This window comes from Macrobrachium rosenbergii, chromosome 3 (genome assembly GCF_040412425.1).
Source record: "Macrobrachium rosenbergii isolate ZJJX-2024 chromosome 3, ASM4041242v1, whole genome shotgun sequence".
Lineage (NCBI taxonomy): Eukaryota > Metazoa > Arthropoda > Malacostraca > Decapoda > Palaemonidae > Macrobrachium > Macrobrachium rosenbergii.
In genome coordinates this window covers 76953207-77097385 of record NC_089743.1, presented here as the reverse complement: position 1 = coordinate 77097385, position 144179 = coordinate 76953207, and the positions used below count along the sequence as shown (strand labels likewise).

General features: G+C 39.1%; 1 protein-coding gene across 2 annotated transcripts; it reads left to right on the top strand.

Moving 5' to 3' along the window:
- Positions 1-38176: 38176 nt before the first annotated feature.
- Tsr1 (Tsr1 ribosome assembly factor) lies at positions 38177-135017 on the top strand. 2 transcript variants are annotated; one of them, XM_067082830.1, is made up of 15 exons: positions 38177-39385; positions 53329-53599; positions 61852-61930; positions 63319-63459; positions 69377-69481; positions 76616-76813; positions 84757-84990; positions 87552-87708; positions 88125-88349; positions 92351-92568; positions 104202-104465; positions 104706-104816; positions 114260-114346; positions 120836-120956; positions 134563-135017. In XM_067082830.1, exons 1-15 carry the CDS (start codon positions 39280-39282, stop codon positions 134799-134801), a joined length of 2556 nt encoding a protein of 851 aa, XP_066938931.1. In that variant the 5' UTR covers positions 38177-39279; the 3' UTR covers positions 134802-135017. The 2 variants fall into 2 exon arrangements, with proteins under 2 accessions (XP_066938931.1, XP_066938935.1); XM_067082834.1 differs by lacking the exon at positions 69377-69481.
- The last annotated feature ends 9162 nt before the right edge of the window (positions 135018-144179 follow it).

The following is a 144179-nucleotide window of genomic DNA, read 5'->3' as shown; positions in this document are numbered from 1 at the left end:
CAGCTCAACTAGGGGGCTTCAGTGAGGGGCCTTATGGATAAGATTGGTGCCAGCACGTCAGTGCAGTGTTGTCAGTGGAGGAGGTATTACCGCCCCACCGATGCTCCTAGGAAGGTCACTCGTCGAACTCTAAGCCTGGGGTAGGCAAACCGTAAGTCCCAGGGTGATCGGTGGGCTTTTGTCGGTAGTTGCTCCTCAACAAACCTGTTGTTCGGATTCCCAGGACTTGGCAGACAGCCACTGGAAGGAGTTCATGCACTTTCATCGAGTGATATGGATTCGGGATCCGACAAATCCAAGTGCAAAGTGAGGAAGCGCAGCTGGCTCTCCGAAAGTGCATCCAGGCCATTGAAAAGGCCAATATCCGCAGCTGAGTCTGAATTTCCGATCCCGTGCAAGCGGAACAGAGATCGAGATCCGAGTCCCAAACCTTCATGTAGTTTTTGATGATCCATCGAATGTGTCACCTGTAGTGTCTGTGTCAGAGCGTCAGTTTATGTCGCCCAAGCGGATATCTAAGAAACACAGAGATCGTACTTTTGGATCCATGGGATCTGGGCATCCAAGGGGATCCAGTTTAGTGGGATCTAGCAGATCCAAGTACCTAGTGGGATCGGAAGGATCCAGATATTCAGTGGGATCTGAGGGATCCAGACATCCATCGGGATCTGAGGGATTCAGTCGTCCAGTGGGATCCGAGGGATCCATTCATCCAGTGGGATCCAAGGGATACTTTCATCAAGTGTGATCTATGGGATCCAAGTGTTTAGTGGGGTCTAAGGGATCCAAACACACAGTGGGATCTAGAGGATCCGATGCACCCGTTGAACCAATTCAATAAGTAGCATGATTGCGCCCTTTCTGAGCGGGTGCCAAATTTTTCAGAGCATCTGACACCACATTCCACTTTTCATCTGGTTCAGGACCCGGCTTTGGAACCGATTAAACAACGCTTAGACAGTATTACGGACCTTTTTCGTAAACCATCAGTGACTCATGAGCCTGAGGATTTGACTCACTCACCCATTTCGTCTGCAGAAGAGGATGTAGAACAGGATGAGCCTGCTTCAGCCTATGCTTCCCTTTTGAAATACTTCTTGTTTTGCTTCCCGGACTTCTTTTCTCCGGGTTCTTCTTTTATGATGAGAGCCTACGGAAGCTTCTAGGGTGCCTAAGATGGTACTATTGAAGTCATCCAAGAGAGCTCCGTCAAGTTTCGAGAGCTGATTGACAGAAAAGAGGAAGACGGGGAAAGCGGTATTCTGCACTCCTCCTTCTCCTTATCCAAGAGGAGCTACTTATCTTATGTGACTGGGGAAGTGCCGTTGTTGGGGGTTACTGCCCCCTCCCAAAGGGATTTCCCCAGTTTAATTGACTCATCAAGATCTGCCTTCTCTTCCAAGATCTTGTTTACGACTTTTGAACTCGAGCATTTGACTAAGGACATCTTTAAGGTCTTCGAGATCTTAAGTTTTCTTTACTGGACTGTCGGCGCCTTAGCGAAGAAAATAAAAGATTGCGCCTCTCTCCAAACTAACTTCGCTACAGACTGGCTGAGAGTGCTCTCAGGGGCAGGTAAAGCAATCAGGGATGGATCTCAGGAGCTGGCAGCCTTGTTCATGCGGGGGTATTTAGAAGCTAGAGCAGTGTTGTTCATTCACTTCCAAAGGTCACCACTAAGAGATCCGCACTCCCTTTTTGCACCTTTAAATCAACAGGAACTCTTTCCCAGCCGCTACATTAGAACATATCACAGCAGAGCTGCAAAGAAATTACACAAGACTTTGCTGCCCAGTCCACCAAACGCATATAAGGAGTCTGTCGTTCCTCATCTTCATCATTTGCCTAGAAAGGTTTCCCCTCTACAGCATACATTTTGAGGAGGTAGAGGTAGATTTCAGCCCCGCTCCCAAGTGTATTCTAGGTCCACTCGGCCAATCAAGAAGTCAGCAAGCAAATCTTCCTTTCACAAGTGAGGATACTATCCTCCGTGTACCAGTGGGACCAGGCTTCTACATTTTTGGAGCAAGTGGAAGAACAGAGATGTAGAACCTTGGATTTTAGAGGTGATCAAAGTAGGATACTCCATCCCATTCAGGGAGAAACCTCCCTTAGTGTCCTCTCCTATCAACTTGGCAGCCTACTCTTTAGACTCAGAGAGGTATTTGGCCCTTTCACAGGAAGTTTTGTCTCTACTTGCCAGGAGAGCCATAGAAATAGTCAGAGATGTCAACACACTGGGGTTCTACAATCCACGTATTCAAATCGTCCCAAAATCATCGGAGGTTGAGACCTGTCCTGGGCGTCAGCGCCTGAATTTCTATTCAGGACTCTGAAATTCAAAATGGAAACAATCCACTCAGTTCTGTCTTCCATCCGTCAGGGATTGGATGGCAAACTATAGCAGACATATAGAGCGCATATATCCACGTTCCAGATTCACCCAGAGGCCAGAAATATCTACGGTTTTGTGTTCCAGGACAAGATCTTCAATTCTGAGCGCTGTGCTGGACTTCGACAGCCCCTCAAGTTTTCACCGAGTCCTCGCCCCAATGGCAAATGGCTACATCTCATGGGATCAACATCTGCCTCTGTTTTAGATGACTGGCTCCTACACTCCCCTCGGAATCAGCTTTTGCATCGAGGACCTAAAAAGGCTCTTGCGTTAGCCAAAGAATTGGGCCTACTGATAGAAACCTAGACAAGTCCCAGATTAGTCCAGGTCAATCATTCTTTATTTGGGAATGAAGATCGACTCTCAGATTTTCCACTGGCTTTTCCGCCTGACAAAGAGAATAAAAGCCTGCATTTGAACAGTTCAGAAATTCCTCTCTCCTGTCACACTTTCGACCCAACGAATGGATGAGTTATTGGGAACTCTCTCATCCAGAAAAAGTTAGTTCCCCTAGAGACTTCACAGAGTACTGCAGTTCTTTTGAAAGCCAATTGGCAGAGAAGTTTCTCCCGACTCGTTTGTTTTTATAATCACACCTGAGATCAAAGGGACCTTTGATGGTGGCTTGTAACCAGGAAGGTTTGCAGAAGAAATCTCTACACCCTCTGAACTAACCCTCACATTATACTCAGACATCGGATCTGGGTTGGGGGGCTCTCCTAGAAAACAATGAAGTGTCAGGGACATGGTCAACTACCAGAGAGAACTCATATCACGTGTGAAGGAGCTGAAGGCATACACTTAGCCTCCAACATTTCTCAACAGCAACACAAATCCACAGTCATAGTCCGCTTGACAATACGCCGCTCTGAACTACGTAAAGAATCAGGGAGGGACCCACTCCTTTTCACTGTATCAGGCGACCAAAGATCTTATCTGGGCACAAAGAAATCAAACCAAGATTGTTACCCGCTTTATACAGGGCAAACTCAATGTCATAGCAGACGAATTAAGTCGTTGCAAACAGGTCCTACCCACAGAATGGACACTGAATCTGCAGGTATGCACCGACCTGTGGAAACAGTGGGGAAAGCTATCGATAGATCTATTTGCAACGTCAAGGAATTACCGATGCCCTTTGTATTGCTCCCCAGCCCCGGACCCTCTCACGTGGGCAATGGACGCGATGCTCCAGGACTGGTCGAACCTGGATGTATACGCCTTCCCACCATTCAGTATGGTGAGAGACGTAACCAACAAATTCCTCTTCCACAACAACGTGTCGATGACCCTGGTAGCTCCTTTCTGGCCACAGAAAGAGTGGTTTCCAGATCTCCTCAATCTCCTAGTAGACTTCCCAAGTTTGCTTCCACAGTGATGAAATCTACTTAAGCAACCGCACTTTCACCGGTTCTATCTAGGACTATCCACTCTCGCTCTGACAGGCTTCAGACTGTCAGAAAGCTTGCCAGAGTGAAAGGCTTTTTGAGATCAGCTGTGGAAGCAACTGCCAGATGTAGACATCAGTCTTCCTCCAACCTCTACCAGAATAAATGGTCAATATTCCACAGCTGGTGTGGAAGACACAAGGTATCATCTTCTACCTCCGTAGTGCAAATAGCAGATTTCTTGCTATTTTTAAGGTCTCCAGTTGGCTAGATCCTGATCCCAGGCTACATGTAATGCTCAACTCTGTTTTCAGACATAGAGGTCTTAGGATCTGTCGGCTGATAAAGACATCAGTGACCTTATCAAGTCACTAGATATACTGTGAAACAGAAATCAAGTTCATATCCTGGAATCTAGATGTTGTTACAAGATGGCTCTCAGATCACTTCTTTTGAACCTCTTGATCCCATCCCTCAGGGATCTTACAAGAAAAAACATATTTCCTGATAGAGCTCTAGCTAATGCGAAGAATTAGTGAGTTACAGGCCTGAGCAAGAAGGTAGGATTCACACACAGGGAGACGAGGTCTGTTGCTTTACTTTGGGGTTCATAGCGAAGAATGAAACGCCATCCTTTCCCTGGCCCCGTTCATTCACAATCAAAGGCTTAACGGGCATTCTAGGTCCTACGGACCAAGAGAGAGCTCTTTGTCCAGTAAGAGCACTTACGTATTATTTAGAAAGAACTAAGAATATCAGAGGCGCGTCCCCTAAACTCTGGTGTTCAGTTAAGGATCCAACCCGTCCTTTGTCCAAGAACACACTGGCGCTCTTCTTGAGAGACGTGATTACCGAGTCGCACATTAAGATTCAAGAAGGCTTGCCAATTTGCAAGGTTAAAGCCCACGAAATTAGGGCAGTAGCAACATCGATTTCCTTCAAGAGGAATTTATCACTATCTTCTATTTTACAAACCACTTTCTGGAGGTGCAAATCAGTGTTTGCAAATTTTTATCTATGGGACATTGAAACTGTTTTTGGAGAACTGCAGTTTTTTGGCCCATTATCTGTGGCTGGCATGGTATTGGGGGAAAAAAGGGTGGGGGTACCCACGCCTCCCTATCTACTTGCCTTGAATTAGGTTGTCGAGTTTTGGAAAGTTGGGAGGTACAGAGTACCTGGAGCACCCATCATTCGTTGTCATGTTATGAATGGGTTATGGTATCTGATCTGTTTGAGGTGTATGTGTAACTTGTGTTTTATGGTCTTAGTTGGTACTGCGCCCAGGGCAAGGGCTTTTGTGTTTTGTATGCTTCAGCAGCCATCAGAGTACTCCTTGGCTGCAAAGCCCCACTATGTAGAGGCGCCTCTGGCTTCACTGCCACACCACTACGGTCGAGATGAGCTGCATCAGAGGCAGTATTTTCCTGCTGGAGTAGGTTACAACTAACATCTCAATGTTAACTACTTACTATTTTAAAATTCATCTCCATTCATGAGTGTTATTTGAGTAGTACATGCCCATGCATCACACCTCCTGTCAATGTGGGATTCAGCTATGTAGTTACTTGGTAAGTTACTTATATAAAAATGACATTTTTATGATAAAATAAAAGTTTTATATATACTTGCAAGTAACTACATGATCAAAGACCCTCCTTCCTCCCCTCTCATGGGCACAGGGCATAAAGAAATTGGGTTCATTAGTAGTGTTGTAAGATAAAGAACTTGAAAGTGGGCAGGGTGAGTTACCTACACCAAAATATTGAATGCTACCGCGAATTTTCAAATTTTTGTTTCAGATAAATGAAAATGTAATAGCTATGTAGTTACTTGGTAAGTATATATAAAACTATTTTATTATAAAATGTCATTTTGTCCAAGAGTTTTTCCTCCTTACAGTTGCCTAGTCCCAGCTTTTGAGAAGTATTCTGAAGGAAGTATTTTATTTGCTTCCCAGATCAGTGAATTTTCTACCCTGCAGTCATTCTTCCATGTATACCTGCCAGTTCATTGGCTGATGAACAGCCTTGATTTGGAGCAGCTTTAAGTAGAGGGACCTTGTAGGGGGTTAGTGCCATCAGTGCTCCTCATGTGGTGCACTGTAGGCATTACTTAAGGTTCTTTGCAGCATGCCTTCAGCCCCTAGCTGTAACCCCTTTTATTCCTTTACTGTACAGTTTCATAAGAATTTTCTTCCATATATCCATCCTCTCCTAACAATTGAATATGAAACAAAAAGTTTCCCTCCTCTTACACCTTTCAAAGTTTTTGCTGTCAATTTCCCATTTCAGTGCTGAATAACCTCATAGGTTAGTGCTTTATTTTGGCCTAAATTATATATTCAGTTCAATTCAATTTAATCAGGTAATTTCTATTTATGAGGAACCATATATTGTGTTTCATTTGGCTTCATTTCAGGCTACATTTTGTTGGCTCAACACGATGGCAGGGTCTCATCGGAGGATAAGGTAGTTCCAAAGGATGTTGGCATCAGGAGGAAGGACATTGCTCTTCCTTCCTCACTATTTTGTAAATTTATACAGGATGGCGAGGTCTTTTTAGATGCAATTAGGTGAAGTAACCTCTTTCAAGATGGGCTGTGACTGAGAAAAGTCTTGTGGTTAGGAATGGATTGTGGGTTCCCCCATATCCTTCTCAAATAGTACAAGCAAGAAGTGGTGGAGAAATGGAAAAGTGACATTCTGGATTTGATTATCCATTGTGCACATTCCTTCAAAGTTCTTTTTGGATCTGCAAATGGCACTGCAGCCAAGCCTTCAGGGATGGCTATGCCATCAACATCAGGCTTTGGAAAAGGCTTGACCCCTTCCAAGGCCAGATCAATAGTCTTCCTGACCCTTTCAGTTTTCCTACTAGGGTTTGGCCTTGAAAGAGAAGCAATGGCAAAGAGGGGGATGCTGAAAGGGGTAATCTTCTCCAGCTGCTGCAAGTAGGGAATGCATGTCATCCCATTGAGCAATGTGGTAGTGATGGGGCAGAGGCTTGGGTGGTATGTGTTCTTTGACGACAGATTTCTCTTCAGGACCAGTGGTCTACCCTTTATCAGAAGATTTTGTTTCTTACTTGTGAACTGAATTTACTCTGTCAGTCAAAGGTGCAGGAAATGGTGGAGAAGGATGCACTGGAAGTCAGACCATTGCTCTTCAGGCTTCTCCAGTCATCTTTTCTTGGTGATTAAGGAGACAGGTAATGGAATGGAATGGAATACAAAACTAAAGGCCAGGCGCTGGGAACTACGATGAGGTCATTCAGCGCTGAAAGGAAAATTGAGAAAATTTAGTTGCAAAAAAGTTTCACTGAAATGTTAGCAGTTGCACTATGCAACAATTGTTAGGAGGAAGGGTGGAAAGTAAGATCGATTGGAACGGAAATACAGTAAAAGCTTAAATGAATTAGGATTTTTAGTGGTGAGGTAAGACACTGCATGAACCGTAATAATGTCCTACAGTGCACCACTTAGAGATGCATTGGCGGCACTATTCCCTACAAGAGACTGGTTATTTTCCTTTTAAGTTCATCAAAACTCAATTGACAAGTTGATTGTATATTCTGTGTTTGCTTGCTGGTCATTTAGGGGATCATGGGTTGGTAAGAAAGGGGTCATTCATTTATCTAAAGGTCTTAATGAGAGAATCCCTTGATGAAATTCAGGGCATCATTTTGATATTTTACTCAGTGTTAGCTGCCTCTGGGAAGAGGGCTCTTGCACCAGGAATGCTTTATACCCAGGTTTTGAATCTCTTACAATTATCTCAATGCAGACTCAGTCTCTTTCAGATATTACTAACTTTCTCCCATCATACTGTCCAACCACTCCAGTATCCTCTAAAGATCATTGTCTTGATTATCAAAAAGGGATCCCATTGTTGGGATTAGAGATAATTTTTTAAGCCTACAAGGATACTGTATTCCCCAGGTTAACTGGGTGAAAGCACTAATACTGTATACATTCAGCAGACACTGTATTCCAAGTTTTGAATTTTGATTTTTCCCAGGCAAGCAATATGTGGTATGATACTTTCATGAATGTTGGGCATCTAAGCAGCAGCCATATTCCTCATCTCCCAGTCTTCTGCATGGTCATTAGTGTATTGCTACCACAGTATTTACATTGCGTAGATACACTTGTGCACCTACATTATGTTTTTAAGCATCCAATTTGTCTACAGTCACCCATCTGTGTGTCCTGCTAGGAGGGTAATTGCCAAGCATGAAGGTGGTAGTCCTTAATGGCCTTCAAAGGGAACTTGACCATTCCTCTAAATGATCTTGGTCAACTTAAAAGATATGAGGTGATGCTTTGAAAGCTGCTATATAAGTAAAATCCACTATCCTTGCAAAGAAAAGAGCTTAGCTGTTCAGTGACGGAATAGTTACTTTTTGCATGGATAGAAAACCACAACGCCTACTGATGATCTAAGCTAAGGCAAGAAGTCATTTTGAAATCCTTTAATGGAATGGAATGGAATATAAAATTCAGGCCAGAACCCAAGTGTAGGACCTATGAGGTCATTCAATACTGAATAGGAAACTTAGAGTAAAAAGGTTTTAGAGGTGTAACAGGAGGAAAACCTTGCAGTTGCACTATGAAACAATTGCTGGGAGAAGGTGGAAAGTAAGATGGAAGAAAGAGAATATGAATGAAGGTACAGTGAAAGGAATGAAAAGAGTTGCAGCTAGGGGCTGAAGGGCCACTGCAAAGAACCTTAAGTAATGCTTACAGAGCACTGTGTGAGGTGCATTGATGGCACTACCCCCTATGGGAGAAACCCTTAGTATGCCAATGATCTTTTGTATATACAACAACTACGACAAGTCAAAGATGGTGCCAACATTTCAAAAGGCTTAATCTTCAGAATGTGAAGGTCAACATTGAAGCAGCTATCCTCGACAAATGGTAATCCTGTTGCTAAACTATGGCACCTCCTTCCTCATCTCTAGCAATTTTACCATTACTAAAACATTCTTTGGGCCCAGTGTGCTTTCATCTGCGTATGTTAAAGGTGAATACTCATACAATCATTGTTTTTCACTTTTGGTATATTATTCAATAAAGTACATTACATATTCAATACTATTATAAAATAGACTTTGTGTAATGACTTCGCCCAATGCAAATGTTCTAAGCATGCTGCATATGGCATTAGATGATTAGTCCAGTCAGTCTATGAGAACTGGCATTCTACCAAAAACAGCAATATAAGTTCTTATCCAAACTGCATACGATAAAGTAGTACGTAACACTAAACTTCAATAAGCAACAATATTCTGCAATAACACTGCATGTTTTTCCACGGTTAGACTCTTGCATGAGGCATCCTGGGCAGGGCATGTAATCCTAGCGTGACTCAAATTACCACAAACGTAACACTTCTTCTTTGCAGAATAAACAACAGCTATAGTGGAATGGAATATAGAGAATTTAGCCCAAAGGCCAAGAGCTGAAACTTACGAGGTCATTTTGTGCTGAAACGGAAATTGGCCGTTGAAAGGTTTGAAAGATGTAACAGGTGGAAAACCTCGCAGTCACACTATAAACCGATTTTTAGGAGAGAGAGTGGACAGGAAGATGGAAGAAAGAGAATATGAATGGAGGCAGAGTACAAGGAATGAAAGGGGTTGCAGCTAAGGACCGAAGGGACGCTGCAATGAACCTTAAATCATGCCTATGGTACAGCTATAGTGGAGTTTCCATGAGGATCTGAGTTTTCTACAACTAAACAGTGATGCTGACAAATGGTTGTGTTTCGGGAACTAAAGCTGCACCATGAGCAACTTGAAAAAACATATGCGCTAGCATTACGCTGAGCAAGATCTAATATATAGGGACTGTATGCAGATTCCTGATCTAAAGTTTTATTGTCAATGGTGTAAATGTGTTGAATAAATTGTGATGAGACAAAAGCTCAGCGACAGGTTCCAAGCTTTATTCAACACATTACCAAACTACACATAATAGGCGCCCTGTAACGGAATCAAAATCCAACAATGTACATATTCACAACTAAACCCAAACGATTTACTTAGACTGGATATTCATCACAGAACAGAAGCACTATAATATAAATGCCTACATGCCACCAGGCAGCCTGAGGATAAGAAAGAACCCAGATGCGTAGCTTACACATTTTAATGTGGTCGTCATATGCAGTATAAACAACAGTGCAGGAAACAATAGAAGTAGATATTGCACAGTGTTGCCTTTATACAATATACTGCAGCTATGATATATTCTCATTGCTAGAAAAAAAATATTACTAAAACACAAGAACCGAAGTGAAAACCTCAAAAGAATATCTCTAATGATTTTCAAGTTATTGTGACAAACTAGCAAGTAAAGCAACAAACAAAGGCTATTGAAAACATTACTCCTCCTATTTTGTTTATTGGGTAGTAAATATGTTTTCCAACAGATGCCTAAACAAAAACATCATAGATATGGAAGATTCTGAAAATCATAAAAGATCTTGGCAGGAAAAGGGGATCAGGGATCAATTGTGAATGTGAAAGGTCTCTATTAAAATACAACCTGTGAAAAAGTGACAAACAAGCCCGTCGATGGTCCAAGTCATAAGTGCTAATATTAGGAAACAGAAACCTACCACCACGAACCACTCTTTCCAAAAGAGGTAAATCGCTGGCAGAAGTACACATCCACGCCGGAGAACAGTATTCCAGCAAAGGAAGCACAAATGACCAAAAACAGGTTGCACTGATTTTATCACTGTTATGGATATATGAGGCCTTGCGAACAATAACTAACTTCCATGCGGCATTTGCTGAGACTTACATCAGATTTTTCTCAAAACCAAGATGTGAGTCAAAGTTTACACTTAGAATAATTAAAGGTTCAGACTCATTCGGCAAAGTCCCACCCACCTCAAGGGGAGGATGAGGTCGAAAATCTGTACGAGATCAGTTAATCAATAGTGTTTTCGTTTTACTGGAGTTCAGCCTCATACCCCACCGACTACACCATTTGCTGATACGGCCAATGAAGTTAGGACTGAGGGGTCCAAAAAGACACAGGCCCACACAAAGTAAGAACCTTGTGTCTTAGGTTAGGTTGGGATGCACCCCTCTATTATATTTTGTGACTTTCATGATCCTATAGGTCACTTTGAGTCGTGGGATAGGTGGGGGGGCAAACCCTCCTCAACCAGGTAAGGACTTGGAGTCTATGGTTAGGGTAGGATACATCTCTGTAGGACATACGGATGGGATTAACTATCTTTATAACTGTTTATTTGTTAACGAAACGAATGTCAGAAATGTTCAAAGCACATATTAAAATAGGATAATTATATTTTGAAGCCCAAAGTGCAACAGTGGTTTATAGTACAGTAGATTAATACCAAGGAATATATCTGAGATGCAAAAAGAGGAAAAAGCTGGTTAACATATTCAGTGATGAAAGAAAGATGTAATAAAAGTCCTAATAAGGAAGAATTTTACATTATTTCACTGGCTTTTTTTTTTATGAAATCGGTGTTATAAATTTAGCAATCACATTTTAAAGTTGCATGTGATTAGAAATGGGTTATATAGGAAGGTATGTTTGACTAAAAGTACACGCATATTTTTATCATAGAGGGGAAAAGGGTGCTGAATGGGAAGTTGCAGTACATAAATATTGCCTTAGATGGAAAACTCTGATATTGGTAAAGATAGCTGTGCAAGTACCAGGGAAAGAATGAAAATGGTAGAAACTAATTACATTTTTAATTTAAGGCTCAGGGAAATGACAAAGAAATAGAAAAGTATTATCATAAAATTATTTTAGATAACATTATTCCAGACAAAACCAGTGAATGGAAGGGAGGAATCGAAGATAGCATATATGAGAATGCAGTTCCATCACGAATGTTATTAGGAGTTATACAGTATATTGCAGTTAAAGTTTCATAAACAGGCACAGGAGGAACGTCAACCGTATTTTTCGACAAGAAAATTTCATGCGTTTTGTTATTTTGCACGGAGAATGGAAAACAGAGAAGTGAAAGCTTTGAACTACAACAGACATATATACAGTAGATGACAAAAATAAAAAGTATATGTAGGGGTTAATCTTAAATCAACCGCCAAGGTAGTTAGCGGTTAATCAAGTCCAGTCACCAGGAGTAGAGTTCTTAACCAAAAAAAAAAAGGACTTTGCCTTATAATCTTTATAGGGCCGCTCTGGAAATATTAGACAGACTGGGGTGAAGCTCTGGCTTTAAAGGTTTACCACTAAGGTCTCTGATCATGCTAAATTTCATCGAAATCCGTTCAACCGTTCCGGAGATCCAGATATCGAATTTGGCCTTCAGGGGATGTGGTAGGGCAGTGGTCTGTGGGTGAGGGACCTAACATATCTGTCAAGCAATAACGGTAAAAGATACAGCCCTGAAGCTTGTATTCTGGAGGGGTGCCGTTCGGGGTTTGTTTTTTGAAATAATGAAATTTTAAAATTACAGTGGGCCATTCAATTTAGCCACCAAAATTCAGTTCCTGATGCTCAGGTATGGACTGCTCGGAACGTTAAAGAGACGCGAATTCGTTCGCTATCTGACCTAACAATTTTTTTTTATATATTTCTCTAAAAAGCGTTAATGGCAGTTTTTTTGAAGCAATGAATTTTCTGCATTTTGTCGTAAAAGAACAGTCTTCCTGGAGCAGCCAAACGGCCTATTTTTGTATCAAGTTTCTATGGCCCGGTAATCTTAGGCCTGTTAACGTCTAGCATGAGTTATTTTTATCCAATGATCTTTTTAAATTTCTCTTACGACTCATATAGCTTTAAAAGTACTCTTTTAACCAAATAAGAGCCAATTTAATGATAAAACGTTTGGTCAAGGCAAGAAGGTAGTTCAGGCTGCCAAGGTAAAAGACGATGACGTGTACAGAGCATAAAATGCATCCTCACTGTTTTACTCTTTTCATATTTTTGTGTGTAGGTAAAACTTGTCCATCCATGTAATTTGATCAAGAAATCCAAGTGGTGACCCTAGGGGAGGAGGGGATCACGTACTCTTTCTAACATACTACAACAGCAAATATGTATTAATTATAGATTAGAAGAAGAGAGTTTTTGCATTATGTATGAAAATGGAAAAGCCCATTCCACGCTCGGAAAGAACTGGTCGAAAACCAATGAGTACCTCAAATATGATGAAGAGCCCCTGCAGGCATCGTAGTATATTAAAGTAGGCCTATAAGAAAATATGTAAATATATATCCGAACATGTGAAGGTATTTGATAATCAGGTACGCCATCCTGTTCCACCTAACTCGGGTGGCGACTAGGCCTACGCTAGTCCAAGGGAAACCCACTGTAAGTAGGCTAATAACGTAATCAATTTTTCGCATTTGCAGTTAAGATTGGTGACTTGTTGGGCGAATTATAATCTCCATTCCTATATTACCACATTTTTCTCGATCTAGGGCGTTGCCATTGCAAAAAAAGGACTGAAATCACGGGCAAAAAAGTGTTGAAATCACAACAGGGACAGTAAAGCCCAGCCACAAGAGACAGATATGGGGGGATACAAAGGAAGGGGTAGGGCTTTACTCCGCAACCAGATAAATTATTATACAGGGATGAATAAATTTGTTAATATTTAGCATTTCCCAACGTTTGTGAGAGAGAGAGAGAGTGTGTAATTGTCGTTAGTGAGTGCTTCAGTTGTTGGAAGAGGATGAGGTCGTTAGTTTGTTTACGGCGCTGTCTGTCTGTGGAATACATGAGGATTTTCGGTTTTAGAGTGAGTCTTGAGTCAGAGCCAGTGCTGGTCAGTCGTTTTTTGGGTCTTAAACAGTTTGTTTGTGTGCTGATTCAGAGTTGTTGTTTTCTTTGTTAGTGTGCTGTTCTTGTTGCTGTATGTTCGTGAGTCGTGTGTTTTTCTGTTTTGGTTTGGTTTGTGTGGTTTTTGTGTGCTGTGTTGGCGACCGTGACGCCTCTCCATCTTCCAGCAACCGAGTGACCAGGTGAGTGTACTATTTTTGTGGTTTAATTCCGCCACATAATATTTGAGATAAATTTTAGAGGAACCGGCCAAAATGACATGAAAATATGTTTTCTAGGTGATTTTGATGTGTTTGCACGAATATCACCTTCATTTTCCTCGGAAATTAACGGTTTTAGGCTTTTACTGACACCTACAGTTTCCCAGGACTCGACCGCCGACCGAAATCGGCGGAAGAACAAAACCAACATGTCGTCCTGTTTATGTGTGCTGTCAGTAAGGCAGCTGTACATATCATATTTAAAGATTCTTAGTGGCTAATGTTGCGCTGCACGCTGGAGTTGGAAGACCGTGTTCTTCTGCCAAGAGAACTGGGGGAGGTTAATTTGAGAAAAGAGGATAGTTGCTATATTTTCATGTCATTTGAGTAGTTCCTCTTTCTAAATACCATAGAGAGCAAGATTAGTGGCTAGTAGTGTGACTGGAGGGAATGGAGGAACTGGGGAGGTTGAGGAGTGGCAAGAAGGAGGAGAGGCTGGTGGAATGAGAGTTGAGGGAGTCAGTTGGAAGATGAAATGCTAAGGGAGATGCAAAAGAGAAATGAAGGGGGATGAGAGTCAAGAGAGGGGGATAAAGTTGGAGGAATGACAAAGGTGTGGAAGAAAATGGTGAAAGGCCCATGTTCAAGATGTTTTTGGAGAAAGGGGCTGTTGAGGCAGGTTCTCTGGAATGTGTGAAGGCAAGAGAGAAAGAAAGGAGGAAGAAGTGAATGGAAGCGTGAGTGATGAAAGTGATATGGGGAATAGGAAGCAAGAAACAGGAATGAGAGGCAGGGATGAAAAAGAGGGAATGAAAAAGCAAAGGAAGGAACAGAGGGAAAGGAGATAAATCAGGGAAGAAAAGGGAGGAAAGGAAAGGAAATTAGTAAGAGAGAAGGGTAAGGAAATTTAGGAAAGCAGGAAGAAGGGAGAGGGTGAAGGCAGTAGTGATAGTGAGGTGGATGGAGGTGAGTGGATAAAAGTGGATAAAAAGAGGGGAAGAAGAGTGTAATGAGTAAGATGAATGTAGTGTGAAGGACTATTTGTATTCGGAAGAAGGTATGAAAGGACAGAGTGAAAGTAAGGAAGTGGGAGGAAAAGTGAAAGAAGTGAAAGGTATGTATGTGAGGAGGTACTGATGTGAAAGGTATAATTAGTATGGAAGTTAGGATGTGCATGATTTCTTTAGAGAGTATGAAAGGTTTGTCAGGATAAGTATGGGGGAGAGTAAGAGAGTGCACGAGAATTAGAGAATATTTGACTGGTTTTGCTTGTATGTATAAGGTTATCAAGGGGAGTGTAGGAGATGTTGAGTATGACAAGGTGAAAGCTAGACTAGTTGGAGCAAGCAGGGCGTATGAAAGTTTAGTGTTAAGTATAAGAGGAAGAACGAATTTGATGAGGCAAGAATGAAAAGCTGGAAACCTTGTCTGTATGCTTGTAGGCTGGAGACGTTGGCAGAAGAAGTTTGGGGATGATGGGATAGATGAATGGGAGTTAGTACGGTTATTAGGGACAGTGCCAGATGGAGTTAATTTGTGAACTTGAAGCGGAAGGAGAAGAAAAAGATGGACAGATATGAAAGGTTGACTTGAGGAGAAATTTTGGAAATTGTAGAAGATTATGGAGCTTGACAGGGTTATAAAAGAGAGCAGAAGTGTAAGTGTAAGGGCTGGGGTAGATGAGAGAGTACCAGAGTTTGGAAGCTTTAGGGATGCAGTGTTAGAGGGGCCCAATGAGAATGGCCGATAGTGTAATAGATAGAATGTAAGAGAAAACAAATGTGTGGATAGGTGCCAGTGAGGATGAATGGTGGGTTTGTAAGGGAACAACAGGTTGGATAATAGTAGTGTACAAAGGGAAGGTCGATGAGTGGGAAGTCAGGCAGAAGTGTTTTAGATGTGAAGGAAGGACATACAAAAAGAATGAGTGTAGGTGGGCTTTGGGAGCGTGTTTCGGGTGTGGGCAACCAGGACGACAGTAAGGGAGTGTACGAAAGATAGGGGTTAAATGCTACAGGTGCGGACAGGTGGAGTCATGTGCTAATGGTTGTAGGTACCGAGTGAATGTAATGTGTGGCAACTGTGGTAAGAATGGCATTATGCGAGAATGTTCAGAACGAGAGCAAAGTGTGTCGAATGTGGAAATGGAAGGCATGTATCAAGTATGTAGATCGAAAAGAGGGTGACTGTGACGATTCGGGAAACTGAGAGTGTGAGGAGGTTCAAATGGGTGGATCCTCCAGGATGCAAGCGGTGCGTGTGATGCATGTATGTGAGGGGGTTGTTGAAAGACTGACGATCATGAAGCAATTTGTTTTGATAGAGTATGGTAGGAAACGTAAGAAAGGGAAGAAATGTATGAACGGAATGGTCGTAGAGAGATTTGTGTGATAGTGTGAGTGTCAAAAGTGAAAATGAGTGATAAAGCGTGTATACAGATGAATGGATGAGTAATGAATAGAACAATATAGCATATGCGTGGTTTTAATATAACTGAGTTGAATTGGAACATGTCAGGGTTAGTGAACAGTTGGAGTGAGCAAATGTGGAAGAGTAATGAGACACGTAGCAGTAATATACAGTGATTGAAAGCATGAATGAATCATTGCAAAGAATTGGAAAAGGCCAATGAGCAAATAGGATGGGTTAGTTGAAGAATTGGGAGGTATTCGGGGAACGAGTTAGAGGTATAGATGATTGTGGATGGTAAAATTGAGATTAGAATAGTGAAGAATAGCGTGAATCTGAGAGAGAATGGAGGAGAAGATGTGGATTTGAACGTTGCTAGAAGAGAATGATTCTGAAGAGAAGATGATTGCGTGCCCGCAAACGCGATCTAAGAGGACCTGCTAGTTAGCATCCGTGGGTGTTGCATGGGCGATTTGAATGCAGTGAAAGGTATTGGTTGGGAAATGCTAAGGGGAGAATTATAGGATGAATAAATTTGTTTATTTAGCGTTTCCCAACGTTTTGTGAGAGAGAGAGAGAGTGTGTAATGGTGTCGTTAGTAAGTGCTTCAGTTGTTGGAAGAGGATGAGGTCGTTAGTTTGTTTCTGCGCTGTCTGTCTGTGGAAATATGTGAGATTTTCAGTTTTAGAGTGAGTTTTAGTCAGAGCTAGTGCTGGTCAGTCGTTTTTGGTCTTAAACAGTTTGTTTGTGTGCTGATTCAAGTTGTTGTTTTCCTTGTTAAGTGTGCTGTTCTTGTTGCTGTATGTTCGTGAGTCGTGTGTTTTTCTGTTTTGGTTTGGTTTGTGTGGTTTTTTTGTGTGCTGTGTTGGCGACCGTGGACACCTTACTCCATCTTCCAACCGAGGACCAGGGTGAGTGTTGTTATGCACTGTTTTTGTGGTTTTAATTCCCGCCACATTATTTGAAAGCGTGGGGCAAAAATAGACTCCAATTTCTGTGAAAGCTGATGACATTACAATACGCATAGGATGGAAGGCTTCAGTTTGGACAAACCACGTGGTTGATAATATAGAAAATTGAGAGTCAGTTTGGAGAGATGGGGGAATGCTAAGTAGTGCGAAGATGAATGGAAAGGGAGATGGAAATTAGTCAGCCTCTGAGAATGGAAAGGAAAAAGAAGAAAAATGTTGGACCCACAAATGAAAAGTTGGATTTATATAAAGCTTTCGTGCCGGGTAGGACGTGTCTTTGAAGTGCTGTTGTGAAAGGTCCTGACTTGCGCATTCAGGAGCAGAGAGAAGAAGAGGAAGGAAGTGAATGGAAGCGTGAGTGATGAAGTGATGTGGAAATAGGAAGTAAACGAAGGGATCAAGGCAGGAGTGGGAAAGGGACTGTGAAAGAAAGCAAAGGGAAGACGGAGGGACAGTAAGGATAAATCAGGGAGAAGGATGAAGTTGATGATGTGGGAAAGGCAGGAAAGAAGGTGAGTTGTGAGGCATGGTTTGGTGGATGAATGTTGGATAATCGTGGATCAGGGGAAAGAAAGAGTGTAATGACAACATATTGTAAATCTGTAGACTCTTTGTATTCAAAGAGGGTATGAAGGACAGAGTGAAAGTAAGCGAAGGTGAGCTTGAAGTGAAAGTGAGAAAAGAAGTAACAAAGGCTATGATTCAGGATTCGGTGTGAAAGGTATTATAGTGATGTAATGTGCATGATTTCTTAGCATGAAATCCATGCAAAGGTTATGTCAGTGTAAATAAAGATGTAAAGAGAAGGCAAACATGAGAATATTTGTTTAGTTTTGCTTGATATCACTAAGGACAAATGAGTGTGGGGATCAAATCTACAATTGAAAGCTAGACTAGCAGCAAATCAGAAGAACAAATTAGCGAGTGTTAAGTATAAGAGGCCAGAATGAATTTGATAAAGCAACAAAAGATGGACACTTGTCACTGTAATATTTGTAGGCTGGAAAGCGTTGGCAAAGGCAAAGTTTGGGGATTGGGATAGATCATGCAATATTTCAGTAAAGTTGTTAGGGAAAGATGGAGTTAGAGCAAATTTGTGAACTCTATGTCCGGAAGGAGAAGAAAGATGGTTTAATGAAGGTTGAAGGGAAAATCCATGGAAATTGTAGTCTCATAGGCTTGAAAATGACGACCTGAGAAGTATAAAAAAGGGGCTGGGCCAAGATGACGACTAGAGTACCAGGTTTTTGGAAGCTTTAGGGATGCAGTGTTGAGGGCCCAATGAGAATGGCCAATAGTGTAATAGATAGGAGTGTAAGAGCAAGTAATGTGGAGGTGCCAGTGAGGATGAATGGTGGGTTTTGTAAAGAGAGAACAACGGGTTGGTAAGCCGGTTTAGGGATAGTAGTGTGAAAGGGACAGGTCAAATGAAGTGGAAGTCGAACATGTTTTAGATGTGTAAAGGAAGGACATAAAGAATGAGTCAGGTGGGGCTAGGAGGCGTGTTTCCGGGTGTGGGCAATCCAGGACATTTGGTGAGTGTCAAAGGGGTTAAATGCTACAGGTCATGGACAGGTGGGTCATAATCTTCTATGGCTGTAGGGGTACAAGGAATGCAAATTTAAGCAGCTTGGTAAGAATGGGCATTCTCAGGAGAATGTGTTCAGAACCGAGAAAGCAATGGTGACAATATAAAATGGAAGGGCATGTATCAAGTGTATGTAGGCGCCAGAGAGGTGACTGTGACAGCGTAATTCACGGAAACAGAGTGTGAAGGGGTTCAAATGGGTGGATCCTCCACACATTTGCTGTGATGCATGCGTGAGGGGTTGTTGCATGAGGATGAGCAATTTGTTTTGATAGGTATAGGTAGGAGAAGCGTAGAAAGGGGCACTCGTAAGTGAGCGGAATGAGTCGTAAGTTGTATTGATAGGTGTGTGAGTGCCAAAGTGAAAATGAGTGATAAAGCGTGTATCACGGATGGGAATAGGATGGTATGAATAGAATGTAGCATATGCGGGTTTGATATAACTGAGTTGACTGAGCGTGTAGGGGTTAGTGAGCGGTTGGAGTGGCCCGAAAGTGTAAAGTAGAGAGCGTAGCAGTGATGAACAGTGATTGAAAGCATGAATGAATCGTTGCAAGAATTGGAAAAGGTCCAATGAGCCCGAATGGGATGGTTAGTTGAAGGGTGGGGAGGTATTGGGGAACGAGTTAGAGGGGTATAGATGAGATTGTGGATGAGTGAGAGTGGGAATAGTGAAGAAGATATAGCGTGAATCTGAGAGAATGGAGGAAAGATGTGGATTTGAATGTTGCTAGAAGAGAATGATTCTGAAACAGAGAATGATTGCGTGCCCATGGCTTGATCTAAGAGACCTGCTAGTGAGCATCCGTGGAGTGCGTAAAGGCGATTTGAATGCAGTGTGAAGGTATTGGTTGGAAATGCTAAAAGGGAGAATTATAGAGGATGAATAAATTTGTTTTTATTTAGCATTTTCCAACGTTTGTGAGAGAGAGAGAGGGAGTGTAATTGTCGTTAGTGAGTGCTTGGTTGTTGGAAGAGGGATGAAGTCGTTGGTTTGTTTCTGGGCTGTCTGTCTATGGAATATATGTGAGATTTTTGGTTTGGAGGCAGTTTTGAGTCAGAGCTGGTGCCGGTCAGTCGTTTTTTGGTCTGAAACAGTTTTGTTTGTGTGCTGATTCAGAGTTGTTGTTTTCCTTGTTAATTTTAGTGTGCTGTTCTTGTTGCTGTATGTTCGTGAGTCATGTTTTCTGTTTTGGTTTGGTTTGTTTGTGGTTTGTGTGCTGTGTTGGCGACCGTGGACGCCTTACTCCATCTTCCAGCAACCGAGGACCAGGAGTGAGTGTTGTGTACTGTTTTTTTGTGGTTTTGAATTCCACCACAATAGGAGATACCTTTCATATGCCACTAGGAAAGCTCCTTCTTTGGGAGTTTCTGCCTCCCCCCAAGGGACTTAAAGCCAGTTGACTCTTCCTGTCGTTCGGCCTTCGCTTGGCAAAAATAATATTTTGTCCGACAAAGCTGGACCACCTTATTAGAATCTCTTCAAGGTATTTGGGGTCTTCAGTTTCCCTAGACTGAATGGTTGGAGCCCTTGCCAAGAAAATTGAAGGCTAAGGACTGGATGAAAACTTCGCTTTGGATTGGTTAGGAGTTCTGCATTGTATGCAGACAAGGCCATCAGGGATAGCTCTTCTGAGCTTGTGCCCCTTTTCTCTTTGGGGTTCTGAATAAGAGGGAGGCTGGTGCTCCTCTACCACCAAAGGTCACAGTCCCAAGTTGGCCTTAGAAGTTGGCACTTTATTTTTCGCCTTTAGATCTTCTTCACCTTTCCCCAGACAATAGTGAGGAAATTGCTTCCAGACCTCAAGCGTCCCAAGGATTCGTCGTCATTTTGTGCCGAAAGATGGTCTCTCCTCCAGCAACATCATTGTCGTGAAACAAATCAAGTTTGCAGATCCTGCTCAATGTCTGGTACTCAGCCAGAGCTATCAGAGGAGCTCTACCAAGGCTTTGCCTAAGAAATGAAGAAGTTCTTTGTGCCCCATTACAGAACCAGACTTCTCAATTTTTGGGAGAAGTGGAGTCTCAGAGGCGCAGAACAGTGGATCATCAAAGGTTCTGAAGAGGAGGGCTACTCATCCCCTTCATGGAAACCCCCTTTATCACTTGCCCATCGTCTTGATGGCCTACTCAGAGCTTGGAGAAGCATTTGAAGGATGTATCTCTCTCCTTCTAAAGAGAGCCATAGGAGTTGAGGACATCAGTACAGAGGGCTTCTACAACCATCTGTTCATAGTCCCCAAATCATTGGGGGTTGGAGACCAGTTGTAGAAGTTGCGCTCAGTTGTAAGTGCGCTCAATCATAAGGAAGGCGAAGTTCAAGATGAGCGAACCAGTAGTCAATCCTGTCATCCATTCGCCTGGCGATTGGATGATAATAACGTGGATATGCAGGATCGTACTTTATATCCCCATCCATCAGACTCCAGGGAAGTATCTCAGGTTCGTCTTTCAGTTTCAGGTTCTTTGCTTCACCCCCTCTGGGCACCTCAGGTGTTTTCGAGTCCTCCCTCTTGCAAAATGACTTCATTTGACTAGCATCAACATCAGTCAGTAAATGGATGGCTTCTTCAAAAAACCCTTCAAAGGATGCATGAAGGACTTGCAGACCATTCTTCACCTTACTCAGAACTAGGCATACTCACAAACCTCCAAAAAGTCCCAGTGGCCCCCACCGCATAGAGCGCATAGAGATCCTCTATCTGGAGATGATTCTCAATTCTCAGATTTTTGGGCTTTTCAGTCCCCCAGGAGAATTGCCAACTGCCTTCAGATGATCACAGTTTTCTTGCCCTCTTGTCTTGCTCAGCCTATCCAATGGATGAGCCTGCATGAGCACTGGCATCCATTGCAGCTCATCAAGCTGGGCAGACTCCATGAGTCCTCAATTCTGCCTCAAAGTCAACTGGGACAGGGAAAACCGCCGGACTCTGTTGTGTTTCTTATCACCCAGAAATCAAGTTGGCCTCCAGTGGTGGCTGTCCGAAGAAGACTTTTGTGGAAAGTCTCTTCACCCTCTGAGCCCCAACCTGACTTTTTATATGCCTCGAATCTGAGGTTGGGGGAGCCCTTCTGGGGAGTCAGGAAGTTTCAGGACATGAATTTTGAAGAACGGAACCTTCATCAATGTCAGAGAGTTAAGGCAATTCATCTAGGTCTTCAGTGCTTCTCAACCATGACCTACAACAAGAAAGTGGTACACCAGTAGTCCCGCGGACAATACCATAGAACTGACATACATTTGAAAACAGGCCACTCATTTCCTTTTCTGTGCCAGACAGTAAAGGATCTCATGGAGCAGACCAAAATGACAAAATCGCTGCTCACTCCCGGTTTATTCAGAAACTAAACATTCTGGCAGACAATTAAGCTGTCGAAGCAGGTCCTTCCACAGAGTGGACCTTGGATCCCCTGGTCTGTCTTGACCTCTGGAGGTTATAGGGCAGGCTGACTTTGGACCTGTTCCATACTTCTCTTCTCTTCTGCCCCAGCTTTAGACCTTCTGGCATGGGTGACCCAGATGCCATGTCTTCAAACTGGTCAGCCTGGATCTTTTGCGCCTTTCTGCCCTTCAACATGGTAAGGAGTGCTGACAAGTTCAGTTGCACCACAATGTTTCGATGACCCTCATAGCCCCCATTCAGCCCTTGAAAAGTGGTTCCGGAGCCTTCTATGGCTTTTGGTGGACTTACCAAGGCTCCTTCCCCAAAAACCCGTGTGGCTCTCAAACAGCCTCACTTCCAGAGATACACCAAGGGTTGTCCACTCTTGCCCTGACTGGCTTAACAAAAAATATGACATTGAGAGCTTACCTTAGGTTTGCTCCAAATGAAATCATCAGTTAGTTGTCATGCCCCCTCACTCTGTGTTCTGGGCCAGGTGAATGAGTGGAGATCATCAAACAGTTTCCTGCTGTCATCCACATATCAGAAAAGATTCTTCCCTCACCATTGACACATCAGAAAGTTTTATGTCCTGAAAGTACAGTCTGACCTTTCAGTCTCTTGGACTGATGAATACCTCCGTTAAAGAGTCTCTAAGAAAGAAAGGCACTTCTTTCTTGGCTTTGAGTCAGAGCCACAGAGTCTGTTGTCTTGCCCTCTTTCCAGGCTGCCTCGTGGCTCAAATTGTGATTGAACACATTGGTAGACTTTGTTGCTACAATTGTCTCATCCCAGGGAGAGAGGGTGGAAGTTTAGGGGGTTGCTTTGCTGGGAGAAGGCAATACCTTTCCTCTCATACCAAAGTGCTAGTCTGAGGAAAAATTTGTCCTCATGAGGGTAAGAAATAGTCTCACCTCTCTATTTTCAAAGCAAGTTTTGGCAGAGAGTAGTTTTATTCTTCAGATGTCATGGTGGGCTTGCAATTTGCTCTTCCCAGAGGTAGCATTGAGGCACCAGTGGAAGGAGAAGCTCACAATCCCAAGATTCTCTGATCCACTGGATAGTATCTTCAATCCCCTCCCTTCCCCAGGGTTTTGAGGAGTAACTGCAGCTAGACTCTTAGGTGCAGCCAAGCCTTCAAGAGTTGAGGTCTGAGGCCTGTTCCTCCCAAACCCAGGTCAATGGCCCAAATCTTTCTTGAAGGGTAGTAAGAGGCCTTTCAGCCCCACTTCCCCTTCTCTTCCAGCCATGGTTTAACAAAGGAGGTAAGGGGAAGAAGAAAGGAGCATACTGACACTGGCAATCATCCTTCTCAGCTACAAGTAGGGTGACGCCTGTAGAGTTATTGGGCAATGAGGCAAAGATAGGGCCAGAACTTTGGATGATTGCAGTCCTGCAGAATAGGCTACCAGATTCCCCTTCAAGGACTGCTGCTCACCCCTTACACTCTCATTGCTGTTCCAGACACTTATGCACCGGACTCTTTAAATCTCTAGCTGTGGAGTGGAGGAGATGATGAGGCAGGAGGCACAGATGACTGGTCTCAGGTTTTACAGTTGCCTCTTCCTGGTGCAAAGCCAACTGCTGGCTGGAGACCAGTCACTGACCTCTCTTTATTAGTAGTTATGTCTCTGACTTGCTTCAGCTGAAACAGCACAGTCAGTGTTAGATTCTGTCAGAGAGGGTGACTTAATGACACTGCTATTTTGCTACATGACTGGCTGGTTCTGGCATACCTCTGAATTTTTACAAATGGGATGGTAACTAAACTGGGAGAAATCCGAGGCTCATCCCCAGGCAGCAGGCAAAGTGCCCTGCATGTTTATAGATATTTCAGTAGTGAGTACTTCTATTCCAGCTCATGTGAGGAAGCTCACAGTGGATGGGTAGTAACACAGTTCCTGTTCTGATAAAATGGCAGCTCAGCTTTTGTGGGTCATCCATAGCCACCTGTCCTCATAGGAAGCTCATTCCACCATTTCACATTGGCTTCTCCACCAGCACCAACTGTGACAGCTAAAGCAGCACTAGGCTCATTCATTTCACATGTGAGGACAAAAGGACATCGTCATCTGCACATTCAAATTTTGGAAATGCAAGCCGCATTGCTAGCCCTGCCAACATTCCATGGACAGTTGAGCTTGATGCACTACAACACCACATTGTGGTATATGTCAACTAGCATGGAGGATGGTCTCCCTCTCTCTTGCTGTCAGTTGCAGTTGCAGATGTATGCATGGGTGGTTTGCAAGCTGGTTGGAGTTATCAGCCAGATACATTCTAAGCAGGGAGAAATGTCTGGTGGATCAACAACCACCAGGAGTTAGGTGGTAGGGATGAAGTGGTCCCTACTTTCTGAATGGTGTAGAGACTTCTCAAGATTTGGAGAACACCCAGTGATTGATCTGTTGCTACTACAGTTAAACAAGAAAGCTCCTGGTGTTCCGCTCCCTCATTACAGAACCTGGGCAGCCATTAAAATACATTCCAACACCTGGGAAAATCTCAACACTTTTGCCTTTCAGCCATTCGGTCTGATTCTTTGGGTGATCAACAGGGTCTTGACCACCCTGTGTTTGAGGATGACCCTCATATGGCTCCTTGCTGGCACATGCTGGAGTGTTCTCTAGATCTGCTGCCCCTCTTAGACCACTCATCTTTGTCAGCCCACATTCATGGTACCAGCAGACAGTCCACTCCCTTCATCTTCATGCATGGAAACCATCCAGCTTATCCTGCGAGAAGAAGCTTTTCTTACATGACTTCTAGGGAGATGTTTGGGTATCTCACCTTTCTCCTGAAAATTGGGCCTCCTCCTGTTGTTGGTGTTGTAGAATGGGTCTCTCTCAGTCAGAACTTCTGTTCAGAATGGGCCTCTTTTCTGTTCAGCAGAACTTCTTTTACCTATGCTGAGACAAATTTCTCTCTGTCTCTAAGGTAAAGCAACTATTTACTCCACCTTATGCACAGGTCTTTAGGCTGAGAAATTATGGATCTCTCTTTGTCCAGTTTTGTTGTCCATGCTCCTGAGGTTTTGAACAGTCTTGTTTTCCTTGGGGGCTTTGTCCTCCACAATAATAAAACCAAAGTGTCCTATGAGCTGTAAGGGAGCCTAAGGTCAAACATCTTACATGTAGACTGTCCTTTAGCTGGCTTTATCTAGAGCGTGCATGGTGGGAATTACAGGGTTTTCCATATGGTCCAGTACTCACAGGGATATGGTCTATCCCCATTTCTTCTACATCACTAAGTTTGTGAAAAATTCAAAGCCTGTCAGTTCCTAAAGGAAGAATCTGAGTTTTTATCTCTCTCCAAGTTAAGTGGTTTTGCAGACCCTCAGCTGTTAACAAGCTCTTTGGCCAGACCACTCAGCTGATTTTTCTGAGGCTGAAGGATTAGACTTGTTGCAAGACATTGTTGGTAGTGACTTGGATGAGATGCTAGGCTATTTGCAGTGCAACTTATGAAGCACTATTTGAAAAAGAACTCATCCTCTTAGGCTAGAGTGTGAGACTTTTCATCAGTACTGTACCTTGCTGGGTGGTGTCCGGAAAACATTTTCTTTCTGGCTTCTTGGATGAAGTGGAAGTGGGTGTATGACTCCTTGGCTTCTTGAGATGAGGAAGTGGGTGTATGACTCCTAAGTGAATTTGTTTGTTGTTTAAACTGTGTAGAGCCCACAAAGCCAGGGGGTATAGGACAATCTTTTGCCTTTTGGAGGAACTTTTTTGTTTTCCAGGTAATGAGGACAGATGTCTGGACACATCATCATTCCTCATTCCTACAAGTCCCTCTAAGGGTGTGCCTACAAGTCCCTCATTTACCCCTTACAAGGTGGCTGCTCACATGTTGTTTTATATAAGCTCTTAATTTGTACAAAGAAAGTAAGTAACTTACCAAGTAATTAACAACTTCTAATAACTGGCAGCTAAAATCTGAAAATTCACAATAGCGATTCTTTTGTTTATTTTGGTGTAAGTAGCTAGCCCCGCCCACTTTCGGGAAGAGAATAAAATAACAAGAAGGTTTTAATTTATTTCTACCAGCTTTCAATGAAGGTTGTGAGCAGCGGCTATAGTACAGGCAGTTTGGTTGCTCAGCGGGCTCGGTTATCAGTGATCCAGTTATGCAGGGCTTGTCTGAAGAAAATTGGCAATTTTTGGTGCCGAAAATCAACCGATTTCCATATCAGCGCTCATAATTGGATATTGGGACTGATACATACTAACAGAGGATAACCAAAAATCACTAAAAAGCCTGAAAATTGCGCAGAAAATTGCTGATTTTCGGTTATCGTCATGCCATCAGAATTGAACTCCGCTGATAACCAGAATTGCCTAATTTGGATTTTTCGTAGGCTTTACTGGTTATTTTCCCCTAGAAGATCGGTGAAGTATTTTGGATTCTTTTGATTGCCTTTCGGCATTTATTTAGTCAAGTTATTAGATTTGGACATTTGTTCATGACACTTACAACAGATATATATATAGCTGTATTCTCGAAAGGACCGTGAAATTCAAAACTTTACGGCTGCCTTAGATGGGGCCAGGTGATTGAAGTACCCATTCCGCCGCTGGGAGAAGCGGAGTATCAAGAACCATTCCCATTTCTATTCAGATTTTCTCTGTCGCCGGTGTTGTCAGCAACTGTTGTCTGCACCTCCGTCATCAAGTTTCTTTTTCTTAAGTATCTGATTGTCTTTTTGGTTTTTGACTTTGGCTTTGTGGATGGCATACGCTTTTGACTTTTCTTTGGTTTTGGCTTTTCCTATCATTATGTCGGGTCTAGCTCTGCTAGTTTCAGGGTGTGTGATGTCTGAGTGTAAAGGTGAGGTTGCGAAAGCCGGTTGAACCCTCACACTGTATGTTCATGAGATGTAGGAAGCATATATGCATGTTGGATGATCGGTGCAATGGGTGTGCTTCTTTTGTCTGAAAATGAATGGAAGGCGTATGATTCTTGCGTTGAGGAAGTTGGAGCGTGATCGACTGAGGAGGTCTTCCTCCGGGAGTGTGTCTCTTTGCAGTCAGAAGTGTTGATGTTATCCCTGTTTCCCCTACTAATGCTTCTCCTTTCCCTGTGGTTTTGTCTCCAGCCCCTGTGATTGCAGTGGAGGCTAATATGCCCGCCATGATGGAGATCCATTCGTGCATTAGAGTCTAAGGTGTCAGCTCTCCAAAGAAGGAATTGTTGTGAAGTGACTAGTGCCCCCAGTGTAGTGGAGGGCATCAGATCGGCCCCATGCCTCTGGAGGCCTGGACCTCTGCTGGACTCCCAGGACTCGGGGAATGGGCATGTAAGCAAGGAGGAGATTCTGAGAACCCCTGATCTCCGCGTCCTTGGGCAGGCCTTGATGGCGTTCCCAGGCTGCCAAGGATCGAACTTTCGTGCTCGTGTCCTGAAGGACTGTTTTTCGTCTTCTGACACGTCCTCCTCCATAGGGGTTGGTTCTCGGTAGACTCGCCCTCTTAAGAGAAGCGTTGAAGGGGCGCTTCTTCTCCTCTTTCTCGTACTCTGTGAGTCCTCTCACGACTTTTGTGAATCGTTCCCAGAAAGGACCAGGATTTCATCCGAGGAGGGACGTGTTCCCAGCCTGCGCAAGAGCTCCCCTCCTCGTAGAAGGAGGAGGACGTCCCTTCCCCCCTTCTGCCTCAGGTGCAGCCCCTTCTCCAGAGAGGGCGTCTCCAGCGAGGACGTCTTATGCCTCCATGCAGCAGCAACTCTCCCATTCTCGCTGCTGGGAGAGCAGGTCCCGTACTCATCGGATTTGTCGACTGCCAGTTAAAGATCTAAGGCGTTCTCCTTCTCCTGCTCTCGTTAGTCTCTCTCCCCGTCTGCGCCCCTGCTTTCGTTCTGTGGAATCAGCTCCCTTTTGCTCGTGACCCGGAGTGTTGATCCAGGACTCCTCTTGGCGTCACCCCAGGACATCCTCCCAGGCAGCTCTTCTCGTTCTCCGTCACGTTCACGCTCGATGATGCTCGTCAGGCTCCTATGACGTTCGTCATGCTATGAGCATGATGACTCTCAGGAGGCTCGTCCAGGCGTTGATCATGCTGCCAGGACTCGTGGCGCTCGATTGGACAGCTTCAGGGCCTTTCGGCTGCTTTGAGGCGTGGCGCCAGGCGCTCATCAGGGTTTTTGACTCCCGCTTCAGGGCTCCGTCAGCACGTCGGCAGGGCGGCTCCTGTGTGAGTTCCTGGTTCTCCTGCTGCTTCTTCCCGCCAGTTTCCTCTTCCAAGGTGGACCCAGGTCTTTTTCTCTCCAACTTCTCTCTGTCTTCCCCGCCCAATGTTGGAGATAGACTCAGGGTCTCGGACTCTGAGGAGATGAGATTAAGGGGATCAGTCTTTCACTCCGACTACCGGATTCCAATCCAAGCTTTTGAGAAGAAATTGTTTCTGACAAGTTTCAGCCTTCTGCTCCTCTTTCCCTCCTTCGCAGTTAACCCGACTAAGTCTAGAAATCGCCCGGCTTTCTGAAGATGACTACTTCTCTTTCCACAAGCGGGCCTTCAAGAAAGTCCATTTGTGGATGGAAGATAAAGTCTCAAGGAAAGTCTTCTTTCGCCCCTTCCCCCTTCAAGACTCTCGGGTAGCTGGAATGTGGTATGAGACGGGAGAAGACTTGGGCTTACGTCTTCCTTCTTCCTCTCAGGTGATTTTGCCTCCCGTGGATCGTCCAGGAGTCTCTTCTTTCTTGGCCAAGGTGTCTTGGACTCTTACAGAGATGGACCATCTTTTGAAGGCCTTTTCAAGTCGATGGAGGTTTTCAACTTTCTGGACTGGTGCCTTGGGGCCTTGGACTTAAGGACTCGTAGTCGGGACTCTGTGTCCTTCTCGGACCTTCAGTGCATCTTGTCTTGCATGGACAAGGCAATCAGGGATAGGCGTTCTGAACTGGCCTTCTCATTTTGGAGTGCTCTAAAAGAGGGCTTTCTTCTGCAATTTCCTTTGAAAGTCCGTTTCTCCTTTCACAGGAGCTGAACTGTTGTTTGCTCCTTTCTGTCATCTTTTCCCGGCTTCGATAGTCAGATCTCGCTGCAAGCTTGCAAGAAGACCACACAGGACCTCCTTGCTCCAGTCTTCCAGGCGCCCTGTGTCGACCTTCAGCGTCAACCGTCAGCATTTGAGAAGATGAAGAAGCCCTTTCGTGCGGATCTTCTTCTAGAGCCTTCTTCGAGGCCTCTCCAGGCCAGAGCCCCTTCTTCCAGGTAGGGCAGAAGTGACTGTGATTCTCACCTCCAGACACCGGTGAGTGCCAGGCTTCTTCCTGTTTTCCGAGGCCTGGAAAGTAAGAGGGCAGACAGTTGGTCCCTTCGGTTTTTCAAAAAAAGGATACAGGATCCCGTTCTTTCAAAACCCCCTTAAGCCTTTAGCCCTTGAGATCTCTCTCCTTCTTACGGACCAGAAAGCTCAAGAGATCCTTTGCGACCTGCTGGAAGGAAATGATTCAAAGAGAGCAATGGGGCAGAGTCTTAGACCTGGATTCCCAGGTTTCTACAATGGCTCTTCCTGGTCCCAAAACAGTCAGGGAAGTTGGAGACCTGTCCTGGATGTCAGCAGACTGAACAACTTTGTCGTCAAAGAGAAGTTCAAGATGGAGCGGCTCAGTCTGTTATCAATGCCTTAAGACCAGGGGATTGGATGTTATCTCTCGACCTTCAGGACGCGTATTTTCATGTCCCGATTCATCCTCAATCAGAAAGTTTTGGTTCGTCTTGAGGGGAAGGTGTACCAGTTCAGAGCTCTTTGTTGGCCTGTCCAGCTCCATGGTTTTCACCGTCATGAGGGGATGTAGCCCGGTGGCTTCATCTTGCCGGCGTAAGGTATCGCTCTATCTGGGCGACTGGCTCATCCGGCGTCATCGGGGAACAAAGGTGTCTGGAGGGATCTGCAAGTCCAACTTTGAACACAGACAAAGTCACTACGACTTCTTGGTGGTTAGAGAAGTCGCACCTGACCCCTCTCAGTCCATTCTTTATCTGGGGATTCAGATGGACTCAGTGGAGTTTCAGCCTTTCCATCCCAGGAACGTCAGCACTGTAGTAAAAGTTTCAGCCTTCTGGGGAAAGAAACATGTTCGGTGAGGGAATGGATGAGTCTGCTGGGGACCATTTCCTCACTGAAAAGTTTGTTTCCCTGGGAGACTACATCTCAGACCTCTTCAGTTCTTTCCTGCAAGACAACTGGAAGACAAGGAAAATCTTAGGCGAGTCTCTCAGGATCCCTCGAGGTGAAGGACCATCTCGGGTGGTGGTTGGATCCTGTAAAGCTTGGCAGAAGGGGTGTCCTCTATCTTCAGAGCCCCGACCTGAGTGTTGTTCTCCCGGGCGTCCATGTCGGGGATGGGGAGCAACACTGGGAAGGGAAGGAAGTGTCAGGCACCTGGAAGGGGAACAGGTGACCTGGCACATAAATATCAAAGAACTGAAGCGATTTTCTGGCTCTTCAGATTCTTCGAAGATCAAGTGTCGGTCGGGTGATTCAAGTCATCTCGGACAATACCACAGCTCTAGCTTACCTGAAAAAGCAGGGAGCACTCATTCTCGTTCCTGTTTGTCGCCAGGAGATCCTGCTATGGGCGAGTTCAAGGCGTGACGATTCTCACTCGTTTGTAGCAGGCGTTCAGAATGTTGAGCGGACCTTCTCGATCGACGTCATCAGCTTCTGCCAACAGAGTGGACTCTGACCAGGAGGTGTGTCAGGATCTTTGGGTTTTGGGGCGTCCCTAGTGGACCTGTTTGCGACTTCAAGGAACAACAGGCTTCGCTCTACTCTCTCTGTTCTCGACCAGGAGGAGCAGTAGCAATAAACGCCCTTTTTGGGACTGGTCTCATCTAGACCTATATGCTTTCCCCCATTCAAGATTCTGGGAAGTGGTCAGAAAGAAGTTAGCGTCTCATAAGGACACGAGGATGACTCTGATCGCTCCATTGGCCTTTGAGAATGGTTCCCAGAGGTCATGTCTTCTGGTAGACTTTCCAAGGGTGTTGCCTTTGAGAACAGATCTTCTAGACGGCCCCACTTCGACGAGTACCATCAAAAACCTCCCGCTCTGGTCTGACTGCGTTCAGACTACTCGAGAGTTGCTCAGGCGAGAGGTTTGAGACCAGGTGGCTAAGCGATCGCGAGAGCCAGGAGAGCCTCTTCATCGCAGTTTACCAGTCCAAGTGTGGATCATTTTCAGGAGGTGGTGTGCGCCAGAGGAATTTCCTCTTCCTCGACCTCTCTGAGCCAGATTGCAGACTTCCTTCTTTTTCTTGAAGTTTGAACCTGGCAGTCCCTACCATCAGGGATATAAGGAGTATGCTGTCATTGGTCTTCCGGCATAGAGGCCTGAACTTATCGCCAACAATAACGGACCTTCATGACCTCGTGCGGTCTTTTGAGGCGTCTAGGTGCATCCCCTAAGTTCCGTCTTGGAGATTTGGATGTAGTTCTAAGTTCCTGATGTCGAAGAGTTTGAACCTTTAAATTCTGCTTCTTTGAGGATGTAACAAAAGAGCGTTATTTACTAACTGCTCTGGCTGCGAGGAGAGTCAGTGAACTAGCGTTCAACCTCTAAGATTATAGTTTCAGAGGCCCTGATGCTGGTGTTCTCTGAGCCTATTTTTCTTGCTAAGAATGGAACCCGTCTTCACCCTGGCCAGGTCCTTTGAATTGAAAGGGTTGTGGGTATTCTGGACCCAGGAACCAGAGAACCCTATGCCCTGTCAGGGCTCTAAAATTTTATTTGCAGAGGACAGAAAGAATTGTAGAGGTCTTCTAGGATATCTCTGGTGCTCCCGTTAGAAGACCTGGCCTCTCCAAAAATGCCTGGCTTTCTTCTTGACACCATCAAGCGCCCATTCAGTGTGCAGGAGTGACTTCAAACTTTTGAAGGTTAAGGCTCATGAGGTTCGGGCTGAAACTACGTCAGTGGCCTTCCAAAAAACCAGTGGCTCTGAGCATTCTGAATGCCACCTTTTGGAGAAGTCATTCTGTCTTTGCTTCTCATTATCTACAGAAGTAAGAGCAGTGTATGAGTCTTGCTGTTCATTGGGACCTTCACGTTTGGCCGTCGATCTTGGGAAGGAGGCAGTACCCATCTCTATCCTGTAATGTTTTGTTTAGGAATAGTTTTTTTAAAAAATTTTTTTGTTGTGTTTTTATGGTTGTGGGTCTAGACCAGTGGGGTCAGTCTTGGATTTATGTTAGCTCTACAACTAGTCACGATGTTTGGTAGGCCAGGTGGTTGTTTGTCTTTTGCTTCCCTCATAGGGCAGGTCATCTGGTCACATTGTGGTCCTCGTCCGTTGACAGATCATCTGGAACTCACCAGCTCTATAGGTCTCTACACTCGCTGGAGTTTTCCAGTAAAGCAGACTTGAAGCAGGTGACAGTAATCACGAAGTCAGCAATGCTAAAGGTAAGGAAGACAAGATGTGTAATCATCTACATTGTTTGTTTCTAAATCCTATTCTGTCTTACCTCCAATGGTGGGATTCAGCTATATATATATCTGTCAGGTAAGTGTCATGAACAAAATGATATTTTAATGATAAAATAAAGGTTTGTTCATGCCTTATAGCAGATGTAATAAATAGTGCCCACCCTCCTCCCCTCAGGAGACAACGGCACTATGAAATCTGAATGAAAATGGGAATGGTTCTGATACCGCCTCCCAGCGGCGGGAGATGAGTACTAACCACCTGACCGGCCACTGCGTGTGCGCGAAATTTGAAATTCTGTAGGACCAGGAGAATACAGCTATATATATCACCAGGTAGTATGAACAAACCTTATTTTTATCATTAAAATATCATTTCTTACATCTTCATGAATTACTTGCAAGCCTTCAGAATAATTTTGTAATATTGAATTTTCAAATGGTGTTTTTTCCGGGCATCACACTCACTAGCCACAGATTATTTCGTTTAAAGTAATTCTTGAATATTTCATTCCAGAAGTTTCTGTGGGTCTAAAAGCCAGGCGTGGTCTCTTAGACCACCTCTTGCCTTGCCTGTGAGAGCAGCCCATAGGATTTTGGAAGCCTTGTTCCTTGGCCATTACTGTGGTGGCTGCTCATCAAGTTATGGTTTACTTACCTGACTGTTTCAAGAGGTCATTATATCTCACCTAAAGTAATTGGTTTGGATTTTTGAGAAGGATCCTTTGGCCAAAGCCTCTCTGCATTTTATGTTTGTTTACTGAACCTAGTTTTCTCCTCCTCGGGTTAAATAGGACTGAACCCTAATTTTTTCCCTTGCTGGATCTGAAAGTGTAAATGCAGTAAGTAGAAAGGAGAGAAGGAGTGCTTATTTTTCTTCTAGGTTATGTAGCAATTCCTCTTCTGGAGCTGAGCAGGGGAGGAAGGGAGTCTTTCAAAAATGGACTTTAACCTATCTCTGTTTTTCAATACTGTAACATGGAATATCAGCCCATTTCCTATGAGTTAAAGTTTCTCCACTCATGCTCAGGTCCAGTATCTGACATTTGATCTTAAACTTTTAGTTTGATCAATATGTCAGAGGCAATACTCCCATCTTGGAACTCCTTGGACCTAGATAAGTATCAACAAGTAACAAGTTATAACAGTACTTTATCGTCTCACTCAGAATCGGGTCCCCAGTAAGTCTTCTAATGTAAAAGGACTGATGGTTGTGTAGCAGAGTACTTGAACAATCACATTTTGAAACTAAATTGTACTTTTTCTAAGTTTCTCATGTCTGGGGGTGGGAGATAACGTACATCTTATGCCGCGCCTCATGCCACCCTCAATCTGAACCTGGACCGAAGCAGGCAAACTGGGATGTTTACAGCCTGGCAGCCCATTATTCCATACCTGAGATGGTGCCTACCGTTTGGTTAACTACCTTGTTCCTGAGCAGCCATGTCCCAAAGTGCTTCGCCGTAAGTAACTCTAATTTGATGCCAAGGTTTGCCCTAGCAGCCAAAATACCCCAAACTTTCAAAAACTGTGATTTCATGCGTAGCCATTTCTTAGCAGCCAGCCAGGCATGTACAAACCTTAATGTTTTCTCTCCTACTATCCTATGTGTTTATCCACTTGCTTCCCCATGCAGGCTCCCAAGCTTCTTCTATACCATCTCCAGTCTTGTGTCTGGGTTAACAAAAATTAACCTTACATAAAATTCAGTTTATATGCAGTGGAGGGAGGTAATTACTGAACCAGCAGTTCCCTGGACTCTTCACTTTCATGCTCCATGGACTTTGGGAGGAGTCATGCAGAGATGATGCCATTGGGGCGGTGGGAAGTCCTCTTCGCTCCCATTTCTGTCAGAACCTGTTGCACCCCAGACACTGCAACAGACCCAGCCACCTCAGAAAAGGTTTTGGATGTTAGTGGAGGAGTGTGGCGTGCTCATCCCCTGACTCTACTTGGTAGTATATTCAGACCTTAAACCTGGGATAAAAATGCCATGTTCATCCGGGAGAGGTGATTGGGATTCTGCCCACCTGAGGGTTACTGCCCCCCCTTGTTCAAAAGTTTAATACATTCCCAGGTATCGGCAAAGTAGCCACTGTAAATGACGTCTTGATGGATTTGCAGTACCAGACAGCCACTGGATTGCGATGGGCATCTTGACGGCGTCCGTAGTGTTATCATCTGTTGTTGAATTGACATCTTTTAGGCACCTGATATTCATCTTAAATTGTTCCCAGTTTCTTTACGACGCATGTTCCGGGGTTACGACGCTGATCCGACAGAAGAAATGTCTCCTTCAGTAAATGTGCCAATAATAAAAATTCCCATTGTCCTCTTTTATGAAAACTCTAGTGTCTAATGCAGTTCCTCTTTGTTACTTGGCACCTGTAAGCATTAAAAGTAAGGTTTTCTTTCTTTTTGCCATTTTTCTACTATTTTTTGGCTCCGATTTTCAGAAGATGGCGGCACCAGAATGGAGTCTCAGTCGGTGCCAAACAGACTGCTCACAAGCATTTTGGCTCTCTTCAGTCTGTTCCACCTTTTAAAAAGATGAGATATCATTGCTCAATTTTAGTGACAATTATGTCTCAGCAGAGAGGGACTTATGTGGAAAGTCTCACATTTTGAGGTTGTTGAAGGAAAATCTCCCCCCTCTGGTTCTTTCCCTCCAGAAAGTCTCAGGGAGTTGGGAGTTTGACTTTTTTGAGAAAGGGAGCAAGACAAGCTGTCTTTGGACTTTTGCTCCTGACTTGTTTATACTGTAGATACAAAACATACTTGTTGAAATATTAAAATTTTTGATTAGGTTTTTTCTTGATAGTAGCAAGTAAGGCTAAGAATATTAAAATGACTCCCAAGTGTTTAGGATGATAATTTAAGTTATTTGGTCTCTTAGAACTGATCCTGTACGGACAGGGTTTTTGGTGTTTAGATCTTTAAAATAGACAGTTATAAGCATTTTTAGAGGGGGTGTAACCTTTTCATGGATTGTATATAAGCAACACAGTTGCAATCATTCTGTTATTTTGCCTACAGATCTGTATTACCTCTTTTAGAACACAGTAACTGTTCAAAAGTCTGCTCTTTGGATGACCAGTTTCTCAACTAAGCGGGAATTTTTGGGCTTTCTGTCTGTAGTTAACCTCACTGCTTGTTCCAGTGGTCAGGTGAACATGTATTTGCCCTTTTTTTCTTGTTTTCCAACATTGTGGATGTCTGGACCTTCGATGGTGGCTGTACATCTTAGATGCGACAACGTGGTAACTCCTTCATGAAATCTGGATGGACCTAGTTTCTGTTACAGTTGATCTTATCAGGAATTTTTGTCTAAAAGTCTACATCTGAGTTGTGCTCCCCCGGATAATAATCCTTCTCACACATGTTCAGCTGTAAGCATTTTCTCTTGGGAGCTTCAATGCCTTTTGACCTTATGTTTACACCTGGACTGGGTCTGTCTAGATGAGATTTCGTTCTAATTTTACTTAAAATTAATTTTCGGATCGTTTTTCTCTCTCATTTTCTTCAGCAAGACTGCCCTACTAATTGACAGATCAGATTCGATTTCATTCAAGTGTCTACATTCGTTTTGTGGACAAACTGAGAGCAAAACTTTTTGTGGTGGCTCTTAGCATCAGCTGTTTGCCCTCAGCACTTCTGGCACCAGCTACAGCCTGCCTTCAGGTCAATCTTAAATGATGCAATTTGTTAGCTCTGATGTATGTATAATAGGGTCTCTGTGAATTTAGGTTTTCAAAGGACTTGGCTACCATCTACTCATGGATATATGATAGTTAGGCTGAGCTAATTCTTGTTTTCATCAATTTCTCTAGAACTGAATTGCCTCATGGTCTCTCTGCATGAACCTCAGAATTAAGATATTAAATAATTGCCTTCTTTATGTTAGGTTCCTTTATAGTTATGGCTAGGCTGTATGTCCATTTTTGCCAAATTTTGGTTTTGGACCCTAAGCGTGTCGTAAGTAGGATAAGCATTTTTGTTTTTTTTGGAGGTTGTTGTGTTGAATCTTTCAAAATGCCTTCTAACCATTTCTAGAAAGGGTTCTGGTATAGCGGATTTTTAGGATTGTTTTCCTGTGTTCACCTTGTAATAAGGTGTCAAGTTTTTGGGGGTTTAGTGGTACATTATACCTGAAGCACCCACCTTTCTCAGTGGATGGGTTGTGGTTTTATCTCAGTGTAGTGACAATGTTGTCTGGTTCTTTTTATTTTGTGCTACGCCAGGCAGGCGATCACCTATCATCTTGCTAGCCATCCCGAAGTACTTCTTTCGCTTCAAAGTTCCCACTAAGTGAGGCGACCCATGGCCTATACTGCCACACCACTATGAATTAAGATGAGCACCTACCAGAGGCAGTATCTCAGTAGCTCTCTCTTAGCTGATAGGTAACGACAAGCATTGGTTTCAGTGCTAGCAGTTTTTTCTATTTTCAAATTCATTATAATGTTTTTGGGTAGAATATGTCCATGTATCCCACCTCCTATCAATGTAGGAATCAGCTATGTAATTATTTGCTAAGTTATATAAAAATGACATTTTTATAGTAAAATAAATTTTTATATACATACCATGTAATTACATGATCAGAACCCACCCTCCTCCCGCTGATGGACATAAGGCATGAACAGATTGAGGTTATCTACTAAAGTTGTTCTAATATTCACTGCTAATTAGGCGAACTGAAGTCATACTACACAGGCGTGCGAAAGTGTTACCACCCAAACTTTAGAATTTAAGCTGCCGTGTAAAGTGAACTAATAGCTATGTAATTACTTGGTAATTATATATAAACATTTTATTATATTTTATTATAAACATGTCATTTTTAGCTATTTGTAGGGGGTTGTGGTCCCTATCCCCCACAAATACCAGGGGGTCAACTGTATATCATTCATATTTTAATAAAATACTCTATAAAATACAGTAAACTACTAGTATACAGTGAACCCCCATATTCCGAGATCCCACACCCCCATAAATAGCTAAAATCATGAATGCTTAAAAGCCCTCTAAAAACACTTAGAACTGCCCATTTTGATAGTTTTAAACATAGAAAAACCCTGTAAAAATGCATATACCTGAGTATTTTGATAGTTTTATCACAAAAAGTGCATTTATTCATGAACATTATATGAAAACACAGTAATTAGTGAATATTTCTCAGTGAAAAATACCATGAATGGGCGAATTTTCCACGAATAATGGCTAGATATCTTCCACAAGGTGTCCAGGGACATCCATTCTTTCTGGCTTTGCAAGGTGATCAAACAGGCTTGCAACTCTTATAGTGAGGATGCAATTATGTAGTCTGTATGAGACCCCACAAAGTCAGGGTTGTTAGACTCTTAGGCCCTTTGGAAGAACTTTCTGGTTTTCAAGTAATAAGGGCTGGTGTCTGGTGATGTCAGACAGCCTTCACCTCAACCTGTCTGAGTGACATAATCCATAAGTCCTTGGAAACAAGTTGTTTAGGCATTGAGCTTCATTTTGACAGAAGAGTATCATGTCCAAGTACAGTACTTATATTTCCATAAAGCTGGGATGTAAATGGAGAGAGGCTGGTCTCTCCCTAATACTGTACCCTTTTTTTTTTTTTTTTTTTTTCTTCCCTGGAGGAGCAACAGTCAAGGCTTGAGTACTTGCTGGATCAGGCTATGGTACATGTAACTACACAGTGAACTTCCAGTCTTAGAGCCTTTTTAAATTGCATCTCCCTCCACTCTTCCCTTTAACAACGGCAAGTGGTGCTGGTAGAGGTATAGTGCTCTGAACCCATCACTTTGTGTTAATCAGATACAGCTGCCTTCTGACTGGTATCCTACCGGGGCCCTACCACTATGACATCCCTGTACTAGTCCACTTAAGAGGTTACTGGACTCTTTGACCCCTTGCTTGATTCTGTGAGTGGGGTCATTGCATCTCTGGATTGGTTTTCGGCATCCAATGTATTGAAGGAGCTGACCTCCCACCTAACGAGGGAGTCTCGTATATATAAGGTGATGGTTTGTATTTCTGTTAGACCAAATGACAAATTTTTAAAGTAATTTATACTATTTGGGATGAATCTTACCTACTGTTAAAGATAGCTTATATTGTATCTTCGTGCTAATAGGCGAGGATATATAAGCTGTCTTTAACAGTAAGTAGGTATCCAAATAATAAATGTTATTATGAAAATTCATATTTTTCATAGGTATACAATAGAGCCTTTTATCATAGTGCTTATTTCAACTACCCTGCTTTCCTCCCAAGGCTGAATGAACAAGAGCTTGGTGATGACAGATGAGTAAGGGGTATACAGTATCCCCACTCATCCATAGTTACTGCCAGTTAACTACCTTGTTAATAAGTTCAGTGACTTGCCTCCAACTTGTGCTGAAGGATACTCCAATATAAAGGCTCTTGTTTTTATATCTAGGAGAAATGGAAATTACTTGAGAAATTTTGTCATCTTTGTAAATAAACTTCATTTCCTTTTCCTGTATACAGTATATGAAATTTCATCACATCAAGTAGGTTAAGTCAGACCACACAGTGAAAAGTCTAAACTCTAATATGGTTGACTGCTTCTTTTTAATTATATGTTCCATGCTGTGTTTTATATTAGCTTTTTCTGAGTGTTGGAGTGTGAATATTGATATGTAGTATAATTCCTAATTAGTATTATTGCTGCTTCCAGGATATCAGAACTATGGCCCTGTCTAGTGTTCATCGTCCTTCTGCTCTCAAGCAGCAGAACAAGAAGCATAATGTCCTTGGTCATCGTACCAAAGGGGCTTTATCAAAAGCAAGCAAAGGTACGTACAAATGTTTATTGATTTTATACAAATGGGCAGGTAATTATTGTGTATACATTGGTATGGTCGTTGAACCTTTAAATTCAGTGCATTTTATTCTTAGCAGATAGTTGAGGATTGTATTTTTATGCATATTAGCATGTATTCGCTTCTAAGATTAGGCCTGGCTGACATGGGCTTCAGTGAACTTAGTACCCCATCTTGGCTCAACTGGACATGAGGAATGCCCCAGCTACCACCTGCAGGTTGGTTAAAAGGCACATCCTCCTGCCCTCCCCTTGGAGAACACAGTCAAGCCAACATGGCCGGCTGTCTGCACTTTTCCAGGCTGGGCATGTTCGAGCAGTGGGGTTAACTTCCTTCCATGTTTCTTTAAAAACATACTGGACAGAGCCTTTGCATACCTGGTACACCTTGCTGACTCAGCATGACCTGCTGTTTGCACATTTGTGATCTTCGGACTGTGCAAGTGTGAGCAGAGGGGTTAACTCTTCCTCGTGTTTCTTTTGAAACACACAGGACAGAGCCTGTGTGTAACCTTGCACTTACCTTGTCTACTGACTACTGTATGCAGGTAGTAAATTTGATTGAGCCAGCTTTGCTAGTTTTGACGCATACTCAGTCTTCGGATTATGTTCATGCCAAAGTTTGGTTACTTTATGACACATGGCCCTCTCGTTGCTCAGCTGTGGTATTTTATACCTTTTCTAGTATGGGGAAGTGCAATGACTCTCACCCCAGCTTCTTAGCACATGCGCATTGACTCCTCATTCATGCCTTTGGGTATGTGCAGTTGAATCTGTATTACCTCCTCGTATTGTGAGAGATTTCCTTTTATATTCCTTACGAGAGTTGGGGGAATCTGTTATATACAATTGTGTTAGTGATTGACACAGACCTGAAGGTTTTTATTTTTTACACAATAGCACTTTACTCACTGTCTTGCTTTTCTGGAAGCTTGTGTATCTCAGTCACACCACCCTCACTTTTGGTGTTTACACAGTGCATTATTGTATACATACAGACAGGACATTTGTGCTACAGTTCTCTGGTAATACATTCACAAGAGATGTTCTATTTCATTCAATAGGATTTGCATGCTAGCACACACAAACATGTTTGTATAGTTTTTACCACAATTTTGAGAGGTTACTTGTTAGCCTAAAATTGTTATTATGAGAAAGTCTAGTGGTTAGTTGACCACGAGTTTGAGTGGTTTTGTGCACCATAATTGTTTTTATTCCTACAGATATGCAAACCATCACCTTAATGTAGGAGTATCCTTCAGGGCAAGGTGGATTGGTCATTGAACATGGTAACAAGGCAGTTAACTGGTGGAGATGGGGGTTGAGCAGGGGAATAGAATACCCCTCACTCACCTGTCATTAATCAAGAGCTGCCAGCTTGTGCAAACATTGTTTGCTCGACTGTTTGCCCAGTGTGATTGTTGAAAGACTAGGATAAGTGGCCTGCTGCCGTTTGCTTGCTAGATTTGCATATTGAGTATTTTTTTAGTTCTTTTTTTGCAGTGAAAAAAAAAAAAAAATTGACTAGCTATTGCCTGGTTCTGCCTGTTAGAAATTTAATTGAAATTAAAAGTTCCACAAATTTCCAATTGTCTGACTTGTAAATGAGTCAAAGGCTGCTCTAAAATCTAAACTGACCGTGCTTGCTTTTACACCCTCTGCAAAACTGTAGATATTGACAAGAGTGCATCACAATTACTAAGGCCTTTATGAAAGCCAAACTGTATTGCTGGTAGCAGATTATTATCAGTAAACTACTGGCTTCTTTATCTGCTGCTAAAGAGGGGGATTTCCTGTTGAATGCTCTGATAGGTACTTTGTTGTCTTTGGTTTTGGCTTCAATCAACCCTTTGGTGTGGCAGTTGATCAAGGCTTGCAAGAAGAAAGGGAAGAAGCATTCTGGTGTTCTTCCTTAGCCTGTTCTCTGTTGTCTTTGTTGAGTTCATATTCCTCCTCCTCCTTGTCCCCAGGAGGAGGCAGAAAACAAAGAAGTGGAAGTGTTGAAGCCTTGTGTAAGAAGTCCAAGCAGACTTCTCATGCACTTGCCAAGGAGGAGAGCAGAGGTGCAGGATCACCTGTGCTTGATTGTTGTACCCCTGGAAGGGTTGTAGCCACTGTGCCTTCCCACTCAGACAAGCATTCTTTAGGGATTGCTCCAAGGTGGGACCTTCAGTTAGGTTGCCTTGGTCACAGCTAGTGTGTGGTGTTTTGGAGGTAGTAAACACCCTGACCTGTGGGTTGGTTTTTCCCCTCTCCATCTTGTGACTGGTGAATGGCCTCCTCTTAGAGAAACTTCATCAGCAAGGTCTGTGATTTTTGTCTTCAGAGGTGAGTGCTATGAAGTCTGTCACCATTACTGTCTAACGGCTCTACCTTTGGTGGATCACGTTGACAGACTTTGCCGTGACAGGTGTTTCATTGCATGAGGAGAGGGTGTGTTAAAATACAGTCTATGAAAAATTTACAAAGAAGAGACCATCCATCAATTGTCCAAGTTATAACTGCTAATGTCAGGAAACAGGAACCTACCACTATAACCACTCTATCTAAAAGAGACGTCGAGCGTCGAGAAGCTGGACGCCAGGACGTCGAGCGTTGAGAAGCTGGACGCCAGGATGTCAGACGTAGAGAAGCTGGACGCCAGGACGTCAAGTGTCGAGAAGTTAGACGCCAGGGCGCCAGGCGTCGAAGCTGGACGCCAAGACATTAAGCTTCAAGAAAATGGACGTAACACGCCAGGCGTCAAGAGACTGGACGCCAGGGCGCCAGGCGTCAAGATGATATTTTGAAAGACGTCGCTACTTCCGTCTTGGAAAATCGAAAGAAGAGAATGATAATATCTCGCATTCTCCTGTGAATCCTATTGTAGAGATTTCTGAAGAAGACAATATAAAAGGCCATCAGCTTTTATCAGACTTGAAAAGGCTTATGAAGCTATTTTCGGAAATTTTTTCCAGAGAAATTTATCCTGACTGCTCCTCGCGTTCGCCTTCAGAATTTACTCTTGTGAAGGCGTCTAAGAGGGCAGCATTTTAAATGATGAAGAATGGATACTTTCGAAGGAGAAACAATGAAAGACAGCCTTTGTTTTTCCTCCAACCAAACTAGCTCAAGGTCTAGCGTTTAGTATCAAACTGGAGAATCGTTCGCTTCAAATACCTGCCCTTCCCAGGAACCTTCTCGAATCTTGTTGACTCTTCTGCCGTCAGTGGCCATGGGGAAAACGAAGTTGTTGGTAGATATCAGAATTGGACCACCCCCTCAAAAGAATTTGGAGATTTAGGAAGGAAGATGGAATTATTCAACACGACTGACAACGAAGAACTCATATATCTGATGTCGTGTATGGATAAAGGACTGGAGATAGTTCCAACGAATCAACTGCACCTTTCTCAGCGGGACTCCTGAAGAAAAGGGCCCATCTTTGCTCTTTCCTGGCTAATGGGGTCACGTCAATCAAAATCAGAATTGATTTATACCTCTTTCCTCTCCCCCTTCTCTCAAGGTTTGGTATAGAGGCCTTTTCATCTTTGGCCCAGAAAACCACGTAAGATTTAATATCTAAAACAGCAAGAAAAGTCCTACCTACGACTTTCATGACTAAAAAGAGTAAAGCTGAGGTTCCTGTGTTTCAGGTATCTCAGCTTTTCGTGGTCGACCCTCCGATAGAGGTTCCTCTAGGGCGGGGTAGATGAATGACAACGAGAAGAGGCTCTACACAGGGAAGAAGGAGGACCTGCCTTTCTTCTCCTGCAGACTGCGGTAGGAGCCAGACTGTCCAGCCTGAGTAGGCCCCCTCTAGTAACAAGACAATTCGACCTTTCTGCCAAATGCAACGACAGAACCAAGGCAAAGGTCCTACAGCAACAAGTGTCTATGATGTTGCAAAAGGAGACCAGACAGAGAGTTCAGGATCCGAATTCCCCAGGATTCTACATTGTTATTCCTGATCCCCAAATGCTTGGGGGTTAGAGACCGGTGTTAGACGGATTGCACTCAACTTTTTTGTGCAATAAACAAAGGTCGCTATGGAAACGACAAAATCGGTTCTAGCAGCAGTCAGACAGCATGACTGGATGGCCTCACTGGACCTCCAGGATGCGTGTTTTCACGATCCCCATGCCCGATCTCCAGAATTTTCTGAAGTTCGTCCACGGGAAAGGTTTTCAGTTTGGTCTCTCTCTTTGGCCTAAACAGACAAGGTTGACGTCTGGCTCTGGAGCCGAGACCTCTCAAGAGCAAGTTACCCAATATTGAGGGCGTCATGATAAGACTTCATAGACTACAGATTGTAGCCACAGCAGCAGCCGGAGCTCTTCCCTTCCAGCCCCAAGGGTAGTTCTCCTACTAAGAACAAGCGTAGACAGTTCTATTCAGTCAGGATACCGGGCTGCAAGAGCGTGGCGGACACTGTGCTGCCTTCCATTACATCCTCCTCTTCCTCCTTCGGATTGGTACTGCGTCTGCGGAACCCCTCCACGGTCCATTATTGACGATGAGGAGGAAATAATTGCCGTGAGTTGAGGCTTCCCAGCCTGTCCCCAACAGCAGGAAGCCCGCATATAGCTTTACTATAAAATATGCAGCAGACTTTGTCTTCCCGGCTGCAAGCGTGACAACCAGGCAAGAGAAGAAGGATAATAGACGTCCAACTAAAGCTTCTAGGCGTCTAGAAGTTTAAGGCGCTGAACGTAGTGAATGAAACTCTGGACGCTGGATGCAGTGGCGTCAAGCATCTAGGAGTGAAACACCATGATGACAAGCGTCAATGAACCCAAGGCGCCAGCGTCAAGGCATTGGACGTCAGGGCGTCAGGCTTCAAGATATTGGAAGCCAAGGCGTGGAGTTAGCTCAGGACGCAAGATGCACTGGCATCAAGCGTCTAACAGAATTAGGTCTACTGATAAACAGATAGAAATCTCAGCCGATCCCATCCCAAGAGGTTCTATGCCTTAGGATGAAGATTCAGAGTCAGGATTTTGGGGTTTTCCGTTTACTGCAAAGACAGGACAAGCCTCAAGAAAATTTCAGAACTTTATAAAGAGACAGTCATGTTTGCAAAGGAATGGATGAGTCTGCTGGGAACCCTTTCCTCGCTGGAACGGTTTGTCTCCTTTGAGAGGTTAATTTTATGCCCGTTACAGTTTCATCTAAATCGGAACTGGGACAAAGGAAATAGAACTGGAGACCAAGTGCATCCCCATTCCGGAACCAATAAGACCGTATTTGTAGTGGTGGAACGCCCCCGTCAAGCTCCAGGAGGTCCTTCTCTATATTAGAGGAACCCAGACCTAGTGTTGTTATCCGGTAGCGTCGGACTCAGTATGAGGAGCAACACGAGGGAAATAAAAAGTCTCGGGCTCCTGGACCAGAGAGCAGGAGAAGTTAAACATCAATTAGAAGGAACTAACTGCAATCCTTCTAGCTCTCAGGAGTTCGAACACAGTGGGGAACAAGAGGTGCAGGTCAACACCGACAACACGGCAGCGTTGGCCTACATCAGCAAACAAGGGGGCACTCACTCCCAGGTCTCTATACGAGACAATAAGAGAATCTCTTCTTTGGGCAAAGGAGGAGAATGTAAACTAGTAACCCACTTTATCCAAGGGAGAAAAAAATGTGAGGGCGGACATTCTGAGAAGGGAAATAAAGTCCTCTCAAAAGAATGAACGCGCTACATCAGGACTTTGGGGACGTCCTTGCATAGATCTCTTCGCCACAGCGCAAACGAAGAGGTTGGACACTTACTGCTCTCCAGTACCAGATCCGGGGCTATATACATAGACGCAGCGTTCCTGGTGGACTGGTCCAACTTGACGTGTATGCATTTCCCTATTTCAAGATAATACACAGGGTACTGAAAAAATTTGTGTCACATGAGAGGACCGGAATGACCCTTGTGGCCCCTTACTAAGCGACAAAGAGATTGGTTGCCAGAAGTACTGGATTGGATGGTGGACATCCCGAGTAGCCTACCTCAGAGAGTAGATCTACTCAAACAACCCCACTTGGAAAGATATTACCAAACCTACAAGCGCTACTAGTAACTGCTTTGGACTATCGGAAAACTCACAAGAGCCAGAAGTTTTTCGAAGGAGGCAGCTAGGCGCTATCATAAATCAAGGAAGTTATCCACCATTAGGTATACCAATCCAAGTGGGAGGTATTTAGAGGATGGTGCAAGGACAACCATGTGTCCTCTTCCAATATTTCTGTAACCCAAATTTGTATATAGAGAACTCACCAGCATGGAACCTAGACGTGGTCCTGAGGTTCCTCATGGGGAGTAGGTTCGATCCCTTGCAGAGGACATCTTTAAAGGACCTCACCATGAAAACTCTTTTTCTTGGTCAGTTTCATGTAAAAGAGTTAGTGAGATACATGCTCTCAGCAAGAATATGGATTTTATACAAGGCAAGGCAATCTGCTCACTGCAACTAGGCTTCCTTGCAAAAAATGAATACGTCACAACCCTAGCCCAGAACGTTCGAGATTCCGAACCTAACGTGGACATAACAGGGGAGGAGAGAGAGAGAGTCCTATTCGGTAAGGGCTCTAAGGCTCTACCTGGATAGGACAAAGGACTTAAGAAGGAATTCAGAAGGGCTTTGGTGCTCAGTCAAAAAGCTCTCTGTATAGATGTCGAAGAATGCTCTGTTTTATTTTATCAGAAAGTTGATAAAAAAGCACATATGGAATGTAGAGAGATAGACTACAAGATTCTGAAAGTAAAGACGACGAGGTCAGGGCAGTAGCAACCTCTGTAGCTCTTAAACAGAACAGGTCCCTGCAGAGTATCTTGACACGACCTCCTGGAGAAGCAAGTTAGTATTTGCCTCTCACTATCTAAAACAAGTCAAGACATTATGCTAAGATTGCTATACGCTGTGCCCGTTTATAGCATCTAATTCAGTAATGGGAGAGGGAATACCCCTACAATCCCATAAACCAATACCCTTTTTCTTACCTTGGAATTGAGAATTTTTATGGTTGTTTGTGAAGACTGGACGCAGTCTTCATAATCATTGGGATGAAAGTTCCTTGGTAGAGCCGGAACAAGGGTATTGAGAGGAGGTCTAGTCACATAGAGGTTATACACGGTTGACAGCCCCTAGAGATTTTCAGCCCCTGGGTGGATCGCTGGATCTCTTAAGGAATGCAGACATAATGAGAGGGAGTTCATTGAAGTCAGCTTCCTTAATCCAATCCCATAAAATAATACCCTTTGTTCTTGCCTTGGAATGGTTGTTTGTGAAGATTGAACGCAGTCTTCCACAATCATTGATTTTAGTCAGATGATCATTTTGTTCCTTGGTGACGCCCGAACAAGGGTATTATAGGTTGTCTGTCACATAGAGGTTGGTACACGGTTGGCAGCTCTAGAGGTCTTCAGCCCCTGAGTGGATCGCTGGACCTCTTAAGGAATACAGACATAATGAGGCAGAGTTCATTGAACTCAGCTTCCTTAATCCAATTCCATAAAACAATACCCTTTGTTCTTACCTTGGAATGGTTGAAATTTTATGGTTGTTTGTGAAGATTGAATGCAGTCTTCCACAATCATCAATTTTAGTCAAATGATCATTTTTGTTCCTTGGTGGCGCCCGGAACAAGGGTATTATAGGTTGTCTGTCACATAGAGGTTGGTACACCGGTTGGCAGCTCTAGAGGTCTTCAGCCCCTGAGTGGATCGCTGGACCTCTTGGAAAGCAGACAAAATGAGGGAGTTCATTGAAGTCAGCTTCCTTAATCCAGGTAAGGACCTTAAGTTGGTTTATTAACCCTTAAAGCAAATTCCAACGATGTTGGCTGTCTCTGACCCTCCACCAAAGGTGTCAATCAGCTATATATATAACTACCAGGTAAGTTAGATGTTTAAAAATGATATTTTCATAATAAAATAAATTTTTGAACATACTTACCTAGTAGTTGTTATAATTAAATTCCCACCCTCCTCCTCTAGAGACTAGGGCATGGAAGATCTGAGGAATAGTTGGAATGGTTCCAGGTACCTGGGTAGAGGGCACAGGTGGTTCACCTGACTACCGATCAGCGATTGCCACTGAGTTTTTGAAATTCTGCCGTGACGTCAGGGACTTAAGCTATATATACAACTACCAGGTAAGTATGTTCAAAAATTTATTTTATTATGAAAATATCATATTGCAATACACTCCCTGAACACCTGAATTAGCCCTGGTCACCTACCAGCCCAAACTACATCCCCATAGCTTTTAGTGGGTAATTAACTATAAGCGTTATCAATGCTTACAGGAAAATCTTGTCAAATGAGTTACCTGAAGTGCCGTTGGCAACACTGCTGCAAGTCCTGGCCGAGTGAGGCCGAGATCCTCAATTGCTTTTTGTTCACCATGCTGTGTGGGTGTGTCCCACATCAGGCGAACTTTGGTCACTTAGCCCGACCCCCATTTAAGAATTTGGACATCAGATCACAATTTGGACTATTTTCAATGCATTTTCTCCTGGATGGATACACTATTGATAGGATTTGCAACTTCTCTCCCGATTTTGACTTTGGGATCGGTACTTTGGACTTGTTTGGATGAGTCAAACAAGAAGACGTCGCCGTCTGCTAGCACCAATGCTTCCACTTTGTTTACATCTTCGACGACAGAACCTTCTTCTGCTGGAGATGCTGACGCTTATTGGCCCTACACGTCCTGCAAGCGTAGGATGAGTACCCTCAAACACGATCGACATTCTGTTTGTATTTTATGTAGGAAGATACAATGTAGTATCAGTCAGATAAGCAGCGAGTCTTGGTCGTTAGATCAGATGGAAGGATTATTCAAAAAGTTAGAGGACAAGTTACTAGCTAAGTATGTCTAGTCTATTTTTCTAGCTGTAAGACTAAATTAACGGAAATGAGGTAAGGATAGTAGTAATAGTGGTGTAGATACTAATCGTTCTCTTTCAGTCCCCCCTGCCTGTTCCAGAACCAGCCCTAACAGGTGCCGGGGGTCATGGAGAACTGCAAACCTTGAAGGTAGGATCTGCCGGCCTCCCCCGGCACGGAGCAGGCAGTGTTGGCAGCAGATTGCCCCCTTCCCTCTAAAAGCGTAAGGTCTAAGGTGGATTTAGAATTAGGAATCACTCAGAAGAGTAGGAATTCTAATTTAGGAAGTATTCAGGAAAAGTAGTTGAACGTGGTCTTCTTTGGGTTCAGGTTTAGTTGGGGTCGCTAATGTTTAGGTCTCTCATTTAGATCAATCGTCGGTTTTATTTTCTGCTTCGTGCTCTGTGCAACAAAGGTGTCCAGATCCGTGGAGGGTCGTTCAGATTTGGTTTCTGATGTATCTGGTTCTGAATTTTTGTTTTTCCTTGAATATTCCTTCTTGAAGGTTCCTTTTCCTCAAGGGTTTAAAATTTCTTTCGTCTTGCGATGGTGGTAATTCTGGCGATCGAGTTTTCCAGTATTCATGATCATGTGCAAGAATTTTCTGATTTGATGTCTATCAGAGATTATCAGGGCAGGGTGGGGAACAAGAACCAGTCTATTTTCTTTGAAATCTATGGCCTTTTCGCTGCTACGGAATTTTCCGTTTATCCCCATTTTCTTCTAAGCCTTCTTCATGCCCTTCTCAACCTTCTTTTAGGACCAGCTCTTCGGAGGGCTCTCTTCGCGGTCTTTGTTGCTCATCCTGTTTCTTGGCACCAACTCAGCAGAGCAAGGCTTTCTTGCTTCAGCCCTGTATATTAGAGCTTCAGCGGCTCCCTCTCCTCTTGGGGTTAAGGAAGAGGGGTACTTTTACGGATCAGTCGTCTTTAGTTGATTCTAAGTATGATAACTAAATGACAAATGGGACTGTCCCATTCTTTTTTCCTTCCCCTTATATCTTCTTTTCACCCCCATTTAACCCCCTTCCAAACCTTATCTTCCTTCCGGAGGACCCTTAGGGGTTTAAATCGATTTGTAATCGAACCCTCACTCTATCCTATCCTAACACACACCACAGTACACAAGAGAATATTTTATCACTGTTGATTGCATTTATAATTTTTTTTATGCATATTTAAATATTCAGGTACAGTACTTAACTCTGCTTGTGAATTCCCACTGTTTCCCTTTTCTACTGTAAAAAGAAAATGGGATGGCTTGAATATTGTATGAGAGAAAATGGTTGTGCCTGAATATACAGTAAACCCCCCGTATTCGTGGTCTCACGATTCACGGACTCACGTATTCACGGATTTCTCTGTGGAATGTATCTACCCATTATTCACAGAAAATTTGCCCATTCATGATATTTTTCACTGAGAAATATTCACTAATTACTGTATTTTTGTCTCCTTTTTGTGATGAAACTATTAAAATACTCAGGTAATGCTTGAGTTATGATAATTCACCTTACAATAATTCGATTTTGCAGTGGGGTAAGCAATTAATGCCAGTAGACAATAATATTTATAAAATATTTGTAAAGTTCACGCAGGCACAGGCAGCAGCATAATCAGGCATTGAGAGAGACCAAATTACAATACAGTAAACCCCCTGTATTTGTGTTCTCACGATTCGCGGACTCACGCATTTGCAGGTTTCTCTGTGAAACACATCTACCCATTATTCGCAGAAAATTCGCCCATTCATGGTATTTTTCACTGAGAAATATTCACTAATTACTGTATTTTCATATAATTTCCATGAATAAATGTGCTTTTTGTGATAGTTTTATCACAAAAATACTCAGGTATAAGCATTTTTACAGGGTTTTTCTTGTGTTTAAACTATAAAATGTGCAGTTCTAAGTGTTTTTAGAGGGGTTTTAAGCATTCGCGGATTTTACCTATTCGCAGGGGGGGCGGCTTTGCAGTACGCACCCCCACGAATACAGGGGGTTCACTGTAGACAACTTTTCCGCCATCTCTGTATCCCATCTTCTAATTAAAAAAGTAAAAGAAAATGATACAAGTATTGTTAGTAACGTTATACTCTTGGCATGAAATCGTGCAATATAAACAACCAACTGAGAAACTGTTGTTTTAGCATAACTGAAGATCGATAACAACAGCCGTTTACCTGGTATTTCCAACCATCGTGACGATAATAAACAATTACCGTAGCTTATAACACAAATGACAGAGTAGAATTGGAATGATATACAGTAAACCCCATTATTAAGCGTTCTCATGGTTCGCGAGAATCATGATTCGCTGGTTTCTCTGTCAGAACATATCTAGCCATCATTCGCGGAAAATTAAGCCCATTTCACGGTATTTTCACTGAGAAATATTCACTAATTACTGTGTTTTCATATAATGTTCATGAATAAAATGCACTTTTTTTTTAAAAACTATTAAAATACTCAGGTATAAGCATTTTTACAGGTTTTTCGTGGTTTAAGCTATCCAAAATGGGCAGTTCTAAGTGTTTTAGAGGGGTTTAAGCATTCATGATTTGACCTATTAAGCCGGGGGATGTGTGGGGATCCCCAGTAAACACAGGGGTTCACTGTATTTTTACATTATACCCTTGTTCGGTATGGATAAAAGATCATCAAGGAAATATACTGCTAAATTTAAGCTGCAAGTTGTAGCTGAAGCTGAGAAAACAATGTTCAAGCTGCTAATGACTATACAGTACTGTAAATTATCATGCATTGGCGACATGGATGAAACTCAATCGTAATTGAAATTGGAGAGAAAGTATTTTAATCAAAACTACTGGGCATGATAGAACACATTACTGTTATTTTTATGCCGATAAACGATAAATATGTAAAGCTCGTACTATGATGAAATCAAGTGAAAAAAGCGAACGGAATCTTGAATTTTTTTTACACAAAACAAATGTCCCCAAACGGCCATCATCATCAATTAACGGAAAAATAGATAAATTAATTTCAAAACGAGATGTATTTTAGTTATATTTCGACTTAAAAACACTTCGTATAACGAAAAATAACCTTTTCCCATATAAATAAAGTATCTAGAGATTCATTTATGCTAATTAGAAGCAAGACAAGTGCTCTGAACCGAATTAAATATGGCAAAATAAACACCACATAAACAATTTCCAAACCAAAACATTGATCGCTATGACCGCAATTTATAATACAAAAGCAATATAAGAATATATATATACAATATTATTGGATACAGTGAATTAAGGCATAACATTTTAAAAGATGCATATTAGTTATGTTGATGTTTGTATAATACTATATGAGAATATAGAGTACAGTATAATGTAGGCTACGCTACTGTATATGTATACAATGTACCATAGTGCAGGCTAAGCTAATTCTTGTTATTCAATTTCTCTCTTCACTGAATTATCATAAGTCACTTTGCATGAACCTCCAGGATTAGCTGATATTAATTACTATACTGTGTATGTATAGAGTATACTTTATAGTGTAGGCTAGGCTACCATATATGTATACATGGTACTGAATACTCTAGTGTAGGCTAGGCTATGTTCAAGATATGTTTTGGTATTTCTTACGTTTTTTCCAACAAACGATGGTTTTTTTTTTGGAACCTAACCCCATCGTAAGTAGGATAATACCTGTATAAGCATTTTTACTTTGTTTTTTGTGTGTCTGAACTATCAAAATAGGCAGTTCTAAGTGTTTTTAGAAGGGTTCTCAGTATTTGCAGGTTTTAGCTATTCACAGGGGGGGGGGTACTCATCCCCCACGAATGCGGGGGGGTTTTTACAGTAAGGGGAACTTGATTATTTTTCACATGTAGCTGTAAGCCACATATTTTTAAGGGTAATGTTGTAGGATGACTTTGAAATGATATCAAAGTGTATTAGGATGATAGTTTAAGGTATATTTGGTGTAGGATGATAGTTTAAGATATAGTTGGTGTAGGATGATAGTTTAAGGTATATTTGGTGTTTGAGTTATTAAAATAGGCAGTTATAAGCATTTTAGTTTAAGGTATATTTGGTGTTTGAGCTACTGTACTAAAATAGTGTTTCAGCTTATCGCAGGTGGTTGTGGTCCCTAACCCCCGTGAATATCAGAGGTCGACTGTTATAAAGTTTTGACATTGCCTTTGGTTATAATTAGAGATGCTTATCGAAATAGAATCTTCCCTAAAGAATCTCAAGGAAGTCTATTTTTTTAATTTATTTTTTTATTTATTTATTTATTTATTTATTTTTTGAATAATGAGGAAATTATGTTTGGCATCACGGCTTAACCCTCCCTCTGACTGCTCTCGGTGGCTCGACTATAGTTGGTTTATCTGGTGATAGGTTATGCTCTGTCAGCTTAGGAAAGCTTAGGCATTAAGGTTAGGAACTACCACTATATTATCAAAAATATTGTATAGTTAAAAAGATTGTTATAGATTTTATGAGATATTTCCTGAAAAAGCAATGAAATGCTATTCAATAAAACTTTGATGAAATAAACAAAAATACTTCATCCCAAAATTTTTTTGTATGTAAAACAGGGTTACATCTCATATGCCAGTCAATACAGTAACCATTGCCTCACTAGTTTAAGAAGTTGCTCCTTATTCTGTTTATAGCCCTGGAAATGGGTGTTCAATACGACCATAAATATTTTTCTGTGATCCTTCCCCTTTATGGCATTAGATATATAAAATGAGTTCTCTACACACTCCTCTGTCCCCTTTCTCTGTGATGCTGCTTGGAATTGTAAGGTATAGGATCTCATTAAAGCTTGCATTTTACACCTGTAGGATCACATTAACTTACATTTCACACCAAAGTTTTGATTAAGGCCACTTTGCTTTCATGTAGTTAATTAACATTTTTTTGTTATTAGACAAAGGAAACTAGGAATTCTCTTTTTGTTCTGCCCATGAGTTGTCTTTTATGTTTCTTTTATTTTTGACATTCTAATTTGTCAGTGAGAGATTGACCTACACTATTATTAATTTGTATATATATTTTATTGTAAACTTAAATATTTGCAGGTCGTGTAAGTGTTAAGGTTTTAAGTAAGAAGCCCAGCAGGAAGTTGAGCAAAGAAGAAAGGCGTAATCAGAATAAGCAGTTGCGAAAGTTCAAGAGAGAGCAAACAGTTGCCCGAAAGAGATCTCTTGGCACCTCTAATAATCCCCCGTTTCTAGTTACACTGCTACCTCTTAGTCCAAATATAAACCCAAGAACTGTACTGACTGCACTTACAACATGCGACTCAACTGCTACAGTATCTGTCAGCCCTCAGGGTATTACCCATATAAGGTAAGCAGAAATCTGGAAACCTTGTATCTGATACACATCCTAGGTGATTTATTTCTGAAATCAATAACGTGATTCATATTTAAGAGATGAGAATGTGGTAGAATGTCTGTTACACATTATGTCTTTAATATTTAAACACTGTATTGTGATGTATGTGGTCAAAGATTATATTTTTATTACAGCTAGTGATTGATTTGTTTTGTGCATTGTCATTCAACATGTATTTTTGAGCATTGGAGTGAAATTTATTTGGATTATCATTTAAATGTGATTTCCCTTGGAAATACAAACCATTGCCTTTATATAGGAGTATCCTTTGGTGTAAGCTGGGATGGCCATTGACCTTGACAACAAGGTAATTAACTGGTGGTTGAGGGGAGTGAGTAGGGGAATACTCTTCGCTCACCTATTGTCACAAATCACATTTTCTTTGGCGACCATCTTGCGAGGATGTATCAGTGTGCTTTTCCTGACTGCTAAGTTGAACTTGTGTTCATGTAAAAATTTTTTGTTTTCAAGAGTGTTTGTGGAAGATATGAAGTTTTAGTTCTTTATTCCCTCCAGTTTTTTTAATTTTAGAGGAATCACAATATTTATTTTTATTAATATTCCTTTCGATTTCAGCAGTGTTGTTAGGTAGACATTTACTGCTGTTGGGAGGTGATTGATAGAGGTACCTTGCAAGTGTTAGCCTACCTCTTCTTCACTGTCAAAGTCCTTCCAATTCCTTCCCTAATTACACCCCTACCAAAGACGGGGTTGGATATTGTGGGAAGTGTGGATCTTGTGAGAAGTGTGGATCATATGACCAACTCTTAAAGACAAACCGAGACAGCTGTAAACCTGGGATTGCCTACACACACACACACACACACACACACACACACACACACACACACACACACAGGCAGTTATCGGTGATCTGGTTTTTCGGTGCTTTTGTAGCAACAGTGATACCGCAGTTTTCGGCTTCGCCGATCCCTACTTAACAATGGCACTGATCCCCGGTTATTGGTGATGATATCCGCTGTTATTGCTGATTTTCAGTTATTGTTGCGCCGTTGGGAATGGAACCCCGCCAATCACCGGGGACTACTGTACTGTTATATGTGTGTGTGTGTGTGTACAGTACATATATATATATATGTTTATATTATATATACAGACAGTCCCCAGTTATCGGTGATACGGTTTTACAGTGCTTGTGTAGTGGCGAAAATCACCAATTTCCGCTTATCGGTGTCAATAATTGGGTATTGGCGCCAATACATCCCCAACAGACGTGCCAATAACTATAAATTGGCGATTTTCATTTATGATGATGCCATCAGAACAGAACCTCCACCAATAACCGGGGACTGCCTGTATGTATGTATGTACGTACATAAGTATATACAGTATATATATATATATATATATATATATATATATATATATATACAGTCATACCTCGAAGTCACGCGAGGTTAGGTTCGAGCCCCTTGCAAGGTGAATTTTCTGCGTAAGTTTGCCATGGTCTTTTAAAATGCTAATAAATGTTTATTTCCAAAAGTTCCAAGCATAAATATGACCTAATCATGTCCCAAAGTATTAGCTTTAACTTTTAAATGAACTAAAGTTAGTGTAATTTATTTAAAAATTTAGCTTATTACCCTTTTTTAAAAAGGGAATACAGTAAATGGTTGTGACATAGTCCTGAGTATTACAGTTTCAATAAACTTGTTACAGTAGATGCATTATGTATACTAATGTTATCCCTAATTCATGGGATACGTTTTCTTTGTCACTAGAGTAAAAGCCGTTTCTTTCGTCACTAGCAAAACGTCATGTGTCACAATCATAACAAAAGTACAATTCCATAAAATATCGAAAACATGTACATAATGTTCGAGAACGTAGTACAGTACAGGTAAATTCAATCAATTTAAAATTGACGCACTGTACAGGTAATGATACACAGAGAAATAATAAGTTGTAAAGTATGTTTGAGCCTAACTACGAATATAGAGAGATACTGTAATAAAAAGTAACTGTACTGCTTTTGTATGTGTTATAAAGCAAATGTATAAATACAAATTTTCCATTCTGATTTTACACCAAAAAACACTTAAACTTAAAAAATTAAACACATTTCTACAGGGGTATCATCTTTGAAAAATGCAGTTTCTAAGGGTATCACATCTTGTAAAGTACCAACTGAAGTGTTGTACTACATGCACATAAATTGCACCAGCACTTTTCTCTAAGTGAACAAGTATTTTTCAAAGAATGACACTTATACAACTCTTAGTTACATCTCTGATATACATTAACGAATTCATTTAACAAACAACCTCATCTCAAAGGTCATGTAAAGTCCTTGTGACAAAGACTTTTGCAATGGACATTATACTTGTATGATATTTATGTACAGAAATATAAATATAAATTTCCATATCGATTTTACAGTTAAAAGCATGAAAACTTTTAAATTTACTTCCAAACATTAAACAAGCATTTTTCTGCAGGGTATCATCTTTGAAAGTGCAGTAACTTTGCAAAATGGGTATCACATCTTTGTAAAGTACACTATGAATGAGCTGAAATTACCTTTGCATCATATTTATGCATGTACAAAAATAAAAATAATACATTTTCGATACAGATTTTACACAGGAAAGCATGAAATGCATTTTTCATAGAGATTTTACATGAAAGCATGAAAATGCATTTTTCATAAATTTTGCAACATTAAAACATGAAATGCATTTTTCATACAGATTTTACACATAAAAAGCATGAAATGCATTTTTCTTCAGATTTTACACATAAAGAATGAAATGATTTTTACACATTTTACATAAAAGCTTGTAAATTACTTACTTCAAAATTAAACACCCACTTCTGCAGGGTTTAGAGAATTATTGTGTGAAAAAATCACATGCCCATTAAGTTAGGTTCCAGTGAAAAGTTCTTGTGTGTGTGAATTCATGCAACTTTCGAATCGTAAGATTGAAGTATTACTGTATAATATATATATATATATATATATATATATATATATATATATATATATATATATATATATATATATATATATATATATATATATATATATATATATATATATATATATATATATATATATATATATGTAATCTTTGTATACATAATTATATATATACTGTATATATATATATATGTATGTATATGTATACAGTATGTATATATATGTATATACATATATACTGTACAGTAAACTTGACATGCACAGGGATGCGTAACCCCCTCCCAGCGAATAACAAAAATCTGCAGATACTTAAAACCCTCAGAAACACTTAGAACTGCCCATTTTGGATAGTTTAAACACATGAAAAACCTTGCGAGAATGCTTATACCTGAGTATTTTAATAGTTTTATCACAAAAAATGCATTTATTCATGAAAGTTTTATGAAAATACATTAATTAGTGAATATTTCTCTGTGAAAAAATGTTGCAGCACGGCCAATTTTCCATAAATAATGGGTAGATATGTTCCACAGAGAAACCACCAATGCGTGAGAACGCATAAATACGGGTGTTTACTGTATACATACAGGCGTCCCCGGTTCTGACGGGGTTCCGTTCTGCGCCAGCGTCAGAACTCAAAAATCGTCAGTAGTCGGAACATCGTCGAAAATCACAAATCATAAGAAACCTTACTTTTAATGCTCTGGGTGCATTGAAAACGATGTAAACTGCATTATTATTGAGTTTTACATCAAAAAACCTTCAAATTATGATTATTCTGCCATTTTGGGACCTATTCTTCCGTCGGATCGGCGACGAGGCGTCGTAACCCCGAACATGCGTCGTAAGCAGGAAATAATTTCTGATGAATATATTTGAAAAGCGTCGTAACCTAGAACGCCGTAAGTCGGAACCGTGCCAGAAACCGGGGGACTGCCTGTATATATATTTCAGTGTGAGGGTGGACCAGGGAAACCAGGTAACTCTAACACATTTCTTTATTTCAAAAACTCCTTTAACAATAGGTTCATTTTTTAACTACAAGGATTGATTAAGCCTTTTTTTATCCTTTAACGTGGTGTATAAATATACTTGCTGTTAGTGTTACTCTGGGACATATGTCGGATCCACAAGGAGGTTACTGAGGGTCAGAATCGACTCCCATCGAGGAATAAACTTTCGTATGGGTTGTAGGTTCTCCAATCCAGAACATTCTAATATCAGAGCTCATTCTGAAATTTGTAAAACTCATAGTGAAAGAAATTATTTCAGCATAATAGGCCAAACAGCAAATCCTCATGAACTGCCTGTACTCGAGTCATTGTTTAACAAACTAGTCTCCCAGTTAAATACCCAAACCTCCTCTACTCAACTGTACCAGAGTTAACTCTGTCTATAAGCATTCTGTCGTTTGCTCTCTCCATCTAAGGTTGGTTAGCAGTTTTTTGTTCTTTTGTGTTTTTAGCTGTATTGTATTTGGTGAATTTTATTTTTATTTTGTGGTTTTTAAAAGCTTTTACAGTAACTTTTTGAGTAATTTGTTCATTATTCAACAGATCCCTGATGATTTAATAGAGAAATTATTATGAAACGTTGGAAATAAAGAAACATGTTAAGAGTTAACTGGTTTCCCTGGTCCACCCTCACACTGATTATATATATATATATATATATATATATATATATATATATTATATATATATATATATATTATATATATATATATATATATATATATATATATATATATATCTCTCCGTAAAATAAATCTAATCCTTCGGGCCAGCCCTGAGAGCTGTTAATCAGCTCAGTGGGTCTGGATTAAACTAAGATATACTTACTTTATATATATATATATATATATATATATATATATATATATATGTATGTATACATATTAGGCATTCCCGGTTATTGGCGGGGGTTCCGTTCTGACAGCATGACAAGTGAAAATGGCCGATAACTGGAAATCGGCAATTTTTGGCGCTTATCAGCACTGGTAACCAGAGATCAGCACCTCTATTAGGTATGTATCGGTGCCAATACCCGATTATCAAATTGCCGATTTTCATCACTGGACAAGCCCTGTAAAACCGGATTGCCGATGACCGAGCCCGCCAGTAACTGGGGACTGCCTGTATATAAATACAGTCATACCTCAAACTTATGCGAGGTTATGTTCCAGAACCCCTTGCACAAGGCAAATTTTCTCGTAAGTTTGGCAGTCTAAAAATGCTAATAAATGCTTATTTCTAAAGTTTAATCACAAAATATAACCCTAATCATGCTCCCAAATTATTAAGCTAAATTTTAAGTGAAATCAAAGTTACTGTAATTTCATTTAAAAGTTAGCTTAATAAATTACCCTTGAAAAAAGACATAAATGGTTGACATAAAAATAGAGTTGGAAGAGAATTTCTATCCCTCTCCGACTGATCTATTTTAAGAAGTATTCTCAGCCTCTTTGAATAACTTCTTTATTCTACGTCTCTTTCTGTTTGTTCTGAAATGCTTTTTCATGTACAAACAGCATTTTTTATTTGGACTAACACAACTCTTAGTTATTATGTCTGTGTTTTAGAACATTTGCCACACTAGCGCATTTACAGTTCGTAAACGGTATGGATAAAATTAGATCAATTTCAACTATCTTCTGTATAGGTAAAGACGTACAGAGAAATGATGTCCTTACTTAAAATATCAAGTTAAATTATTTATGAATTATTATGGAGACAGAGAATAACATGAGAGAGAGAGAGAAGTTATTTTTACGTTAGATATCAAAAGATGGAGAATAACATGAGAGAGAGAGAGAAGTTATTTTTACGTTAGATATCAAAAGATGGAAATTCATGATTTATGAAGGAAAAAGGAAGAAAGAGGAAGAGAGAGAGAGAGAAAGATAGTACCAGAAATCTTTTGACAAGCTGTGGGCAACGATTGACACATGTGACAGCTTTGCCCTCACCCCTCTTTTCAAAGGTTTCTCAAAAGATCAGGAAGTGATATTTGTTTGTTTAAAATAACACGTAATTTACTATTGAAATGTATAAATTTTGTAATTAGTCATATTATTATTATTATTGGCAACAGATCCTCTCTCAAACAAGTAGTATTGAAAGAAATCGCTGCATCAGCTGCATTGATCTTGTATAGATTCTTCTCTATTTTCCTTATAACAGTTTTCTCGCTGTTACTACAACTGCGAGTAATGCACCAGTGTGATTCATCAGGAGTTAAATTTCCAGTGATTCCGTATATTTCTATTAAGAGTAAGTCAAATTTGGTGACCATAGTCCGTAGGGTTTTTATACGTGTAGAGGTAAATGTATCGAATTTGGATACAGGTCAAAATCTTGAAATGGCCAACATTTCTTCCGGATTCTTCTGAGTATGATCATGGCAGTGGGTCGGAGTAGACTGTTGGTGCTAGAGGGATCTACTCTATAAATAGTCGTAGGTCAGCAGGGGGTTTTCTCATACTGATTTGTCATTGGTTGGTGGTGCATAGCAGCCTCCTATTGTCTGGAGAAATTTTTTCTCAACTCCTTTCTTGGCAGACCATTGAGGCAGGGGCGTGACGTCACTGGGTGGTGTGTGACGCCACAGCGGCTCGAATTTTCATTGGCTGCTGGGTTGCCCGCCTCATTAGGAATTCGTTGCGCAATGTGACAGCGGCTTGAATTTTCATTGGCTGCTGGGTTGCCCGCCTCATTAGGAATTCGTTGCGCAATGTGACAGCGGCTTGAATTTTCATTGGCTGCTGGGTTGCCCGCCTCATTAGGAATTCGTTGCACAATGTGACAGTGGCTTGAATTTTCATTGGCTGCTGGGTTGTTGGTATCATCAGGTATTCTTGGGCTGGGGGTGTCATTTGGTCTGGTATTGTTGTCGTGTCTTGGTATATATCTTCTTAAGTTGGTTGGGAGGAAAACCACTTCCTGCGTTGTGTTGAGTGAGGGCTTCTCTTGTTGAATAAGGAGCGCCTCTAGCAGTCGTAGACATCGCTGGTAAGTGGCCCTCCCTTATTATCCTGGTGTTTTTAATATCATCATCGTGGGAGATGGCTTCCTGGTGTGGTTCTTACTAGCTCCTTCCTGCACATGCATGAAATTCTCTTGGACAGCTTCATGTTAGTCATTCCAATGTAAGAGCAGGGGCATCCACAGGCGAGGCATGAAAATTGGTAGACTACATTTGTCTGCTTCAAAGGACCTCTTGCTGGCAGGGTTGGATTGTGCTTCATGATTAGGTCCCTGGTATGTCGATTTTGGTATTAGATGACAAGTTTGAGTTCTTTGTCAATCTCAGTGGGGGTCACATCCTCCATGATAATTTTCTTTAGTGCGTTTTCATCCTCACGGTAACGTGAGTGCATTCTTGCCTTATAATACAGCTGGATTTTCTCATTGGGATGTGACTGCGGTCTCTCATTCTCGTTGTACCACCGATTCAGCGCTTTGCAAACTTCCTTATTGATTTGTTGGTTTGAGTACCCGTTATTCACGAGCATCTGGGAGACCCGGTCAAGCTCATGGTGAGTGTCCTGCGAGGATGAACAGTGGGTGAGGGCCCTCCTAACGTAGGCCCTGACCATGGTGTTCTTGAACCTAACAGGGCACTCGCTGTTGCCATTTGGGTATAGGCCTAAGTTCGTCTGCTTCGTGTAGACTGAAGTTTTTAGGCCATAGTCAGTTTTGGAGACAAGGACGTCAAGGAAGGGAAGCTGGCTGTTATTGCTAAGTTCAGTGGTGTAATTCAGTGAACTGCACTGTTGGAACATACGCCGAACAGCGTCAACCTCATCCTCGTCATCTGCTTGTACAAAAATGTCTTCAATGTATCTTTAGCGTGATTTAATGGGTCGTCTTTATAGGGAGGGAGATCTCTCTCCACCATGCCCATATAGATGTTGCTAAGAGAGGACGCAAAACCCATCGCGACATAGTCCTTCTGTCGGAACATCTGGCCTCTATGGATAGAGAAGGTGGCCATCTTTGTACATATCTCAAGGAGGCCCTGTAGACAGCTTCTTGAAGCTCTAAGAAAATAGAAATCTTTGTATGTCCTTGGGAAACCTGATCTACCAGCTACACGCTGAGGAAAAAAAGATAAGAAGAAGAATAGAGAAGACTCCGTGGAAATATTTTTAATTATTATTATTATTATTATTATTATTATTATTATTATTATTATTATTATTAAGGCAGTAGTTGGATTGTTAGAGAACCAAGCATTAGTGAAATTTTTTTTTTTTTTTCAGTTTTCCTCGTTTCAAGCAAAGGTATTCCTTTATTGTACCGCCTGTTAATGATCTTTATGCCATACTGGATAGTTTGAAGGTAAGTAAATCACATTGTATTTTATTAATTTTTGTATATAATCACCTTTCATCTGCGTGGTAGAATTTTTTAAAAGGGGTCACTAGTGCATTTCCATTTTTGGCACATAGCATGCTGTATTCACTAAAATGCATAATTTTCAGTCAAATAAATTTTTACTTGTAAAGGCAAGAGATAGCGTGACTGGTAAATAAAAAGTTTCCCATCAGTAGAGAGGGCAAAGACTTACGAGGTGTACATAAGGCCAGTATTACTCAGTGCTGCAGAAACTGGCCACTTCCAAGGAGTATGGAGGAGATTTAAGGTGTGACCATAGATTGTAAAGTTTTGTGGCTGGAGTAGTGTGGGAAGATTGTATAAGAAATGAGGATTGGATGGAGAAATTTGGTATCAAGGGGCAGGAAAAAAAAAAAATACTTGAAATACTTAGATTGAGGTGAGTTGAACACATGATGAGAAAGGATGGTGAACAGTAGATATGGACGTAGCAGGATGAAGACTTGTAGGAAGACCTTTGAAATTGTGGAGAAAGGTATAGATGAACACCTGGAGCTGATTTGTAGTTGGTCAGAAGGAGCACTGAAAGAGAAAAGTGAGCAGAACTAATTCCATTTCTTAACTGCATAAGGAGAAAAGTTGACATTTATGATGATGAGATCTCTGCAGATTTTTGCCACAAACCTTTCAGAAAATAGTGTGGAGTACATGTAGCATTTATATTAGACAACATTTTTAACGCCAGCACATGCGAACAGTTAGCTCCTTCAGCATCATAAATTGGAAACCCCATGTAATGTTGAACCCTGTATAATATACATTTTAGTATGATTAAATCTATGATGCTGTTTATTTGTAAAACAACGAGCTTTAAACAGAATTATTAATAAAAAATAGGTACGTGTGAATGTGCTCTATCTATCACATATACCATTTGTTTTAGAAATACAATAATAAACCAACAAAAATACATTTTGTAGAATAATTATAACACCAAAAAATATGAGTAGACCTACATTAGTTTAACTACCTTTACGAAATTGGCACTGATTTCATATTTCCCAGGCCACTTGACCTGATAATTTCCATGGGCCAACTCATGTTTTGTTGGTTGTGCTAGATCCTGTCACCTGTTGGTGTACTCGTTCTTTTATGCACAAACCAAAACTACAAAGACTGTGTGTGTGTGTGTGTGTGCGTGTGCATGTATTGGTGGTGGGGAGGGAATAGCCAAACTGCCCCCACAAAATACTAGGCTTTGTTACTTAGCAAAACATAAGGCTGCTGCTAACTTGAAATTAAAAGAGAGATAAAAAAGTTGTAGTGAAAATTAAGTGATTAAATACTGTCTTATAGAGCACTTTGCAGAATATTTAAAATTAACATTGCAGGTTAGTGATACAGTTATGCTGATATGGCCAGGTGATGAGGAGCTTGGAGATGCTGGTGAATTGCTCCTCTCATGTATCCTGGCGCAAGGTTTACCTTCAGTGGTTCATGTCTTATCATCTCTTGAAGAACTTGCTCAGAAGGTAAGTCATGCGTGAGAAAATATGAGGAATATACTGTTTACAGAGTTGTTGAAAACCATGCATTCAGGAATGCAAGTTTTCAGTTCTAAGGCACAATCAGAAAAGAAAGAAGCTCTTGTAATTGATAGTGTAACCAGTTTAATTCTAAAGGGAACTTATGTATTTTTGACAACCTTTTTTTCATGAGTGGTGGCTGGAATGCATTAAGTCTTCATTTGTGCAATTACTGTTTTGTTGCTGGTGACTAATGATAATTGTTAGGTTATATAATTGTATTTGATCTTATAATTTTAATTTGGTAATGGTTTTTTTGCAAAAGGTTGTTTGTTATAGATAAGAATTTGAATTAATTTTATCATTAGTTGAATAATTTTTGTAATGTTTGTTGATTGTCCATGATAAAAGTGGTAATATCCTAGGTATAACGGTATTGTTTTACAATACCGTTATACCAAGGAGAAAGGTATGCCCTCCAGTGGAAAAATTATAGAAGGATAAGATTACATGAACATGCCACAGTAGCATTGGAGAAGGTTCATGAGGAAAGGCTGTGAAAAATTTTTACAATTTTATAATTAGGATTTGGTTCCATACCAGAAAAGTAAATAACAAACGCTGTCTTTATAATAAGGTAACTCCAAGAAGTGTACTCTACAGAGTACTGAGTACCACAGAATCTCATGATGCTTGTGTTGTTACTATAACATATGATCTAAAGTGGAGATTGATGATTAGTGTTAGCAGGAGAATCAAAGGAAGAGGTTATCAACATGTTGAAAAGCGTAAAGTAGACATAACGGAATTAATTGGAAATATAACTCATAAGAATGAATTAGAATTAACTAGTTTGTGTACAGTGACAGGCTGACACTAGTAATCAATGCTAAGTAATTTACTATTAAGGTAATTAGAGTATTAAATAAAACATACAGTATTACTCACCCCGTGAATAGTGTGAGGGTTATGCTCCAGGAGATGCCTTGTAAATTAGGCGACATTCGAGCCTTTGGAGTATTATGTCTATGGTTTTTCATGATGAATTTTACAATGTTTTTTTTTTTTCATCCCTACCCAAAAAAAGGATTCTCGTGCCCTCTTGAGGGACCTTTTGATACCTATATGTCTTCCATAGGGACTTACATGTATCTTGTGGATGGCTTTCTCTACCAAAGAGGGACGAAGGACAACGTGAGATTGGATATTGCCCGGTCTCTTCTCATATTTACAAAATAAGATCTCTCTTTCAAAGAGAACATATCTTTGGGCACTGTTAGGAAATAGGGGAAACTCATTACTCGAACCCTTTACATAAGCCTTAACCCGTTCAATCCAGGGTTTGGACTCCTGGCCCCTCATCACTTCTTCCACACTCCAACCACACAAATCAATCACATACTCACTCCAAGGGGATCTGCTCCCTGACCCCCCTGAAGGATCAGCTCTCTCGTTCTCACAGCTGTTTTGACTCTTAAGTTACAAAGTTATTTCCGTTTTCTACATTGGGTGCCTCTGAGGCATGCAACTGTTTCTTTCGTCACTGTTCCTCTCTCTTTGCTGCTTATAACTCCCATTATGGCACTCTTGGAGAGAGCACCAGCTACTTTACTTGTTTTCCCTGCTATATGTTTAACTCCCACAATAACAAACTCTAACATTCGTTCAATCCAACGAGCCTGGCGAGTGGTTCAATCCCCTTTCTTGAATAAAGCTCTCAATGGGCAATGATCTGTGTTCATTTTGACTTTATGCCCCAGCAAAAAGTAGCGACGTCTCTCCAGCATCCATAGAATAGCCAATGCCTCTCTATTGAAGAAACTGTAATTCTTCTCTGCCCCTTTTAATGTTTGTGATGCAAAACAAATCGGTTTTTCATTTCCTGCATCGTCAACTTTGAGAAATCACTTCCCCAATAGCTGTACTGCTTGCATCGGTAGTTACTAGAAATGGTCGATCGAACTTTGGATACGCTAACAGTTCATTACTAGTGAGTGAAATCTTTAATTCTTGAAAAGCTCTTTCTTCCTCTTGTCCCCAGTGAAAATCTGACCGTTTCCTCAATGATCTAGTGGTCATGCTATTTTACCAAAATCTTTTATGAATTTACGATAGTAGCCTGAGAGCCTAAGGAAACTGGCCACTTCTTTTGCATTCTTCATTTGGGGAAATTCTCTAATTGCTGCTGCTTTATCTGCACAAGGCTTAAAGCCTTCGGATGTTACTATGTGCCCCAAATATTCAACTTGCTGAAAGAATTTACATTTGGTTACATTAATTTTCATACCATGTCGCTTGAAAGCTTCTAAGACTTCAGTAATGTTCTTTTTATGTTCTACTGTAGCCCCTTCTGTATTATGGTTATGTCATCTAAGTATACAAACACGCTCTGCCCTAATAGCAAAGCTAATACAAACATCATAGCACGTGAAAAATGGGCAGGAGTATTCTCTAATCCAAAAGGAAGGTAATTATATTCAAACAATTGATCATTAGCTATAAAGGCTGTCTTTTCTTTGCTACTCTTGTCTATAGGTATTGGATGATAACCTGACTAAATCCAAGGTGGTGAAGAATTTACTATCTCTGACCTTATTCAACAATTCTTCGATAGAGGGCAATGGAAATGCATTGTCTTTTGTGATACTATTGAACTTTCTATAATCAACACATAGCCTAAGAGAACCAGCCTTCTTTTTAACCATCACGATTGGTGAGGCCCAAGGAGATTCACTTTCTCTAATTGTCCCTTGTTCCCTTAATTTATTAATTTCGTTCTCTACTTCCCACTGATAACAAACTGGAATTCTATATGGCTTAGATGTTATGGGTGGTTGATCCCCTGTCTCTTTAACAAAAGGAAAATTATTTATTCTGCCTGGGGTTTCATCACAAATCTCCGATTACATTTGATAACTTTCTATAATTTCCTTGACAATATTTTTTGATAAGTAACAGGGTAGACCCATCAGTTGTTCGCGCAGGAGTTTATCCAGACGTTTCTTTGTGACCCGACTTGTCCTACTCAAGGTTGCGAAGCGCAGAGAAGCATCTGCTGTTTCCCTGTTGAGTAGATGTCGACCCAGGTCTATCACGATCCGCTGATCATTAATGTTAATAAATGGCACATTAACCTCGCTGTGTATTACCTCGCTCAGACCCAGAATGATAAAATCTTCCCATTTCTGATTGCTGTACACTATGAACAAATCTGACTGCAAGTGCTAGGTCAGGCAGGAAATGTAATAGAAAAAACAGTTGGGGTGAGGGCCATACTTCAACAAGGGGCTTGCAGACAAACACCTAAGTATACTTTAAATGGAATATATTTACAATTACACACATCAATCAGAAGACTGGGGAATGAAGGGCAGATCCCACAGGGGCTGCCACATGGTTAGTTGTACTATCATTGTTGAAATTTGAATAGTCTGTGGTTAATCCTCTTAAAAGGGATACTGAAAAATTGATTGCAGTGACCTTTTCACTGCAAGAAGCACAAGACAAGTCGATGTTTCCACAGCCGATGTACTGTCTGCAATTTGATAATGCCAGCAGTTACACAAGGATAATTATAACGATCTCGGGTGAATCGAGGTTTTCCCAGACGGTGCCAAGATAACTGAATTCTGGTATGATATACTTGCATTAAAATTCACGCTGAGCTAAGTGAGTCAGGTCTTTGTGATAACTCGCACTTCAGAAAAGAAAATGAGATTGCACTTGGAGATTTAAGATACGTGACTGTTGAAAAAACCTCTAGTCAGGATGTTACCTTATAACGGAGCGATGGAGGGGCCTTGTCAAATTTCACCAGTTCTGGAGTGGTGAGTTTAATGGGAAAATGCACGGGTAATGCGACTGGGTGGTTGAAAGGTGACTACGTGGAGGGGTCAGTTCAGTAAGGGACCATTGCAAGGGGTAGTGTGTCTGTCTGCTGACGGGGTGTTCTGAGAGCAACAGTTGCTGCTCCTAGCCTTATATGACCTCAGGGGCTTATTTTCTTGCTCCTCCCAGAGGGCACTGTCATCGCAAGAATGGCGGTCATGCCCTTGTTTTCTAAGTTAAGGTCTTTCCCAAATCCTGGTGGCTTCTGGCAACCCATGTTTGCTAGTTTTTATGGGGAACTCAACCTTTCTGGCGGGTTTTCGGCAGGCTTCATCTCCATTCGCCTTTTATCTGAAAAGAGGTAATTCAAGCAGTCACCAGAAAAGATATAGAGGTGGAAGCCCTTCCTACTTTTATTACAGTGCCTAATTTAAGTGCTTTGGTAGGCAATGGAAAAGTGGCTGTCTTTATGTCCAGATTAGAACTATTAAGAATTTATATTAGTGAGCTTCAACCCTTTCTTGTTCTTTGACTTCGCTCTAGTGGCAATCTCCCTTTTTTTTCATTGCTTAGAGAAAAGATTTAGAATTGAAAGCCCTTCCCAGATTGTGACAGCACCTAATCTAACTAATTAGGTAGCAATGGAATAATGGTTGTCAATGTCCAGTTAGAACTCTCGAGTTTACCTGGACAGACATAAATCGTAAGGGGGAGAAGTTAAGAATTTATCTCTGGTGTTAGAAGGCCAGACACTCTTATGTCCAAGATGGGTAAAGTTTATGCACACACGGTTGATTCCTGAGTTTTTACCTTTTTTGGAAATAATCCTCATGGCTTCCGTACTGTAACATGTCGTTATTTCCTTTAAAACCTTCTTCTTGAGAAGGTTGTCCTGAAGCTTAGTGGAGTTATAACTGTTTTTGCCACATTATTTGTGAATGTTCAATTTTAGCACAAGGTATTAAGCCCTTAGCCCTTTCGTTGCTGTGTGGACTTTTTCTCCTGAACCAAATATGATAGTAACCTTGCTCTTTATCTTACCGTTAGTTGTTAGAAATCTGCTATTGAATGTTGGGAGCATGAAGGTACACTTTTTGTGTTTAGGAGCACACCTTCTTATCTGGTGGTGGTAGTTGTCTGTAGTTTTGGACTGTCATTTATGGGCTTTTGACTCAGGCACAGGAGTCACCAGTACTCTATAAGATAGAGTCCTTTTTTTCCCCATAAGGATCCTCTGACAAGTCTCGCTACGAGGACCTTACACTCTGTTGTGGTTCCAACATCTGGTGACAGTACTTACCAGTGAGGATCACACATCAGGCAGGCATGTTGAGAAGCTTTTTCTCCCCCTTTTGAAAAGGCTTTTAGTTTGCTTGGCTGAACCCTGTTTCTCTGGCCTTACTAACCCACCATCTTTATTCGATGTGGTAGTCCGCTAACTTTAGCAGTAGGTAAGATTCATTCGAAATAATGATAATTTTCATGATAAAATTAATTATTTGGATACTTTCCTACTGTTAAAGTGGAAACCCACCCAGCCTCCCCACATCTTAGTGGGTGGTCATGAAGAAATATGACAAGAACATAAACATTCCAGTACCATCTGGTGGGAAAACAGATGACTACAGAGACAGTCCTCACGGGTTAGCCAGGCTATTTTGATTTTTAAATGCCAATCACACCAAACGGCGCAAAGATAAAGCTAACTTTAACGTAAGTAAGTTCCAAATAATTAATATTATGATGAAAATTATCATTTTCTTGAGTTACCCGTGAATGCCTCAGGTGCACCTTCTGCCATCTATGGGGGTATGACTTCTTGAATCTGGGTCTTGTATTCCCTTTAGAGGCACCGCTCCTTCATCCTTCCTCCAAAAATGCAAGTAAGGCGAATTTTGTTAGTGGGTTTGTATATATTTGATATTGTTTCCTTCCTTCAACAATCCGAATAAGGCTAATTATGATTAATAGGTTTGTATATTTAATTTTGTTTTAAAGAGTGTCAAAGTATTCCAAAAAATATATTAAGTAAAAATTGCTTGGCCACACATGCTAGGTGGTATGTATATTTTTATTGTTTTAAATGTAAATTCAGGATCCAACCTCCAGTCAAGATGAACCCATGGATGTTGAAGGCCTTTGGGAAGAACTGAACAGTCGTTTAGTTCTAGGACAACAGTCACCTCATAAAAGAACTCGTGTACTTTTACTTGTCTCTGTGTGTTTTTTATGATGGAAGTGTGGTAGAGAGATATATGGCAAGAAAAAACAAGCATTTGTGTGATGCTATAGTATGTGAATTATTTGTAATCTTTACTCTTAAAAGATACCATTGCTTTTAACTAGCCTTCCATTTTTATCTCTGAAAAAATTTTTCCCAAAGGCTGTGGTAACTTTTTAACCCCTTGCTACATTGCTTTCTTTTATTTTTTATTATTTATTTGTTTTCTTATCATTTCTTCCCATATCTTTCAATTCAGAACATATCCTATGGGCCATTCCCTTTAAGTTTCAGAAATGTGATTGGTTCAAGTGAGGTAAATTCTCTTGGTAAAATTGGCAAGTAGATGACAACCAACTGTCCCTATGGGTGATTAGAAGAGGGAAGCTAGAACTTCATTTTAAAGGATTGTTTATGTATCTACTTTGATTTTTTGGCTTGATTTTTCTTGCTATAATTGACTTTTTGTTTTAGTTACCTCATATTTGTTTTCCATGACTAACATGGGTCATATGTTTTAACTACAGATGACATAAATTTAATTTTATAAAAATATCATTTGGGATGAATCTTACCTACTGTTCAAGACAGTTTATATCTCCATGCCGATAGGTGAGTCGGCATGCAAACAAAAGATCGAATGGCAGCCCATTTGGCTGTCTAGTATACCTGTTCTCCACCAGGTAAGTTTCGAATGTTTTAGCCCTTGTCTGAATTCTCCTTCCTGCCATTGTGTATAGGCAGTTGTAACAATAGTAACAATAAGACCTCTAGGATCAGAATCACAAAATTCAGATGAAATGGAAAACTAAAACATAGATAACCACAGGGAAAGCAAAGAAATTCACCTATCACCAATTGTAGTCACCACAAGAAAAACCAAGAAGGAACAAAAAACTAATGAACACGAAGGTACATGTGGTTGTAGTAAATGCTTTGTAGCAATGTGCACAAAAATAAAACTATAACTAAAGAAAGCCTAACCAACACCATAAGAAATTTCATGAGGTATAGGAATAAGGAAAAAACAAACATCAAATCTCATCAAGAAGGTTGCATGTGTATTGAACATTTAGAATATTACAAAAAAACATTTCAATGTTGTATATAATATTCTAAAAAAAAAATCAAAGTGGAAAAATTAAATCAAGATAGTAAAAATGTAACAGTTAACGAAAGTCAGATTAAAACTGCAACAAAAAATGAATCAAGACTTAGAAAAATAGAAATTAACTTAAAACAAATTTCAAAAAATATCAGCTTAAATAATTTAGAGTAATTTGACCACTCTCATATTACACCATTCGGTTGTTATATAATTCAATGGAATATAAATGGATTATTAATGAGAACTGTGCTTAGGAGAAGCCCAACAACTTATAAGTGAGTACGAACCAATGATTACATGTATACAACACGATAGGAAAACTTGTTCCAAATATAGGTAAATATCTGCTAGCCACAACATCAAAGGAAAATGAAAATAATTTAGGAACAGCAATATATGTCCATAAAATATATAACAAAGTAGATATAGATTACACTGAATTACCACTTTTAGCAATAACGAGTGAAAATAGAAAATATATTTGATATTATTAACTGATAGGACCAGCCTAATAAAAAGTATGATTTAAACATATTACAGAAAATAAAAGATTTTAAGAATCCCATATTAATTGCAGATTTCCATGCACATAACCCAATATGGGACTATAACAATATTACACCGGATAAAGATGGAGAAAAAATAGAAAACTTGATGAACACTAATAATCTCTGTTGTCTGAATGACAACAAAGTTAATACGTATTGTTCCAAAACCCATGGAAGAGATGTCACCCTTTGTTCAATAAATATACAGTAGTTGACAAACTAGACTGGAATACTTGTGATGACTCCTACTCAAGTGATCATTATCCCATAATAATATCCATATTAAATAATAAGCCAAAACAGTACTCTCCACATTATAACATGCAAAAAGCAGATTGCTACATTTTTAACTTGCATACCAGAAATATACTGCCATATGATTATTTGAGAAATAGCAATGAGATAAATGAATTCTTTGTATCTTTCATTAAAAGGCAGCAGACAAAACTATTCCTCATTCAAAACCCCATAATAAAAAACATAAAGTCCCCTGGTGGTCAGATGATCTATCTGAATTAAGGCACGAGAAAACACTAGCAAGAGGTTAGATACCTAAACAGAAGATTCAGTAAATAAATAAATCAAAACCATTCTTGGAAGAAAATATATTAAAAATGATATTGTACTATTAGAAATAGATGCATTAAAACCTTTATATAATAAAATATCAGCTAAATTTAGAAAGGAAGCCATAAAAGGTGAAATAATATCTTGGAGGTCCAGTGTATCAGAAATTACAAGCGAAATGTCCATTCAAAAAGTATGGGAAAAATTTTGAAAAATGAATGGAACAAACATTAGACCACCCAGACAAGCTATATTAGATAATGGCAAAAAAATTTTTAAAATCTCTTCGAAATAAGTAACATGCTTGGGGAAAGTTTTGCCAAAATAAGCGGTGACCAAATTTTGGACAAACATTTAAAAAAAATAAAGAATAAAGCAGAATCTATAATACTTACTTGTGAGACAAAGGAAGATATATGTTATAATAAGAAATTCAGTATGGAAGAGTTAGAGTATACCCTCTTGAACAGCAATAAAAATGCTCCTGGAGGTGATGATATTTGCTTTGAAATGATTTGCCACCCAGCACCTTTGGCAAAATCATACTTATTAAAACTTTACAATCATTTATGGCTTAGAAACTTGTTTCCAGATGAATGGCGAAATGCCATAATAATTCCTATACCGAAACCTGGAAACTGTAATGTAAACAATTATAGACCAATCTCTATAACAAGTTGTCTATTCAAGTTGTTGGAGAAAATGGTAAATGTACGACTTCCATGGCACGTACGTGAAAATAAAATTTTAACTCCTTCCCAGTTTGGTTCACAACATAATCGATCTACATTAGATTCTATATCTAATTTGGAAGACCACATACGTAGAGGATTTGAAAGAAGGCAAATTACAGTAGCTGTCTTTTTTGACATCCAAAAGGCATTCAACACTACATGGAGGTATGCCATATCAAAATCATTACATAATAATAACATACGTGGCCATCTTCCTAAGTTTATTAAAAACTTTATGAATGATCACACTTTCCACATGAGAAAAGATAATGTTTATTCCAGAACATTTCCACTTGAAAGTGGAGATCCACAAGGGAGTGTCCTTAGTGGTATTCTGTTTATTAGCAATTAATGATATCAGTAACATTCTACTGGTAGGCATTAAAAGTAACCTGTATGTGGATGATTTTGCCACATAAAGCATGCAGCACTAATGATTAATAAAACCATAATAAACATAGATGAGTGGACCTCATCTGTAGGCTTTAGATTTTCCATAGAAAAAACTCAAGCTGTCGTGTTTTATAAAAATAAAGGTTGGAAAAAAGGTGAAGAAATAGAATTGAAAATCAGAAACCATAATACAGTATTCCAATTAGCCAAACTGCAAAATTTTTAGGACTAATATTTGATGCACACCTGAATTGAAAAGCCCATATAACTTACATAAAATCAAAATGCAAAAGGGCACTAAGTCTAATAAAAAAACTATCACACACAAATTGGGGAGCTGATAGACATACTCTTACCATACTGTATAAAGCAACAGTGTTATCAGTCATTGACTATGGAAGTGAAATAATGGTTCAGCATCAGAAGCAGCACTGAAAATATTAGATCCAATTCACAAGGAAGGACTAAGAATATGCACAGGTGCATTTAGATCCTCACCAGTCTCCTCAGTGCAAGTCGAGTGTAGCGAACCGCCACTGTTCCTACATGGAGAGTTCATAACAATGAAAAGTGCATTAAGAGTCAAGAGAAGAGATTCACCAACAAAAAGTCCTACATCAAAACCTCTTTTTTAGTGACTTATTTTTAGGCCTTTTGGACCCAAGCACAGGGGTCCCCTCACGCCAATTCTGTTTCATTTTGGCTGAATTGAAGCGGTTTTCTCTGCAAGGCTGCTGTTTGCCACACACTCATGAAACCCTTGCTCCCTGAATGGAATCCAACTTCTGGCAGCAGTGAGATCCAGAAGGATTCCAGATCAGGTAAGAATGATTTGGGTTTCATGCAAGAAACGTTTAGCTCAATTGGCTGAGCGGATTATGTCTAGTTGCACTACCCACCATTGTCTTCTCAATGTGGGAAGCAGGTATCTTTATTTGCAGGTAAGATTCATCCCTAATAATATAAATGTTCACAAGAAAATTGATTATAATTTATATGGAGACTTACTGTTAAAGTAGACCCCAACCAGCCTCCCCACAACTTAGTGGATTGTCAAGGAGAATTCTGACAAACTAAAACATTCGAAACACACCTGGTGGAGAACAGGCATATTAGACAGTCATCTGGGCAGCCATTCAATCTTTTGTTTGAATTTCAACTCGCCTATCGGCATGAAAATTTTATTATGAAAATTTACATGTTCATGCAAACCCAGTTTATTTCACCACAAACCCTCTCTCAGATAACCTGCATTCAGTCTTCCAATGACCCTCACACTATATTTATTGTCTAATAGACAGAAGATTAGCTTTAGTTGTCTCATGCATGCAACTCATTAATTGCAGGTGCCCAAAAGCCAACTGCTTTACTTATCATGTGTCTGGTGCTGTGCACAGCTGAATTCCCCAGATTTTGATTGTTTTCATGGATGCCTCTAGTTATATAGTACAAAGTTACCGTCAAACAAGAAAATTTTATTATGCCTATATACAGATTACACCCATTAATGTAATGGAACTGATAAAAAAGTATATCTTGTTAAAAATTTAATTTTTAAATTTTTTGATGAAAATGAGACTACTGTAATGGTTTTATTGTTTGTTTCTAATTTCATTTAAGAGTTTAAACTCCAGTAAACATTTCTCAGATTTTGTATTTGTAAAAGGAAAGAGTTTTTCAAAAGCTTTAGGTTTAAAAGTGATAGCAAATCCATAAAGCTCAAGTAAATATTGAAGACATTATGAGGATTGAAAGTCATTAAGTTACACTTTTGATGCAGTATAAGCTTTTAAAGTTGACCAGTGTAAAAGGATTTAGTGGTAACAAACACTTCTTATGAAATCTTGTGAGCTGTTAAGGGGTAAGACTTCAAGACACAGGTAGACCTTCACTGATCTGAAACCACTGGAAGGTGAGGAGTCCTGAATTGAAAATTCTGGGTTGCAGAGAGATTGCCATTGAACTAAAAGATACCACCTCAGTATCCCTTTTAAAATATCTTGTACCACATATAATTGTGCAATATTCAACTCTGTATAATATTTGACCAACAGATTTTTGACATACAATACAATAATATGATGGCATATAAGAAAATTGTGCACTTAAAATCTATGATTCAAATACTATCACAATGATAGTTTTTACAATACAGTACATTATAACTTTTTAACGTATACTATGGAATGACATGTCATGTATGCATTTTAAATTAAAAAACAAAAAGAAATGGTGATCTTTCTGAAAAAAAAAATAAAAAACTTTTTTCAATCAGTGCAAACAGTTTGTGTGTGTTTTAAGTATGCAAAAACTATTTTCATAGATTAGATTAGGCTAGTCTTAACAAACTTGAACCTTGAAAAAGGGATTTTTGAAAAATATTTACAGACTGGGTACTATTCAGATTAAAACTGGCAAATAGCAGCTTGGTAGAATTGTTTATGTAGTTCCAAGTATTGTTTATCATTTGTCAGTTGTCTTCCCCCGTATCGTCTTATTGGGAACAGTAAAGTTACAGTTATTAGTACAGAACAAAGTATCGCTCATATAAGGTCTTAGTCCCCATGATTGCTCATAGCTAACATATCACACTATATTAAGGTCCCAGTCCCCTTGATTTCTCATAGCTAAGAGTTCAGACTATATTAAAAGTGAGGCAGTTAGTTGCTTGATGCCTCAGGATCCATGAGGCATGTGTGCAGACCTACTATCATGTCTCTGTCTATTACACAAAAGTTTGCTGGGTTTTGGGAATTTGTAGACTGAATGTGGTCAATATGTGAGTGATTTTTACTATGAAGAGATCAATCTTGTTTTTAAAAAGGCTGATACCTGTGCTGCAGCTTAGTTTTGTGGTCCATGAAGCATATATTTGCTATGGAAACATTTTACTGAGACAATAGGATTAGGCAGATATATTTTGCAGATTTGCTAAGTTTTGAGAACAGATTAAGAACTTAATTTAAAAGGATCAAGCTTGGTATAGGATTTGCTAATTGGCAGTTGTGCTTAACTTTAGACATTTGAATCAGTTAGCCTTGGCAAGTGATTGGTTGGTACCAGAATAGTTTGGAATGTAAGATAAGTTAAGCAAGTATAGATACTTGTTCCTTTCCTAATTTCATTTTTAACCCCAGTGCTTGGAAATGAAATTCCTGCTTGATTTTTATTTTTTCTTTATTTCCATTTGTGGTGTGTTTCAGGTTGTATTTGATATATATTTGTACATGTAAAATGAGACTGCAAAAATACTGAATTTTTGTAGTCTTTATGAGCAACCTTTTGGGGGTTTAGAGGTTCAGTTGCATAACTGAGTATTAGTTGGTAATGGTAAAAATGTTTACATTTATTTATACAGGCTTTGCCATTTTTGGATATGATATTTTTGTTTGTTAGTAACTGATTGATATCTCCTTCAAAATTTTGTTGAGCTTTATAGATTTTTAACATTGAATTGTATTTTGTTATTAGACTCAAAATAAATAATGTGTAAAGGAGATATAAAGTTTCCAAGTTACAGACAGCTTTAAGGTTTTTTAATAGCAGTAGTATTAGCTTTGGTTTGTGTGTGTGTGTGTGTGTGTGTGGTAAATGTACATACTGCTAACAATGGAGTATAATAACATGCCCAATAGTCTTCAGTTTTATTTATGCCATCATGATTTTCAAATTGGTGGAGTAGTGAAACTGTAAAACTACTTTATAAAATTGGCGACTCATTTTTGTACAAGAATCTAATCAAAGTTTCTGATATATTTTCCAGAAGAGGCAGCGTGCTAAACAAAATGTTTTGAAGGAAATTGAGGTCAGATTCCCTGGCCCTGTCAGATTACATTCATTAGAGCGAGACCAAGATGCCATGCTTGTTTTGCGTCAGATCGGAGCCCAGAAGCAGCGTCCAATATTCTTCCGGGATAATCGTGTCCACATCATGGCTGAAAAAATGGAATTTGTTGGGGAGGTAAATTGTTTTTGATTTTTAGGGTTTTACTTTCTTACATATAGGCAGGCCCTTGGTAAAAAATTATGAGAATAGTTAATCAATATAGGTGATTTGCAGTTCTGTATGATTATAGCAGTAACTACATTTTTGTTATATACAGTGCTACCTCACTTTATCACACTTCAGTTTGTCATGGATTTTTGTGGAGCATACCTTTCACTTTTCTGCAGGAACTTCACCAATTCGTTAATTCTTTCTATGGACCATAACTCTAAAATTATCACTAATTCACTTTTTTTCGTTGATCAGCACTATTTATTCACTAATTACTGTACTTTTTCATATTGTGTTCGTGACTAAATACAGATTTCATATAAGTAACTTACCAAGTATTGTAATTACATAGCTATACTTTCCACTCTTGCGGCAGCTTAAATTTTAAAATCCGCGGTAGGGCTCCGGTTGTTTAGTGTAGGTGGCCAGTCCCTCCCACTAACAGGAATACTAGGAACGACTTAGCAGACAACCTCATTCTCTTTCTGCCGTGCTCGGTGTCAACATCGGGTGTTTGCAGCAGTTTTGTTTATTATTCGCCAGGTAGATTAACGGATTTCAATTAAATATTATCGCTGATTTCGAGTAGCCTTCAAGCCTACAGCTTTCAGGAACAGTATTTTATTGTTTTGTTATTAAGATCTGATTCAAGTTTATCATATTTCGCTACAGCGATTTTGCAGTTAGGTGATTAACTCTGCTTTACCAAGTAGTGTATTATAATGAAAATATCATGTTCGTTACTGAATCGATGTTTTCGGTGGCAAATACATATCGGCAAGTCTCAAATAATGTTTGATAAAGAATTGAGTATGTTTTGTGTGATGGTACTTTGTGTACTTCAAAACAATTTTTGGTAAAGAATTGATTTAGAACATTTTCTTATTATACTTTCCTTTGCAGAGTGGAAAAGTGTAAGGGCAGAATGTAGTAAGTAGAGAAATTACTTATTTAGGCGGCGCTGGGCTTTTGGATAAATAGACTTTCTTGACAGCCGAGAATCGGTGCCAGGCACCCCAGGAGCGCCCACTAGCTTTGGCGCCAAGCGCCCAGGAGCGCCAGCTAGCTTTGGTGCTGAGTGCCCAGGAGTGCTCGCTAGCTTCCGGAGCTACTAGCTACACCTGGTTCCATTCCCATCCTGGGAGCACCCAGTGCCGGCGCCAGCTCCCGATCATCTGGCGCCAGCTGTTCCCACATTAATTTTTTCACTCCTGCTACTAGCCCTCTTATCTTCTCCCATGCCTGGCTTCCTCGCTTCCCTCCCTTGCCTTTGCCAGCCTTGTGTAGGGTTAACAGAAGTTAACCTTTTGATAGTGTAGTGTTGTGCAGTGGAGGAGGTGATTATCCAGCTCATTGGTTCTCCTAGACCTAAGTCACTGTCATACTTCCCTAAACTTGGAGGAGTCATACTGAAAGTCCAATGGAGGCCGATGGGAAGTTCCCCAGGTAATTGCCCCCCTCAGTCAAACCTGTTGTAAGGTCCCAGGTTGTGACAGCAGCCACTGAAAAGGCGTCTTGCTGGAAGTGTAGGGGACGAGGTGACTATCTGGCCCATCGGATCTTGTAGAGCAAAGGTCACTGTCCTGCTCCCCCAAACCTGGGAGAAGACATACTTGCGATCCAAGGGAGTCCAAGGGAGTTTGCTCCTGGGTAGTTGCCCCCCCCTCAATAGAGCCTGTTGTCTGGTCCCAGGCATCAGCAGACAACCATTGAAAAAGCGTCCAAAATGATGTGCTTTAGTGATATAGATTCCGGTTTGGAAGTCCATGGCACTTGTCTCCTGAACTTCCAGTTGTGAAGCGCCAGTATTTGGTGCCAAAACTCTCGTCCAGCTCCTTGCAATTTCCAAGTGTCCAGTGGCTCCAGATCGCATACCCCCCACCCCCGACACTCCTAGATGGAAGGATGAAGATATACCAAAGGTCCAAAGGAGGTTGGTGAGGTTTGCCCACTGGAAGTCACCTCTGTAGCACCTGTCAGTCACATTTTCGTGTAGTAGAAGACCCTCAGACTGCCGTTGGAAGGGCGTCCCTTTTAGTGCCCACCAGTTGTCGTCAGACTCAAAATTAGCCCTAACAAGAGGCATTCTAGGTGTTTTTCACGGCGCGTCCCGATCCTTGAGGAGATGTAGTGACAACGAGACATCTGTTACGTTTCAACGGACTAAAGATTCTTCTCTCAGCGACATACAACAGTCAGTCTCCAAGTGCCCAGTGCCTGCTCCTGAGCGCCCGCTGTCTACCTCTGCATGCTTGGCACTGGTTGCCAAAAGTTCAGTGCCAACTCCTGAGCGCCTGGCGCCGATTCCCAAAGGCTCAGCACTGATTCCAGAACGCTCAGCGCCTACTGCAGGGCATTGATATCTATAAAGTACTTGACTCCTGTCTGTGAACATTTCTCACCTGCTCAGACAGTTTTTTGTTTTAGAATGCACTGTTGTTCTTTCTTGAACGCCAAATCCCGATTGAGCGGTATTTTTGAGCTTCGTGAAGAAAGCTCCCTCCTCTTAGACATTTGGGGGCAGGGAAATGCAGCTGGACACTTATGTTTTTCCCCTTAGCCCTGAATTAGGTCGGACTTACAATAGTGACTGTCCGACCATAAACCATTGGAAGGGAAGTGCCTTCATACTACAAACCCGGACCTAGTTTTCCATTCAAACGCCTAGGATTTGGGTTGGGGGCCTGCTTGGGGAACGGGGTAGTTTCCGGGATGTGGCCCTCGGAAGAACAGAATCATCTCAGATAGCTGAAAGCTTTTCACTTACGACTTCAACACTCATCGGCCCTATTGCACTCGTAGACTGTGGTAATCTTGTAACAGGACCACAGTCCTAAGTATATTCTCATTTCTGTCAGATAGCAGAAAACTTTTCACACACAGCTTTAGTGCTTATTGACCCAATTTCACTCCTAGACTGTGATAATCTTTTCACAAGAACACAGGCCTAAGTATATTCTCATCTCTGTCAGATAGCTGAAAGCTTTGCACTCGTGGCTTCAATGCTTCTCGACCCTTTTTCACACTTAGAATGTGGTATTCTTGGTTCAAGACCACAGTCCTTAAGCATATGGAAAAGAAGGAAGCAAGGAGACTCTCTCTCTCTCTCTCTCTCTCTGTCCTTCCCGCTAAGTGGACTTTGGATCCCCTGGTCTGGCGGAATCTGTGGAATCTGTGGGACAGGTTGATTATTGTGTGGTTTGCCGCCTCAAGGAACAGTTGCCTTCCTCATTTGTTTCTCCAATCCTAGACCCCCTTGCACAGGCAACTGACGCCATGTTGCAAGTTAGGTCCAACCTGGACCTTTAATGCTCTTCTGTATTACAACTTAGTCAAGGAAGGGCTGAACAAGTTTTCAGGTTCATTGCAACGGAACTATGACACTCTTAGCCCCATTCTGAACCATGAATATTGGTTCCCAAACCAGATATGGTTGTTGGTGAACTCTTTACGACTCCTTCCACAAACCATATCTACTCGGACAACCTCACTTCAAAAGATACCACTAAAGGGTGGAAGACTGTCCGGGAGCTTTGCCTGGAAGAAGTGAGCTTTTCAAGACCGACTCCAGAAATTGTTGCAAGATGCAGACAGCAGTCTTCTTGCTAAGTACTCTAATCTAAGTAGGCAATCTTCCGTTGATGGTGTAATGGCTATAACATCTCGTGTGCGAATTCCTCTTTAGCTCAGATAGCAGAACTCCTCCTATACCTGAGGTGGTCTGCTAAGTCGTTCCTAGTATTCCCGTTAGTGGGCGGGACTGGTCGCCTACACTAAACAATCGGAGCACTACCGTGGATTTTAGAATTTAAGCTGCTGCATGAGTGGAAAGTATAACTATGTAATTACTTGGTAAGTATATGTGAAACTTAATTTTATTATGAAAACAACATTTTTATATAAATGACTTACCAAGCAATTACGTAGCTACAAGCTTCCTACCATGGCAGTCCAAAAATTCAAATTTCGCAGTGGCCCTACCACCGCTAGTGTTGGTGAAAGGGACCCACCCACTATCGGGACCGACAGGTACAACTCAGCGGGAAACATCAATTCGTTTTCTGCCGACTCCTGATCAATATTGGTGGTTTTGTGCAGTCCCTTTTCATTTTCTTTTGGATTTTTGATCCAGTTTTTGTGAAGCATTCAGATTTTGTTTGGCTTTGTTATGTTAGATATTCTGTTAGCTTTGGTTTCTAATTGATTTAGTATGTCAGACTCTAGTTCTTCTAGTGTTCAGTACTGAACCAAAGGTTGCAAAACTCGACTAGTTAAAGTTACTTATGATTCTCATGTTAAGTGTATCAAATGTAGGGGGCTGGAGTGTAGCAAGGAGGTTACTTACACAGAGTGTCAGGGTTGGGCTGATCAACAGTGGAAGGTTTTTAAATCTCATTCAGAAAAGCTTGATAGAGATAGAAGGAGGAAGGTGGCTCTTAGAGCTGAAAATAGAGCTAGTTTAGAGGCTATTCCTTTGTCTTCAGTGGTTGAGGATAATGCTATTTCTCCTCATATCCCTTCTGTCTCCCCCATCCTTAGCCCTCCTACTGTCTTACCACATACTCCTTTACCAAGTTCCCATGCTTCTGATCTCACACCATTGCCAGTCTCGAATGTAGGTTCAATAAAAAATTTGAGTATTTGGCCAACACGGTTATGGAATTAGGTATGTCTTTTAAAGCTTTTGTAGGTAAAGCCTCGAGTGTTCCCATTGGAAAGGCATCTCTTTCAGTGCTTATCGTCTGAGGTCAGATTCAGACTGCTCTTTGCCTGATGGAAGGCTACGGTGGCGCCGCTTTTCCAAACGAATTGATGTTTCCTGCCGAGTTGTACCTGTTGGTCCCGATAGTGGGTGGGTCCCTGTCACCTACACTAACAATGGTAGCACCACCGCTAAATTTGAATTTTTGGACTGCCGTGATAGGATGCTTGCAGCTATGTAATTGCTTGGTAAGTACAGTATATATAAAACTTTATCATAAAAATTACATTTTTTATGATAAAGATTATTTACATTGTACTTATACTGTGCTACTATATCTGTTATACTGTACTAAAGTCTAAGTTAAGCTCATTCTTTTTGGCCCCAGATAAATGTAAATTGAAATGATATTACTGTAAATATTTTTGGATGATACATATTGTAAAATACCTAAAATATTTGCTTGTTATTTTAATTTTATTTTTTCAGTGAAAAGCAGACTGTAAAATGAAATGAAAAAATATCTGAATATTTTAGATATTGTACTACAAATCAATGTAAGATGTATTTGAAATTATATTATTCTGGTTTGGCCCCAGTTATAATGAGCATGAATCTCATTTAATGCTTTGGCAATGATGCTCTATCATCCAAATCCCAGCCGAGAGAAACCCTAAAAGAGTTCTTAAACAAACATTTATAACTAACTCTATCATCCAAAACACTCATCATCCTCCCAGCCCTCTCTAAAAAAGAGTTCAGAGGTCTAGTTAAACAAATCATTTATAACTATATCATCCAAAACACTTTACAGTAATATCTCTCTGGCACATCTTACATTCTCAAATGTTATGCTGAGTCTGGACCCAAACCGAATGAGCTTAACCTTTCCTGCCCAATTGTATTGAAATGATATTACTGGTAGGGGTAAAATTTTTTTTGGATGACTAAAGCATATATTGCAAAAATACCTAAAATATTTGCTTATTTTAATTTTATTTTCCAGTAAAAGCAGACTGTAAAATGAAATGAAAATAATCCACGCAGGCCTGACAGGCCACACTTCTGTCAGAGACCATATTTTAGTTTCCAACATTCTTCGCAAAGTTTTTACTAGCGGAAATTTGTTTGTACAGTATGCCTCTGAATCTCATTTTTCATTATCATATATATCGATATTTAGAGAATTTTCTCTCTCTCTCATTCACTCTAACTGTTATCTCTGAGCTACTCGATAATGTTCAACTCATTTTTTTTTTTTCTCTCAACAGCTTATAACGCCAAAATGAAACTGTTGCTGTACCAAAGCCATTTTTTTGAATTCCTCAATTATATTTACAAAGTAATTTCTTATGAAAAAGTGTTTTTGATGTTTCTTACCCACTTTTTCTATCAATTTTCACCAACTGGACTTATTTATTTTTTTATATGTCGATATTTAGAGAATTTTCTTTTGTTTAACTGTTATAGTTTTTGAGACTTAACTAACTGTAACTTTTTTTTTTTCATTTAACGCCAAAAATGTTCTTGCTGTCAACAAAGCCATTTTTCTTGACTTTCCCTTTGGATTTTGCAAAGTAATTTCTATGAAAAATCGAGATATCAAAAAAAATTTCCAAATCCCAGCCCGGCAGAGAAACCCTAAAAAGAGTTCATTTAACTGAGAGTCTGTTGTTAAACAAATCATTTATAATTTTTCTGACTCTCACTTTATTCTACAACTTTCCTCTAACAAAGAATTTCTATCATCCAAAACACATACGCCGGGCAAATCAGCTCTGTTTCATCCTATAAATTTTTACCAACAGCTATTGCTTTTTCATTGTTTTATATATCAATATTTAAGAATTTTGTTGGCTTTCTCATAAAAATAAATTCCTTAACTGTTAAAGAGTTCATAAGACAACGGGTCAATCAATTTATTCAAAATGAAAACTGTCGTTACAAATCATTTATAACTACATTTTCATATTTACAAAGTATCATGAAAAATAACCAAAACACTTTTTTATTTCACCATACCGGCAGAGCGCTTCTTGTTTCTTCCTTTTTCTAGTAATATAATTTTCTCAAAAAAATAATTCATTCGCCTGACATTCATAGTTTTTAGTTACTTAAACATCTTACATTTCCCTGAAAAAAGACAGCAAACCTGTTATTGCTGAATTTTCGAAATAATTATTTTTCTGGGACCCAAACCGGAATGAGCTATACAGATATGAACAGGGTTAACAGATACAGTAGTACAGTATAAGTACACTGTAAATTATTTCTATCATAAAAATCTGTATTTAGTCACGAACACAATAAGAAAACATACAGTAATTAGTGAATAAACAGTGTTGCTCTACGTAAAAAGCAAATGAGTGACAATTTTAATTGTTTTTACCAGTGCACAAGGAAAATAGGATGACTTCAGTACTATGAGAGATAACGGCTATGCTTATGTATAAAGGGGTAACTTGATTAGTTGTCAGATTTTCTGTAAGATAGGTTTATTTAATTTGTATTAAACATTTTAAAGATATTTTGCTGTGTTTACATTAATATTAATATTTTAAAATTAGTAAATCATTGTTATAAGTGTTTTAGGGTGCATATATACTTACGAGTAACAGTTGTAAAAGGGTACTAATATAAGATAACTTAGGGTGATTTGGGATGATGGTTTAGGGTGTATTTTTGTTCGAACTAATATTAAATTGTTTTAGTATGATAATTTAAGTATATTTTTGCCTGAACTATTAAATTAGGCAGTAATTTTTGCCTGAACTATTAAATTAGGCAGTGAACTTTTAAAATAAACTGTTATAAGCATTTTAGTTTAAGGGGTACAGGGTATTGGGCAGTTATAAGCATTGTTAGAAGAGATTTTGCATTTCCACGGACTTTGCAATTCCAAGGTGGGTTCTGGAACTTATCCCCGTGAAAAAGTGGGGAAGCACTGTACCAAGGTTTTAAGGTGAAAATCAACAGTTCAAGATTTTTTATGTGATGCCTTTCATTTTGTAAGATAAATTATGCATGTCAGAGTATATTTTTATTTCAACTGATGGAGAACTGTGACAAGGTTCAAGATTAAAGATGTCATATCTAAATTTAAAACACAATCTATTCTAGTCATGTGACTGCCTTATTTCTACGATACTTTTTTATATTGTGTTACTTTTATGATACTTGTTTCAGTACATATTTTATTATTCAGGGCTCAACTGGGATCTTGAAGGTACATGGTTATGTTCGAGGGACCCCCCTGTCTGTAAACAGTCTTGTACACATCCCTGGATGGGGTGAATATCAGATGAGCCGGATAGATTTGACAGGCGATCCTCATCCATTGGAACTTGGTAAGAGCACCAAAGCTATGGACGAATGCGAGGCACATATTTTTGAAGAAGCTGACGCAGATCTGCAAGAAACCCTTATTTCCACAAACGAGGTAATTTTTCAAGAGATGAGAGAGTGTTAGCTGGAGTTGTAATTTTACAGTATCAAGTAAAAAAAAAATGTTAGGCATAAGAGATGCTCCGACCTTGAAGACGCACCCCAGTTTTGTCTAGCAAAATTTTAACAACAAAGGATAAACATATGAGTAAGGTAGTAACACTCAGATGATGGCTTCAGTTTGGTTTGTGTATGTGCAGATTTGACTATCTCAGTGTGTTAAGTACCGTGGTTTTGGTTCCTGTAGCATATTGAATACTGATTTGATTTATGAAATTTAGGGTGTCAAGCCAAGCACTGGGGCACTATCAGCCACTCAGAGCTTGACACAGGGAGTTTGGTTGGACAGCAAGATAAAGACAGCCAAAAAATAAAGGAAAAGAAGTGCAAGGATCTTGAGGTGGATTTTTATTTTAGGCTGTTAAGTTCATTTATACACAGTTCTTGTGCTATCTTTCATGGTCTATTTACATTGCCCAGAGGGCAAATGTAGGTAGCAGTATTAAGTGGTTGTCAGCACCTATAATGATGTAGAATTTTGTAAATTTCTTATACACAGTATGTATATTTAATATATAGTCTTTCAAAGGGTCTCTCTCTGGTCACACTTTTTTTCTATGCCCACACCAATTCGAAATAGTGTGGCATATTCATTACATATCTGTTACTGTTGTCACACACTTGACAACACTGAAGACCCTACACTTCTTACCGTTTTTAATCTGTCCATTCTTGTTGTGTAGACAAGACTCGCTAGTCTAGTATGCATTTCATCGTGTCGAAGGCCATTCCAAAATTAACCACTTATCTTCAGTCTTGGACAGTGCCATAGCCTTTGTACTTGGGTCTTCCACTGTCTTGGATTGGAATTCCCTTGCTTGGGAAAACACTCAAGTACACTTTTCTGTCAGTTCCCTCTTTTTCAAATAGAAAGTTTGACCCCAGGAGTGAGATGTTTTCTTGGTGTTATTTGAGCCTGACGGTGGCCACCCCCCATGAGCTATTTTCTTAGTCCTGGGATAGGGACCTTACCATAAAAGCACTCTTCCTCTTGGCCCTGACATCAGGGAATTACATGGTTTTCTATACAGTATCTCATTTGGCGCTTGGAAAGATGGGCTTGCTCTCCTCTTTTGTTTCAGAATTTGTAGTGAAAACTTGAAACCCTTCGGTTCTGGATGTTGTGGGTGGAGACCCATATGAGGTGCTGCATTGCCTAGTCCACACCACACCCTGAATTGCTATCTGAAAAGAGCCAAACCTCTTAGGCTGGGGTGCAGGCTTTTTTTTTTATTAGCACTGGTTGTCTCAAGGTGTTACAGAATACCATTTCCTTCTGGCCTCTTGAGTCAGCACATGGGTATACAACTTCCCCTTGGAGGTGCCAGGCCGTCTTGTCCATCTTAGAACTCACAATGTCATGGATGTGGGATCTTCTCTCACCTTCAGAAGAACTTTTCAACCCAACAGAAATAAGGACTGGTGTCTTTTGGAGTCAGACTACCTTTTACCTCATTCTACCAAAGGGATGTTTCCCACAAGTTCCTTGATACTTTCTCCTTGAGGCCTGTGGTGGCTGTTTAACAAGTAGCAGGATTACTGGGTCAGGGATCAGGTACCCAGTGTCACATTTGAGTACTTGGGCTAAATAGTTAACTCTGGGAATGAATGATGAATGTTTGGTTATCACGCTTCCTTTCATATCCTTCCCCCTGACTGAGAGCATTTGAGCTGAAGTACAAATTGGACCTGATTGAGTTTGAGGTAAGTACACTACGAGCACCTGTTCTAGGCTAGAATGCATTGCTGTCTATCCCCCCCCCTCTTTCTATAACGGGAAGGAGAGACATGGTAGAGTTTTTTGCTGAACCCATCAATTTTCAGTAGCTCAGGAAAAAACTGCTGAGTGACAGGACCTTTTAATAGGAAGAGGTCCTGGTTCTCCAAAGTTTGTTTTTACAGTTTCCGTCTTGCAGCAACACTAGCAGTCCTCAACCCCAAGGTCTGCTTTTAGGGCGGGGTGGGGGCAAGGTAGCTTGTTGCTCTCTCACTCCTTCATGTTGCAAACATTGTGTCAGTAGGCTTTCCTGGTGGGTAATTTTCCCCTGCCACAGGGCACTACCTCCCACCCAAAGGTAAGGTGCAGTGTTTGTATCCCCTTAGGAACAAATGACAAATTTTTACAAGTAATTTGCCTTTGCCCTAGGCATACAAACCATAGCCTTTCATAGAGATTTTACCCACCTCAACCACCTTGCTAAGTTTTCATCTCCTGCCAAAGAAACAATGGATGGCATCAGTAGAATAGCATCTGTAACTCCCTCTCTCCCACCATCTCCACCTTCTTTTAGTCATTTTACAGCCAGTCCAGTGCATTTGCTGTAGGATATTTTATATGTGAAAGGCTATGGCTTTTTACCCAGGAAAATATAAATTACTTTTAAAAGTTTGAAATATTCTGTATATTGTTTTATTATTGATACTTCGAAGTATTTATTAATTGTTGACTACCAGAATGTCTGTCTTGAACTTTGTTTCATAAAAAATGTTCTTCAGGTTGACCCGATGGAGGGTGAACAAACATGGCCAACCGAGGAAGAACTCCAAGAGGCAGAGAACCAAATGAAGGGAAGCACTCGTACCAAACTTGTGCCAAAAGGGACATCAGCTTACCAGGCAGCTTGGATTCTTGATGATGATGGCAATGATGGAGGTTAGTACTTGCTGATGCTGATGCTCTAATGCAGATACTGGAAAAATTTTTTAATAGTGTAGGAAAACGCTTCAAAAGCATGACTATTTACATATTGTCCAGTGTGGTTTATTTGCAAATGCAGTAAATTTTGCTTGTACTTCCTATCCTTTACATAAGTGTGTTTACATAATTACTTTATTTCTAACCCCAAAGGGAAAGCATATGTAAACATGTCTATGTTGTTAGGATGATCATTGTAACTTTAAGGTGTTGTGCTTTTTTGTGTTTTATGAATGTGTTTTTAACACTGTGTTGGCATAACAGGGTAGAAATACATTAAATGATGCTACTTATAAGCTAAAATGTAAAGTATTTCTTAGCAACTTAAGGAAAGATAAATGACATTGCAAACACAATTTTTAATCTCATTGCAGATGAAAGCGGTGATGAGGGAAGCTGTGAGGAGGATGAGGAAGAAGACACAAAGGAAGACTACATGGTCCCTGTAGATGTTGCTTCTCAGGATGGAAATGAATATGATAATGATGATGACGATGATGATGAGTTTGAAACTATGACTATGACTGATGCTGGAGACTGTAATTATGATGAGAAAGTGGACTATAAAGCAGAACAAGATGCTTTTGAAAAGATGCAAGGTAATTTTACATAGAAGGGGCATTGGATTGAAAACTAATTTTGTATTGTAACAGTTGGAAAAAAGATATCGGCAACAAGTAAGACATGATTGGCACTACATAATATTTGGTGGTAAAGAAAGGCACTTCAGATAATGAAACAGAACTTATCTAAGACACCAGTACCATATAGGTTACTAACAATATCATTAATATAGGTAAATGTGGTAGACAGGTAATAAGAGAGAAAGAAGCAGTAAGGTATTACATTGTCAGGGCTAGGAATGCCAACTATTGCAAATTGAAAATCAGTGAATAGCTCTTGAAAACCCCTTCTCCACACCCCCTCAAACCTAGTCTTGACAACGTGTATTGTTGGCCACAAACTTTACTGATATTCCATGTAAACTGTTGATTGTTTACTATATTTTTACCGTTCAGTACATTACAATACACCATCTTCAGTGTACAGTACAGTATAAAAAATGTATGGTAAGAAAATGGTGCACTGAACTATAATACTATACGGTGTTGGCTTCTTGTGCCATACAGGCACAATGTAAGCATTTTTTGTTATTAAATTAAATACCAATTGAAAACCATTCCTAAAAATACCTCTCTCCTTATGCCAGTGTAATGGTAGGCAAATATCCACTTCCACAATTATTTAGCAATGTAGAGCGATGATGGAGCATAAGTGTGCTGGTGCAGTTAATGCTATACAATTATTTGACTTACTGTATGTACAAAGACACTATAGACAAGTGGTCATCAAGTGAAAGGTAGTCTTTATTCAGTTAATGGAGTTGAGTCATCAGGATCATCCTCATTGTCAGTACATCCCATATAAGGAAAAGGAGGAGGAGTGGCAGGTCTCAGAGACTCTCAGAGGCAAAGGTGGAGAGAGTGGAAGGGAAGGCCAGGATTCTAGGGTTTTACCTTTGGGAAATACACTATTGGTATGACTTGAATCTCATTAATCATAAATCAGCCATATTCCATGTGAAACAAACCCAGCCACACTAAATAGAAGAGTTGAAGGAAGAAAAGTCCCATAGAATACCCAGTTCACATTCTTTTGTCTGTCTGTCAGTTAAGGATTCTTATTCTTCTTTGTGGCTCCATCATTGCTGGATATATTACTATGCCATTTCATCCATTTCTTTTGTAATTACTGTATTCTCTTTTGGGTAATCTTTTCTTTTTAATTAATTTTTTTTATTCTTCCTTTCATGTAGGAGTATCTTTTAGTGCAAGCTAGAAATCAGGTGAAACTCAGTAAGAAGGTGGTTAACATGTTGAAATGATGGGTGGGTATCCCTCACTTACTTTTTATTTTGGCTGTGGTAGAGAATAGATTTGCTGTGCTCTTCTGTGCTGACTACCAGTGTAGAACTTGAATTTTCAGATGAGTATTCACACATTGCCATTCTCTTTTGTTTAATTATGTTTGTTGTTGCCTTACTTATCTTTTCTTCTTACAGAATAAAATACTGAACATCATTGTTGCCAGGACATAGCTGCCTTCTTTGGGCAGTTTATGTCTCTGGTACTGACGTCCTTTTTCTAGGTATATGTGGAATTTCATGTTCAGACTTCTTCTTGCTAGAGTAAAGTTGTATGGGATTCTGAAGAAGGGTTTTCATCAGCAGCTGTGCTTTTATATTACATACTAATAGTATTGAAAACTTTTCAGCTTAGACATTTGGAAGCACCTACAGGAGTTTAGCCTATCATGCGTTAGGTAGTCCTTCTGTTTTGGCCTTCTTGATTAACCTGGCAGAGGAAGGAAGCTGTCTCAGCCTTTACAACTGCTTCATTGGAAAGGGATCTTCCTGTTGCAGTAGTCTTTCCTGTGGAAATTCTTCTGATGGGTATGGCTTAATCTCCAGTTTCTGACCAGCAGAGAGAATTGGGGAACCGTTAGCGTACTTTGTTTTTGTCTTCTGCTTGTCATCTGCCTCCACTGACCCTGCTATCTTTCCATGAGTAGGTGGGCATTGGGACAGGGGAGTCTAGACCATGTGTAATAATTCTTACTAGACTGGTGATCGGTATTCCTCAGGTGGGGTTGGCGCTGAGGTGCCAGCTTGCTAGAAGCTAAGGTCTGCTGCTTCTGTCTCAGCTCTATGATTGCTCGACCTCACCATCAAGGCTATACAGCTTGTTTGCTTTGTCCAGACACTATTGGGTAGCCGTGGGGAGGCTCTTTGGAATTGCATAGAGAAGGGTTTGCATGACTGCTCAGTGAGGGGTTTCCATGACCTGTTTGCTAGTCATTTGTCCACTCATCTGATTGGGTTTACCACTGGCAATGGGAAATATGGCTTTCTCTGTCCATCCACAGTCAAACAATTGGGGTAGACAGGTAAGCAGAACGATTCATTACCTTGCGACTCCTAGGGGTTGCATAGAGAGGGGATGTGAGACTTACTTGGTGAGGAGTGTGGAGCCCATTTCGTATTCACATACCCTGTCTATGGATTGGGTTTACACTGGTGGCAAGGAAGTTTGTAACTGCCTGTATGTTTATCTGTGCTGTCCTGATAGCATATATATTTAAAGTTTTACCATTGTTTCAATCCTCTAAAAATGGCTTAGCAATAAAGGCAAAACCAGTTAGGATCTACAACAGCATATACCATGCCTATACTATTGAATTGTAGTAGGTAAGGGAAAAGGTAATACCGTAGGAGTAAGTAAAAGCAGGTTAAGGAAGGAAGCATCCATGAATTAAAACACAGATTAACCTAGACATCAGAGCTGTGAATTATAACGAAAAAGAGAAGATTCTTATAATGAATACCCAATGACCATGATGTAGAATCTGGTACTGTGGTGGCTAAGGCTTTGGATAAGTTTACCTTAATCCTCCTACGTCTGTATAGTAGAGCATATCTTTCATATACTCAGGAGGGGAAAAGTGAGAGTAAAAGTAAAATTACGGACAAAGATTGGTTAAAAACCCAGCGAAAGGATGCATTAATAAATGATTCTTGATTTTAACCCAGTGAAAGGATGCATTAATAAATGCTTCTTGATTGGTTTCACCATAAAGCCTGCTTTTAGTTTTCTGTAAAAGAAAACTATTGTGCCAGCTTTGCCTGTCCATCCGCACTTTATTCTGTCCGCACTTTTTCTGTCTGCCCTCAAATCTTAAAAACTACTGAGGCTAGAGGGCTGCAAATTGGTATGTTGATCATCTACCCTCCAATCATCAAGCATAGCAAATTGCAGCCCTCTAGCCTTAGTAGTTTTTATTTTATTTAAGGTTAAAGTTAGCCATAATCATGCTTCTGGCAACAATATAGGATAGGCCACCACCAGGATGTGGTTGAAGTTTCATTAGTCATGGTTCATACACCATTATACCGAGACCACCAAAAGATAGATCTGCTTTCGGTGGCCTTGATTATATGCTGTAGCGGCTGTACAGAAAACTCAATTGTGCCGAAGAAACTTCTGTGCATTTTTCACTTGTTTGTATTCACAACAAAACAGATGATAACACATTTTAATATGTAGGAAAGAATGTACACTTGTTCAATAAATCTAGATACATTAATAATATAATGTACTTTTTTCACTAATACAAATGTGAAGTCTTAAATATCATTTAACACCAAATTCATTACATTTACGGAGTAACTTACACCCATTTGGAATTATAATTGATAACTGGAACTATAATTGATTGCTGCTTCTGTGCCAGCCATGATTCAAACCATGGTATGGTTTAGAAATAATGATAGACAGGGACTTTGATCCCCAGCTTATCAGTTATAATTCCAGTTGGGTGTAAGTTATTTCCAAGATGTAGCAAATTTGATATGAAACTTTTTGTGGCTTAATATTTGTCATTGATATAATTACTTCATCATTCTTTATGACCCAATACAAATAGGTTTTCTGCAGTGTGCATCAAAGTTTAATTTTTGTAAGCTCACTGCTTTTTAGATAAGTATGGAATTTTTATCAAGAGTAAGATTAATTGAATTTCAAGCACCACTGGTTTCTTACAGCTGTGAAAGATGATGTGAACTTTCCTGACGAGATGGACACACCAATGGACACTCCTGCCAGAGTACGTTTTCAAAAATTCCGTGGTCTTCAGAGCTTTAGAACCTCCACCTGGGATTACAATGAAAATCTCCCAGTAGACTATTCAAGGATATTTCAGTTTAGAAATTTTACCCATACCAAGAAGAGAATTTTAAAAGAAGAGAAAGAAGGTGCTCTTGTAAGTATGTTTTTAATGTACATGCATTGATAAAATGTGGAAAGAACAGAATTTGATATTCCACTCTCTGCTGGGAAGTCAGTTTAACAAGATTGCCCCAAGAACTGAGACAGATGCCAATAATCCTTAAGTAATTTTGCTTTTAAGCATATTAATGAAATTTAACCGAATTACAAACCATACGTCTTACTTGAGTATTTTGCTTCAGTTTCTCAAAGGTCTGCCAAGGTTAATAAAAAAAAATTTTTTCAATTATAGAATGAAACAAATTCTCTTAAAAGTTTGTTTATAGAATGAGAGAACTTGTCCAAAGTTTTTATAACAACAAGGCTATTAATTAAATCAGCCCAGCTTTTTAGTAAAGAAACTGCCCAGACACTTCAATCTTTGTAAAAGAAATTAGTTAAAAGGTTTGGGTTAATGTGGCTTTTCTTAGCAACATTCACTTCAGGGTGTGACGTCCCTGCCTACATGAGTTAGGGTAGAAGAGAATCTTTACCCTTGGCAGGCAATTCTTCTAGGAGAATGACACACTGAAATCAAACCAGTGGGTAGAAGAGACCCTTTAGCCTTGGTAGGCAACTGTTCTAAGAAAGGTTACTCTGAATTCAAACCTTGTTCTCCAACCTTGGACTGTGTCATAGCCATTGTACTGTGGCCTTCCATGGTCTTGGGTTTGAGTTCCCTTGCCTGAGGGTACAATCAGGCATATATCCTCTTTTTTCGTTCACTTTCCCGTTTTTATCAAAAAGTGTGTAGGACAGGCTGATGAAAAAGCAAAAGTTGCTTGGTGGATTATCAGGAAAGTGCCTTCATCTTTACCTATCTATTCCTACTGAGCATTTTATTATGTCTAAATCCATCCTGACTGTCCTCTGCAAGTTGTGGCAAACCTGGCGGTTTTCATTTTGCTTCTGGCGCTTTTTTCCATAACATGGAATTTTTTTAAATGTAAATACTCTTGTTGTTGATGGCGCTGATGTTTATTGTTATTACAGTGTTACTGTTGTTATGAGCCTATTTATTAGTTTTGATAATAATTTTATGTTCTTATAATTTTTATTCTTTTGGGAGACATTGACCTGAACCCTGGGCCTGTTGCTCATTACAGTGAGAAAAATTGCAGAATACTTTACTCAAATATTTTTGGGGCTTAGGGTCAGATTTTCTTGATCTTCAGAGTTGTGCCCATAACTGTGATTTGATGTTTTTATCTGAGACACTTGTAAGTAGTAACAAGTCAAAGGTTGAATTTTTAATCCCGGGATATGATGACCTTGACTTTGTCATAACATCCCACATGCACAAGGTATGGCTGTATACACCAAGTCCAGACAACCTATTTATTGTCTGAAAAATATGGAGTGTAGTTGCCATGAAGTTCTGCAGTGTATATGTAACTGCAGCTTACCGCAATCCAAATGGCGACGATTCTATATATGACTGTCTCTTGGAGACTGCAATACAAAGCACAGTGAGTGGCTAAGTTCAAAGTACACAGATCAACCTGGTTGGTCTGCTCTTGAGTTCTGTGTATCCTCCGATTTTGTCCAGCTAATTGAGGAGCCCACCCACATTTCTGGTAATAGATTAGACTTCATATTCACAGATATTCCAGCTATTGTCAAGTCCAAGATGTGTGAATATATATGCATTTCTGATCATTGGGCCATTGAGATGGACATACTGATCTGTCAGTGTATTCCTAATGCCACCATTGGAAAAACAGTCTGGCTAAAATCCAGAGCCAATGGAGGTTGCATTATTGAAGCTTTTCAGGCACTTAATATTTCAGATGCTATATTAGGTCTTGATCCCAAGAAAAAGTTAAATGAAATGCTGTTGGGTATTTTAATGAGATATGTCCCTAGAAAGGTCATCAAATTTAGGACAAATGACCAGCCATGGTTTGATGATACATGTAGAGGAGCCTGCCATGACAAACAGACCAAATTCAAAACATGGAGACGAAATCATTCAAGGGAAAATTACACCATTTTTGTTGAGTCTTGCTGTCCTGCGAATAGAACTTACCATACAGCTGAGAGAAATTACAATAATTCCTTGAAGAGGAAACTTGAAGGAATTACTCAGCCTCATCTGTGGTGGACCAAATTGGCATCATCCACCTATGGGTCAGAGTCGTCTTCCATTCCACCACCACTAAAAGATGATGGTAGATTGCTTACTGGCCCTAGGTTAAAGACTGAACTGCTTCATTGAGCTTTTGAAGCTAAGCAGTCAGCTGGTGATGTCCCTCTCCCTGATACTTGTCATCCTGAACTTATTCTTACAAAATTTGCAATTTGCTCCAGAGACGTTAAGAAAAATCTGGATAATCCTAGTGTGTTGTCTCCCAAGATAAGTAGATTCTATAGATTTTTATGTCGACGTAGTATCTTTGCAGATGAGTGCCTGTTCCAAAGAGTGGCGTATATGCAGACTGGAGTAACTACGGGCTAATTTCAAAGTTGCTGGAAAACTTATTTTTAAGCCACTATATAAGTATGTAGAATCTAAAGGATTGTTAGGTGAAGTCAGTATGCATACAGGAAGCAGCTAGGTACCTGCAGTGCTCTTTTAGACTTGACTTACCATTTGCAAGGGAACCTTGATAAGGGTTTTGAGTGCAGAGTGATTCAAATAGATTTTAGTGCTGCTTTCAATTTAGTAAATCACAAGGCACTTATTAACCCTTAAACGCCGAGCCTCTATTTACAAAAATGTCTCCTATGTGCCGCAGTTGCTCGGGAGCTAGCTCACGCGAAAAAAGTTTTTTCAAAAATCACAGCACGCTTAGTTTTTAAGATTAAGAGTTCATTTTTGCCTCTTTTTGTCATTGCCTGAAGTTTAGTATGCAACCATCAGAAATGAAAAAAATATCTATCATATATAACATTGAAATATATGACAGAAAAAATTTTCATATATACAGTAATTTTATACAAATCACATCGAGCAAAACAGAGCTAACTGGTTATTTTTTCTTTTCTTTGTATTGTATACTAAATTGCAATGATTTTGGTATATAACAAATTGTAAACGATCAAAGCAAACACAGAGAAAATATTATCACAAAATGATGCATGAATTCAGTAACGCTGGACGAAAAATGTTTTTTTCAAAAATTCACCATAAATCGAAATATTGTGCTAGAGACTTCCCGCTTGTTGAAAAAATGAAGCTAATTGATTGAATATTACTAGACTGTAAGTGTTTTAGCTTATAGTATTCGTAGTTTTCGACCATTTCGTCGATAAAGTTGACCTAAAGTCGAATTTTTCTATTTTATCGATTTATATGATTATATTTCAAAAATGATAAAGCTACAACCAAGAGTTATTGTTGTATTGTACATGAAATTGTGCACATTTTCATATATAAAACTTTATGTAACGACAATATAAACGGTGCAAATATTACTTCACAACGTGGATTTAAAGAATTTCTGAGATGTTCGCCGAGTTATCCGCGAGACGTAAGGAAAATGTTTTTTCAAAAATCACCATAAATCGAAATATTGTGCTAGAGACTTCCAATTTATTGCAAAATGAAGGTAAATGATTGAATATTACTAGAATGTAAGAGTTTAGCTCACAATTGTATTTTTTACCATTTCGTCGAGTTAAAGTTGACCGGTTGAAATTTTGGCCGCTATCGTGATTTATGTGAAAATATTTCAAACTGATAAAAGCTACAACCATGAGCTATTTGTTGTTGTATTCTTACATGAAATTGCGCACATTTTCATATATAAAGCTTATGTAACGACTTAATGTAAAACGATGCAAACATTACACATTAACGTGATTTAAAGAATTTCTGAGATGTTCGCCGTTTACACGCAGATGTAAGGAAAAAGTTTTTTTTTTTTCAGAAATTCACCATAAATCGAAATATTGTGCTAGAGGCTTCCAGTTTGTTGCAAATTGAAGGTACATGATTGAATATTACTAGAATGTAAGAGTTTTAGTTTATAATTATATTTTTTACCATTTCGTCGAGTTAAAGTTGACCAAGGTTGAAATTTTGGCAGTTATCGTGATTTAGTGAAAATATTTCAAACTGATTAAAGCTACAACCATGAAAGTTATTTTCTGTTGTATTCTATATGAAATTGCGCACATTTCCATATAAAACTTATGTAATCGACTAATATAAAACGGTGCAAACATTAATGATTAACGTGATCTAAAGAATTTCTGGTTGACGTAAGGAAAAGTTTTTTCAAAATTCACCATAAATCGAAATATTGTGCTAGAGACTTCCAATTTGTTGCAAAATGAAGGTAAATTATTGAATATTACTAGAATGTAAGAGTTTTAGCTACAATTGCATTTTTTACCATTTCAGTCGAGTCAAAGTAGACCTAAGGTTGAAATTTTTGGCAGTTATCGTGGTTTATATGAAAATATTTCCAAACTGATGAAAGCTACAACCATGGGTTGTATTTGCTGTATTGTACATGAAATTGTGCACATTTTCTATATAAAACTTTATGTAACGGCTAATATAAACAGTAAAAATTACGACAAAATGACGAAAGAATTTCTGAAATTTTGTCGAAAGTTACCAGCGGCGTAAGGAAGAAGTTTTTTCAAAATTCACCATAAATCGAAACATTGCTAGAGACTTCCAATTTGTTGCAAATGAAGGTACATGATTGAATATTACTAGAATGTAAGAGTTTTAGCTACACTGCGTTTTTCGACCATTTCGGTTTAGTCAAAGCTGACTGAAGGTTGAAATTTTTTGTAGTCGACGCACGGCACGCCCACTTGACACCCAACAGACACTTTAGTTTCCACGATGATACGCCCAGTAGGCATTTAAGGGTAATAAACTCAGAATCTTGCAGTGGGTGGATATGCTTTAGGATTCCTTCAAGATTTCCTTACAGGTAGACTGCAGCAAGTTGCTCTGGATGGGATTGTTAGTGAACCAAGACATATTTTGTCTGGAGTTCCACAGGGTAGTGTTCTTGGTCCACTGTTATTTGTAATGTATACAAGTGACATGGTTGTTGGCCTGAAAAACAAGATTGTTCAGTATACTGATGATGCAACATTTGTGGTTGTAGTATAGTCTCCAATTCTGAGAAATGAAGCTGCCCTCATCCTCAATCGGGATATGGGCCAGATCATGGAATGGTGTACTCGATGGAGTATGAGACTGAACTCCAGTAAAACAAAAACACTATTGATTAGCAGATCTCGTACAGATTTCCCACCCCATCCTTCCCTTCAGGTGGGTGGAACTTTGCTGAATGAGCCTGAAGCTTTAACTATTCTAGATGTAACTTTTGAGAAACATCTAATGAAAGTTTCTGCAAATGCTACATGAAAGTTAGGTATTGTTCGTAAGGCCTCATGTATTTATAACAGTGATAAAATGAATGCAACCTGTTTTAGGTCATTTGCGCTTCCTTTACTAGAATACTGCTCTCTGGTGTGGATGTCTGCTTCTGCCAGAGATTTTTCACTGTTAGATAGAGTGGTTCATGGTGGTAGGTGTCTGTTTCACGTAAGTCTTGGACCATCGATGGATGGCCTCTTGTTTGTCACTTTTTCACAAGTTATTCCGACTCGTTCAGAATAAGTATAACATTTCAAATCATAAAGTGATCGTATAGCCTAAATGGTTTGAAATGTACTAACCTAATTGTACCCTAAGTTTTATGCTACGACACCCAGGTTACTTCAACTATATTATTCTAATTCACAATCATAACCATGTTGCGTTGTTTATATTATCCAAGACATAGTTAGTTATAAATGATTTGTAAATGGTACAAACTTACTGTTAGTTCAAAGAGCGCATTCAATATTCTTAGCCTGAATTGAGATTGGGATTAGCATGAGCACAAGCTCTGCTTAGCAACCCCCATCCAAAGCACACACTAAGAAATTCTCCTTACATTTAGATATGCATATCTCCTAGAGGAAATCTACTTAATTGAACTTTAAGATGAAAAGTAATACTTAAGTGGATTTGAAAGCACCGGCACCTATGGCTGAATTTCCTGAGTCCTTCCTAGATACAGCTACACTGCACCGAAGCTGTGAAGAGACTGCCTCTTACAACCGAACCAACAAACATCCAATGACCGGTACTTAAGCACTATTACATGTACACTTACAATTAAATACACAAAACAGCCAAACACAATGCTTTTCACACTTAAATACAAAACACAACAAAACATATCCTTCTTCTACATAACAAGCATTTCCACTTTACGTAAATTTAGAAAGAATACATAAAACTATACCACAACTTGCAGAAAAGTACAATCTCTCTTGTCAAAGTTTCAGCATAAATTGAATTTCAACAGAGATTTTTCACATTCACTTAAGTTGTATTTCAACAGAGATCTTTCACACTCACAATTGACCCTTGATCCCCTTTACCTGCTGAGAGCAACCAGATTTTGTGAACAGCAGCACCAATGTGCAGTAAATGTGCCACACTGTCAAACTTCTCAGTTCCAGGGGTCCTTTGTTCCTCACACCATTGGACTGTGGAACAGCCTCCAGAGGATGTTGTACAGTTGGAACTTAAGAAGTTCAAGCGAAGATGCAATGCATTACTACTCTAATACTATTCTCCTTGCATTTTAATACATTTTTATCTGTTTATTACTTTATTAATTTATTTTTTCTGTATTAATAAGTGGGATCTCTTCTTTATGTCTTTCCCTTTACCTCCTCGTACTTCTTCCTAACGAACACCATATTCTTTGGAAGCTTGAATTTCAAGTCAGTGGCCCCTGTGGGCTTGTTCCATATGAATAGGTTTCATCTTCTGAATAATAATAATAATAATAATAATAATAATAGGTGTCCTTAACCAGTTGGATCACTCATTGTATCTGACTTGAGTTAACTTCTCACAAGATATACCAAACCTGTTACTGCTTTAAAAAAAATTCCCTATAAGGTTTACAGTGCTCCCAGGGTGCTCAATAGCTCTGCTGAATAAGTGATTTTCTCTCCATAGCTATAAGCATGTTAAGAGCATTGGTCACAATAGGTAAGGTAGTTGTACAGTTAAAATAATAATTAATGTATACATATACCATATTCAAGAGAACATGACATTTAAATTTATTGTATTTTGGAAAAATTTACCAGACAACCTAACTTAATGCTAAAATTATGTTTACTTATGGTACATGTTTTTAAAAAAAAAATTTATTAATTAGTTGTTAATTTTCTATACTATAAATTTATTATTTATCAGTTTATTAACAAGTAACTGACAATTGTAGACAAAACCTTTATTATTTATAAAAAATATTTGCAAATTAGAAAATTGTGAGCATGCGACTCCTTAAGTATTATTCCTAGTATTTCAAAATTAAAATTTCTTCTTTTACCATAAACTATGGTTAGAAACTTATTATTAGTAATTTTAGCATCCTTCTAAAAGGGTTCCTGTTTTGTAAGGGTTATTATTAGTATTAAAACAGTATCTAAGAAGGATCCTGTTTGTAAGAGTTATTATTAGTATTAAAACTTTTAGTACTCTGGTGTATATAGTATTGAATTAGCATCAGATAATATTTATTGTCATTTAGCGATATTAGATCATCTATATTCTATATGTAGTTTTACATCTAAGGCTACCTTGTACGGGATTATTTTACAAGAATTTTGATTCAGAAAATGTAAATATAAATTAACAATGTTAAAGTTTTTTGTTTTTTGTGCACACAGCCATTACTGGGTGCATATGTACAGTATTGCTTTTCTTATTCTTATTCAGAAGAAGAACCCAATTCATATCGAACAAGCCCACTCTCTTGTGGTTTGTAAATTTTTTACACAAATTATAATATGTACATTGTGTGGAAAAAATACAAGACAACATAAATGTACAAGAGATGGATGTATATATGTATATATGGCCTTCTTGTACAGCCAAAACTGGCAACTAACATGCTACATATTTAGTTCTTATTTGAATGTGCAAACACTTATCTCATAAAACAAGGCCGTAGTGTGTCATAAGAATAAAATCTGTCATATATTTCAAAACTGTAAGAAAATATGGTTTATAACGAAATTTTTGAAAAACAGTGATGAAATATCTCCAAAACTTTTGTTCACTTATCGCCAATGCCTTCTACAAAAAAAATAAATATTTATCGAGCCTAGGTTCAAATGTTAAAATGATCAGAAAATTCATAAGAAGTTTTCATAACATTATGATATTGGCTTTAATTGCAACCATAAAATTTGAAATAGTCCTATTAGATTGCCTTTACCCCTTGACACTGAAAGAATTATAAATGAATAAATATAAAAGTAATACTGTAGCTAAAACGCATCCGCTGATGTCAACTAGTGGGCTGGGCTTGCGTGACATGACCACTCGAGTGGTGGCAACATGAACCACCTGGAGCATAAGTCTGCAATGAATAGAGAAAATGCAATCATCTTGAAAATATTTATTTTATATTTATTATAGGAATATTTGGATTGTCATAAAAAATAATGTTTATGTTACATTTATTAACCACTTCAAAAATAATGGTTTATTAGCAAATATTTGCCTCCTATGATACTTTTGCTAATGCCAAGATTTTATTCCTAGGTCTAGGCATGGTAGTTTTCCTTACTTGCTAAAATACATTACACCTTGCAATCACATTTCTATACAGTGGACCCCCACTTTATTGCGGTTCAGCATTCTCAGCTTCAGTTAGTCGCAGATTTTTCTGTGGAACGTAAATCCAAATAAATCGTGGAAAATTCACTAACTCGCAGATTTTTCCTTAGAGCAATATTTGCTAATCACTGTGTTTTCATGTTATTTTTGTGACAAAATACATTTTTCATGATAAAAAAATGATTTACTAATTTTCAAATATTATTATTAATGTAAGCAGCAAAATATCAATAAAATGTATATATTTTTTCAATGCATATTTAAATATTTATGTACAATACGTAAATCTACTTGTGAATTCCCAGTCTTTCCCTAAAAAGAAAATGGGATGGCTTGAATACTGTATGAGAGAAAATAGCTGTGCCTGAGTATACTGTAAGGGGAACTTGATTAGTTTTCACACATAACTGTAAGCCATATATTTATAAGGGTAATGTTGTAAGATGACTTTAAAATTATATTAAAGTGTTTTAGGATGATAGTAGAGCATATCTAAGATATTCTCTAATTATTTTCATGTTATTTTTGTGACTAAATAGAGTACATTTTTTATGATAAAAAATTTTTTACTAATTTTCTAGTATCAATATACAGTACTTGAAAATATCAATAAAATGCTGTTTCACTTACAGAATCAATTTATACTGTATTATTATATTGATCTATTACCATTGTAATATGTATGAAAAAAACTGATCATCCAACCATTTGTAATGATTGCTTCAGTGAATCAGAAGCCGATTGAGCCTACTACAAAACGAATTAGGGAAAAATAATTTTTAGTTGGGCAAGGAAATGCGCATTAATGGTCTTTATTTTTAATTTAAAAGATAAAAGTAAATGGGTATGTTGTAAGAAACCAGCATACTTTATGTTGGCAAATCTCAAAATCACAAACAGATGTTTCCTGATTCGCTTTTACCCGATGCAAACATACCAGCCTTCTCCTGTATATTGTACATATCCTTTAATGCACATGAATTACTCTGTAATAAACATTAAATTATGAAACTAAATCCAGAAGTTCAGATGATGCATTGAATGAGGAGCATACATTATGCTAATTTTTTTTTATTTGCTTGATTTACTGTACCAATTTTATTAAAAGTTTATTTAATTCTAAGTATGATCAACACACACAACAGTACAAAAGACTATTTTATGACTGGTGATTGCATCTATAATTTTTTTTTCAATGCATAAATATTTAGGAAAAGTACTTACCTTATTTTTGATTTCCCAGTGTTTCCCTTATCTACTGTAAAAAGAAAATGGAACAGCTTGAATATTGTGTGAGAGAAAATGGCTGTGCCTGAATATAAGAGGAACTTGATTAGTTTTCACACGCAGCTGTAAGCCATATATTTTTAAGGGTAATATTGTAAGATGATTTTAAAATGATATTAAAGGGTTTTAGGATGATAGTTTAAGGTATACTGTATTTGGTGTAGGATGATAGTTTAAGGTATGTTTGGTGTTTGAACTATTTAAATAGGCAGTTATAAGCATTTTAGAGGGGGATAACAACTTGATAAGGATTTTTATTTTTCACGGGTGGTTGTGGTCCGTAACCCCCCGCAAATACTGGGGATCGACTTTATTAACAATTTCTGGCCAGAAAGCATATAAAGTTAACTGTACATTCTTGCACTTCTAGTTAGCATATTAATGAATCATTTATATGCCAAAAGCAAACACAAGGACTTTTAAGAAAAAAAATTCTTCATTTAAAAATAGTGTTACATAATCCTTTGCTTTATTACTAATAAATATTTAGATTAATAGCTATCTTCTCAGTATAATTTAACGAATCATCATCTTTTATTCTTCAAAGCACAGGTGATCTCTAAAAGTAAATCCTTTAGTACATGAGATTACATCTGAGGAACCTCAGATTCTTTTCGTTAAGCTTTTAAATCTTTTCGCAACATACAGACAGTTTGAAGATAGCCTAAAACTTCAAAATTCAAAGAAAACTTTTTGTAATCCATATTCCAATTTTGTTATGACCGTTAAACTTTTCAGGTCTACTGTTATATGTTGTAAGGGTAGTTACGAAGACCACTTTGAGTAGCAAATTAAGCGCGCAGGCATTGAAGAGATTGCTAATTGTACCATACCATGCTTTGAGCTAAACTATGTAGAAAAAAAGTCATGTTGCATATATTACAAATTACAGTATATCAATGCATAAAAAGAGATCATATTCATATACCCATAAGGAAAATAGTGTTAGTTGTGAATTCGCAAACTTTTTGACGTACTGTGTATAACATTGGAAATAAAAAAAAGTTTAACACTACTTGGCAACGTTACACCAAGTCTGAGATTTTGGATGATATATAAAAAGAATCATATTGCATCAGATTTGAACATGACTGTGCTATCCATCATTGTATATACAGTGCTTGTATTACCCAAGGGAAATACAGCGAACTGTCCTAAGCTGTTAACAACACCTGCAGTAATAATAATATACAGTATAAATAATTTTTTATGCAGAATATATACATAAGTACATCTCTATCATAATAAAATTTAATGAAAAATGTATACATATTAAAATAACAATATCATATCCATCACAGTATTAAATTGTAAGCTTCAGGACACAAATTGTACCCTCATATATAATTATGGTATTGGTTATGATAGATAAATATAACTGATTACTGTCTGAAAGGAAATTGCCAGTTTTTTTTTTTTAAAGATAGGCCATTGCACTAGCTTTATAAATAATAATTCTATTGATATCCACACTTGTAAAGTCCCTGAAGTTGTATATTATTTTAATCAAACTTGCCATTGTTGGTTCATGCATGTTATGTCTCATATACATCGTGAACTTTTTGTAAACTATTGAGAGCAGTGCTTTTCAGTGTAAACTTTAGTTTTATAAAAAAAAATTTTAATTAATCTTGAGATATGTATAAACCTTTAATACTTACTTCAATTTTCAGCCAGGATGGTATGTTGTAGTTCATATTAAGGATATACCTCGTCATCTTTATGATAGCCAAGTTACTAGTCAGTCACCACTAGTTGTTTTTGGCCTTCTCCCCCATGAACAGAAAATGTCTGTTGTAAATCTTGTCATTAAATCGCACGCTAGTGGACATTATCGAGCCATCAAGGCTAAAGAAAGGTTGATATTTCACCTCGGCTTTAGAAGATTTGCTAATCAACCTGTATTCAGTGAACATAGCACAGGAAATAAACACAAGGTATGCTCATTATGCCACAATAATGTTTAATTTTACTTACTGTTGTTATTCAGATATTGTACATTTTCAGGAAGACATTAGGTGTGTTTTCATTGATGTGGAGGGTATAAAAGAAAGAAATGCATATAAAATTTGAATTTGACATAGATACAAAATTGTTAGACCCAATAGTATTTCATACCCTGTTAAATTCACTATACAATATGCTGCAATAATGTACTGAAAGTTTTTCTTTTACAGTTTGCCAGGTTTTTCCACCCTGGTACAACAGTTGTTGCTACAATGTTTGCACCCATAACTTTTCCTCCAGTGTCGGTGTTAGTGTTCCGGGAGCGGCCTGATGGAGCACAGGTTAGTGTGTTAATTTAATTACGTGAAGTAGATGTAAGGCAAGCCATAATGTGTTAACAAGTAATGATTTTTAACACATTACTAGTGGCTACGTTGATGACTGGTGGAAGCTTGACTGTAATCTGAAAAAAAAAAAAAAATACAAACCTTTGTTGCATAAAATCCCAAACTACTGATAGGTAAAGTTGAAAGGCCAGTTAGATTATCTTGTTTAATCCCTAAGCAGTGAATAGCTGTCAAAGGGTTCCAGATCTTGGTGTGAACATGCCAGTGAGGTGATGAGTCTTTTTCAGATGTATTTCATTTTATTGTCCTGATTCATCATCCTCACAGTTTTCATTTGATGGAAGTTGTTTATTTAAGCCTATTTTCAAAGTACAGATAGATTATATAATTTCTGAGCAATCTTGTTTTCATTAATAAACTCTATTACTTATGTCTTTGAAAAGTATGTCTTGCTAATAGTGAAAATGACAGGCAATAGTAGTACTGGTAATTCTGTTTGGGCAAGTCCTCATTATTTGTTTATTTTGATCCATGAAACATGCTGAATTAGAGGCGAAGGGGAAACTCACAGATATGGGCTTATGAGGTCTGTTGTCTTGCATTTCACAACAAAACCTCTTTCAGCCTTAACACCAGATAACCTTCTGGCTACTACTGGAAACCTGCCGAAAAACAATAAAAACCATATGCAAGGCATCTGTGGCATCTGAGCAGAGATGAGGTGAAGGTCAGACTGTTGGAGAACCTCATGATGATTCAGTCTTTCTTCCACTGCCTTGGAGAGCGGACTTTTGCTTTTGCTGTCCTTTCCCCAAACCGGTCTTTTTCCTAAGCCTGTGATACCCTCCTGCTGGTTTGTGTTGTGTTTTTGGGTGTCTGTGTGTGTATTGTGGTTTCCATTAATCGACCTAAGAAGTCCCATGAGCGTCAACGCATGTGTCCCGGCGTTCCAGGGTTCCCATGTTTGCACTTCCTGATTTCCTCTGAGATAGACCCCCATTCTTCTTGCAGTAAGTGTCATTCTAATTTTTGTAATATCACCAATCTGTGCCCGGAATGTCGTTCCTGGCCTGTTGTGCAGTGGAAGAAGTTCTACAAGAAGCAGGAACACAAAAGGAAGTTGGAGCTTCCACCTTGGGAGGGATTTCCTCCTCTGCAAGTGGCCGCTTCTGCTTCCCCTTCATCTAGACCTATTCCAACCGCTTCGTCATCCATTGATGCCTTTTTCTCCTTCCTTTTCTTCCATTGACTCGTCTTTGGAAGCATTGAGAGTTGTTCAAGGCGATTTTATGTATAATGCTGCCCCATCCCTCTCAGGGGAGAATATTGCCCCTTCAGAGAGAGAGGAGGTAGCACCATCTTGTTCTTTTGTTTCAGAATCTGATGCAAAAAAGAGTGCATCAATTCCATCAACTCCCACTAACGACAGTGTCCATGACGTCATTTCCTCCGTCTGCTCCCATGACGTCACAATGAAATGCTGCCATGATGTCTTCTTCTGCACTTGTCAGTCCGTTGGATGCGTTTGTACAGGCTGTGGTGGACAGACTGGACTCTGTTTTATGAGAGAGGCACAGCAATCCTCTTGTGAAGAAAAGGCGTAGGCTTCCATCTTCTTCTTCTTCATCTACGTCATTGTCATCTTCGTCTCTCCCCACTCGTTCGTGAGTTAGATGTTGGAGGATTGAAGACTTCGTCACCTCGACTTCTGAGAAGCCAAGAGCTGTTTCATCAGCTTCTTCTCATGGACTTGTGTCTCTAATTCGCGTACACGGACGCAGTCATGTCCATGTTCCTGCAACCTCTCAGAAGGCGGCTTCATTTATTCATTCTTCTGCTCCTAGTTCCGTACAAGTTTGGCGGAAAGATGATGAGGCTCTGATTAAGAATTTGAAGGTGGTGGACCCCCCAGTTAGAAGTCCAGTTGTTCCAAGGCATAGAAGATGTTCTCCTTCCCTTCGAATCAGATCTCGTTCTCTTATGAGGGTAAGGGTTTCTTCGCCTGATCATGCCATTTGCAGAAGTGTTCTTAGCCACGTCTGTGATGATGGGGACGGATGTTTATCTAACCTTGGACGTGCTTCTAGGACCATCTGTGGATCTGGTAGTGACCACCATTTTCCGGCTCCCAAGAGGCTGAAACGTCACGTCTCATTCTCCTAGGAGGACCCACATATGTCGTTTGTCTTCCTGAGTCCATGGACGTGACTTGTCAAGACCTAGGTTTTGTGCTTGAGTGTCTTGTTCTCCTGAAAGGGATCATGTACGTTGTTCGTCTTCATGCGTCCACGTACGTGACTCTTCTTGTCCAAGAGCTGAAGCACGTCCATGTTCCTACATTCGTGGACGTGACTTGTCAATAGCAAGTGATGGCCGATGTCCATCAAATGATTTGGACCCCTCTCTTCCATCTACTTCAGGTCGTCAGCCTTCTTTGCATGAAATAGAGGGGGGGGGAGAGTCAAGAGTTTCTTACCCCCTACATGGAGGTTATTGATCTCATTCGTGAGTTCAGTAATCTCTCTGAGAGGTCTCAGACTCCTCCTTCAGTGACCCCTAGGGGCATAGAAGCCTTAATAGGACCAAAGAAGGATGTAAGAACTTCTTTTGAGTTACCTTGTTCTGGGCATGCTACTTCAGTCTTAAAGCATGTGAATACTTTGGTTTTGGGACGGGCTAATTCTCTCCATTCCAACAGATCTTTTAAGCTTCTCCCCCCCTCCTCCAAGTCATCATAGGAAGTATTACTCAACAAGTCTCACACCTCTGTTAAGGAGACAGCTCAACTCAGATGTCATTTGGTTGAAGCCTGGGTTGACACTAAATCAGGTTAGGACTGCAGGTCCTTCTGTAATCTTTCAGGAAGCATCTACCTTGGAGTCAACTGCTGTAATCTTTCAGGAAGCATCTACCTTGGAGTCAACTGCCTCTTCTGCCTTACAGACTGTCTCATGGCTAGATTTGTGGTCTACAGTGGTAGCTAGGATTTCTTCATCCTGTTCTGTGAGAGATTCGTTCGATAGTCCGTCTTTCATCAGGTTGCTTCAATCTGGTTCTAAAGCCATTTCATACCTAAGCCATTTGAATGCTAACTTATGGACTAACTTACTACTGATGTGAAGAGATGCAACCCTCTCTAAAGTAGTTAGATCATTTGATGCAGACTCTTTGCTATCCTTGCGGAATGGAGATCTGAGAATCCCAACTTCTCCTGCCTAGGGAACAGCTGGAAGCTGCAATCATCAGATGTCGAGTTGACACTAATGACCAACTTGTCCACCAAGCAATGGCTAAGTCTTTAGCTCAGTCTCACCCTTCCGCTCCAACACAGAATAGGCAATCCCCTCCCAGGAAGTCTTCAAGACCTTCGGCTTCAACTAAGGTTTCTCAGCCAACTCCGGCACCGAAGAAGCAACTTCAGCAACGTCCAGTTTTATCACAGCCTAGGTATCATGATAAATCTGGCAAAGTCCAATCTTCTTCCTAGTCAGAGGATTCTGTACTTATGAATGGTAATAGATACAGCCTTGTCGGGAGTTTTCCCGTTGGACCAGAGGATAGAGAGGTTCAGGACAGTAGCTCGCTCCTTCCTTTCGGGGGAGGAGCAACCAGCTCACCAATGGCAAGTATTTCTGGGCCTCTTGACCTCTCTTGAGAAACTGGTCCCTCATGGGCGTCTTCATATTCGATCCCTGCACTGGAGACTAAAGGAGGTTTGGTCCCCAGCAGGAAACCCCTCAGCTCCAGGTCCCTCTGTCGCCAGAGGTGAGAAGCGACCTCCTGTGGTGGTTGGATGACCAGAACCTGACAGTGGGAGTTCCTCTTCATTTGCCCCCTCTGGATCTTCTGTTTTCAGACACATCCTCCAAAGGTTGAGGTGCTCATCTCAGAGAGCTCCTGACTTCGGGGGTGTGGAGCTCTCAGGACAAACAACTCCACATCAACGTGTTGGTGTTGAAAGCTGCGTTCCTGGGTCTTCAGGAGTCTCAAGAGAGTGTAGTAGGTCACTCTGTCGTTCTGATGTCGGACAACACTACGGTGATAGCGTACGTGAACAAACGGGTGGCTGGTTCACGCCAACGTCACACGCTAACATTTGAATTGCACCAGTGGGCGATCAACAACTTGGTGGAGTTCATGGCCAGGTACATTCTGGGCAAAAAGAATGTAGTGGATGACAAGCTAATTCATCAGGGTCAAGTTCTAGGTACGGAGTGGTCTCTGCATCAGGACATAGCGGACAGGCTATTTCATCTGTGGGGAAGACCCATGTTAGATCTTTTTGCTACAAAGTTCAACAGAAAGTTAGAGGTCTGCTGTTTGGTGGTCCCAGATCCATTTGCTGTGGCGGAGGATGCCCTTCAACATCCTTGTGACAACCTGGAAGTTTACGCCTTCCCTCCATTCTTCCTGATCTGTCATGTCCTGAACAGAGTGATGAGGTCTAGGATGACTCTAGTAGCTCCTCTGTGGCCCCAAGCAGAGTGGTTCCCGGATCATCTGTCTCTGCTCTCAGCACAATCTTCTCTGCCAACCTCATGTAGAGACGTACCACCAATCTTCAGCTGGAGATTATCCAGTATCTCTTACAAACGAGAGGTTTTTCTCGCAGAGCAGCAACTCAGATGTCCGGCTACCTCAGGAGATCTTTGTCAGCCATGTAGCAGGGCAAGTGGGCTGTCTACTGTGACTGGTGTCGTCGACGGGGTTTCTCTCCACTAGGAACTTCTGTTCAACTGATAGCGGACTTCCTAATCTATCTCAAAACAGAGAAAGGCCTTTCTGTGTATGCTATCAAGGGCTACAGGGCTGCTTTAGGATTAGTTCTGTGTCTGAAAGACGTGGTACCACTTCATCCTGTGAAATCTCTGTTGTTCAAGAGCTTTGAGCAGTCTTGTTCACCTAGGGAACTCAAGCTCAAGCCTCTTACGTGGGTCCTAACTCTGATTCTGAGTAGTCTCACTCGAGCTCCATTCGAGACGTCAATTTTCAGACAGGAAACTGACTTTGAAAACAGTTTTCCTCGTGGCCTGGGCTTCCTTGAAGCGAGTTGGTGAGCTCCATGGTCTAGATTATGACATTCAACACACCAGGGTTTGGGGGTCGGTAGCTTTCGAATTTGTCCCGAAATTCATGGTTAAGACTGAAAATCCCTCGGTTCACGATGACAGATTTGCCTCATTTGCCATTCCTTCCCTAAGGGGTTTTGTTAACAACGATTTTCAGGAGTTACTGCTTTGCCCTGTCAGAGCACTGCGTTGTTATCTAAAAAGGACTCGTCACCTAAGATCTAGGTGCCGTAGACTTTTTGTTAGCACAGGCCGAGCCGAGAAAGAAGTGTCCAAGAATAACATTTCGTTTTGGCGACATGAGGTAATTTGGCAAGCCTGTTCCTCATCATCAAATTCTGTCACCAATATCTTGCATGCAAAGGCACATGACATCAGAGGAATAAGTTCCTCTCTGGCATTTAAGAAGAACTTGTCTGTTCATAGGATTTTGAATGCTGGTTCTTGGCTTCGTCAGACCACTTTCACTTCCTTCGACCTGAAAGGCATTGCCCACAGGTCCTTGGACACTTTTTCCTTGGGTCCGGTGGTGGCTGCTCATCAAGTTATGTAGCTCATCCAGTGCCCCTGGCAGGGCATTTTGTATCTTGCCTAAGATGATAGTGTGGAAGAGAGAATTTAGTGAGATGGCTGGTTTCTTTTCTTTCCCTTCTTCCTTTCTTCTCTTCCTATGGGCAGTTTTGAAGAATAAGACACATCACACGCTGGATCTGGCTTGATGCAGGTGAGTGTTGCAGCCATACTGTTACAGAATTTATATGTTCCATATAACATAGAAATATGCGTCTCAGTAGCCTTTACTTCTCTCTCCAGCAAGGGGAGTGAGGAGTGGCTGACATGGTTTGTTGCTTGAACAGATATAGTTCTCTTTGACTTTTATATATGCAATGAATCTAACATGCTGCATTGTATTTTACCAAATGGACTGGGTGTTAGGCTTAGGTCCTCTTTCTTAAAACCCTAATTCCTAGGAAGAGTGATCAGGAGTGCCGAACCTCCAGTCAGTTCAGGATTCTCATACCTCCCTCCAAGTGTGAGTCTATCCTAATGTTAAGACCAAAGGTTTGTTCTGCATATGAACAAATGACAAATTTTTAAATTAATTTTTATTTTTCATAGCTAACAAAACCTGAGGTCTTAACATAGACTGTCCAATTGTAGCCACCCCTCTTATCTCTTATCCTGGGTTGGAAGAAAGCCTGAATGCATCACGAGGTTCTAGCTGGGTCTCTGACCCACTTCCACCTCATCTATGCATCAGATACCATATGCCACAGATTCCTTGCATATACAATTTTTTATTGTTTTTAAACTGGTTTCCATCTGGCGCCAGAAGATTTATCCTGATGTTAAGACCTCAGGCCTATGAAAAATACAAATAAATTAAAAATTTGTCCTTTTTTTAAAATTGTATTTTGTTTCTTAAAAATTATTTAAAATTAGCCCAGATCTTAATTTATGCAGGAAGGAACAAGCTGCTAAGGATACCCAGATCAGTTAATTGAGACCTATGGGATCCCTATGAAAGTTTTCAAGGTTGATCTTGACCATGATCTTGAGCATCAGAACCTTTGCATCTTAAAAATATAGGAGTGGTACTCAAAGACAGAAATAACTTCGAGTTAAGTTTAGACCCATTAGGGGGTACCATTTGGTTCTGCAAGTAATAAGGTGTAATAAGGTGAGTTTCATGAGTCATGTGGGCCATTAAAGATAATCATTCTCTGGTGCCAAAGGTAATTCCAGTATTGCAAAAGGAGGTCATGACATCAATAGGTCACAACTGCTGGGTCTTTGTTAGGAAGTGTGATGCAAAAGGAAGGCTAATTAAGACCTGACTTTCTGAATGAGTCATGACATCTGATAGGGCATGGAGCTTGCCAACTTTTTTTTTGTGGGTGCCAGGTCCAATGAGAATGCCATCTTCTTAGATCATAGATGGAGAGTTGACCGCGGGATTCAGTTTGAGATTTGGAAGGGCCAGATATCCATTGCTGATCTAGGAATGGACTGGCTGCTTGTGCTTATATCCAAACCTCAGTTCAGAAGCACTTTTGAGAGGGCTGACTGTTATCCCCACAACTAGGACAACTTCCCTTGTACTCTCAGAAAGGTGGAAAAGTCCATGATTAGAGGAATATAGATATTTGTTACACAAAGTGGCAAACTGGAAGAATTTCTGGTCTTTTATGGAACTTGTGGGGTCTTAATGCTGTTTCAGCAGTCTCTCCTATTGAAAGAAGAAACCTGGGCAGTCCAAGGATAGACCCAGGAAGTGTTCCTAGTGACACCAAAATGGGGCAACAAGGGTTAAGCTAAACAGGTGTTCTTTGAGTACCTCATCTTCCTCAGTATTTAACAGATAAGATGGAGAGAAGGGGACACACACCTCTAGGCTGTCTGATACTTGGAACATGCATCTGTAGCACAATTGGCTGGGTTATAGTGGCAGGGAACATTACAGAGGTAGCCTGTGCTTTTGGAAAATTGCAAACAGGTCCACCATTCTCTCATAATTGCCATATTGCAGTTATGGCAATTTGATATCTTCTGCTAAGGGAGCTATGCATTGACATCCGTAGATCCCAGAATGGACCTTTGGGATGAATACGATCCAGTGCCTCTGTGTCTAAGCAAAGGTATCTATTGCTAGATGGCCAAGTCCTTCCAAGTGATTTCCTACCTAATTCCCTAGGTAGGGTAGGGCCGTCATGTTTTTGGATATTACTACAATATTTCTGACCTTCCTATAATGCCGTAAATTCTTGGAAACAAGATTCATATACTTAGCCTCAAGCCATTGGTTGTTATCATTCAGAAGACTGTGATGCTCTTGTGCATGTCTTAGTACCCTTGTCTTGAAGTTAGAGGCATCCATGAATAATAGGATCTCTGGTTTCCCAGAACTTGACTCCCTGAATCCTAAATCTGCTAATTGACAGCAGCTTCTGAGACAAGATATCTTTGCCATTGCCACTTCTTATGACTGGAGGTGCATCCTGGGGTTGGCCCTCTGATGGCCTTGCCTTTTTATTGATGGTGCTGATACTCATGCCTGGGGATTTTGAAATAGTCCTTTCTCCCCAGTTTAAGTGAAAGGGCATTTGAGATTTTCTTTGTTGGCCAAGTATGGCAAGGAAGGGTGTTTCTGGTAGGAGTAATTCTGGCAATGTTGGTTTATGGATCTTGACCTTCATATGCAATTTGGTTTACGGATCTTGACCTTCCTCTGCTGTGAACTGTTGGTTGTCAGGGATGGTGCAGCCAACAATTAAGAGGATCATCTGTCAAAAATGTGAAGGGGTGGCTGATCTGGGAATGAATGAAGTATGGGTGATCACTTCTGTTATCAGTAGTTTTCTGGGCTGAGCATTACATCTGTGTATTATGTAAAATTGCCTCGGGCCCCTAGTCTGGGAAGAAAAAAAAATGTTGGGTTCCTATGGAATTGTCATAACAATCTGTGGTACCTGAGCTTTCATTGTCAGTAGGATGACATTGAGGATCATTGAGAGCATTTTTGCCATAGAATCAGTCTGCTGTTGAAGGCCTGTTGCTCTCCTGCTGAATTTCCCTAACAACATTTTTTATAGGGCTGAAAGGGTTGCTGGAAGTTAAGGATTCCGTACACCCAATCAAGGAATTCTGCAAATGAGGATTCATTATTTATGGCACTTGAGATCCTCCACTATTTCATCCTTTTAATCTTCCAGTTGCAGAAGCCATACCCGAACCAGACTAGCAGACAGACATTACCTAAGACTAGACCTATGCTAATGGACAAACCAGGTCTGGGCTGTGCCAGTGCCAGGATCCAGGATTAAAGCCATGGTATTTGAACAGACATGTGACCAATACTTTTCCCATCCCAACCCAAGACCACACCGTTGTGATAAGCCAAGATCAGAGCCATGATAGAACCACAAACCTAGATTGGACATTTTAGGCCAGGGTCATGCCAGTGCCAGAAGCCATTAAGAACCCTGCTTCCAGTTGGAACTTCAGTTCAGGACCAGTCATGTTGATGTCAGGAGCCACAACCAGTGCTGAAGTAGTATATGGATCTGCTGTTTAATATCTGTGTTGCCAATGCTAAGGGTTGCTGCCAGAACTGTTAGAGCTTGCCCCTGCTGCACTACTTTACTTTTATTACTTATCTGTTACCTTTCATTTCATTTTGCATCACTGCAAAAAATTTTAAAGATCTAAAAAAGTGGCTGTGGCTTTATGAAACTACTATGCATAATACTAGTAACAGTAATACAGTAATGGTATTTTGATTTAGTGATTTCTGGTATTGTATATACTGTACATTTATTAATTATATACCTGTGACATTGTACTTATGCAGTAACAATTTTTTTTCAGGATTTAGTTGCTACTGGATCCTTGTTGAGTGTTGATCCCAAGAGGATGGTAATCAAAAGAGTGGTACTTAGTGGCCACCCATTCAAGGTAGGTTTCAGACTCCATGTTTGGAAATTATTCATTATATTACAACAACCCCCTTCCATGCAAATTATATTATAGAAATATGAGAGGTATGAACCTGTTTTGAGAAAAGATAATTTCTAGATACATATCTATGAAATTTTTCACAAGAGGTCTACTTGTAGACTTGATGAAACGGTGCTAAAAGTGAATGTTTCACAGGATTTCAGTACTTATATCCAATTTATTTGATTATAATTAAAACATCAGATTTTTTGCAGTGTTAGTATTAACTCTGTGAAATAGGGCCTTGGGAGGTGGGAACTCTTGATTATAAGCACTGTAAAAGGTTTTATTGAGTAAAAGGTTTTATTGAAAATGTTTGAGGGGGATGATAAACTTTTTAAAACTCTAAACTGGCTGAATAATAATATTGAGTTTTCTTTCTGCTGTAAACTGCTGTTATGCACAGAAGTCTTGTCAGGCAGAAGTAGTTTTACAAGCTTAACGGTTTGGCATGGATTGAGTGTTTACAGTCAGAGTCTGTGCCTCCAAAAGTGAACAGAAAGTTGTTTTGAACCAACAAAAATCTTGAGGCTAGAAAAACTTTTAAGATTTGTAATTATATGCATGTGGTTATGTTGTTAATTTTCTGTTCTGTTGTGTTAGGGAATAAGAAGAGTTCAGTCCCAAATTGCCATATGGTACTGCTTAATGAAAAAAGTAGCTGGGTACAGCACCCACCCATAATGATTGATGTAGTAATAGCTGACCCTGGAAAGTCTGACCTGTAGGAGGCCATAATACGTAAATTATTGAAGATGAAAATAAGAATAATTTATCAATTTGATTCTGAACAGAAGCAGGCTCACCTACCCTGCTTGCATATGCTGGACATGATTAGTTGGAATCTAATCACACCTGTGTCACACACCATCCCTAGACAAAAACTTGTTAATACAGCTTGCCACCTCATTGTACTTTATCCAAACCAAACTAACTTTCAGTTTGTGCTTAAAAAGAAGAGAAGAGCAAGAACTCTGATCTTGTGGTCTAGTATCTTTACCTGTGTTACTGCCATATGTCATATTACTTCATGCTCTTGGGATAACTGACATGAGCCAATAAGAAACGGTTGCGTAGGTACTTGCTTGTTGTCAAGTTTAGTGACGTCTCTCACGATCTTTCACGTAAGTGTTCAGCCAGAGACTGACATTTTACAGGTAGGAAGAAGTCTCTGTTTCATCGTTCCCATTCAACCTTCGACTTCCTGAGCCAAGGTAGTCACAGTTCGTCAGCAAGGGTTTCTTCGGATTCCCATTTGTTTTCCAGTACAGGTTGGTTTTGTATACAGTGAAGTTCTGTAAAACTATACTGCCCCATGCTTCCAAAACAGGAGTCAATTAATACTGATCGTGCAGGATTTTTTCCCTGTGCGATCAGAGTTTCTTTCTAGTTACGTAGATCTACAGATCAGGCCTACTTCTTGGTACAACAGCCTCAGTGTCCTCTTCTGCAAGTACCCTACTTAGCACAAGGATGAAGCTGAATTCTCGAAGATGGAAAGAGGGGTTCTGGTCTACGACAAGGTCTCCCCATTCCTGCCCATCCTCTCTCAGAGAGGTGAAACAGGACTTAGTCTAATGGTGACGAAAAATATCTCCTTGGAGTGTTGTTACACACTTCCCCTCCGGAGATGCTTTGTGCCCCAAGGCATCAACCAAAGGGTCCATACTTAACCTAACCTAGTCTAGCCTAACCTTACCAAGCCTGTATTTCAATATACTGGAAATTCATATCTCATGGCATCAACTCTTCAGAGGGCTATGTTGGGCCTAGCCTAGCGTAATTTAAACCTAGCCTAACCTGACCCTAATCTGCACCTCAATAACCTGAATCTTCTTAGCTCAACAAGCCTCATGATCCAAGGATAGGCATTCCGTAGTGTTGTTAAGGAACACTACCATGGGAGTTCCTTTGTCAATTGGGACGGGCCGCCTAGTGTTCTATTATCATCTCAATTGACGGTGCAGATGCACGGGTTTGCAGTAGCACACTCAGCACAGCGGTCAACCAGACACAATCCAGGATGATGGATGTATGACAGACAAGTTTGGTGACTAGAGTTGGTTTTAGTGACAGTTGGTCTTGAAACCTCAATGTTTCGAAGAATTGTGTGATTTAGGAAGACGGGTTAGTCCTTCATTCTCAAGACACCAAAGCTGTTACTATTCGGCTCTGTCTTTATGGATCGTGGGCATATCAGCCATCGTCCATACCACATTGAAAATATTGCTTCTCTTCTGGCCAGTGAAGTTTAGCAACAACTGAGTCTGATCAGTACTTGGATAGGTGACCTCCTGGGAACACCGGATGCCCTTGGCGTCAAGGAGACATTTTTCACATCCATAGTTAGAAACGTTGGGGCTTGTCAGTACTTTGATAAGTGACCTCCTAGAAACTTCAGATGTTGTTGGTGTCTAGGAGACATCTTTCACATCCATGATTACAACTTCCCTTCGTTCTGCCTGATTCGTTGGGAGATCAACAGTGTATGAGCATTCCATTTCTAAGGATCCTAAAGGCTACCAAGTGCCTCAAGGCCTTTTGCATTATTACTGAGTACTTCACCACCTTCAAATAGTGCCGAAAGGGAATGTTATGTGGATCTTGAGGTAGTTTCAGGAGTCTCAGGGTCCAAGTAGGCACTCCTTTGAGAGCAGTGGCATCAAGGTAGTCCCATGGTTACATATCCTCCTCAAGAGATTTTTCATTCTTCAAAACATGGACCAGGGCGGCAGTCTCCTTCACTGCCTTTCTGAGAATTTAAGCACAGTTCTTTTTAGACTTTCAAGAGTCTCAAGATCCAAAGACAGACAATCCTCGGGGTGATAGCAACAACACCATGGTAGTGCCATGGTCAACAAAGAGCCTAGTGTCCTTTCATCTACTCTATTGTAGTGTAGGTACACAAGTAGAGAGTAGATCATTCAGTACAGTGGCCAACCAGATACACCCCAAGCAAGATGGATGTAATTACAAAAGTTCAATCAGTAAGTCAGGAGATAAGGACACTTGATCTTGGCACCTTGACTTCTGGAAATTTGTTCAACCTTTGAAGAAGTTTGATCATAGTCTTACTTTTCTCGACTTACTGAAGTTGGCGCTGTATTGCTCTGTCGTCTCGCACCCTTGAACAAGCAATACATCTTTGGTATCCATTTACATCTGGAGGCTTATGCCTTTCGCCATTCTGTGTTTCAAAGATGATCAGTGAAAATGATCTTTTCACTTCTATGGTCCTGTGGTTCCAATGACAGTATGACGTCTACGTTACCTCCTTAAAGACTGGACCTTCAGCCCAATGCCAACGACTCATTAGCTAGCTTCGAGTTGGCCGAGAAACCGTGTCCAAAATGTCATTTGTCTGACTAGTATGATGATCAAACAAGCTTATCCCCCAACCTCCTGGTGGACATCAGTACATTTCAGGCCAGATCTTTCAAGGCCAGGGGCATCAGTCTGTACATCGCATTCAGGAAGAACCTGTTGGTTGAGTACAGGGATGGAATGTAATCGTGCAGATCACATTCATCTCATTTTACCTTGGGATGTTGCCCATAGGGCATTGGACACCCTTTCCTTGGGTCCTATGGTGGATGCTCAACAAGTCATGTAGTTCTCCCAGCTCTTGAGGAACAGGTTGCATCTTGCCTAAGGTGTGCAGCTGCCAGGTGAAGGTGTGTGTGGGACTTCCATTGGGGAACAGTGAACGAGCCATCACGTGCTGGACGGGTGTGCATGCATGTGATCTAGATGACTGAGCATCCTATCTATAATCTAGCTCTATTTGGATTAGTAGATGCAGATCCTTCCTTCTCTCTAGCAAGAGGAGAGTGGGGCTGACTATGAACAAACCAGTTGGTTCTTTTTAGCTTTATAGTCTCTGACACAGAGTTCATCTAAACCTTTTCGATTCAAGGATATTATATTCCATTAATTCAAAATGCCCAGAAGTCTGGCAGTTTAACATCTCTCTTGTTCAATAGATCAAAGGTACGTCTCTTTTTCTTTGCTCTTTCATGACCAGGAAGAGAGTACCTAGGTGACCCGAACTACCAGTCAGTTCAGAGATTTACTCAGAATCTTCCCTCCAAGAGTAAGTCTCCCATATGTAAAGACTGAGGGTTTGTATTTGTGTAGGAGTGAACGACAAATAGTTAAAGTAATTTGTATTTTTCCTAACATACAAACCTGTGGTCTTAACATAAAGTGCCCACCTCTTACCACCCCTCATTCCCTTACCTGGGTTAAAAGATAACCTGTGTAGAATTAAATGCACACAGACTTGGTGGGTGGTGCTTCAGCCCTTAGCATTGGTACTGTTACCATAATCACCGTGTAAAAGTTTATCGGCCAGTTATCCAGCTCGCTTAAAGTTAATCCCATATGTAAAGACTGCAGCTGCAATACTCAATTACCATTTCATGAGTCTATGGCTTTTCTAACCTGATCAGTCACTAGGTGGGTGTATATGGCCACGAGCTGTAGATTATGCTATGGTCAAGAGGCTGTTGCAGTGAGGTGGTGGGCATTAAAAATATGTGCTTTTCTTTATCCCTTCTTTTCACATGCCCAGACCATATCAATCTTTGAGACCTCATTGTTATTACTGCCTCTTGATATCGCATATCCATTCATAATATGATATTCCTATTGTACTCCAGGTATAAATATTAAAAGGACTGTCATACATTCCAAAATCTCAATTTGTTGTCAGAATAGAATAGAATAGTGTAGAATTTAGGCCAAAGGCTAAGTGCTGGGACCTATGAGGCCATTCAGCACTGAAACGGAAATTGATAGTGAAAAAGATTGAAGGTGTAACAGGAGGAAAACCTCGCAGTTGCACTATGAATCGATTGTTAGGAGAGGGTGGAGGGTAAGGTGGAAGGAAAGAGAATATGATCAGGGATACAGTAGAAGGAATGACGGGTTGCAGCCAGGGGTCGAAGGGACGCTGCAAGGAACCCTAAGTAATGCCTACAGTGCACTGTATGAGGTGCACTGATGGCACTAACCCTCCTGTGGGTTTGTTGTCAGTACCAATGTTTTTGCTGCTTTGAGTAGCACAAGCCATGTGTACCCATTGTAAATCTCTGCTGCCTACTATTGGGACTGTCTTTACTTGTAGTAAAGACAGTCCCTGGTTAGCTGGGGTTCCATTCCAACGACATGACGGTAAGCAAAAATCGCTGATTTTCGGTTTTCTACACCTCTGTTAGGTATATATCAGTGCCAGTATGCAACTGTCGGCAGCACAGAAATCGAGCATATCGCAACCAAATGCCGATTAAGTCAAGGACGCACAAAAACTGATCGGGCCGAGCAACTGGCGACTTGCAGTCTTTCTGTCTCAATTTCATCTGTACTGCAGCTACTCTGTAAAGCATAACCTTGTCATCATCAATTTTGATAGCTTAGGACTTTAAAATTCAACCCTTTCTGCTTCAGATACATCCTTACTGTGGTGATAAAACAAAGGTGAAATAATTTTAAAAAATAAATGCTGGCAACCTGCACTTCTATTTTGTTGCTGTAACATGAGTAGATGGCTTTTCTCGAGTTCCCCAGGCACTGGGGTTCTGAGCCCAATACATGGTGCCTGGCTTAATCATAGGACCCAGGGTTGGCTCAATGGGTCACCATGAATATCTTCAGTGCCAAATGACTGTGCCTGGCGTACTGTGCCAATTATTTTAGGAAACGTCTCAGTAAATTATAATTTTAACATTTATTACTTTTTAGCACATCACCCATGCAAGGGATACCCAGTTTTGAAAAGTAAATGCTGATTAACTTAAATGAAAGAACTGGTAATTGTTAACACCATTCATCATGAGTCAAGAGATACTTTTTGATGCATCATTTCACTTGTAAATTGCACAGCGCCAGGATCAGAGAGCAGTACTGTATAAGAACTAGAAATAGATTAATTTTAAGTAACATGATAAATGTGAAGAAAATACTAGTAATATTAATAATAGTAAGATATTTTATGTAGATCAACAAAAACTCATAGAGGCTGCTGCCTACACTGTGAATAGTACTTTCAGTTTCTTTAAATTGTCCCATTGGCTCTCCCAGTTACTTTTCATCTTTCCAATGATCATTTCTCATTTACCTGTTACACTTCATCTTGCGTCAGTTTTCACTTAACTAAATGATAAATCCTCTTGGTCAAGCCTTATTACAGTTAGGAATTGAGACTTTGTTGTCGCATTTAACAGTTTTATAGTAACAATAAAGTTCTCATTGTCTTACACCCAGTAAATTTGTTTAAATTTTAGTCACAGTATATAAATATACAATGTTAGAACTAAATTATGTAATGAACTTTAAACTTTTGCCTTCTAACAGCTAGATTTGCCATATTTTATTGAGTATATAAACTTTCATTTCATGGGTACTACCTCAACACCATTGGGATCTTCATCAAAATTTCAATTTCAGGTTAATCGTAAAACTGCAGTGGTACGCTTTATGTTTTTCAATAGAGAGGATGTTTTGTGGTTTAAACCTGTGGAACTCCGCACAAAATGGGGTCGAAGAGGACATATCAAAGAGCCATTAGGTGAGTAATTTTTACCATATAAAGCATACTGTTTTTATGAGGTATTTATCAAATATGCCATTTTTTACATTTGGTATACTGTGCGTATCCAAAAATTCTTGCAATTGTCTATATAGTTCTTTTGCCTTATGTTGGTGTCCTTACTTGAATGAGGCTGACATGAGAAGCATAATGATTTCAAAACAACAAATAAAAACAAATGTATTTGTATTTTTCCAAGGCATACAAAATTGCCTGTTATATTAGGAGTATCCATCAGCCAAACCTGAAACAGCTGTTGAACTTTGTAACAATGTAGTTAAACTGGTGATTAAGGGGTAAGTGTAGTAATAACCCTAACTCACCTACCGACAATAGCCCCTTTTCCTTCACCCGCAAGGACTAAATGGGAAGTTGATCTGAGCTTAACCATATAAAAAGGCTCTGGTGTGTAAACCTAGGTAAAATGAAAATTTATTCCAAAAGTTTTTTGTTCCTTTGGGAATACAATTATCGCCTTTTATATCAGGAGACATCACTTAGATGGAAAGTGGTCCCTGTTAGCTGGTATTGAATTCCACCAAAAAACATCGTGTCAGTTTTGCAGCATACAAGGGATGCCTACAGATTCTTGTAACCACCACAGCCTGGTGAAGAGGTTGACCAGAGCAGTATGGTCTAGGGTCTGAGTTCCATTGAACTGGAGGGTACTCGATTAACAAAGAAACATTGGAGAACCATGAAAACCTGTGAAGGAATTTAAGGCAGAAGGCAGCTATTACTGGTCAAAAACCAAAATTGGTCCAGCAAGTAGCTTTCCTTATGTCCACCCCCCCTTGTTAAAAGGGAAAGGGGGGGGGGAGATCTCGTAAGACACTATGCTAATATTGGTTGCCGAAAGTGCAGGAACCTATATCTAGCACAACCCAGCTTATACTTCAGCCAAGATGCTTATCTGAGAGAGACAGAGAAAGAGTCACTATATATTCCTCCCTCAGGCTCACACTAAGCTTAAGAAGTACTTGGGTAAGATACTTTTCTTAGCCAGAAAGTTGCCAAGAAATATTGAGGAGTTGAGGGGGCAACATCTATTGGTAGAATGAAGGAAGGGATGCCTACAAATTTGACACCTGCCATCATTGCCCAGAAACACTGCGGAGTTCATCCAAAGAGCTAAGGCTGATCTTACACCGGACTTCATGTATCCTCAAACAAGTATTGTGGTTGGTTGACACATTACCTTGGAGTGGAGTCAAATACACATTGACACTCAAGTAAGTCCACAAAGAAAGGTGTTCCTGTACACTTCCAGTATTAGCTGAAGATGAAGAAAAGGAGCCTGTACTCCAAACTAAGAGCCCAGATCCTTCATGAAGAATTGCAATGGGCTTAAGTAAAATAAAAGCATTTCTGTAGAACCACCAACTGAAGGCTGGTGGGAGGTCAAGGAAAAAGTCTCAAATCATCTATCAGGAACTGTAAAGTTCTGAGACTGCTCCACATTCAGGACACGAGAACAGGAAGAGAGACAGACAGACAGACCCCTATCTCTCCAGGACAGGAGAACAGGAAGAGAGAGAGACAGACAGGCCCATATCCTTCCAAGACAGGACAGGATGCCATTCGATCTCCTCGCTATCCAACACTGAGACTGTGCTCCAAACCTCGATATGGGACCACCTTGACATGGTGAGGGGCTCTTGAACCCCAGGAAATTGTTCCCGGGTTCGAGTCCAAGTCTTATATATTTCTCTGGACTAATTTTGAGGAATTTTCCACCTTTTGTAAAATTTATTGGACCTGATAAATAGGAAAAAATATTGCTGGGATTGGGTTTATATCTGAAGCTAAATAGTGGGAACTGTGGTAGGACCATCAACTACCTGATAATGTTTGGACCTGAGAGATATCAGATTGATAGCTCAAAGGCAGAACTGTTCTTAGAGCTGGGCCAATGGATTTCAGGTAAATGGTCTGTCTCTTGGGATAGACCTCTGCATTCTATCCGGCTTGGCCCACACATGGATTAGGTAGGGATGATTTATTTGTAATACTTCAGTCCTAGCAAGGGTTTGGCTTACACTTTGGGCCATATTCCAATCATGTGCCATCCTCTGTGTGGGGTGGTAGTGACACGCACATTTGGGGGCTGGTTCTCGTTTATGCTGTTACAGGGAAGAATGAACTCATGAGTCTCGGGCAAGTTGATGAGACTTGAAGTGCTCCAGCACAGACAAACTGGTATGGAAATAGATACCCTCTGAATAATCCAAATAATTTCAAATCAGATGGTATTAAAACTTTTAATACCATATAAAACACCCAAAAAGGCTAAATATTGACTTGACCCAACTTTGACTCACTTTGGGAGTGGGAAGGTATCGTTTCTGACCTTGGAAATGAACAAATTTCAGTGTTTAAAGTTGGAAAACCACTTATAAAAGACATCCAACAACAGAAACGCTTTCTTCTTAGACAAATAAAAGATATATTACGCTATAGAAGCCACCACAAACCAATCTGAAGGCTGCTTTCTATAAAAAGTATTGATAATGTAAATATAATTTAAAAAAATTACATTTATGAAATGTATCCAGGTACTATTAGCCTTCCTGAAAACAGTAAATCTTAACTGGTCAGAAGAATATACTATTGGACTCTCTTAACCCTTAAGGGACTGATTGATCTCTGTGTGAAGTAAAACAGGTTTGGGTGGAGGTGACGGATTGAGTCCTCAGTGTGAAGCCAAACAGGCTTGGGGAGGTGGACAGATTGATCTTCAGTGTGAAGCAGAATTACACACCACTGTTATGGTAATAATGATTCAAAAAGGTGCCAGCACTACTTGTATATGCTATAAATTCACTGATGGTAACTTTTATGACGAGAGTGAGAGTTAGCAGTATGGTAATGCTTGTGACCAAGGGAAAGTACTGCATCTCTCTCTCTAACATGAGTCTTTTAAATTTGTTGTAAATATGGCCAAAGGGGTTGCTGTTTGTTTTTTTGTTTTGTGTTGTTTACAATAGTATGTTGAAATAAAATGCAATTTATAAAGAAATTGCAAAGAAATATTAGAAAAACCATAAAAGTTAAAAAAGTAACAATCTTCCTTCTTGTAAATTTACGTGAATATTTTACAACAAATATGCCAAAATTTGTTACTGCTTTTATTTCTTTATCTGTTTTGATATTGTGAGCAGTAATAATTTTACAAAATACAGTAAATTTATTTATTAGAAAAACATATAAGTTGGTAAATTTAGACAATTGTCTTGTAAATGAAGCTCCACAAGGGTTGTAAATATAGTATTTTTCAACTTCTTGTGAAGGTAGGGAAAATACTTAGAATTTTTTTATTTATACAGTGTGAATGTACGTGGTTATTCTCTTTCCATTGATGATTTTTTTTTTTATTTTTTTCGAATTTTAAAGTTTCTCTGTCTAAAAGGTACATTGATAAATTATGTCATCTCAGGGTTAAATGAGATATCCCAAAGTCCAAGGTTGTTAGATATATATATATATATATATATATATATATATATATATATATATATATATATATATATATAATACTAACAAGCAAACAGAACAATAAAATATTAAGAATTGCAAAAATCAAATTTGAAGATCAAGACCTACCTCAAAAAATAACAATTTTTGGGCCAAAACCACTGCAATGTCAAAATTGTAGTAAATATGGGCACATGAATAAAAACTGGTTAAATAAATGTATATATGCTTATTGTCGTTCTGACAAAATTGCCACACAATGGAAAATGGTAGTGCTGCAAAGGTGAACTGTTGCAAAGATCACAAATCACAGGGTCCAAAGAATGCAGGTTTTTATACAATAATACTAATTGAAAACTTTCTAAACAAGAAAGGATTGGGATGTCCAAGAAGTGAAGCTATAAATTGGAGCTGGAGAGAGAATTCAAGATCTGTCTAAGAAACATACATATTCTTCAGTAACAAAAACCAGTAATGAAACAAACGCCAGATAGCTAACGAACACAAGAAAAAAATCCCAAGAAGAAAATACCTTATAAATGAAAACTAAATTGGTAATAAATAAAGAAACAGGTACCAATGATATGGATAATATTTTATCAAATTCATTTGAAGTATTAATGCACATAGCACAAGAAGATGCTACTACAAAGGTAGCAGAAGAAAGGTGTAATAGACCAGAAATTAAAGACAAAAAGAGACCGTTGGAGAGAACATTTGCCAAAATGAAGAAACCAACTATTAATAGAGAAACTTAGCAAACTAAAAGATAAAGGAAGAAGGAAATTTAGATACTGTTATATATGTACATAACAAAGTATGTTACAGGACAGTTACTTGTAAACTTTACTGACCTGCAGATATCGTAGTATTAGAATACGAATCAAAATTTATAATTATGCAATTTTATAATATATACAACCAATCTAATAAAAATTACGACAATTGATAAAACTAAAGAATTATTTAACAATGCCAAAGAACCTTACACACAGTATAATGCTCACAACCCAATATGGGACTGTAATTGTACAAACTCAAATAGAGCAGGAAGTAAAATAGAATTCATAGATTCAAACGACATGTGCTGTATAAATGATAACGAAACAGCACATATTTTTCAAAAACACATGGAATTTTTTTCAGTAGACTTGCTCTATGTACAACAAACAGAGACAGATTGATTGAATACAGTTGATGACTTGCACAATTGATCATTTCCCAATACACTTTCATTATTGCAAAATAATCCCAAGCCACATGTCCTCAATACAACATTTAGCTTAGATTGGGAACTATAGAATTCCACTCTAGGAATATCCCACCATTTGAGTATGTACAAGATCATAATGAAACAAGTAGCTTCATTGTTGATTTCATTAAAAATGCTGCTGATAAAGTATATCAAAATCTCATCCAGCAAAACACAAAGTCCCATGGTGGTCTGAAAAACTAACAAAATTGATCAAAATAAAATACAAAATTGGAAGATGATTTGATAATTTGAATAGAAAGTTCAGTAAAATAAAACATTACTGATTCAAAAGTTCAGTAAAATAAAACATTACCGATATTAGAAGAAAATTTACAAACACTAACTATATTAATAAATAGAAATTGGGATATATTAAAACCCTACATAACAAAATATCTGAATAGTAAAAATAAAACACTAACTAAACTGTTAGAAATTGTATATTAAAACCTCACATAAATAAAAAATTGCAAAAATTTAACAAAGTAGTAATTCAAGGAAAATATGTGAGGAAATCAGATCTCCCTAATAATACTTCCATACAAAAATATGTAGAAAATGCATTGAAAAATAAAATGGCACCATGTTAAACCATTTCAGACATGCCATACTAAAAGATAGTAAAAGAATACTTGATCCAAAAGGAAAAAGTTATGTAATAGGAGAAAACTTAGCAAAAGTAAGTAGTGTGACAGAAATTTAGATGAACACTTTCCGCATAAAGAAAAATATATAGAATTAATAACAATAAATTTTAAACCATAGAAGATATGTATATAATAGAAAATATAATATGGAAGAGTTGGAAATTGCTCTTGTTGAACAGCAATAAATCTGCCCCTGAGGTGTGACAATATTTGTTTTGGAATGATCAGCACTTTTGGCAAAAGTCATACTTTATTGGAGTTTTATAAATCACTTATGGCTTTTAAAATTATTTTCCAGATGAATGCTTAAAGCCATAGTTATTCCTATTCCCAAACTGAAAGGATCCAAGTAATGCAAACAAATTACAGACCAAACCACTTCTAAGAATGTTATTGTTTGAAATTACTGGAGAGAAATGAAGTGCTCGATTAACGTGGCACGCTCAGAGAGAAAATAAAATTTTGACTCCCACTAATTCGGTCACAATGTAATAGATCTACATTGGAGTCTCTATCTAACTTAGAAGACCACCTACGAAGAGGATATGAACGAAAAGAAATTATTATAGCTGTCTGTTTTGACACTGAAAAGGCATATGATACTACTACATGGAGATATGCAGTGTTAAAAATGATACATAAAAACAGCATCCTTGGACATTTACCAGGTTTATCCAAAACTTTTTGACAAAATGCACTTTTCAAGTGAGAAATGATGATGTATTGTCAAGTACATTTCCACTTGAAAATGATGTTCCACAAGGAAGCTTCCTTTAGTATGCAACCATCAGAAATGACAAAAAATATCATTATCATATATAAATATTGAAATATATGACCGCGGAAAAAAAATTTTCATATATAATTGTATACAAATCGCGCTGTGAGCAAAACGGTTAAAGCTAGTGAGTTATTTTTTTTTATTTGTATTGTACACTAAATTAAATTGCAATGATTATGGTGTACAACAAATTGTAAAACGATCAAAGCAACACGGAGAAAATATCACAAAATGATGCATGAATTCGTAACGCGTGGACATAAAAAAAAGTTTTTTTCAAAAATTCACCATAAATCGGAATATTGTGCTAGAGACTTCCCGTTTGTTGCAAAATGAAGGTAATTGATTGAATATTACTAGACTGTAAGTTTTTTAGCTTACAATTGCAGTTTCCGACCATTTCGGTCGAGTCAAAGTTGACCGAAGGTTGAAATTTTGGCACATCGTGATTTATATGACAATATTTCAAAACTGATAGAAGCTACAACCATGAGTTATTTTTTTTTTGTATTCTACATGAAATTGCGCACATTTTCATATATAAAACTTTATGTAACAACTAATATAAAACGGTGCAAACATTACGACAAATTGACAAAAGAATTTCAGAGATGTTTGGCCGAGTTACCGCGCGCGGGCGTAAGGAAAAAGTTTTTTTCAAAAATTCACCATAAATTGAAATATTGTGCTAGAGACTTCTCTCCCAGGAAGGTCTGTTTGACCAGATAGTCTCAGTTATTATTATCATATTAATCCTTAAACGCTGACTGGACGTATCATACGTCAACTAAAATTGTCTGTTGGGTGCCAAGTGGACGTACCGTATGTCGACTACAAAAAATTTCAACCTTCGGTCAACTTTGACTCGACCGAAATGGTCGAAAAACACAATTGTAAGCTAAAACTCTTACATTCTAGTAATATTCAATCATGTACCTTCATTTGGCAACAATTGAAGTCTCTAGCACAATATTTCGATTTATGGTGAATTTTGAAAAAACTTTTTGGCACCAGTGCGGTAACTCGTGCCGAAAATTTCAGAAATTCTTTCGTCATTTTGTCGTAATTTTTGCACTGTTCTATATTAGCCGTTACATAAAGTTTTATATATGAAAATGCGCAATTTCATGTAAAATACAAAAATACAACCCATGGTTGTAGCTTTTATCAGTTTGGAAATATTTTCATATAAATCACGATAACTGCAAAATTTCAACCTTGGTCAACTTTGACTCGGAACCGAAATGGTCAAAAAAACGCAATTGTAAGCTAAAACTCTTACATTCTTAGCAATATTCAATCATTTACCTCATTTTGCAACCATTGAAGTCTCTTAGCACAATACTGACGACGAGGTGAATTTGAAAAACATTTTCCACGCCCGCGCCAGAAACTCCTCTTTCACACGCTTCACGTTGTCGAATGTTTGCATTGTTTATAATAGTCACACAAAGTTTGCTATATGGAAATGTGCAATTTCTGTAGAATACAACAGAAAATAACCATGGTTGTAGTTTATCAGTTTTGAAATATTTTCATATAAATCAATGATAACTGCCAAATTTTCAACCTTCGGGTAACTTTAACCTGACCTAAAACGAGGTCAAAACGCAATTATAAGCCAAAAACTTTACATTCTAGTAATATTCAATCATGTACTTATTTTTGCAATAAAACTGGAAGTCTCTACAATATTTCGATTTATGGTGAATTTCTGAAAAAATTTTTTTTTTTCCCACGCCCGCGCAAACCGGCCCAACATCTCAGAAATTTTTCATTGTTGTCGTAATGTTTGCATCGTTTTTACATTAGTCGTTACATAAACTTTTTACATATGAAAATGTGCGCAATTTCATGTAAAATACAACAGAAAAGAAGCCTATATTGCAGTTTTTATCAGTTTTGAAATATTTCATAAAATCATGATAACTGCCAAAATTTCAACCTTCATTCAACTTTAACTCGACTGAAATGGTAAAAAAACGCACCAAAGCTAAAACTCTACATTCTAGCATTATTCAATCGCTTACCTTCATTTTGCAATAAATTGAAAGTCTTAGCACAATATTTCGATTTATGGTAACTTTGAAAAAAAACATTTCCTTACGCCTGCACGGCACTCTCGCCAACATCTCTGAAATTCTTTCGCCTCGTTGTCGTAATATTTGTACCGTTTTATATTAGTGTTACATAAACTTTATATATGAAAATGTGCACAATTTATGTAATACAACAGAAAATAACTCATGTTGTAGCTTTTATCATTTTGAAATATTTTCATACAAATACATAAATAGAGAAATTTAATTTTTCGGTCAACTTTAACTGAATTTAAAATGTGGTTGAAACTGCACTGTAAGCTAAAACACTTACAGTCTAGTAATATTCAATCAATTAGCTTCATTTTTTCAACAAACGGAAGTTCTATAACAATATTTCATTTATGGTGAATTTTTAAAAACATTTTTACGTCCGCGCATTACTTAATTCATGCATCATTTTGTGATAATATTTTCTCTGTGTTGCTTTGATCGTTTTACAATTTGTTATATACCAAAATCATTGCAATTTAGTGTACAATACAACTAAAAAAATTAACTAATTAGCTTAAACTGCTGGCGATTAAAGCCACGCATTTGTATACACCTTGGTTTTTTTTCGCTGTAATATATTCCAAATATTTATATATGATAATGATATTTTTTCATTTCATGGTTGTATACCAAACTTCAGGCAATGACAAAAAGAGTCAAAATGAACTCTTAATCTTAAAAACTACTGTTGTGATTTTTTTGAAAACTTTTTCCGCTTCTCAAGCGCATCTCACCGAACGCTGCTGCATTGGGAGACGTTGTAAACAGAGTGCTCGCATGCTTTATGTTAATGAGATATGACTTATTATATTTAATAATTAAAGATTTTAGTCATATTTATTGTATGTACTAAGTACATATTTTTAAATAGAAAAGTTTAATATACATTTATTTTTTATTGGTTTTATGTAATATCATTCTTCATTTTTTACATTCATATTTTAACACCAAATTTTACTAGTATGTCATCATTCACCTATTCATTACCTATCATATCATTAATTTATATATTTCACCTTCACTATGGCGCTGAATAATCCTGATGGGTTCCGGCGCTTGGTCTTCAAGACCTAAATTTTATAATCAATCAATCAGTCAACAAACAACTTCTAATCACTTTACCTTGGTAGATTAGAGGAAATCAGATGAGATCCTACCACCTTCAGAATGACAGCTTCACAGAAACGTCTAGTAGGGACTTGATCAGAGTCTCTATCCAACAGGATACGCAACAGGGAGGAGATGCAAAGTACACTAGCAAAGGTTGTCCTGTCGCAGCCAGTATATATACCACATCATTGCGATGGTGGTTGTGTTGTGACAGTTCCTTCTTAATGAGGTCATCTACTGTCCTCTTCTCAGGGCACGCTGATGTTCCCAGCAGGTACTTGGAAGGGTCATTGAGAGCCAGCCAGTGAAAGGTTTGAGTGATAGTGGTAAAATACTGAGATGATTAGACGTGAGAGGTGAGGTTGTGAGGGTGGAGATGCAGGTGCGACAGATCCTGAAGGGTGAAGTGACCCAGGTAGTAAGCGTAGAACTCTTCCTCAAACAGATCTCAGATAAAACTGCTAGATCAATAACAATATGGAGGGTGTGGTCCAAACGATTGGTCTGTAATGCATGAGAAAGGTTACTAACCCCTCGTTGGTGATAACAGATTTTCAGATGTTTTTAATTACTTGGGGAACGTCTGCCCATTTGACATCTGGGCAGCCATAAGGGATAATGGAGGGGCAAGGGAAAATGCCAGTTAACTCCACACAAACATGTTATAGTTCTATAACATCTAAAATGATTCCTTAATATTAATATGGGAAAAGCACAAAATAAATGGTCAAAAGGATGTTTGTAACATAGTGTGCCAAAGCTACCACTGAAAGGGTGTCGGTTACAGATACTGGTTCAGGGGACGGAGGTCAGCTTTTTAGAGGATTACAATTAGTTGTGATTTCTTTCTATGGTTACATTAGCTGACATTGCTTTCATCTAATGGCCAGAATGTGGAACTTCTCAGTTCTCCTCAAACAAGAATGGAAGTTTACAGTAACTCAAGTATTCGTGGATTTCTCTGTGGAACGTATCTACCCATTATTCGCAGAAAATTCCCCCATTCACGGTATTTTTCACTGAGAAATATTCACTAATTACTGTATTTTTCATATTTTTGACTAAATGCACTTTTTTATGATAAACCACAAAATATCAGGTATAAGATTTGTAGAGGTTTTTTTGTTTAAACTATCAAACAGGCAGTTCTAAGTGTTTTTAGAGGGGTTTTAAGTATTCATGGATTTTAGCTATTTGCAGGGGGTAGGGAATGCATTCATCTTCTGGGATTGCCAAATTAGGACTTAGGGGCTTCTTGTCTCATTTTTGGCAAAAAGGTGAGCACTTTGCCCTTGAGATATTTGACCTTGAGGGGCTGAGGAATCAGATTTCCTGTCCTAGGATCCAACAGGCTTACATGACCACTTTTTGTGGGCACAAAGAGAAGTGGCCTTGCAGGTGTGCTCTCGTGGTCACTTCATAACATCCAGCATTTCTAAAATCTCCTTTACCAACTTAGAGAAAGAAATGCTACTCTTAAGGTATCAAAATCTGAAGAGGCTACCATTGAAGAGCTTTGAGGATAAAGGTGTTATATTCTCAGAACTGAATTGATGAGTGTTAGCATCTTAAAATTGCAAAACGAAGTTCCCTTTGAAACTTTCCTCTCTTGTCTAGCAAGTGCCTCTCACCTTGAAGAAGGCATCCTAGCTTTGGTTAATGGGTTGTATTAGGGTTACCAAAACCTCATGGGATATGCACTTTGTTTGACAATATCATTGGCAATACCACATACTACTGCAGCTGTTGGGAAATTTGAGCTTTTGTGTTTAGACTGATGATCTTGGAGCTACTTTCAAGCTTTGCCTCTCAAATTTATAAGCCTCTTAGACCCTGACAGTACATGTCATGTGGCATATGAAGCACAGTCCTTATTTAATACCTGACCAAGTCTTGTCAACTGTTGTGTTAAGTCTTTTACTACTTTTTCTTTGTTAAGGAACATGGTGATTTCTACTCTGCCTAAGTACCCATCTAGGGTCACAGGCAATTTGAAACTGCATGCATAAATTGGGTTGCTGAGCTGTGTAAGGGCTAAACTCGTACCACTTCTTTCATTCAGATACAAACCTGTTCAGCATTGAAAATTAGCAGACATTTTGTTGTCTGGATAATTATCATGTAATCCAATCCTGGTACATTAGATGTGCGAGTTATGATCTTGCCTATCAGTTTGTTTGGAGTTCTGTTGAGAATGAGGCTACATGGAGTGAAGAATTCTTTGGGAGCTCTGTGGTGCCAGTGTGTATTAAGGATATTTAACTCTGTAGTAATTTGTGTTATTTAAATGGTCACCACACAGGAGCATAGGTCAACTGAAGTGTCACATAGCTTGTTGCTGCAAATTAGTGTCAAGTGGCTTAAAATGAAAGTAATTATGTGATACACTTGCCTTACGATAAGATGTGCATTTGTAAAAATCACCTTACAATGAGATGTGCATTTGTAAAAATATTGTGCGTAAATGAAGGTCGGGTATTGAAGATACAAGCTCAAGGAGGAAGAGGTATTACAAAAATATATAACTGGCAGCAGACCCTTTAAACAGGTTCATTAATATTATTGCTGGCTTCAGCTGCATTTATTTTGTAGAAGACTTTTTCATTTTCTTATTGCAGACTCTTCGCGGAGGTGCGCAGCAACAGCCTCTATATTTGTCATTTCATGGGGGAAAAGTCCAAATCTGATTCTCTGCTTTATATATTCTATACAGTTGTTCCTTACAATTGTTGTCGCTGATTTCGGCTAGACTCCTTCTGTCATTCTCCAGCCGGGAGTAGCAGAGGACCGGCAGATTGCATGGTCCTTCTTGAATTTATACACGGGTTTCAGCAGGGGGTCGCGGATGGCACTCTGATTGGTTGCAGTCAGCGAACCCAAGCCAAATGGCTAAGCTCCGATCCGACAGATCTTCGCAACCTGGGAATGTCATTCATTCCAGCGTTCCCATTGGCCTGCCGTTGTTTGATGTCATGCTGGCTGACATCATCGGTAGTTTGGCTGCTATTGGGCTGAGGATGAATGATGTCATTATCTACTCTTTCTGTCGTAGTCGGGGGATTGTCTCGAAGGGCGCCTCACTCATCAGGGTCATCTCCATTCTCAGGGTTGTCGTTTTCAGGTATTTGTTGGATTTGGTGGGTGTTCTGCATTATTCTTCTTAAATTCGTGGGTAGGAGCGATGCCTCCTGCGTCAAAGAGGATCTCCTGCCACGCCCAGGAGGGTGCCATCATGAACCACGCCCGTGCTACCCACAATATTTCCATCTCCCGCGACAGTATTATACAAAATATAAGTATAATCGGAGAGCCGCCGACCCTCGGCGTCTGCGCCTGCTAGGCGCTCCTCATTGCCGAGAGAAAACCAACAATGAATACAACGCGGGAGGCATCGCTCCTACCCACGAATTTAAGAAGAATAATGCAGAACACCCACCAAATCCAACGAATACCTGAAAACGATAACCCTGAGAATGGAGATGACCCTGATGAGCGAGGCGCCCTTCGAGACAATCCCCCGACTACGACAGAAAGAGTAGATAATGACATCATTCATCCTCAGCCCAATAGCAGCCAAACTACCGATGATGTCAGCCGGCATGACATCACGCAACGGCAGGCCAATGAGAACGCAGGAATGAATGACATTCCCAGGTTGCGAAGATCGGTCAGGATCGAGCTTTGCCGCAGAAATTTGGCTTGAAGTTCGCTGACTGCAACCAATCAGAATTCGCCATCCATGACCCCCCGCTGAAGCCCGTGTATAAATTCAGAAGGACCTATGCAATCTGCCAGTCCTCTACTACCTCCCGCTGGAGAATGACAGAAGAGTCTGTCGAAACGTCGCGGCAACAATTGTATAGAACTAACTGTATAGAATATATAAAGAAGCAGAATCCAGATTTTGACTTTTCCCCCATGAAATGACCAATATAGGCGAGCTGTTAGCACGCACCTCCACTGAAAAGAAGTCCACAATAAAGAAAATAGAAAAAGTCTTCTACAAAATAAATGCAGCTGAAGCAGCAATAATATTCAATAAAAAAAATAATAATAATCATATTTCCTCCTCAGGAAAATAATAATAATCATATTTCCTCCTCAGGAAATTGTAAATTGCATTCATGCTATAACACCATTCTGCACCATATACAGTATATGGATCAAATTAGAATGAATCTTGAAGTTCACAATCTTATAATTTCTCATATACTTTCTTTTCCAGGTACTCACGGTCACATGAAATGTCATTTTGATGGAAAATTGAAATCCCAAGATACTGTACTTCTCAACCTATACAAACGAATGTTTCCCAAGTGGACCTTTGATCCGTACGTTCCACGACCTCCACCTTTATATACCTTCCACTCTTCTGGGAATGTAGATGACCATTCAAGTGATGAAGACTCCAATGTTGATTCTTTGCCTAAGAAAAGAGCAAAAATTGTAAATTTTTTGTCTTGATCATATTCCCTTTATATTACTAAGTATTTAAATAGAGAACTTTTCAACTTTATTTGATGGCCCAAGGAGCACGAGAGATTATATATTGTAAAACAGTATAAGGTACAGGTACACCACCACTTCGTACAGGTTATGTATATACATATTTATGATTCTAATTTCATTTGTTGCTGTTGTCCTAAATTAGTGAGTTTTAAGAATAAAGTTTTGATAGTGCAATTTTTTTCTTATCCTATTCAAAGAAATGTTTTCTGTTTAAATAGCAACTTCAGGCTTGCCTGGTGTAAATGAAGTTTATATCAATTTCAGAAAAACAATTTGGCATCACTGTAAAATCTATTAAAAAATGAAGATCAGCAAAAGGGAACAAAGACCAAGAAAATCTCAAGTAAAAAAAAATATAAATGCCAATCTGAAATGAAATATTACTGCTTATCTCTATCTGGTATATGTCAGGCTTGCTCCATATCACACCCTTTACAAAATTCTTAGAATTTATGTAGTGTACACAAAAAATTTTAATCAATATTTTACTGGTACCTGTGCTTCTCAAACCTTAAAAGTTTTGAGGGATTAGTGCAGTTTAACTGCAGTTTGAAATTGCTAAAAATTACTCAGGTACCAAAGTTTTAGAAAATGTCTACATTTTATTGTACTAAAACTCTCTCTCTCTCTCTCTCTCTCTCTCTCTCTCTCTCTCTCTCTCTCTCTCTCTCTCTCTCTCTCTCTCTCTCTCTCTCTCTCTCTCTCTCTCTCTCTCTCTCTCTCTCTCTCTCTCTCTCTCTCTCTCTCTCTCTCTCTCTCTCTCTCTCTCTCTCTCTCTGCCTGAATATAGGCATAACTTGATTAGTTTTTACATGTAGCTGTAAGCCATACTGTATTTTTAAGGGTAGTGTTGTAAGATAACTTTGAAATAGTATTAAGGTGTTTTAGGATGACAGTTGGTGTTTGGACTATTAAAATAGACAGTAAACTATTAAAATTGGCAGTTATCAGCTTTTTTAGAGGGGGGGGGTCAAGTATTCGCAGATTTTGGCTATCAATGGGTGGTTGTGTTCCCTATCCCCGCAAATACAGGGGTTTGATTGTATCTATTTTGTCACTGGGAAAATAATTTTTAGTGCAACTTTTTTTTTGCATATTTCGAAGTGACATCATGGTTTTTTCAACTGCAAAAACAAATTAAATTAGAGGCCAAATTTCTAAATTTCCCCACAAGAACTTTCATTATTACTTGTAAAATAAGTGGTAAAAATTTGAAGCAATTCTCTTTAATCTTAAGGTAGAGACAGTCATTTACTTTATAATGGGGTCTTATGGCACAGGCATGCCCCTTAAACTTCTCATTTCGTATATTTTTCACTGCATATTTAAATACTGTATTTAGGTACAGTACTTAATGTACCAATGTCACCCCTATCTACTGTACATTAAAAGAAAATGGTAAGGCTTGAATACTGTATGAAAGAAAAAGTCCATGCCTGAATATGTATAGGGATAACTGATTAGTTTTTGCTTTGGTTAAGAGTAAAGTGACAGTTGTAGGAGTGTTCATGCACAGCTGTAAGGGTACAGTTTTGCTTATAACTGAATCGGATAAGAACAGCCCTTTTGCTTGTATTTCAACCATCGTACAGTAATAAATAATTACCATAGTTAGAGTACAAATGAAGTTGAGTAGAATAGGACTGATATATTTTTACATTATACCCTTATTTGGTGTGGATGAAAGATCGGCAAGGAAATATACTGCCAAATTTAAGTTGCAAGTTGTAGCTGAAGCCGAGAAAACAATTTTCAAACTGCTAATGACTATACACTATCGTGCATCGGCAACATGGATGAAACTCCACCGTAATTAAAATTAGAGAAGTATTTTAATTAAAACTACTGAGCATGAAAGAACACATATTACTGCTATTTTTACGCCAATAAACGATAAATACGTAAAGCTTATATTACGATGAAATAATGTGAAAATAGCAAACGGAATCTTAATTTTTTTTTTACACAAAACAAACATGCTCCCAAACGGCCAACATCACCTATTGACAAAAAAATAGCTAAATTAATTTCACAGCGAGACATATTTAAGTTATATTTCGACTTAAAAACACTTCGTATAATGAAAAATAACCTTACCCCATAAAAATGAAGTATCTAGAGTTTCATTTATGCTAACTAGAAGCAAGAGAAGTGCTCTGAACTGAGTTAAACACAGCGAAATACACTTACCATGTACATAATCGATTTCCAAACCAAAACATTGATTGCTATGATCGCAATTTATAATACAAAAGCAATATATGTACAATATTATTGGATACAGTGAATTAAAGCATAACATTTTAAAAGATCTATGGAAAATGATGCATATGCATTATGTTGATGTTTGTATAATATGATATTGTGTGAATATAGAGTACAGTATAATGTACGCTAGGCTACTGTATATGTATACAATATACCATACTGTAGGCTAAGCTAATTCTTGTTTGTTATTCAATTTCTCTTTGTACTGAATTCTCATAAGTCACTCTGCATGAACCTCCAGAATTAGCTGATATTAATAATTACTATACCATGTATGTACAGAGTATACTTTATAGTATATGCTAGGCTACCATATTTGTATACATGGTACTGAATACTGTACCCTAGTGTAGGCTAGGCTATATTCAAGATAATTTTTTTCTAACAAACAATGGGTTTTTTGGAACCTAACTCCATCACAAGTAGGATAATACCTGTATAAGCATTTTTAGAGTTTTTTTGTGTTTGAACTATCAAACTAGGCAATTCTAAGTCTTTTTAGAAGGGTTCTACGTATTCACGGATTTTAGCTATTCGTGGGGTTGAGGTACATCCCCTGCAAATAAGAAAGGGTTTACAGTGTATATATGTGTAATATATATATGTGTATATATATATATATATATATATATATATATATATATATATATATATATATATATATATATATATATATATATGTGTATATATATATATGTATGTATATATATATATATATATATATATATATATATATATATATATATATGTATATATATGTATATATATATATATATATATATATATATATATATATATATATATATATATATATATATATATGTATGTGTATATATATATATATATATTTATTATTCCCCTATTATTCCCCTACTTGCGATAGGGTTAGGTTCCAAAAAACCATCGTTTCTTGAAAAAATCGTCACTAGGGTAATCAGTACCATCTACACATGTATGGTAGCCTAGCCTACTCTACACAGTATACTTTATACATATATGGTATAGTAATTATTAGTGTCAGCTAATTCTGCAGGTTCAATGCAGATTGACATGATAAGTCAGTATAAGGAGAAATCGAATAACAAACAAGGCCCAGCCTGCACTTTGGTATATCATATACGGTAGCCTTGTCTACGTTATAGTACAAACATCAAAATAACGAATTGTGCATCTTTTCCATGGATCTTTTAAAAAGTTATGCTTTACTACACTGTATCCAATTGTATATATTCTCATATTGCTTTTGCATTATAAATTGCGATCACAGCGATCAAATGTTTTGGTTTGGGAATCGATCACGCAGTGTTTATTTCGCCGCATTAAACTGAGTTCAGAGCGCATTTCTTGCTTCTAGTTAGCGTAAATGAATCTCTAGATACTTTATTTATGAGGGACATATATATTTTTCGTTATACGAAGTGTTTTTAAGTCGAAATAAACTTAAATATGTCTCGTTGTGAAATTAATTTAGCCATTTTTACCGTTAATAGATGACGTTGGCAGCTGGCCGATTGGGGGATTGTTTGTTTTGTATAAAAAAAAGCAAGATTCCGTTCGCTATTTACTCTTGATTTCATCATCATACTAAGAGCTTTTCGTATTTATCTTTTATCGGCGTGAAAACTGCAGTAATATGTGTTCTTTCATGCCCTGTAGTATTGATTAAATTACTTTCCAATTTTATTTGCGGTCGAGTTTCATCCATGTTGCCAATGCACGATAATTTATAGTCATTAGCAGCTTGAACATTCTTTTTTCAGCTTCAACTACAACTTGCAGCTTAAATTTACTGTAGCAGTATATTTCCTTGCCGATCTTTTCTCCAAAGCGGATAAGGGTATAGTGTAAAAATATATCAGTGGTTAACGTCATTTTTAACATAACTACGGTAATTGTTTAACCATACGATGGTTGAAATACAAGCAAAATAGTTGTTATCCGATTCACTTATTAGCAAAACAACAGTTTCTCATTCGGTTGTTTATGGCTGTACACATTTTCGCAAGAGTATAAGGTTACTAACAATATTTTTATCATTCTCTTACTTTTTTAACTAGAAGATGGAATAAAGACATGGATAAAAAGAAGTTGGTCTCTTTTGCTGCCTGATACGCTGTTGTCTGTGCCCGTTCGAAATTTAAAAATATTTCCTAAATATTGTCGTACCGGTGTTAATTGCTAACTCCATCGTAAACTCGAATTATTGTAACACAAATTATCGTCACTTTCGCTCACTACCTGTACAGGCAGTCCCGGTTTACAGCGGTTCCGGCTTCTGACGTTCGAGGGTTACGGCGGCTTTTCAAATATATTCATCAGAAATTATTTCTGGCTTCACGCATGTTCCGGGGTTGTGCGTCATGTTCCCGATCGATCCGGAAGAAATATGGCCCCAAAATGGCAGAATAATCATAATTTGAAGGTTTTTTGATGTAAAACTCAATAATAATGCAGTTTACATCGTTTTCAATGCACCCAGAGCATTAAAAGTAAGGTTTTCTTATGATTTTGACGATTTTCGACGATGTTCCGGCAAAGAACAGAACGGCGATTTTCGGGTTACTGACCTATTCGGCGCAAGAACGGAACCCCGTCGTGTACAAAAACGGGGACCGCCTGTATTTACAAACGCACAAAAATTGCAAACGAACACTGACCTATTCTGACTTCCGACACAATGAGACAAGTAGGTCGGCTCATTGAATTAATGTGCTTATTCCAGCCTCTCAGCCAACGTATCGTACACAATACGCTGCTGGATTGTACGCTGTTGCCCGCGCCAGTCGCCCACAAAATTTAAAAATATGTATTTTCAAAATATTGTTGTATCGATATTAATTGCTAACCCCATGCGTACCTGTATATATATAGTTATCTTAATATGTCAATGAATCATATATAACTATATATATAGCACTATATATATATATATATATATATATATATATATATATATATATATATATATATATATATATATATATATATATATATATATATATATATACATATATATATATATATATAATACCGATATATACCCGATATTATTTTATATATATATATATACTATTTATAATATAATAATATATATATAATATTTAAATTTATATTTTTGCTAAAAATATATATATATATATATATATGCGATACTTTATATTTATATATATATATATAGCTCATATCCGATAGATGCTCAGCTTTGGCGGCATTGTGTGTTTGTGTCGTTCGAAAATGGTAAAAGATTCATATTTTTGTAATGTATTTTGTATTTCTATTTTTGCAAATAAATCAAATGCAATAACAAATTACCGTCCAAGATTTGATGGCTTATAATACGCATGTCTGCATAGGACCACCCCAATTAATTTCAGCAGGACACTGAGGGGAAAAAATAAGGTTTCTAGCCTATGCTTCATATGATTTTGGTAAGTAAAAACTGTAGTATTAGGTTATCATATGCATATTGTTTCTTACCAACAGAATCAACAAAACATTAATAAAAAGTTATTTACCATATTTATATTTATCAAAATATGTATTATACAATCAGCCATTTACTACGATCGAATGTTTCGTCTGCATGAAAGCTACCTCATAGGTTTACCAATAGATCCAACACATTCATTTTGTAAACATTGTTTCTTACCAGCAGAATCAACAAAAACATTAATAAAGATGTTACCTACAGTAATATATATTATAAAAGTATGCAATCAAGGGGTAAAATTCAATAAATAAAAATGTTTCTTATGTAACAGCTCGAGTCTCGTGAGCAACTGAACAAAGCCATGTTATTATTCTTAAAAGAGAATGCTAGCACGTTTCAGTATCAACTCAACAAAACTGCCTTGTTATTATGCCTAAAGAGAATGGTAGCAGGAATTGTCAACCACCAATTGATTGAAGCCATGTTGTTATGCGTAAAGAGAATGTTAGCAGGAATTGCCAACTAGCAACTGGCGAAGCCTTGGTATCCGTGAAGCTCTCGAGATAATCACCAATAGGTGGCAGCACACGTACTGTTTATATCTATAAATGTGGAATGCGGCGATCGGCTGTAGACGACGATAATGATATTAACATTTTAATGAAAATATCGATAATAACAACGTAGATATTGATTATAATACTAGCAGTAGTAATTGCGGTGATGGTAAGTGTGATAATGATAAATAATTATAATAAACTTTGTTTTTTAATAGGTTATTAGGATAACACCGAATTTTACGCTAGGCTACAACATCTACATGACGTTTCACATATAATTTCGGCCAAAATTCTTAAATTTTGAGCCTACATTATGTACTTAGGACGCAGGGGGATTTTTAGGCCATTTTTTTTTTTATGTTAAGAAAGTGCGTCTTATACGCCGTCAAATACGGTATGTATTTAATTCAAACCTATAAATAAACAAAAGTAAATAATACGTCATACGTGTAGCCGATTGGCAATGCAAATGGCGGATAAGAAAATGTAAACAGACCAGACAGATGGTTTGAATGCCTACAATAAAAATGTTAAATACAGTAATAAAAGTAAGTATTAATCAAGGAGTTCAAGCATGATAAGATTTCATATGCTAAACGTAAAAATAGGTACTATACATGCACATTTTTGGATAATATAACGATAGGTACAGAATACATGTACATATGTGGTTGGTGGACTTCCGCATTTGAGATCGACTTCGAAGCTCTGTCAGAACCTAAATTTAAAAATAAGTTTGCAATACTACCTGTATATATATATATATATATATATATATATATATATATATATATATATATATATATATATATATATATATATATATATATATATATATATATATATATATATATATATATATATATATATATATATATATATATATATATATATATATATATATATATATATATAAATATATATAATATATATATATATATATATATATATAATATATATATATATATATATATATATATATATATATATATATATATATATATATATATATAATATATATATATATATATATATATATATATATATATATATATATATATTTTATAAATATTTACTGCTGTTCGCCCTCGAACATTTAGGGATAGAAATATCAGCCTGACTGAGACAGGGAAATTGCTTTGTCCCACGCTAGTGCGTCTTCAGTTCAAACCTTAACGTCCGTTGGAGAACGGGATAGGTAAGTTAGGCCTTTACCCTATAGGAAAATTTCCCTATCAGCCTTAAGAATAGGTGGTCCTAAGGTCCCTTTTTCCTTCCTACCTGTCTCTTGGCGAATGTTTTTAACAAGAACGTGGACACCTGGGGTGACTGTTTTTGACCTAGGCTCGGTCAGGGAACTACAGAGAGAACCAAGCTTTCGGAGAGATAACACGTCCAGTTGGACCTCTTCCCCCTTTCTTTGTCTATTATTCTTATTAGTGAAGTGAAGAAACAATTGCAAGAACTCCACGTCGGTCGTTGATGCGCATAACGTTATGCCCTAAGGTAAAGTCGCTTTTTGTTCAAAACTTCGCCCATTCTTTTATTCTTTGTTTTCTGTATTTCAAATTTCCTTTGTTCCCCCTTCAGCCACCACTTACGGTATATGTGTTCACGAAGTCTAGATTAAGCCTAATTATTTTATTGTTAGCTTCAACCCCATTATTCAGTAAAATGCCTAGGATTTAGGGTAAGCAAAATCAGGTTAAATCTCGATGCTTTTTTGTATGCCTCGCGTCGAATGTTTGGAAGAACCGTTCGCGCGTTTAAAATCAAATTCATCTCAAATATTCTTTGTTAAGGTTAATAACCCTTAACTGGCCACCTTTGGCTAATTAACGACTGTCTTTGAGGTTAACTTTTGGCTTCAAGTGGCAGGTTACGTGTAATCTTGGTTTGCAGGGCCGTAAAATTTACGTAAATTGAATAATACATGATCAACCAAGACCCTCAGGAAACACGTAACATTGGCGACCTTGCGTAGAATCTAAAGTACATTTTAGAGAAAGAATCTGGAGAAAAGGAAATTAAAATTACATTAATTCCAAAAAATAAAAGTCAGATATCGAACTCCATTTCATTCTTCCAAACAAGGAACGAGGCATAATAATAAGCAGTAAAGAGAATAGTATAACAAGTGTAGCGAGAATTAGCGTAGGAAAGAAGTGCGTTGAGAGCAGAGTCATAATTTATAACGTTTAAGACAAGGACATTGTACCGTGTTCGGATTGTGAGTCAAGTCGTTCAAGTAACGAATTCAAAGGCCGAGAATCGCGGAGCCCAGTTCATGTACACAAAGTAATTTAGAAATCGCGTCGGCAATTCCGATCGTTATTGTTTGCATATAGCGGGAATCCGTCAAAAAACCGTGTCAGTGAAGTAGCAAACGAACTGAAATAGTAATTTTACAATAAAGGTACCGTTCAACAACGTAAATTTACGCAGGCAAGCCAGCATCTCTCTTTTCATTCTTTTGTTTAATCTCCGGGTGAGGAATACGATAACAAAAGACACAAAGTTGTTTGGTAATTTCGTTTTCCATCCTTAACGTAAAACACTATGCAGGATTGGTATATTTAAAGTAAAATCTGGATACCTGCATTTGTTTCGTGCGTTGTTTTGAAATTGTTCGAACTGTTTGTGAGAGAACGGCCATTTTGGGGTTTCCTTCGCCGGCCGAGGAGGTTTTGAAATTTAGGCCTAACGGGACCTGGCCGCCATCTCAAAGACCTTGTTATTGTGACCTCGACTCTGCTCCCCGCCACTCTTGGGGCATATATTTTTTTTTTGCTTTTCGTAGCGAACCCACCTCCTAATATCTTAGCTAGGAAAAAACCAAAAGATAATTTAGGCAGGGAAAGTTAGGCCTTAGTTAGGAGTAATAACAAGTTCCTATACGAATACCTACTATAAAATCATATAAAGAAAATTTAAAATTTTTACGATAAACTTTTGTGACGTCGGCTCCCGGGAAAATTAAGATAATAAAGTAATCCCTAAGGAAGCCAAGACGACGCATCTATATCATTTTATTAAGATCCATGCCATTGTGCATGTATAAAATCTTTGTTTACA

Bases quoted from the DNA above. Each gene is read 5' to 3' on its own strand.
- Tsr1 (XM_067082830.1), top strand. From the start codon at position 39,280: ATGGCCCTGTCTAGTGTTCATCGTCCTTCTGCTCTCAAGCAGCAGAAC. The intron at 63,460-69,376 runs GTAAGTCATGCG...ATGTAAATTCAG, and splicing joins TTGAAGAACTTGCTCAGAAG to GATCCAACCTCCAGTCAAGA. The intron at 87,709-88,124 runs GTTAGTACTTGC...ATCTCATTGCAG, and splicing joins TGATGATGGCAATGATGGAG to ATGAAAGCGGTGATGAGGGA.